The 144,179-nt window shown below is 40.4% G+C and overlaps 2 protein-coding genes across 2 annotated transcripts; one reads left to right on the top strand and one right to left on the bottom strand.

The window, feature by feature from the left end:
- Positions 1–24,650: 24,650 nt before the first annotated feature.
- On the bottom strand, positions 24,651–95,637 carry cdk19 (cyclin dependent kinase 19). The gene is made up of 13 exons (XM_028605315.1): positions 95,381–95,637; positions 89,879–89,954; positions 67,345–67,455; positions 64,945–65,085; positions 46,562–46,619; positions 41,577–41,708; positions 40,834–40,977; positions 39,167–39,236; positions 38,990–39,062; positions 35,937–36,034; positions 35,671–35,749; positions 29,618–29,863; positions 24,651–26,345 (listed from the first exon to the last, which is right to left on the bottom strand). The coding sequence occupies exons 1-13, from the start codon at positions 95,506–95,508 to the stop codon at positions 26,220–26,222; spliced, it is 1,482 nt and encodes a 493-aa protein (XP_028461116.1). The 5' UTR covers positions 95,509–95,637; the 3' UTR covers positions 24,651–26,219.
- A 1,205-nt stretch (positions 95,638–96,842) lies between these two features.
- Positions 96,843–110,170, top strand: amd1 (adenosylmethionine decarboxylase 1). Its single transcript, XM_028605234.1, has 9 exons — positions 96,843–97,139; positions 101,042–101,128; positions 102,898–103,024; positions 103,169–103,271; positions 103,970–104,012; positions 104,764–104,908; positions 106,515–106,607; positions 106,692–106,847; positions 107,348–110,170. The coding sequence occupies exons 1-9, from the start codon at positions 97,027–97,029 to the stop codon at positions 107,489–107,491; spliced, it is 1,011 nt and encodes a 336-aa protein (XP_028461035.1). The 5' UTR covers positions 96,843–97,026; the 3' UTR covers positions 107,492–110,170.
- The last annotated feature ends 34,009 nt before the right edge of the window (positions 110,171–144,179 follow it).

Genomic DNA, 144,179 nt, shown 5'->3' with positions numbered 1-144,179 from the left:
TACAGATTGTAGTGTAAAATAGATATTTGATTGGAATAAGATCCCTTAAAGGTCCCATGACGTGGTGCTCTTTGGATGCTTTGATATAGGCCTTAGTGGTCCCCTAATACTGTATCTGAAGTCTCTTTTATATAGGCCTTAGTGGTCCCCTAATACTGTATCTGAAGTCTCTTTTATATAGACCTTAGTGGTCCCCTAATACTGTATCTGAAGTCTCTTTCCCATAATTCAGCCTTGGTGCAGAACTACAGCCACTAGAGCCATTCCCACAATGAGCTTTCCTTAGGATGTACCATTTCTGTGTCTGTAGCTATTGAGGAGGAGAGTGGGAGGGGCAAGGTGGAGGGTGGGGGTGTGGCTTTGACCAGCTACCACTTTTCTCGTTTGAAAGCCATGATGTCTCTCTCTCATGGGTTGGCCAAATTCTCTGGGCGGGCAAAGCAGAGAAAGGGGAGATAACCTTGCTTGTTATGACCTCATAACAAGCAGATTCCAAAATGGCCCATCTGAGCTTTCATTTTCTCAAAGGCAGAGCAGGATACCCAGGGCTCGGTTTACACCTATCGCCATTTCTAGCCACTGGGGGACCATAGACAAGCTGGGAGAACTCATATTAATGTTAAAAAAACTCATAAAGTGAAATTTTCATGCCATGGGACCTTTAATTGAAGCGCCGTCATGATCATTTCGGTATAGGAAAAAAAGGAATATGTATTTGAAAAGCTAAACTGTTAAAAATTTAAAGTATATACAGTATATGGTTGAGGGATTTTGATGTGACATGACCAAAATGCAGCCTCAAAGGCTTTTTCTACATCAAGAAATCCTCATGTCCTCCAGGAAGAACCCTCCAGTTTCTTCTTGCAATGTTGCACCCGCTGTTTACAGTCAATTAGACTCTTTTATATTCTGCGTGGACATCATAAACAGGTGTCCCATTTAATTTTTCTTTTACGACATAATTGATGTGGACCACGTCGCCTGCTCACTGCTTCTAGCTGCATTAACGCACACATGGGGTGAGTGAGAAAACAGACTCTTGTGGGAACTCTCATGAAAAAGGACGGCGCATTTGTTCTTCACTGAACTGGGTGGAAACATATGGCGTCTAGTGTGTCGGCGCAATGCAGTGACTCACACACACAGTCACTCACACACACACACACACACACACAAATTGTGGCCCCTGCTATCTCGCACACCGTGACCCCTTGACTCTGGGTTTGAAGCCTGGGGAGCTGAAATCCCCTTCAGTGCGAGTAGCAGACTGACAGCACAGTGCAGCCTCTTATCCTCTCACAGAGTATTCATTACTTTACACAATGCCTTATACACTTTATGATGTGCTGGTTGTGTGTGTGTGTGTGTGTGTGTGTGTGTGTGTGTGTGTGTGCGTGTGTGCGTGCGTGCGTGCGTGTGCGTGCGTGTGTGCATGCGTGTGTGCGTGTGTGGCCAGTGAATCAGCAAAAACAAAAGCAGTGGAATCAAAATTCTTAAGAATTTCCAATGACTTAACCTCATAAATGTAGTTGCATTTTATTCCTTCTCCAGTTTTGGTCTCATTTCACAAGCTGCCTAACGAGTGGAAGTGGACTGTGTTTGCTTTGGAATTATAGCCGCTCTCCACAAGCCACCCCCACACCCCTAGCTCCATTTCCCTGCGTACATAGACACAGATTACAAGAATGACAGCACGGTCCGCAAAAGCAACATGTGCACGGTACAACAGCAGCATAAAAACCTGCTGTTGCACTCTGGTGCTGCGACTGGCCACACTCCTCAGATAGGCTTTTTGGAGCAACTAGGCCGGCCACCCACATTCTTGGCATGGAAAGAGGCCCGTTTCTCACGGTCTGAGGACAGCTTGTCATGGGTCAGCAGTTTAGATTTAGCTCTGCAGTGGGTCTCCAGTCATTATTCTCCTCTTAAGCAAACTGTGCTTGTTCACTGGCAATTTGGAGCAGGTTATGCAGCCGCTCCAACAAGCTCGACATACTTTTGTTAAGGACAGGAGCAACAGATAGCAGGAAGTTATTCTATTCTCAAACTTACAAAAGTGACATCTAATTACACTTTCATTATCAGGACCCAACTTTGTAACTGGGTAAAAGAGTTACGCCTGCACACTGACTCAAAATGATTTAAAAATGGTTCACCCACGTACTGTACTGTATATACCAATAGGCTGATAGGCTACATTGTGACCCGTGTGGTTAACCAGCCAACCCACCCAGTGCGATAAACATCCCAAAACAATTAATAATTAAATGAGCACACATTAAAACTGAATCAAAAGTACATCAATTCCAAAGAGTGGGAGCACACTGATGATAATGCATCAAATAGGCCAAGTATAATAAAAAAATATCTCAAAAATATCAAATTTTTATTTTGATTGATATTTGTAAATGTAGATAGATTAATGCTAGTTTTGAGGATATTAGATATGCAAGTGTATGTTAAAAGAAACATGAGTAGAGATTGGTGAAATTTTTACTGTTAGCCTTTTGCTAAACTGTTGCAATCAAAGGGGTTGTCTTATTACCCCTACCAAAAAGAGAATACATGCCTATATTATACCCAGTGGCAAGTAGTAACTTTGTTTACCATGTTCACCATGTTACTTTAACCTGTTAGCATGCTAACATCAGATAGTTATCAGTAAACAGGGAATGTATTTAGTTCATAAACAAAAGTGTTGGACACAGGGGCGTCGGATATATATATATATATTAGGGCTGTCAAAATTAACGCGTTAATTTTTGCGTTCATTTTTTAATATTTAACTTGTTAAAAACAATTAACGAAATTAACGCAGCTGTGTTTGTTTAATTCATGTGGCGGCTGAGAAACGTAATACGTCAACATAACAGCAGGCGGCGCTATTCTGTATTGTTGCCCAAGTAATGAAAACTGGCAGCTGATTGGACAAACGCGTCACATGGGTTTGTTTTCTCCGGAAATCCAAAGCCAGACTGTCATGGCGGCCGTTCAGAATACGATTTCATATTGTACTAAAATAGTTCACTGAAACATGTTTCTGAAAACATTTTAAGCGAGAAATAGGCCGTGCAGTTGCTGAATCTGTCTTCATTTCAGCTCAACAAAGGTCAGTTTAGAAGATTTTCGTCAGATTTTGAGAGACTAGTCACGTCACCTCACTCCGCTCGCCATTTCCGGGTGAGTCCCGACTGCCCTGCCGCCGACTGAACTCTCGGCTCGTTGGAGATGAACTGCTCCTCGCCTTTAAAGTAGACGAGAGCAGGCGACAGCAGCCGGGGACGGTGACAAAAATCTGCTCTCAAGTCAGACAGTTTCTAGTTGTTTCAGCAGCCTTCAGCAGGACTAAGCCAAATTGTTGCTGCTGTTGTTCTGAAAGATATGAAACATTCTGAACTTAGCAGAACCTTTCCTTGTTTGGTTTTTTCTTCATATTTGCAAAGTTAAGTGATTTAGCATTTAAATATCCATTATTATAAGCTTCAGTCTCAATTTAAAAAAGCGATTAATTGCGATTAATTACAGCAAATTGTGCAATTTAGTTAATTTTTTTTAATCGATTGACAGCCCTAATATATATATATATATATATATATATACATATATATACACACATACATACATATATACTGTATATACAGTGAGGAAAATAAGTATTTGAACACCCTGCTATTTTGCAAGTTCTCCCACTTAGAAATCATGGAGGGGTCTGAAATTGTCATCGTAGGTGCATGTCCACTGTGAGAGACATAATAAAAAAAAAAAAAAAATCTAGAAATCACAATATATGATTTTTTAACTATTTATTTGTATGATACAGCTGCAAATAAGTATTTGAACACCTGAGAAAATCAATGTTAATATTTGGTACAGAGGTCAAACGTTTCCTGTAGTTTTTCACCAGGTTTGCACACACTGCAGGAGGGATTTTGGCCCTCTCCTCCACACAGATCTTCTCTAGATCAGTCAGGTTTCTGGGCTGTCTCTGAGAAACACGGAGTTTGAGCTCCCTCCAAAGATTCTCTATTGGGTTTAGGTCTGGAGACTGGCTAGGCCACGCTCATTGTCATGTTGGAAGACCCAGCCTCGACCCATCTTCAATGCTCTAACTGAGGGAAGGAGGTTGTTCCCCAAAATCTCGCAAAACATGGCCCCGGTCATCCGCTCCTTAATACAGTGCAGTCGCCCTGTCCCATGTGCAGAAAAACACCCCTTAAGCATGATGCTACCACCCCCATGCTTCACAGTAGGGATGGTGTTCTTGGGATGGTACTCATCATTCTTCTTCCTCCAAACACGGTTAGGGGAATTATGACCAAAAAGTTCTATTTTGGTCTCATCTGACCACATGACTTTCTCCCATGACTCCTCTGGATCATCCAAATGGTCATTGGCTAACTTAAGACGGGCCTTGACATGTGCTGGTTTAAGAAGGGGAACCTGACTGGTTGGAGTGAGGAGTCCCCCACTGCATCTTTTTTAAATCATATCTTATAATTTCTCTTGCCTCAAATGAGCTAACCTTCTCCACAATGTTTTTTTGTACCGCGTGGTAACTGCAGAAGTACCCGATTAACTGACAAGAGATAAATGCGTGTGTAAGTTTGTCTGTAATCTGAGACAAGAAGCCTCTTACTGATATATTTTTACATGAATAAAAAGCAGCTTTTGTTTAGTTGGCAATGTGGCTTTGACCTGGGTGTACTTCAGGCAGTGAGAGAGGCTAAACCTTTGGTTTTGACATTGTTAAGCTGCAGGAAGTTGTATGGCATTCAGCTAGTCATTTAACAGGATAAGTATCATTCTATGGTAACATACGTTAAGTTCTCTGATTTTTTTTCTGCTCCCAAAAACATGTACAGGCTGAACAACAATGGACCAAGTATTGACCCCTGCGGGACTCCACATGTGATGTCAGTGTCCCTCAAGAACAAATATAATACAAAAAACTATTCTGTTAGTTTAGATGCAAACCAGGTAGAGAGAGCCACCAACTCCTCAAGCCTTTTGATGAGGATGTGTTCATCAATTGTATCACATGCTGCACTCAAATCTAATTGTACTAAAATTTAAAGAACATTATATGGATATAATAAAACCAATGTTTTAGAACTGTATGTTGGTCAAGGTAATCACAAGGCTGTTTTTCATAGATCCTGGAAATAAGACATTTTAGAAATCCAGTCTGATCTGACAGTCATAGTGAGTAAGTTACATCGAGGAGTGATGGTTTCACGTAAACTTAAAAGATAAAAAAGATCATATAATACAAAATATATTAAAATCGACTTTTCTGGTGGCATCTTTAAATAAAATAAGCTTATGTATATAAGAAAATCTGCAAAACTACTGTGGAACTGCAGTAATAAGTCCAGTGCAGTGCAATGGACTCATTAGGAGGTAACAGATAATGATATAAACACAGTCTGTTTCTCAGCAGAGTGGAGAGTTTATTAAGAGGCAATTGGAATGTCAAGGTCTGTGTAAACATCAAGTTGTATTTGGAGGCTGCTCTGAGAGCAGACTGGGAGTGAGTGGTGTGATGGCGGCGCTCCAGACACCGATCTCCTACCCTTAAGGTCAAACTGACACTCTGTGTGTGGATGGGCCCACCACTTTCCTACTAGAACTGCAGTGGATAGAAAGGACATGTCGGCATCTGTTGTTGCAAAGCAAAATAACATTAGCGTGTGGATCAGGCTTGAAAAAGTTTAATATGATGCTTTTCAGCATTCAATCAAAAGACTTGACCAGGGAAACATCTTCATCATCATTAGGAACTTTCTCAGCAGTATGTGGCTCAATGGATCAGTTGGTCCACCACTTTGGTCGAGACTATATATATATACTGTATATATATATATATATATATATATATATATATATATATATATATATATATATATATATATATATATGACGCCCCTGTTTCCAACACTTTTGTTTATGAACTAAATACATTCCCTGTTTACTGATAACTATCTGATGTTAGCTGTAACATGGTGAACATGGTAAACAAAGTTACTACTTGCCACTGGGTATAATATAGGAGATAATGTTTAGTGCAATTATTTAGATGTGAGAATCTTGAATTGATTTTGTAATTGGCTTGACATGTATTCTCTTTTTGGTAGGGGTAATAAGACAACCCCTTTGATTGCAACAGTTTAGCAAAAGGCTAACAGTAATCTCTGGTGATTCCCAACTTTTTAGGTGAATACGTCTTTAAAATTGCACCAGTCTACTCATTCAGATTCTTTAGTTTCACACAAACACTGTGTACCACACAACCGTGTCTGAGGAGGAGGAGGAGAGTCGGCCTAACATCCCACGCCAGGCAGCAAGCTGGTCAACAGGGAGAGAGTCAGCAGTGGTGACTGGTACTGTGTTACTGTGAGCATACAGTCTCTTCAAATGCATTAATCACTAGAGAGGTGTATATGTTTGAAGACCATTACATATTCATTAAATCCCACAAAAGAGGTTTATTCTAATATATGATAGAGGACATTATTCAGTTAAATTAATCACTATGTGAGATTCATCAGGAATATGTCACTTCTTTACTGTTAATATTGAATATGGGTGTCAGGGTTTTGAATGGTTCTAATCTGACTTTAGCATGAAAATAAACCATGCATCAATACAACTACCCATATTTATGTCCTACCACCATTGTGTATGATATGCAGGTGTCATGATCCTGAGTTTTGTTAAAGCTTTAGTGTGTAACTTTTTGATTTTAACGAACGTCCGTTACATTCAAGCCATTGCTAAATGAGTTGCTACAAAGCTAATTAAGACTATCAGCTCCACACAACTCTCTCTGGATTTCTCAGTATGACTATGTTCAGAAGATTGTGGATAATCACCTCTTCTGAAGAGTCCGTCATGTGTTTTTAATCCTCCGTGTCCTCCTTGGCTAATAGCATCTGGGTGGAGGGGGCGGAGGGGGCGGGGGGGACGTGTGCGCGATCATGGAAGGCTTGTATTATGTGGATGAGCCGACAGTGTTGTTGTCATTACTTAGAATTCCTCATGGGGGAGACAGAAACTACGCACTATAGCTTTGAGTCTGTTCCCTGTTTTATTTTGTAGGTTCATTCTTCATGTGTCATGTGTTGTTTTACTTCCTGCCTTGTGTGTTTTCCGGCCTTTGTAATTGCCTGCCCCGCCCTGATTTGTTCCACCTGGGTTTAATCACTCTTGTGTAGTTAGTCCACATGTTTCAAATTCAAGGCCCGGGGCCCAAATCTGGCCCATCGTAGATTTTGATCTGGCCCGCATATCAAGTTAAGTTCACAATACATTTTAGCCCACTTAGTTTTTGTTGCTTTTTCCGAAGTTTTTCGAGTTGATATTGTGATGACGATAAAAAAAAAGACACAAACACACACACACACGCACACACACGTTTCCTTTTTTTTGATTTTCCTGCACTGAGCTATTGCTGCCTTATCTATAAATGCTATGAAAAGACAATACATTTAGGCCATATTGTCATGACCTGGCTCAAAGGTATGACAAAAGGTGGAGAACACACATGTTTGCTCAATTAAATCCAATTTATTGAAATAAACAAAGATAAACGTGCAATCAGTTAATCAGTAATTTGTGTAATGTATGGATGTGTGTAGTGTATGGATGTGCATAGATGTATCAAGGCTAGAACGCAAAAATAACTAAACCCAAAATCCAAACAAACCAAGCAACCTTGAGGAGGGAAAGAGACCAGGCTCGTTCGAGATGAACTGCGCCTCGCCTGTAAAGTAGACGAGAGCAGGCGGCAGCAGCGGGGGCGGTGACAAAAGTCCGCTCTCAAGTCGGACAGTTTTCCAGCCATTTCCAGCAGCCTTCTGGCTGAACAGGAAGTGACACAAACACTGGTGGTCCGATTCCGATTTAATAAAATGTTATCAGACCCATAAATCAACTTACGTACACAGTCTCCAGTTGATTTTATTATGACAGATTAACTGTCAAGATTCTCTACATGTGATCTGTTGCTGATTTTAATTAGTACAACAGACTGTAGATGATCTGTAATCTGAACAGATTTAGTCTCTCTGACTTCTAAACATAACTATCAGCCACACAACATGTGTTCTGTACAGAATAAGCTTTTAAATCAGACAAATCGCAGTTAAAATCCCTCTGATTCAAAATCAATAAAAAGTTTATATAAAACGTCATGTTGAGTTGATTCTGAACCAATCAGCTGTTCAATCAGCTGAGAGGTCGGCGTTTCCCAGCATGCACTGGGTCCACCTGCGTCCGCCTGGCTCTTGCAGTTGGTGAAAAGCAACTGTGCTACCTGCGTCTCAGAACTGCGGCCGCCTTGGTCTCGTGAGATTATCGTTGCCCACGTGTGCATGACGTCAGAGCAAGTCGGGATCAAGTCGGACAAGAATCTAACCGGCATGCATTGGACGCTGATCGCCGGTGATCGATTCTGCGCAGATCTGGCTCATCTCGAATGAGCCTAATGACTGCCCAAGCACTCCTACTTATAGACATGTGAGCAATCAGTTAATCCAGGTGTCAATCATCAGTCCTCATTAACCAATCCCCAGATCCCAGCAACCAAAGGGACTTAATAGGCCTAAGAGCCGTCACACCCCCCTCCTCAAGAGCAAGGTCCCACCACGACCTTGAAAAAAACTGTTAGATACAATAAATCACATTTTATATCAAACATCCGACCATGTTAATATCATCTCTAATACCCATTCAGTACAGCGCATTATCTACAAAACCCAGTGGCCATAAATCCAAGGAAGCACTGGAATATTTCATGAAACATGAAAAGGATAGGCAGTCCTAACAAACGTTATGACAATGGCGCACGGGACAGGGCATCTGCCACCACATTGTCCTTGCCCTTAATATGGAGTATATCCAAATGATAAGGTTGTAAGAACAGGGCCCATCTCATTAACTTTTGATTTGTTTTGATTTGTACATTACCAATGAGGAACTTGCCCCAACATAAACATCAAAATGTTGAAGGGCCCAAACAAGAGCAAGAGCTTCTTTTTCTATGACCGAGTAATGTCTTTGATACACCTTGAACTTCTTAGAGAAGTAACACGTTGGTCTTTCAACTCCCTGTTCATCAGTCTGTAACAATACTGCACCAGCCCCAACATCCCTCGCATCGACTTGCAATTGGAAAGGTACAGTAGATCCATCCTGGGAGCTGCCAGTACAGGAGTCCTCGACAGCAGGGTTTTCACTTGATCAAAAACTTGCCGGCTGAACTTGACTTCAACAACTCAGTCAATGGGGTTACAACAGAAGCAAAATTAGCACAAAACCCACGGTAATAACCTGCCATTCCGAGAAAACGCAACAACTTCGGCTTTGTAGACGGAACAGGAAATTACCTTATTGCCAGAACTTTTGCATGAACGGGTCGAACCTCCCCCTGCCCCACTATCTTGCCCAAATAGGTTACCGTCGCCTTAGCAAACTCACATTTAGACAGGTTGACAGTCAAACACGCCCAAACCAACCTGTCAAATAGAGCTTGTACCCCATGAATGTGTTCTTCCCACGTGTTACTATAAATCACCACGTCATCCAAATACACTGCACAACCATCCAACCCACACACTACTTTAGTCATCAACCTCTGAAATGTTGCTGGGGCATTTCACAAGCCAAAGGGCATGACAGTGTAACAGTATAGTCCTGATGGTGTTACAAAAGCACAAATTTCTTTGGCCTTTTCCAAAAGAGGAACCTGGCAATACCCTTTCAGTAGAACAAACTTACTGACATATTTGGCCGCCCCCACCTGATCAACACAATCCTCCATTCTAGGGAGAGGAAAGGAATCAGGCTTTGTCAGTGCATTACCTTTCGGAAATCGAATCAGGTTTACTAACCAGCAGACAGGGAGAAGCCCAGCTAGATGAAGATGGTTCGGCAATACCATTTTCCAACATGAATGACACTTCAGAATCCAATATTTTCTTCTTTACTGGAGAAACCCAATAAAACCTCTGAGATATGGGCCCAGCATCCCCAATATCAACATCATGTATGATCAAAGTAGTGCCGTTAGGAATATCTGAGAACAGACAGGGGTAACTTTTAATAACCGTAATCAGCTGTTTACATTTATTGACATCCATATGTCCCAATGTTGAATCTAACTGTTCTAAGGCTTCAGAGTTTTTAAGTCGCAGTTGTAACACCTCTTCTGACATGTCATTGTCCCCCTCAGTTACTGCCACAGAACCACTCGCCATCAGAACCAGACAACATGGGGCAGCCTCACTTGAAGTAGACTGTGTCTGATTTTACCCGGCATCTCTATCAAGTAATTTTGTTCAGAAACTCGACAGATAACTGTACATGGACCAAAGAATTTTGCCTGAAAAGGGGATTCAACAAGTGGCAACAGAACCAAAACATGATCTCCTGCACTAAATTCCCTATGCTCCACTTTGCGGTCAAACTGTCTTTTCATTTTTTCCTGAGACAAATGCAATTTTTGTTTAGCCATTTTTCCAGCCTCATAAAGCCTTTGCCTGAAGCCATTTACATATGTAATCAAGTTCTGTGGAAGGTCAGTCGACATCAACTGATCACGCACGACCGCAAAAGGACCACGAATCGTGCGGGCAAAAACCAGCTCATTGGGACTAAACCCTGTACTTTCCTGAACAACTTCTCTAGCTGCTAACAAGAGCCACGGCAAACCCACTTCCCAATCTGCCTTCAACAACAGCAAGCAGCAACACCTTGGATACAAAGGAGCAGGTTTTAGGGTTTGATTGGGTTTGCTGGTAACCTGGCAAACATGACACGTTCTTATATATGCCGAAACATCACGTTTCAAATATGGCCAAAAGAAATGCTGGATTACACGATTATAGGTTTTACTTACACCCATATGTCCTGCAACATTATCATGAGCTACATGTATTACCGATGTCCTATATTTTGTAGGCATTACAACTTGCACAACTGGATCACCACTAAATCCCTCTCCGTGTGGACGCCACACTCTGAACAACAGGTCATCCCGTATAAAATACCCTGGTGTAACGTCTGCCTGAGGAAAGGGCAAAACCTGTTCGAAAATATCTTTCAAAGACTTTGTTCGTTCCCTAACTCTATCCGAGAAATAGAAAGATCAGTTGGCATTGGCAGTATAAACTTTTCCACATGAAAAGGTTTTTCTGGAACCTCCTCACTGTCAGCCAGAGCGGCCGTCATAGCACGAGTCCCAACACAGAGCGTAGAAACATTTCGCTCCGGATTAGTGGCCGCTTGCGTCTCTGAAGACGAGACTCTATTCACTGCCTCCTCTATTTCAGGGACCTCTGGAGTTTCTGAAACGTAAGCAGACATATTTATGTGTATTGGCCCCGGCCCCCTCTCTGACTGATTATCGGTCCCCCCTGTGCCACCCCACTCAAAACATCCTGGCATTGCTCCTGGCAATGGTCCTTTGAAAATATAAGATGACATTTTGAAAGTAGTTTTTAAGATTTTTTGGGGGCATTTTAGGCCTTTATTTTGATAGGACAGCTGAAGACATGAAAGGGGAGAGAGGGGGGAATGACATGCAGCAAAGGGCTGCAGGTCGGAGTCAAACCCACGGCCGCTGCGTCAAGGAATAAACCTCTACATATGGGCTCGCACTCTACCAGGTGAGCAACCCAGGCTCCCGAAAGTAGTTTTCTTAATCTGCCTTTTTAAGAGGACTGTGCTGTTGGACTCAGAGCTGAGTTGTTGGTGGAATGTAGCTAAGAACATTTACTTAAATACTGCACTTAAATAGCCTGGTTAACACCAGACCCTTCTCAGCTGAGCAAATCTCAAATTTGCCGGAAGTTCGTCAGGGTTTACCCAGGCTAGCACTTAAAGGGGCGCAATGCAGTTTTGGCAATTTCTTGGCTTTTTGCTCGCAGGTTTCTCTATAGAGCTCCCCCTCCAGCTTTGGAATAGATATTTGGCAACACTGTTATAAAAACTGGTTGGCGACTCTCCCCCCTCCCATCTTCTCCCTCTGGTCATGTGCATTTGTTTTCAAAGAAGCCGGGAGAACGCACGGAGCCACGTCCACTGAGGTAGACAGCTAGTAAGCTAGCTAGTAAGGCCGTAACAGACAGCGATCATAATAAAAACCTTTACAGACAATAGCAAACAGCCTGAGGTCACAATAACAAGAAATACAAAGATTAAAAAGAGTGTATCCCAAAGATACTTACAGAACGCCAGGTCAGCATCGGATTCGCAGGCTTCTGTCTCAGCTCTCGCCATTCTGAAAAGGCAGATCCGATGTTTACTCGTGTCGGACTCCTCTCTCGGTCAGTCTGCCGTTTCTTCTTCCTCTGTTCCTCCGACAAGCTTTCCGAGCTTTCTGCTTCTTTTTTGCCGGCTCAGCCATGACAATAGTGTGAAAAACTCCATCGTTACCTTGTTCTCATAGCTAGTCGGTTCCTGGATGTGTGAAGTACTGTGAAGCAATTTGTTACATGGCGAGACCCGATATCACGCCATACTTCCTGACGCTGACGGAAAAACCACCCTTGCAACTTTCGGCCGGCGAGCCGCCGAAAGTTGCAAGGGTGGTTTTTCCGTTCACAGGCGCTAGGGGGGAGCGAGACGACCACCATTCAACCCGAAAAAAAGTCATATAACCTTTCCAATGACTAAGGTAAGGTAAATTAAGCTAAAAGAAAACCTGCATAGTTCCCCTTTAAGTACACATTTTAGGTACTTGTATTTTAGTAAAGTATAGAGTATATAGTAGAGTATTTTCTTTTAATGCCACTTTCTTCATCTGAGGGACTTAGTTTGTTATTTATTTAAGGGGCCACCGGAGAAGTTTTGAGACCTTTAGTCAAAATAGACCTGACCCTCCCTTCATCAACAATACATTTTGGATGACCCTCCAACATGATCAGGACAAATAGGATGACTCTCCAACATGATTGGGAGAAAAAGGATGACCCTCCCCAACCACTTACTGTACTGATTTGCACTAGGCAAAACTGTACAGATTCTCATCAGTTTTTTATAGCCATGACATATGTGACTAAACCTCTGCATTCTCATCTGACGCATCACACTCCTCTGTTATGGTGTGGGGGCCATTTCAGTAGATTTACTCACTAACGTTGTAGAAACACAATAAGCATGGAAACTAAATGTAAAACACTTCCTGCATTACTTCATTACTTCAAATACTAAGTTAGTCCTCTAGTAAACTAGTATTCACATGAAATAAAACAATAAAACATTGAGACCATTCAGCAAAGCACACTGGGTAATTCAACACTGGTTGCTATGGACTCGTTACTAGGCTTCCTCAGTCATATTTTAGCATAGGTAAAGCTGCCGAAGCTGAACATTATCCAAAACTCCATTTCTCAGACAAGCTTCAGTTTGGGAGCTTGAATGCTACCACTCCTCGTTTGCACAATTTCACAAATAATCACCGGGACCGAAAGGATATACCTCCCGTCTCAGGCCTTCACGGTCTCTAAGCTACAGGTCTGGCTGACTAAACAGGGAGGGACCCATCTGCTAGCGATAGGGGCCGAGACTGAGAGAGCTACATGGAGCTACATGGATAAATATGCACCTAACAAGCCACTTTGAAATGTTGCTGTTCTCATGAATACAAAAGTTGGGAGACCCCCCCCCCCGTAGACTAAAAAAAATTGGATGACCCTCCCATCAACAAAGAATAAAAACACATGACCCTCCCCTATTTCCTGTGGTCCATTCCAAAAATACCGTAATAACGGTCCCTAATCCATTTTACAGGGAAACGTTTGACTTTTTACTTGACTCCAATAATCTGACAGCTTTAGTTACATGTGTATTTGAATAGGGACAGATGCTACGACACGGACATGTGTGCAACAAATCTCTAATGTACAGCGTCACAATATTTATAGCTATTGCTAATTTCCAATGCCCGTCTTACTTTACAAATTAAGAGTATCGCACACAAAACACATGCAGCGTATAACATATGATGCTTTGTTAAAAATGAAACTCCCAGAAAATCATCAGAAATACATCTGAAATGATTAGGCCATTAATCCCATAGCTGATTGACAGAACTGTTTTAATCGTTTCCAGTTTCCTAAATGAGATTTTTCTGCATTGAGTACTTTTACTTTTAGTTTATTAGTTAATAATGTTGTGGACAGTCAGAAGTGGCAGTTAGAATAGGTGAAGTCTGTCTACTGTTGGATATCCAGTATAACTGTCAGGTTAAGGTCTATATATATATATATATATACATATATATATGGGGGGTGCTTGTTCCTCAGCAGCTGACCCAAGCAGCAGCAGCACCTGGAGACAGAGGAGGAAATGGGATCATCTGCGTTAACACGTTCTGCTGAGCTCTCTCCAAGTCATAAATTTGCCTTCAAGTGGTAGCAGTAAGACTGCAGGCTGAAGTCGATCCGGGGCTTCTGCCAGAACTCACGGGGGTTATGCCAAGTCTCAGCTTGCCTGCGCTGGTTTCACTTGTCCAACCACCAGCCCATAAAGACGACCGAATGGAGCGCTTACCTGACGCAACTTGTGGAATGTCTTGATGGTGGATAGAAGGGCTCGAAGCATCCAAACACATTCACTCCGACGTAATGTGTGTGTGTGTGTGTGTGTGTGTGTGTGTCTGTGTGTGTGTGTGTGTGTGTGTGTGTGTGTGTAACCTTCAGTAGCAGGGACACGTCCACTTTATGCAACCCATGCAGCATGTAACCCTTGTGTTGTCCTCCTTCTGTTTGGTCTGTAAAGTATAAATGATCACCCCATTCTGTGTCACAACTTCTTAGCCAACTTCGTTCCAACCTATTACCACTAGTGGTACACTTATTTCTGGAATGCATGGTCAATAAACCTCAACAATTAAAATCAGAGGACGTGGAGACTGGTATACAGGCCAAAAGTTTGGACACACCTTCTCATTCAATGTGTTTCTTTATTTTCATGACTATTTACATTATAGATTCTCACTGAAGGTATCAAAACTATGAATGAACACATATGGAATTATGTACTTAACAAAAAAGTGTGAAATAACTGAAAACATGTCTTATATTTTAGATTCTTCAAAGTAGCCACCCTTTGCTTTTTTTGATAACTCTGCAAACCCTTGGTGTTCTCTCAATGAGCTTCATGAGGTAGTCACCTGAAATGGTTTTACCTTCACAGGTGTGCTTTGTCAGGGTTAATTAGTGGAATTATTTCCCTTATTAATAAAAAAGCAAAGGGTGGCTACTTTGAAGAATCTAAAATATAAGACATGTTTTCAGTTATTTCACACTTTTTTGTTAAGTACATAATTCCATATGTGTTCATTCATAGTTTTGATGCCTTCAGTGAGAATCTACAATGTAAATATTTATGAAAATAAAAAGGAAACGCATTGAATGAGAAGGTGTGTCCAAACTTTTGGCCTGTACTGTATATGTCAACGTTTAGTCAGGAAACGGTTTTGAAACCATTTCAGTTTCTTTTCAAATGAAGTTGAATTAAAACCCCCACAATTCAATGAGAGTAATGATCCGATCCTTCATTTTACTTCCAAAAAGCGTTGGAACCTGCCGTTTCAGTGCTACATGTTGTGTTTGTGACCCCCCCTCTTCTGTCTCTCTGTTGTGCATCTGAAGGAATATTTGGTTCTGAGCACTTTTTAGCACTTCAACCAGGAATCTCATATAATATAGTATCAATTATTGCTGACCTAGACAAAAATAACGACAACTCAAATGTTGGCTGTGATGGATTGCCTTCCTCTCGTCTGTGGAATTTGTATCTCCTGCCATGAATGAGACCAGTAGCAGTCAGGGAGGTACATTTCTCAGGAAAGCATTTCACATTTTATGTTAGAAAAGTTTAAAAAGAAATGACTGGGGTGTGTAGCCAAATAGATTGGGTTGGGTTTATTTTGCCCAGAGGAAGAGGAAGGTTCACTGAAAAGGTAAACACTGTTGTTTGGAAGGAAATAAAACAGGTAGAATACAAGAACAACTATTCAAAAATAAAGATTAAAAGAAAATAAATACAAAGGAAAGAATGTACAACTGTGTACACTGCCCTGCAAAGGCAAAAGACCCTGATGGCCCCGACACACCAACCTGATACCAATCTGATTGGTGGAGCGCTAACCCGGAAATGGCGAGCGGGATGAGCCTGACGAACGCCTCTCAAAATCTGACGAAAATCTTTTAAACTGACCTTTGTCGATCCGAAATGAAAATGACAGATTCAGCAACTGTACGGCCTATTTCTCGCTTAAAATGTTTTCAGAAACACGTTTCGGTGAACTATCTTCGTACAATACGAGATCATATTCCAAACATCATGCCATGCCATCATGCCCGGTTGTAAAATCCGGGAGCAGCCAGACCCACGTGACGCGTTCGTCCAATCAGCTGCCGGTTTTCATTTCTTTGGGCGACAATACAGATTAGCGCCGCCTGCTGTTACGGAGATGTATTACGTCAGAACGCTCAAGTCGGCGTTTCTTCGGTGTGTCCCGAGGCACTTTCTGGACCTCAGGGAGCCGACAGTCAGGGGCTTTAGGGTCACAAAACGGACGTGGGACATGCCAGTCCCCCGATCATACACAGAGGACGATGGCGAGTCACAAGCTATCTTTCCTGTAGGGCTGGGCAATATATTGATATTCTATTGATATCGTGATATGATTTTATCATAATTAGATTTTGGATATTGTAATATCGTAAATGGCTTTTAAGTGTTGTCTTTTTCTGGTTTTAAAGGCTGCATCACAATAAAGTGATGTACTTTTCGGTTACCTGACTGTTGTAGCTCTTCTATTATTTGTACCTTTACCCACTTAGTCATTATATCTACATTACTGAAGATTATTTATCTAACATCTCATTGTGAAGATATTTTGTTAAAGCACCAATTGTCAACCCTAGAATATCGACACAATATCGACATTGAGGTATTAGGACAAGAATATCGCGATATCTGATTTTCTCCCTATCACCCAGCCCTACTTTCCTGTCTCTTAATTCGCCGCTGGAGTGACTTCTAATAAAATGCAATGAGAAGAACGCCGAAGCGGAGATTCCTCTGATTCCAGCAATATCTAAACCTCATCGCTGAGCTGTGTTATTGCTGAAATATGAATACATTGTGTTGAAATGCTGAATGATTAGCCGATTAAACACTAAGCTGAAAGACAGAACTGTTTGGATCGTTTCCACTTTCTAAAATGTGAGGATTTCTTTGCATTGAGTACTTTTACTTACTTTTTAATACTTTTAGTACATTTTCAATGCACTTAACAGAGTATTTTTTTTACAGTGTGATCAGAACTCTTCTTCCACCACTGAATGGCGCTAGCCTGCTGAAGAGTCACCCTTGGGTGCCATCAAGTGGTGAACAGTCACAGCAACACGTCAGAGTGCTCCTGCAGATCAAACCGGCTGCAACAAGTGATTGAGACAAAAGAGGTTATATGTTTTATTATAATAGAGAATACAAAATAAATATACATGACTTTTTTTTTCTCAACAGTCATTTGTACAGTGAAGGTTTTGCTAAAAGCAGCTAAATAAATGTTTCTCTTTTTTTGATTTTCCTGCGCTGAGCTATTGCTGCCTTATCTGTAAATGCTATGAAAAGACAATACATTTAGGCCATATTTATATATTTCAAACCTGTGCACACGCACGTGCACACACACACACGCACACACACACACACACAATACAGGGCATATTTGTAGAAGAGTGGAGAGACGCGCCATACCTGCAAAGCATTCTGCCGATGCAGCTCACTGAGAGCTTCAGGGACTGTAGGGCTCACTGAGAGCTGACTCACTGAGAGCTTCAGGGACTGTAGGGCTCACTGAGAGCTGACTCACTGAGAGCTTCAGGGACTGTAGGACTCACTGAGAGCTTCAGGGACTGTAGGACTCACTGAGAGCTTCAGGGACTGTAGGGCTCACTGAGAGCTGACTCACTGAGAGCTTCAGGGACTGTAGGACTCACTGAGAGCTTCAGGGACTGTAGGGCTCACTGAGAGCTGACTCACTGAGAGCTTCAGGGACTGTAGGACTCACTGAGAGCTTCAGGGACTGTAGGGCTCACTGAGAGCTGACTCACTGAGAGCTTCAGGAACTGTAGGACTCACTGAGAGCTTCAGGGACTGTAGGACTCACTGAGAGCTTCAAGGACTGTAGGGCTCACTGAGAGCTTCAAGGACTGTAGGGCTCACTGAGAGCTTCAAGGACTGTAGGGCTCACTGAGAGCTTCAGGGACTGTAGGGCTCACTGAGAGCTGACTCACTGAGAGCTTCAGGGATTGTAGGACTCACTGAGAGCTTCAGGGACTGTAGGGCTCACTGAGAGCTTCAGGGACTGTAGGGCTCACTGAGAGCTGACTCACTGAGAGCTTCAGGGACTGTAGGACTCACTGAGAGCTTCAGGGACTGTAGGGCTCACTGAGAGCTTCAGGGACTGTAGGACTCACTGAGAGCTTCAGGGACTGTAGGGCTCACTGAGAGCTTCAGGGACTGTAGGGCATGTGGATCCGTTAAAAAAGGTTTTCCTGTCGGACCACAGCATCACATTAAGGAACCACTTATTTAAAGATGCTCGGCTGGGGTAGAGGATAACTGTGACCACATTTTGTGACACAAGCTCAACAAAGGCTTTTTACATGAATGGCTTGGCGGGCATTGAACGCATCGCAGAAACTCAGATTTGCAGATGGAGTGTCTGTCTGTCTGTCTGTCTGTCTGTCTGTACAAACTGTCGAGAGAGGGCGACAATAAGTGCTTACGTTCAGGCACATGCAATGCTATACGAGAGGAGGAAATGTGAGGAGAGGGCCTAGAGCTGCACTATATACTTCATATAGGCGTGTGTCTGTACATATTTACACACACACACACACACACACACACACACACACACACACACACACACACACACACACACACACACACACAACTTCCATAGCACTGCCAGAACTTTAGTGTCTAAAGCAAGACATTAAAAAACATGAAATACTTTTTTTTATTTTTTTTATTTACCACTAAATATTTGAGCAACAACAGTGCATTAAAAGACAATTATTGTATCAATATCTCAATGAGAAATTGTTAAAATGTGTGTGTTTTTTGTTGTATGTACAGCATTTCAAAACATACATGTAACTGCGTGAGGAGAAGAGACATCTGTGAGATAACGAGAGCTGATCCTGTCGGGATTGTTTGCGGTCTTCAGAGGTGGGACCCAACGCGGTGAAATGAAATAGTTAGCTGCTGTAGCTTCCACATCGTGTCAATAACAATATTCTATATAATAATGAGAAGAAGAAAAAAAAGAGGAAATCGACCCAAAGAGCGGACAGAGGAGGCGTAAAAATACAAACGACGCAAAATAAAAAAAAAGCATCCTGAACAAATTCCCGTGACATCTTTAGAAGATGGACTTAAAAGGCACCATCCACACAAATGAAAACGTGGATCATCATCGCTCCTGTAACAAAAGAGCGACACGTGGGCGCCACCTTCACTCTACGGCACGCTGAGGCGCCATTAACACGCTCAGCAACTAGACGTGATCTCACGATGAGCGTATAGAGACAAAAATAACCAGAAATATGGTCTGGTGATGCCCGCTTTGTCGGTCAGAGGTCCCTTTCTATCGCTAGTCGTCGTGGTTAAGGCAGAGGAAAGTTCTACACGTGTATTAGTCATAGATGTATGGAAATAATAAATATGATTGTATACTATCCATACATATGCATTTCTTTACAATAGTTCATTTAGAGCAGTACATTTTCAAATGCCGTGGGGAAAAAAAAAAGGACACAAGGAATGAAAACACAAAATATATATATATATATATATATATATATATATATATATATATATATATATATATATAAAACCTGTCAACTGCAAAACCTAAGCATCCGGAGTGAAAGCTTTAGTCGGTTTTTATTTTTTTTTTATTTTAATAATTTTTTCTTTTTGCATAGGAGCGGTTTGACAGTAATTTGTCTCCCACCGGAGCCTCGCGCTCAATAATACTTGTTACACCTCGCTTGTGTGCGGAGAGAAACGTCCAACAAAGTGTCTTTAATCGTCTCCTCGCGGCTACTTCACACTGAGGGGAGGAGAAAACCTTTGAATAGCTGCTGGTTTTTGACCCCCCCCCCCATCCTGCCACCAGAGTGGCCAAAATAAACTAAAGCAACTCGCTGCCGAGAGCTCGATGCCATTTTCATTACCTGAAGTTTGTCTTTAAAGCTGCACTTATCAATACTTTTTTTTTTCCTTTTCATTAACAATGGATCAAATGACTGGGTGTAATGTTAAACCAAGCGTGTTTACTTGAAACGCTAAAGGAGACTTTTGGCGTCAATAAGAACGAGAAAGGCTCCTGACCAAACGTCCTTATTTTAGGAGTTTGGTGTGAGAATCTGTTGAATATCCAGCCGCGGGAAGCTGTTTTTTTTAGTTCACCCTCTGAGGTCTAAGGGCATTATCTTGATTTTGTTTTTTTACATATCTTATTAAATTCACCTTTAAAGGCTATTTGCATATAAGCTGATACCCCGTGTGTTTCATATCAAAAATGTCCACAACAAACTCAGCTTTCTGTATAGCGAGGCCTGGATTTGTCCTAGAGCATTGTGTAAAAAGATCATTTGGCCCTAAAGCTTACAAAATAGAAGTTCACTTTTTGAAATTCTTGAAATCCTTCATGAAAACAAACCTACACTGGTGTGGATGAGGTTGTTTTGAAAGGGGGTTTACCAAAGCCTTGGGTTCACAAAATGGACGTGGGACCTGCCAGTCCCCCGATCAGACACAGAGTCCCAAAGCTAGCTTTCCTGTCTCCTAGTCTGCTGCTTGAGTGCCTTAAAATAAAATGCAATGAGAAGGACGCGGAAGCGCAGATTCCTCCGATATTCATTTTCAGATGTTAGATATTAATATTCAGGAGAGCAGAGCTAAAATGAGTGAATATAGGACTTGACTCCATGTCTACTAGTTCTTATTATTTGCTAATAAGCTTTATAGACAGCTGAAGTGAAAACAGAACTTCTGGGTTTTGTTCCATGAGTAAGAAAACGTCATTAAGAATCAGACGTATTTTTTGCAATAATGTAAATTAGTAGAAATCCAGCCTAGCAAACTAAATAATATGTGTCTGTTGTTTTCACTCTACACATCTGTTGCTGATTATAGAAATGAAGTTACATTTTCGTTACATTTTTTGTATGCTAAGAATATAATCTTTGTTTAAAGGTCCCATGGCATGACAATTTCACTTTATGAGGTTTTTTTAAACATTAATATGAGTTGCCTATGATCCCCCAGTAGCTAGAAATGGTGATAGGTGTAAACCGAGCCCTGGGTATCCTGCTCTGCCTTTGAGAAAATGAAAGCTCAGATGGGCCGATCTGGAATCTTCTCCTTATGAGGTCATAAGGGGAAAGGTTACCTCCCCTTTCTCTGCTTTGCCCGCCCAGAGAATTTGGCCCACCCATGAGAGAGAGACATCATGGCTTGAAAACGAGCAAAGTGGCAGTTGGTCAAGACCACACCCCCACCCTCCACCTTGCCCCCCCTCTCTCCTCCTCAATAGCTACAGACACAGAAATGGCACATCCTAAGGAAAGCTCATTGTGGGACTGGCTTTAGTGGCTGTAATTCTGCACCAAGACTTCGGATTTCGGGAAAGAGACTTCAGATACAGTATTAGGGGACCACTAAGAAAAAAAAAAGCAGCATGTCATGGGACCTTTAACTTTAATTTAACCTCCATTTAAACTTCTGTAGTGACGCTGATCTGTCCAACGAGCAGTTAACAGCACAAACACACATATGCTGAATAAGAGATTGCATTGAGTTACAGAAGGCCAGCCCAGTGACAATGGCGGCTCGGCTCTCTATAAGGTGATAACTCATAAAATAAAAAACCCTGCTCTGCTAAACCCCAAAAAATCAACTAATGCAGCTTTAAATATGTGTCAAATGTACAAGATCCAGTCTGTCAAAGTGAAATGATTCAAAAACAACTATCAATTATCTTTTTCAAAGTGCAATACATTTTTTTTTTCTTTTTTGTAAAGATGTGAATTTTTTTCCAAATGAAACTCCGGACAGAAGTGTGAGGTTTTGAAATGGATCCTACAAACTTCATCTGCACATCAAATCCTCCAGTTGCATTGTTTGTTTTTCGCTTTTTGCAGAAATGACACAATTTGGATGAAAGTGACCCCGAACCTGTACGATCCACTGTAACTGCTGCTGCAAAAAGAAACACAGCCAGCAGGGCACACTGGGAGGAGTCACTGAGGGGATGCAAGACCCAATCTGAGGCAAAAGACACATGAGAAGAATCCTAATAATAGAATCAGTTTATGCCTGCCATGTTCTGGTGGAAATGGCTTCTGCTCGGACAGAGTGTCCGTTCTCTTTTCAGCCACAAGGTGTCAATGCTTCCTCATCCCACTGCAGGCTGCAGGGCCACACATCTGCCCCCCACCCCCCAACCCCACGCCCTCCAACCCGCCACGCCCACCCACACACCCACAGTCCTGCTGTGTGCACGTCTGTATCGGAGCAGTTACAGTGGAGTCATTGGGTGCGTTCTTTAATACAACCTGCAGGATGGCTGGTCATGTGACCGAGCAGGGCCAATGAGGATGGAGCAAGTTGTAGGAAGAAAAAAAAAAAGAAAAAAAGGAGAAAGCAAGCCTCGCTGTGAGGTTTGCCCTTGAAGAGTGCCGTCTCTGTGTTATTTCCAGTATACACTATATAGTAGTATCCTTTACCGAAGTAGGAATACAAGAACACAAAAATACTCTTTACAAGCAAAAGACTTACATTAAATGCCAAATTTACTTGAAGTATTCAGAGTAAAAGTAACCACTTAATACACTGTCGGCAGCTTGATCATAAAAATACAATTCTGGCTTTAACTATCTCCTCAAACCAGGAGCGGCTAGGGCAGTGAGAGGATTTCAAATGGACCTGTCTAACAACTGACACTGACTGTATCTTGAAAGCAGAAAGTATAAGCAAGGGTGACTGCACTAGAAAATATGTCACTTCAAGCTTGATTTTAGAAAATACTTGAAAACAGGCTGGAATATTCTCAGGGCACTTAAATTAAACATAACTTGATAAGGGAAAACGCATCACAATCATCACACCCCTACCTCAGATTTGTACCGGCCAGCAGCCGGTTAGCTCGGCTTTGCGCAAATATCCTGGCTCCTTCTGTTTCCAATCTCTATGCTAAACTAAGCTAAGCTAAGCTAAGGTAACCAACCGTAGTTTCATATTGAGCGTACAGACATGTACTCTTGGCCAAAAAAAGAAAAAAAAGAGAGAATAAGCGTATTTCCTTTGAGTGCAGTACAGTCCAACCACCGATTCTCTTTAAAGGTTTTTTCGTAGATTGACTTAAAAAAAATAAAACACGCATACAGGGAGGTGATTATATACCAGTGGTGGAAGAAGTATTAGTAAAGGATCTTAAGATCTTAAGTACTTTAGTAAAAGTACTAATGCCACACTGTAAAAGTACGCTGTTACAAGTAAAAGTCCTGCAATGAAAATGTTACTTGAGTAAAAGTGTGAAAATATCAGAAAAATCCTCCCGTTTTAGAAACTGGAAACGATCCAAACAGTTCTGTCAATCAAATACTACGCGTTTAGTGCTCATCATTGCAGCTGTACTTACAGCCCGTTATATTGTTGGGTAGTATTTTATAAACTATAGTACATGTGATTTGTGTGCAGAAATCTAAATGTGTAAAGTAACTAGTAACTAAAGCTGTAACAGATGAATGTAGTGGAGTAAAACGTCCAATATTTCTCTCTGAAATGTAGCGGAGTAGAAGTAGAAAAGTGACATCTCAACATGTGGACTGAAGTACAGTACTGGAGTAGATGTCCTTAGTTACCTTCCACCACTGTTATATACTGCACACAAAAATAATAATGATAAAAAAGGATAAAAAAAAGGAACAGAATAGTTGTTTTCGGGCACTGAGGATTTACATTGATCCTTCATTACTGTTGCACCTGCCTCATCCTCTAGTATCCCAGAACGCACCTGATGTGCCCCAGATGTGTTCCCAGTCAGTGCAGTTCTAGTAAGTAAAAGGATAAACGCCATGCATAAAGACACACACACACACACACACACACACACGCCCGTCCAACTGGACGCACGCACACACGCACATACACATGCACACAATGATAACGTTAAAACCTTAAAAAACAACCTGACACACACACACACACACACACACACACACACCCAGGGCAACAATGATAATGTTAAAACCTTAAAAAAACAACCTGACACACACACACACACGCACACACACACACACACACACACACACACACACACACACACACACACACCCAGGGCAACAATGATAATGTTAAAACCTTAAAAAAACAACCTCACACACATGCACGCACGCACACACACACACACACACACACACACACACACACACACACACACACACACACACACACACACACACACAGGGCAACAATGATAACATTAAAACCTTAAAAAAGAAAAACCTGACATCAGGCAGTAACAGTCTCAAGAAGCATATAAAGGGGGGCACACTGTTAGCTGCCCAGTACGTTTATGCACACGTTTTGTGTTCAGAAACCTTAAAAGTCTTGAGGGTCCACGACCAGATGGGTGTCAGAGCAAAGTGGCCACAGGCAGCTCCGGAGGAACCGCTGGCCACATACGAGAGGCGCGTCCGACCTCCTAAAAAAGGCTGCCGTCGTCAGGGGAAACCAAGCTCGGCTGTCAAACGCTTCTCATCTAGGTAGTGGAGTGAATCAGACTGACAGAGAATTTAGAGCTGTAAAAAAAGACGACTACTTTTCTTACTTTCCAAATCCAAGTCTAGATAAAGAGCGGTCTAAATAACACAAACCCTATAATATCTAGATTGCGTTAAACCGCACATTTAATATTTCCCTGCCATTTCATCAGCTGTCGTGCTGATATTCTCCGTGTAGAAACGTGTGTGTGACAGGGTCAGCTGAAACGTTTCTTTTCATTATCCAAAGTCATATTACACTAGAGACGAAAGTAAAGAGCTTTCTCCTCCTGTGTTTCCTTTCATCCCCATCACTTCCATATGTAACAATATGTACAATGACATTAACTATCAAAGTAAACTTGAAAACTCTAGCAAATAAGTGAAAAAAAAAAAATCAAATAGAAAAAGGTGCTATATAATGTACATACATGTATATATAAACACAGCTGCAGTTGTTCCGGGTGAGAAACGTGCTTTAAGTGCCATAGGTTCCGACGCCTTCACATTTGTTAGTTTGATCATGTACGCACCATTCACCGAGGCCAATTCCTACACAAGTGGAACTCAGGGTGCGTCCGAAATGGCATACTCTGCACTACAGACTCGACATGCACACTATCGTTGTGTAAATAAAACAGAGTGTGCATCTTTTTCGGGAACAGTGAGCTGTAATTTTCAACGTCACTTCCTGAGAGCCTCCTTGCCGTTGAAGATACGTAACCACGGTAACCCCTGCCGACCTCCAATCCAATTGAATGACTGAAAGAGGTGAATGACTAGATCAACGGTTGTTTAAATCTGTAGAAATGTCAATTTCAGCGTTGCTGACGTTACAGAGCTCCGTGGTTTCTGTCCATTTGTCGGTCTTGAACGTTGTCGTTACTACCACATTGCATTGTGGGATACTTATGCCGGCGTACTGTCCAGTATTGCATACTGTAATGTTTTACCGGAAATAGTATGCAATTTGCGTACTATTGGTTTCACACTAAGGTTTCAGGCGTACAAAAAAAACCTCATATATTGTTTTAGCCTAGGAAATAGCATGTTAGTATGGAATTTCGGACGCAGCCTTATTGTGGCATTAAAAACATTTCTGATTCTGATTCTCTTTTACATTATGTTCACCAGCCCGAGAAGGCACAACCTCTTCTGGCGCTGTTTTGGTTCTGTTTGTTTGCCTTCATGTTACAGTGCCGCTAATGGCAGTCAGGAAAGAGGTCAAAGGTGAAGGGGGGGAGGAGTGGTGGTTGCGTTGGAATGACGTAATGCACGGAGAAAGGTCCAACCAGGATGTGGGAGCGATGCCATGGCACGCAGATCGGAGGAGGAGCCCACTCCTCTGCTGGTTCAGCCTCAGTAGCGGTGGGTCTGGTGGGAGTATTGGGAGCTCTGCTGGGATGACGACGAGTATCCCATGGTGCTCTGGGGCTGAGCGGAACCTTGGACGGTGCTTTGGTAACCAAGGCGGGAGCCGGAGTGCTGACGGAAAGTCATACGGAGGGGAAGAGGGGAGAGAAAAACACAGCAGTGAGCACCTGGATGCAACTAAAGTCTTTCTTCTTTTTTTTGTGAATTTTTCAACAAAATATACAACTCGCAATGTGAACACCCCCCCATGCCTCCCCCCCCTCCCTTCCTCATCAACACCCCCCCAGACAAAAATCAAGACAAGATGACACAGTACAATAAGCCATAAACCAAATAAACCTACTGTATGAATAATGTATAAATGACAACACCATAAGCCCTAGCTATCTCACAAGCCCACTCCTGGAGGGACTGCAACTGAGATCTTAACACTGAACATTCAGACTGACTGTGTGTGTGTGTGTGTGTGTGTGTGTGTGTGCGTGTAAAAGAAGAGCTGCGATCACTTATCGATGGATCTATTTATTTTTTATTCATGACCTCAATTACTAATCCATGATTAATGAACTTTTTAGTAGTTTCACTGGGGAGTTACGTACTGTAACTATTGTTTTGGTGGCGTTTTGTTTTGGTTTGGTTTCTCATGGCAACAGCAAGCCGCCGCGGGTCACCAGATCCAGTTAGAGCACAGAACATTTCTGTTGCTGTTGGATTAAACTGCTTCAGAAATGCTGTAAGGCTTACAGAGCCAGGCCGCTTCCAGTCTTGATGCTAAGCTACGTAGCTCCATGTTTGGTGGAAAGACGAATTTACAACTAATGGCAAGAAAGTAAATAAAACTACTTCTCAAAATGTCAAACTATTCCTTTAAAGGGGAGGGAGGATCTAATAAAAAGATTCCGGTTGTATCATGGCAAATGTAGGATCCAGTGTTTTTGGAGTGTGACATATTTAGGACTAAAGGTGGATTTTATTTATATGTTGGGGGGAGAGATTGTGTAACTACAGAGGTTAGGACGCTGCAGGTTATAAAGTCTCCTGTAACTGAACAGATACCACATGGGGACTACAAGAACTGTGATTAGTCAGCTTTGGCTGCTTATGTTGTATCCTACCGTTTCTCTTCCTATAACTAGGGTAATAATTGTTGATTGGTTTTAATAGTTAACTCATTTAACACCTAAACATCGTTTATGACAAGTTACTACTAAGTCTGTAAAAACCAACGAACAGAAGGATGGCTCTCAGAGAGAAGAGAGGAAGATCTTGATGTTTCCCTGCGGCACCGTGGCGCCGTCCGGCGCATAGCTCCGCCCAAGACGACTGTGATTGGTTTAAAGAAATGCCAATTACCCAGAGCACGTTTTTTTCTCAGACTACGCTGACAGTGACAGCACAGTCAGACAGCTAGCCCCCCTCCTGGTATGTCAGCCCACTCCACTGGTTTATTTATACATATGCTGAGGCCTGACAGCCACCAGCTGTCTCACATGCAGCCTCAGCCACTACTATATATATATATATATATATAGATATACTGTATATTATATATATGGATATATATATATATATATATATATATATATATATATATATGTATATATCTTATGTTCTTCTTTACAAAGTAAATAAATGTCAGACTGACTGACTGACATGTGATGTGCATTCTTCTTAGAAAACAAACTGGGTCAGTGGGTAGAGCAGGCGCACATATACTGAGAGGTTTATACCCTGATGCAGAGGTCCAGGGTTTGAGTCTGACCTGTGACAATTTCCTGCATGTCTTCCCCCTCTCTCTCCCTCCACTTTCTCTCCTAGCTGTCCTATCAAATAAAGATGGAAAAAGCCCAAAAAATAATCTTTAAAGAAAAGAAAATCATCAGTTTTTTTTTAGAAATGTCTCATGATATATTGTCTCTAAAAGTGTATTATTCAACTTTTGTTTTTTGTTAAAGAAGGAAAAGAAAAATCACAACACTCAATACTATCGAATCGCAATACTTCTAGAATCACAATAAATGAAAATCCAATCGGCTCCCATGTACCGTGAAAGAATCCAATCGGGACAAAAGCATATCCTCCCAGCCCTAATACATATATATATATATATATATATATATATATATATATATATATATATATATATAAACTGTATATATCTATATCTATCTGTGATTTATTTCTACTCACACAGAGAGGTCACCTCTATCATGCTGTTCTCTGCAGTACACTCATTGACACGTCGCTGCTCTTATTTCACCAGCCTCTCTCCATCACTCAGATACCTCCCTCTCTTTGGCCCCGTGATAAGAGCCCCTGATACAACGGGCGCCAGAGTGGGAAACAGAAACTAGCAGACACCGCAGTGATTCGCTATCAGCTCCGTCAGCAGGACAATGTGGAACGCACAGTCCTTATCTGTTAGCCGACAGGCTGTTGTTGTCTGCCGTGTGCGTGCATACGTCTTCCTCGGCGCTGCCAAACACTCATACTGTAGATTACACCGCTGACATTCAGTGCAAAGAAATGTTCACCATCTGTAGCGTTAGCAGGCTACAACACAGCCACAGGACAGTAAAGACAAAATGAATATCTATAACCTCACAAAGCTGCATGTAACAATTGTCATCATCAGTCAATTATTTTCTGAATTATCAAATATTCTTTAATATGTAATATTACCTAAAACAGATGGTCACTGTAGTGTTTATCAAACAAACAGGACAAAGTAGTGTATTTGTTCGGGACTATTTTTAGCGGCGGACTAATCTACATTTGGTACTCTAGTGAGTATTTTAACACTTGCCAAGCGCCAAATGCAGATACATTATCCGTGGGCGAGGGCTATCGTCGCATGTCGGGGAAATGCTTGTACCAAAATTGTGGGGGGCTGACACACGCACACATAAACATACACTGATGCAAACACACGCACACACACGGAAACGCCAGCCACCGCGATGGGATAAACCAGCAGAACTTGCAACCCCAACAAGAACATTTTGTGATGTAGGTTACAAAAAACCCCTGCAATTTAATAATGTGGTCGATAAAATATGCTTGGCCAGTGGATTGTTTTCATCTACAGGTCAACTTGGCCGGGGAGTCAAAAAGTTTATTTCGGACACTTTTTTTTAGCAGCAGGACGGTGTATGTGGGATTGAGTCTAAATAAACTAGTGTGTGTATTCATGATGATGATGTCAGCCAGTGCAACAGTGTGGCTTGCTAATGTGTTTTTATATCAGCCTGTGATACACACACAACACTTGTTACTGTACATTCACTGTTTGTTTGAGTCTTCTAATGGGAGTTGTTGCCAATAAGAAAAATTAAGAATATCAGCATCCGACTAACAACTTCCTTAGTATAAATCCCACTAACCTGGTACTCTGACTGTAGCAGACCAGTGCCTGAGGAGGCCCCAGAGGCCCCGATCCGAGGTTTCTTGTTGGGGGGCGCCTGGTCCTGGCCGTGTTGTAAACCCCCGCCGGCGGTGGCCCCCGTGGCTCCCGCAGTGCCGTTGGTTTGGGTCAAGTTCTGCTGGGACGGAGCCTGCTGGGCTGCAGTCTGCTGCTGGTTCTGGGCCTGAGTCTGACCTGTGGTCTGCTGGTGCTGCTGGGTCTGGTTCTGCACACGGACACACAGGGCAAAGGTGATTAAAGGCAACTATTATATAGCATTTTCAGGATAATACTAGTATACTTATACTAGTATTTTGTGTTTGTACAAGAACATGTTTACATGCTTTAATGTAAAAAATATATATATTTTTCTCATACTGCCCATGTCTGCTGAACCTGTATCCACACTCTGGATGAGACGCTCTGTAGGAGCGCCTGTCTCTTTAAGCCCCCCCCTCCCGAAAAAGTCTTCTCTGATTGGCCAGAGTGTTTTCTGGAATCTGCTTTCCACTGTTGTTTCATTAGTTGCAGCTGGAGCTACGGCAACAGAGTATATAACAGGACTTACCGTGAAAAAATCACCAATAAAGGCTTCTAAACCAAATACTACAAAACCAGACATGTCCCAGCAGTAAGGCCGGTTACACACTGCCTGCGTGGCGTGAGCGTGGCGTTTCTTTTGCGTGTCAGCTGCGTGGCGGCGGTGTGGATTTTTCTATGTCTTTACACACCAGAAACGTGTCTGACGTGGTACTGCTGCTGCTAGCCTTGTCTGGACACATGGATGTTTCCCATTGATAAAATGAAATACAATGTTAAAATATATACTGATTTGATTACAGCAAAGACAACGACGGCAGTATTGACTGTACAGGCTATAGAATATAAATGCTTCCAACACGCTTGCGTGTCGCGTGAAAAATAGGCGTCGGTTCTATTTCTAGCAGGCAGGTGTTTTCGGCGCGGCTCGAGCAGCGCCTGAGACGTGCGTGTCACGCAGGCAGTGTGTAAGCTCTAACCTGTTACCATGGGAGCTGAAATATAAACAGACACGCCATGCAGCTGACACGCTCACCCTGAAATTGGGGAGAAACCAGCATTGGCCGCCAAGATTACAGGTATCTTGCGTGAGGCACGCAGCTACTTAATATTACGTTAGATTGACGCAGACGAAGGCTTCTGAACCAAACACTACCCAATCGGACATGTTTCAGAAAAAATGCGACCCAAAATTGGGAAGAATTTAACAAATTGGCAGCCAAGATGACATCTTTGACTGCCGTTAGCATGTAGCTACTATAGTTAGCAGTGGACACTTTAGCAGCACTTTCTACAGTCAAAATCACAGATAAAGGCTTTTAAACCAAATACTACATAACCGGAAATGTTTCAGGGGTAATGTGAACTGGCATTGGGGAGAATTTAACAACACTGGCAGCCAAGATGACATATTTTACTGCCTTTAGCATGTAGCTACATGCGACAATGTTAACCACACTCCAGTCCTGCCTACCTGGAGCAGATGACCAATCAGAAAAGGCTGGAAAAGACCGGCTTAGAGTTGCGTAAGACTTAGCTGAGAGTAGAAAAAAACTGTTGAAAACGGAGCGTTCAGAAGAGTTGGAAATCTGTACGTTTTAGCTTTAACATTTTTAACGTTTTAACATGAAAATCCGACATTATAACATTGTAGATATGACAGAAATGTACGGAAAAGCATAATATGTCCACTTTAAGGGGAGAGGGAATCTGCACATGTGAAATCAGTTTGGTTACTTGCTTGTTAACAGTCTTGTTGTTCTACCTTGTGTTTATTCCAATTGTTTATTATATCTTTTTTGCTTTGACTGAAATGCATATACAGTATAGACAGTATTGATGGGTAACACTTTGTGTCTGTTAGGTGATATTCATATACCATCGATTACACTCTCTCCATCTGGCTACGACTCAATCTATAACAGGAAACCTTCTACTACCATGGTCTTTCTTGGCACAAACAGGTGCACTTACTGACAAAATGTCCAAAATAAGACAATGCATTTCTGATGACAATAAAAGAAGTTAAAAAGCACTGCTCTACTTCAAATATTCATCACTGCTGAGCTGCAATTTGCCCAGACTGTCCCAGAATATTCCACAATACAAGCACAAAGCCTGAAAAACAGAGATATTTATAGATATATTTTAAGTCATTTTTCATGTTTCTCCAGTCTGATCATTTGATGCTTTTCTCTATTTTATTTGTTTGCAAATCTCCAAATTGTGTGTGTCAATGTGTATCCCTCCCTTCCTGATGAGCAGGTGGCACCTTGCATTAAAGCTGTCACAATCCCAAATGTTGCTGTACAATTACTTGTCTCATAAATAATTGCGATTAACAATAGAATTGTCTCTTTAAGTCACATTTAAAAATATTTGTTGATGTATTACTTTTGAAACCAAATTAACGTTTTGAATAAATCACAGAATACATCTTTTTGTATAGATGTCATGTGACCCAGATAATAATTACATTAAAAAAAGGTAGCCTAATTAAACATGGCCTCTTTATGATCATAACATTTTTTTCTAACTCTACCGCCCCCCTGTCATTTTTGTTGCTATGAACATGTATATGAAGCATGTATAGGGTCAAGTGCCAACAATTAACAATTGAGATAATAATACAAATATACAGTCTGACCAATAATCACCTATATAATTACAATTTGGCATATCTAAACTAATCCACAATTACCAGTCATGCGCCTTAAGACCTTAGCTAATATCAGCAATTAATTGGAGTTTAACAAAGAAACCGGGATTATGTAGAAAAATGGACAATTATATAATAATTGTTACACGCCTACCACATGCCATCAGGGTATGAATGAATGGGTGAATGCTGGCTTGTGTTGTTAACCGCTTGACTAGAAAACTGGGTTACACTTTACTTGAAGGTATCTACATAAGAGTGACATGACACTGTCATGAACGTGTCATAAACATATAAACAAGTCATCAAAGTTTATGACAAGTTATGGTTAGGGTTAGAGTTAGGGTTAGGGTTCATGTGTCATGACTAGGGCTGGGTATCGTTCAAAATCTTTCAATCCGGTGCCAATTTCGATACCTCAGTTTCAATGCCGGTTCCAAATGATACTTTTTTTCGATACCATATGTTTTAAAATCCATTTCAACATCAACAAAAATACATTAAACACAAAGCTTTTATTTTCCACCTTAACTGTGAATCAAAACAATTATCAAAATTAAAAAATTCTGGTAAAACTGCTCACTCAGAGTAACATTATTAAAAGTGCCTTGCCTTGCAAGCTCAGCCTGTCAGTCAGTCATCATGGCAGAGAAACCACCGTTGTGGCTGCTTGTCTAAGAGGAAGTGTAACGTCAACAGCACCGTGACCGATTTCAGCTCGCCATTAATATCATATCGCAGCAAACGCTGTCTGCGTGAAGTTTTAAAAAACTGTAATTACACTTGAAACCAACCATGACTCTCTGTGACTTCAACAAAACTGTTTACTCCGTCCACACCTCTGTGTGTGTGTGTGTGTGTGTGTGTGTGTGTGTGTGTGTGTGTGTGTGTGTGTGTGTGTGTGTGTGTGTGTGTGTGTGTGTGTGTGTGTGTGTGTGTGTGTGCGTGTGTGTTGGTCGGAGCTCCGCTCTGTGTCAATATGCAGAGAGGACAGATAAGCTTGCGCTTATGCGCTCAGGCGCTTTTTGAATTTCTTTCGGTGCCATAAAAGTATCGACATTTGGTACCCAGCCCTAGTCATAAGTGTGTCATGTGTTCATGGCAATGTCATGTCACTCTTATGTAGATACCTTCAAGTAAAGTGTTACCAAAAAGTGCTATAAAAATGCAAACCACATACTTGTAAAGCTAAACAAACTGCTGTACTGGCCAGAATGTGGCGAACATTACAGCTAAACCCTGCAACCTTTACCTGGGTGTCTCGAGGCTTGAATCAGCTGCTCATGTTTGTCCAGCTGGTGTGTTTCTTCCTCTGGCATTAATCTCTCTGGACAGTAATACATCTCACTAGTTTCCACAGGCTTCCATTGAAGCACGTCATGTTCTTTTAATATGATGGAGGTTCCTACCTAGATCTAGATTGACATTGATATGTAGATCATTTATGCTGTGCAGGTATTTCGAAAATAACACCCAACACCGAGCTGTGCTATTTTCAACTTGTCAGAACTGTGTGGACGTCCAAAAATGATGCTCATCAGGGCCCGTTCACACCAAAACAAGAAATCCGGTGATCTTCCGCAGTGCTGTGCGACAGTGTGGGAGTGTCACCGAAACGGCCCGTTTGTGTGACGTCCTGTTGTGTTTCCTTTAACCCCCCCCAATGTAGCACAAGAAGGCTTTATATTTCACAGTTACTGTTTTCGGTCAGATCGTTTATAGAGCTCGACGTCACGGAAAAAGAGACATTGTGTTTGGTGTTTTAAAGCTTTCTTGTGGCAGCCATAGAGGCAGTTTCCCCGTTTACTGTACGGGACACTCACACTGCCTCAAAACTAACTGGGGTGGCATTTCTCCAAAAGTTGAGTCGGTCTCAATTTTTTGCCACAGGCCCCGCTGCGTTTTTTTGCCTGTTCCCTCTGTGGCAAACCCCGCCACAGCCTAAACGCACTACCCCCATTCAAAATGATGACCTGCTGACGCAGGCTGTGTGAATGTACACTCATCCCTATTATGAGAATAAGGGCGTTTTCACACCGACAGCCTTTAGTTCGGTTGAATCGAACTAGAGTTTGTTTGCCCCGCTGGTGCGCGTTTGGACAGGTGAGAACGCGGCAGTCGAACTCTTGTGCGCACCAAAAGCGGACCAAACTAGCGTACCGAGACCTGCATGATGAGGTGGTCTCGGTATGCTTTCAATCAGTTTGTAGTGAGAACGTGATCTGTACTCGAACCGCACCAACTATATGTACTCCTCCAGTCTGAGCTGATGTCTCCTGTAGTCAGGTGTGTTTAGCAATCTGCGATGCAGCAGAGCAGCAAACTGTAGCAGCTTGCAGTGTTTCTATCACAGAAACAGACTGCGGTCACGCTCGTATCGCTGTGGTCACACCAGCTGCCGGTCTGAAAAGCTATTTGAAGTGCTCATATTATGCTTTTTGGCTTTTTCCCTTTCCTTTATTGTGTTATATATCTTTTTTGTGCATGTTATAGGTTTAAAAAGTGAAAAAGCCCAAAGTCCCCCCCAAAGGGACTTACCATCTCCAACAGAAAACACTGTTCACCAACTGCTCCAAACAGCTCTATTATAGTCCAGCCTTTACTTCAGAGACAAACGTGGTCACTTTGGAACACACGTTATAATGCTCACCTAGCTGCTAGCATGGCACGCCCTCATACTCTGCTTCTGACTGGCTAGTAGTCCTAACCTAGGTACTGTCAGGGCACGCCCTCATACTCTGCTTCTGACTGGCTAGTAGTCCTTACCTAGGTACTGTCAGGGCACGCCCTCATACTCTGCTCCTGACTGGCTAGTAGTCCTTACCTAGGTACTGTCAGGGCACGCCCTCATACTCTGCTCCTGACTGGCTAGTAGTCCTTACCTAGGTACTGTCATGGCACGCCCTCATACTCTGTTTCTGACTGGCTAGTAGTCCTTACCTAAGTACTGTCAGGGCACGCCCTCATACTCTGCTTCTGACTGGCTAGTAGTCCTTACCTAGGTACTGTCTGGGCACGCCCTCATACTCTGCTCCTGACTGGCTAGTAGTCCTTACCTAGGTACTGCATACGTGCGACTCCCAACAAAGATGTAACAGAAGTGAGATGTCTCACTCTGTAGCTAAAACAGAGAGCTCAACACACAGGGTGAAAAGAGGAGCTGCAGCAATGTGCAGTACAACAAAAATATGGTGTTTTTGAAAAAAAAAACATGTAAAACTATTCTGGTACAACCTCTAAATACAATTATGAACCTCAAAATGAGCATAATATGAGCACTTTAAAGTCATGAAATGAAACTGGTGGAGTGGCCAGTTGACTTTTTTTTTTTTTACCTTTTCGGTTTTCTCCTCTGGCTCGTCTTCATTTAGAAACTCTCGTTTTGGGTAGGGGATCTGACACCCAGCAAACACACTAGAGGCAATCACAGAGAATCAGTGATGTAAATGTTTCTGCATGTTCTCCCTCTGATTCCACCATAACAACAAAATTACATGTGGGGGATGGGGGGGTGAACAGGAAGGTAGGTTAGAAGTTAAAGGGCATTTTCCTTAAAGAAGTAAATCAGTGTGGGCCTGAATCAAGACAAAGGAAAGCTCACTCGGTGGTTGGTAACGGCTCCTCCAGGAAGTAGGGGTCCTGCAGCGCCTGCTCTGATGTGATTCTTTTGGTGGGGTCCATGGTGAGGAGTTTCTGGAGCTGAAGACAGAGAAGAATCACAGTGTTGTTGTTATAGTCGTGTCTGCAGAACCCCTTAATATACAGTCACAAAGTACGAGGACATGTTTTTTATTTTTTTTTATTTATTTATTTATTCGGGACAGTGCACATTAATGAACAATCTAACATTTCTGTACAGACTGTAAATGAGCCAGGTTATAGCATAAATGCTAATTTTCACCTGTAGTCCTGTAGTTTAGTTTAACCCTTGTATTTTCTTTGTATGTTTCTTATATGCACCACTAATACCAACTTGTGTTGTTTTTTTAAGATTATTTGTTTGGGCTTTTCAGCCTTTAATTTGACAGGACAGCTAGGGAGAGAGAGAGAGAGAGAGAGAGAGAGAGAGAGAGAGAGAGAGAGAGGGGAAGACATGCAAGAAATCGTCACAGGTTGGATTGGAACCCTGGATCTCTGCGTCGAGGCCTAAACCTCTCAGTATATGTGCGCCTGCTCTACCCACTGAACCAACCCGACCACCAACTTGTGTTCTTTTAATAATAGGTTTTATACTTATTCTTGGATCATTGGTCAACAAACCTCATTTATGTGAAATTGGGCCTATTTGTTGTTGAAAAAAGCAGAAATTACGAATTATTTTGCCTCATAGGTCGGATCAGAGGATGTCGAGTGGATCACGAGAGCAACAAGTTAGCGGACTGCCGAGTCGCCCTCTCTGCTATCTGTCTGCTCAGCTGCTAGGTCCACTGTTGCTGCGAAGCGTCTCGCTTCAGCATTGTTGGCAACTTTTTACTTTATTGACAAATTGTCAAGTTTCCAATGGACCTTTTTCACAGCAGACATTTTTGACTTGTCATAGTAGGAAAAGCACAGCTGCAATTGATAACCTTAACGATGGCTCAATTCCAGCAAATGTCCCAGTAAGCTATTTCAGTGAACCAACATGTGCAATACCAGGACCTCTCCTAAGTGGAATGTAGCCATCATTAATGGTTTAATACCAGGACCTCTCCTAAGTGGAATGTAGCCATCATTAATGGTTTAATACCAGGACCTCTCCTAAGTGGAATGCAGCCATCATTAATGGTTTAATACCAGGGCCTCTCCTAAGTGAAATGCAGCCATCATTAATGGTTTAATACCAGGGTCTCTCCTAAGTGGAATGCAGCCATCAGTAATAGATTAATACCAGGGTCTCTCCTAAGTGGAATGCAGCCGTCAGTAACGGTTTAATACCAGGGTCTCTCCTAAGTGGAATGCAGCCGTCAGTAATGGTTTAATACCAGGGTCTCTCCTAAGTGGAATGCTGCCATCAGTAATGGTTTAATACCAGGATCTCTCCTAAGTGGAATGCAGCCATCATTAATGGTTTAATACCAGGACCTCTCCTAAGTGGAATGCAGCCATCATTAATGGTTTAATACCAGGACCTCTCCTAAGTGGAATGCAGCCATCATTAATGGTTTTGAATACACCTGTGCTTTTCCTACTATGACATGTCAACGTGTCTGCTGTAAAAAAGGTCTATTGACTGAAGATATAAGTTATTGTTACATTATGTTGTTAATAAATGTTTTAAATTTAACAATGTAGTGTGGTACATTGCAAATAAAGGTCAGATTTATATTGCATAAAAGTCTAGTCTAAAAATGGCAAAGCAACCCGTGCTTTAAAAAAAATTTATGTAAAAATCGAGAATCGAACCCTGACCTTTTAAAATAGAAAATGTAATCGAATCGAGGATTTGGAGAATCGTGACACCCCTACTTTATAATTAAATCCACCTGTGTGTGGAGTATTGGTTGTATAATTAAAGTTTATCGGTGTTTAAAGCCCCCAACGTCTCATGCACGCATCATTAGGCAATGGTTATGGTTAGGGTTCGGGTTAAGGTTAGGTGCCTTGAAGTCAACGGTCACAGCGCTGCCTGGAAGGAGACGTTGGGGGCTTAATAAACCCAGCTGTGTGTGGAGTATTGGTTGTAATTGCCTGTGCACACGCTGAGGAAGGGCGCTACCCAAAAATTTCGTTGTGTGGCAATAAACTATCAAACTGGGGTGCTGTCCTAGTAGCTTTATTTATGATTGTTCACTTTAAGAGCCAGCACCCAGCCTTCTAAGCTTTCTAAGTATCTACATGAGTTGAGCACGTCCAGTCCTATTTTTTTATAACCATCTTTATACTAATGAATGTGTGAATTGATTGAGGCTCCTGTTTCACTTGAGGAAAAATGTGTTGGACCAGTGACTCTAAATGACAGTGAGGAGTCACTATTAAAACAAGTATTTTTAGTAGCAAGAAATTGTGATGAAGTATGTTAAAGTCTGCTAAAGGTTAGCCTCGCTATGCCAGTCCATCCACACGCTGCAGAGCAGAGGAGGGTCTGGCTAGTCCACACAGCATTCTGGGACGGGAGAAAAACATGCTCTGGTTTATTGGCATTTCTTTAAACCAATCACAATCGTCACATGGAGCCGCTACAAAATAGTCATGCGAGAGAAAACAGACAGGACAGATAGTCTAGCTAGCTGTCTGGATTTACCCTGCAGAGATCTGATGAGCAGTTAATCATAGTCCTCACAAATCCACCGGAGGTTAGAACACCAACACAAAGAAAGAGGAAGGTGACAGATATCGGCGAAAATACATGCATCCGGCGGAATTTCCTGCGGCACTGGAGCAATCCCGGAAGCGGAACGTCGAGGATATAGACTAGCTAAAGGTTAACCAGTCCGTCATTTAGGCAACAAAGACCTGTTAACAGGGTTTCTACATGTTAACTCTGTGACACATCCCTCTCACACACCTCAGGGCTATTATTAGTCATAACTCAGTTCAACACGCAGTATGCAAAGTTCTAAAGGACCAAACAAGATTTTCTAAATGTTTTTCCCACAATAGCTCTTCTGCAAACCAAAAGAATCTGAGACATAAGATGTCTGCATATATGATGGTGTGTGTGTGTGTACCCACCAACAGAAACACTTTGCTGTCTGGTTTCACTTTATGCTTCTCCATGTATTTGATTAAGCTGCTGTTTGCATACCTGAGAAATGAGAAAACACAACAACACATCAACAACAACAAAAATCAGTGTGACTGTATTTCATATTTGGTTTATTGGTTTATAAGTTTCTGATCATCACTCACGTTGTCCTCCTGAAGTCTTTCTGCAGTGTTGGATACTCTGGCATCTTCCTAATGTCTTCCCAATCCTTATCTGTGGAATACAAAGAACATATTACAACCTTATATATATATATATATATATATATATATATATATATATATATATATATATATATATATATATATATATATATATATATATATATATATATATATATTGCTAGTGTTTTATGAGTCAGGCTGGGTTCACATAGCGGTCCTCAGGCGGTCCTTCAAAAACGCAGGTCTTTTGATTCGTTTTGAAGGGGGGTAGTGCGTTTAGGCTGCGGTGGTGGCGGCCACAGACAGGAGCTGAAAGAAAACTGCAGCACGGCGCCCGGATAGCTCAGTTGGTAGAGCAGGCGCCCATATATAGAGGTTTACTCCTTGACGCAGTGGGCCCGGGTTTGACTCCGACCTGCGGCCCTTTGCTGCATATTATTCCCGCCTCTCTCTCCTCTTTCATGTCTTCAGCTGTCCTATCAAAATAAAGGCCCGAAAATGCCCAAAAAATAATCTTAAAAAAAGAAAACCGCAGCAGAAAAGCTGATAAAGATTCAACTTTTGGAGAAACACAACTCGGTGTGGCCAATCATGTAACCAGCCATCAGACTTGTCAGTCCGTTTTGAGGCGGTGTGAGAGTCCCGTACAGGAATCAGTAAACTTCACTGTCTCTGTGACTGCCATAGGACAGTTTTAAAAACTATGAGGGTCAAAAAATGAACACACCAGCACTAAACTGTCCAGGAGTTTGTGTAACAGCTGTTTCCTCCAGCACAAAGCACAGTCCCTCATCTCTTTCTCTGTTTCTCCGTGAAATGAAGCTGCTTTCAATGCAGTCGGAAATGTCAAGATTATAAAAACAATCTGACGGAAAACAATGTGTGTGAAATAGAAAGTCTACCTGTGCTACATTGGGGGTGTTAAATAACAGGACGTCATACAAATGGGCCATTTAAAACATGCTCTGAGCGATGTTGGGTGACGTCACTTCTTGTTGACTTTCAAAGTATTGTCAAACAAAACGGAGGCTAGCTTGCCCCTCCCTCCTCCTCATCCCGTCCCCTCCCCCTCTCCCTCCCTTCCATGCTCTAACCCCGCAACCCCCAAATCCTTCTGGTGGGTTATTGGCTGGAACACCGTTTGTTATGTTTGGTGGTGCAGGTTGGCGCAGTTTGTTTGTGGAGCCTGGGCTGTCTACAGAGGTCACGTTTTTGTGTTCAGGGGCCAGGCAGCTAGTGGATAATGACATGTTTGCTGTATGTGACAACAATTTTTTACGTGTGACATCGCTTAGAGCACCAAGTGAAACTCTCACCGCGAGACCATGAACAGATTGTGCTGTTCCCACTACGACCCTGTGGCGAATCAATGGATCGCATGATGTTGTCTAAATAGCAAATGGAAGGACATGTACTCAACGTGTTTGTTAAAGCTCTAGGATACAGTATGTGCTAATGGGCACACACTGAATCGCCACAGGGCACCTTTAAGTAAACATTCAACAGAATAAGGGACGTAACGATACACTCAACTCACCGTCCCATACGGTTCACGGTTTTAAGTTCAGGTTTTTATTTTTTTTAAACATGATCATCATGCTTACGTATTCTGTGTGTATTTGTAGTTGTGTGTATTGTGTGCAGACCTGCGGGGAAACCCATGACACTGAATATCCTGTCCAGCTGGTCATGATGGAAAGGGTTACTGGTTTTGATGTCTTCCTGGCGACAGTGGAAGATCGGCTCGGACGTTAGTAGCTCCGCAAAGATGCAGCCAATTGCCCAGATATCTGGTACATTTAAACACACACACACACAGAGTTAGTTTTGTCTTTTTGAAGATGAACTTTACGTTTTACTAGTGGCATGCACAAGTGTTCGGAAAACACAGTTTTGACCCAAGTGTTTGATGATCTTATATGTAAATGAATTTTTCTACTACTTTACTGCAAAAAGTGAAATCTTATTTAGCTATTTCTGCAAAAGTTAAAGTGAGAAAGAATTTCTGAGAAACAATTAGTGCAGCTTTTATATCTGACCGTCTTTCTTTCATTCATTTAGAGGTTAATCACAAACACAGGGGAGGCCTGAGACTGACAGTGTTGTCTCATGTTCCACAACTGACATGTAGACACAGCTGCTTCATGATGAAGACCATAGATCACAGGGGACTCCTTTCCACAAAGGAATGCGTGTCCCTACACTGAGAGACCTTGGGGAAACACACTAAAAGACTGAAAGATTATTCTGCTACTTTGTTTCAGTGGAGCAAACAATCAGGGGTCAAAGTCCTGAGTTAGTGCAGAGAGGTGTGTGTTCACACACACACACACACACACACACACACACACACCAGGGTTTTCTTAGCACATGTGGCCCCGAGACTCACCGATAGCTTTGGTGTAGTGCCGGGCCCCCAGCAGCAGCTCAGGGGCCCTGTACCAGAACGTTACCACCACTGGGTCGAGGTCTGCCAGCGGCTTGAGGGGGGAGTTGAAGAGTCTGGCGAAACCCATGTCAGCTACAGGAGGTTTGAAAAGAAGACACAGGAAGTGAGCAAACATTCTCATAGAGCACCTCTGGCCCTCAAACCCACCCATGGCCCCAGGTCATAGATACATCAAGGTAGAGGTTTGGTCCCCTGCTCAAGAGCACCTTGGCAGTGCCCAGGAGGTGACCTGGCATCTCTCCAGCTATCAGTCTACACTCTGTACTTCAGTCCATACAGGGACCGGAACCAGCAACTCTCCAGTTTCCAACCCAACTCCCTACAGACTGAGCTACTGCCACCCCAAATTGCCAATTGCCTATGCAAGTGACTGCATTCACACTTGGTGGGTGTTTTGCAAAGGAAGTGCAGTGCTGAGTGCAAGCTCTTGAGATCTACAGGACATACAGTATGTTAGTAGTGTGCTATGTACACACTGTGTAGTGTATTGTACAGTACATTCATGAACAGATGAAGAAAGACAGACCAGAGATGCACTGTATTAAACTTAAACATTTCAAGCATCAGTAACTAATACCAGACATGTATTTATGATACAGGATCCTTGGTTAAATTAAAAATGAGGGTTTTCATACCAAAATACCTTATCTTATGTAGATAGTAACTGAACGCTGCTTTAAGCCTTTCAACCCCCGTACAGTTGTCATGAAGGGGGAAATTAGTTATAGAGACAAAGTTTGGATTTTTTAACATGGGGGTCTATGGGGAATGACTAGCCAGTCACTTAACTTTAGTTAGTTTAAAAGGATTAAGGTTACCTCCTGGGATACTGAATTCAACACATTCCTAAAGTAAAATATTGTAAGAAACCTTTTTCATCTGTGAAATGTTATTCCATGTTACTTAGTTTGGCATTTCTTTCACATGAACATCCAAAAGCAACACAAAAGTCGCACAAAAGTCTTTATGGTCAAGCGGGTCAGATGTCTGTCCCAAAACGGCGGCGCAGAGACGCATCTCAAAAGCCAAAGATTGTATCTATGTATTTATATCTATGGGATGCAACTATGTCATGACAGGTGTATATCTCAGGAGCCAAGGAAGCGCAGTGTAAAGTGTAAGGTTGTTTGGATGAGAGGTTCTCCAGAAAGCTACGAGCAGGCCAAGCAATCGGCCCGTTAACAACAGGCACGTTTTGAACGGGCACTGCACTAGTTGTAATAACTAGCTTTTATTTTTAAGTTTGTGGGATTTTTACTTTGATTTTTGACTTAAGTTCCAAATTTGTAGCAGTTTGATAAATACAGGCCTTATTTTTAGGAATGTGCACTTTCCGGTCCAGAAAGTAACAGCTCAAAACTCCAGCATACCATCTAAAACTGAAATCTGAACAGAAGTAAGAGTAGTCCAGAGATTTAAGACATATTAAAACTAATAAAGCCAGCATTCCAGTAATAACAATACAGATTAATAATTTCAACAGTTTTGTTGCTTTATTGAGTGCTGTTTAAGGAGCTAAATACGTTTTGTTGAAGCACTCCTGTTGTACACCTTTTTTAAAACTGTAGTGCTATTTTATTTATACTTTATTTATACTGTATATATATATATATATATATATATATATATATATATATACATATATACACTTGAGTATTGCAATATTTTATTTTGCAATACCGTTTCGATTTTCAAAAAGGCAATATTGATTGTTTTTTATAGAAATAAAATTCAACGTTCGTTTTTAAACGTTAAATATAAATAAAAAATATTCATGTAAGACAGTGGTTCATGTTTGTGGTTGTGTTTGAACCCCCTACCACTAGATGGCTATGCTGAGACACACCACTAGTGTTCTTGCCTAACAGTGCCTAGCAGTGCCTGACTTTTTGCTAGAAGCTAACAAAGTAGCTATGGCTGAACCTTGGCCTACTTTAGCATATAAACATTAGCTCACTAAAAACCTGGGAACCACAATCCCAAACAGGCAGTTTGATTTTCTGTGTTCTGAATTGTTTACCTAAAGTAAACTTCTTTGACTTTTATGAACATCATGTCTTTTTTTTTATATATTAGTTTTTCTAAAATTATACTTTAAAAAAATCCCAATATATCGCCTTACGCACAGTATCAAAATATATTGCAATATATTGTATTGTGACCCATGTATCGTGATACGTATTGTATTGCCAAATTCTTGCCAATACACAGCCCTAGTATATATTGAAAGTCTGTTACATCAAGCCATTGCCAAATGAGTTGCTACAAAGCTAATTAAGACTATCAGCTCCACAAAAGTCTCTCTGGATTTCTCAGTATGGCTGTGTTTAGAAAATTGTGTCATGTGGCGACATTCGCACGCAGCAGTAACTCTGCCTCCGGTCCATCTCCCAGTGTCGAATGCTACCTGAGTAGGGAGGGGCAGCTGCAGCATGCGCAGACCTAGGAATGTAACGATTACCGGTGTAACGGTAAACCATGGTAAAAATGTTGATGAAAACAATTACCGTTTTCATTTAAAATATCATTATTATCACGGTGGATTACCACAGTGTGGAAACCATGTGTTCCCAGCTTCATCCAAGTCTCCTGAAGTTGCAGCGCGGGCGCACTGCGAAGCCTACAGTGCGTTTCTTGAAGTTGGAATCATGGCAGAAGGAGGAGATGACAGCACTCAGGACATTTATCAGCCTTGTAAAAAAGGCCATACTTTACCTGATGAAGGTCTGAGACCGAAACTTTGTATTTTTCTTCTAAATAAATTATTGCTTGTGTAATGGTCAGTGTGCGGGATTTTCTCTAAAAAAGGCCATAGTAAAACTTGCTCTCTCTCCTGAGATGATTGAGTGACGAGAGTCATCGCTTTGATCTCCTGCCAATCACTCGTGCTCAGACAGGAGGAGGGGATAAAACAGCTTTTTTCTTTATCATTCCTTTCCCGTTTTCGGACTTGTTGAAGTGATGTGTGTAGCCCAGAACGTAAGTTAAAACTATTCTGTAGCTTGCTAAACTCTCAAGTGTTCTGCGATGTGGTTTAGCCCATGTTATGACGTGACATTTATTTGGGGAGAGAGAGAGATATATTATCGCCTTGATAATATTGCTGTTGCTGTGTTTGTTATTGCATAGCTGATAGATGTGCATATTGTTTAATATTACTTGTGCAGCCACGTGTTGATATTCAGGTTGTGTTAGGGCAGTTTGCTTGCAACGTGCAATCACCAGTAAACAGACTAATGCTGTGGAGCCATGTGCTTAGCTATTAAAGGTGTATTACACTCTTTGCTCCGTTATGGATATGTGTGCTGTAATAGATGTGGCTTATTCTCAGTTTGTGTTACTGAGCGATATGTTACATTTATGTTAATTATTACAGAGCAATGAATGTAATTCTTAGTACTGTTTCTTGTTATATGCTGGTGGCTATTGTTGTGGATGGCTGGAGAAAAATGCGGACCCAAAATGCAGAGGCGGAAAAACTGAGAATAGTTTTGATGTGAAGATTTATTTCCAACACAAAAATCCAGGGTACAAACCCAAAATAGCGAAAACGCAAGAAACAACACAAGGAGTAAAAACTGAGTTAGTCAAAATGCAAAAAAGGGAAACAGATCTGAATAACAAAATGAGAGCACAGAGATCGCAGGGAAGACTAAGACAAAACACGGACAGGAACAAACACAAAGGAATACAGACAGGAGACAAAACACACAATGATCTGACAAAGGACAAGGGGAAACACAAAGACTAAATACACAGGGTAACGAGGAAACACAAGACAGGTGACACAAGGCTGGGAAACAGGTGAAACACATTAGGGCTGGGCAGAACAATCAGAAAAGGAAACCAGACGTTTATATTTCAGAACCACATCCAACTTCACATGTAACGTTGAATACAACTTCATAGTTAACTTCATGTTGGAGTTGTAAATAAATCTTCCTGGATCTCAAAGTCAGACATCTCTGGTTCAAGTTCTTACCGGACCCCCTACAGCCAGCCAGTGTTTCAGTAGCCATAGTTTTTACAGGCCTATATTTTTGTAATACAATAAACACTGTTAAACTTTTTGAAACTATTTCAGCTTGTGTAGGCCTATCAGTGCTTTCTGAACATATTGAACACACTTTTAAAAATACCGCGAAAATACCGAAAACCGTGATCATTTTGGTCACTATAACCGTGAGGTTAAATTTTCATAACGTTACATCCCTACGCAGACCCTTAACCCGACCATACTCCGGCTAAGGTGTATAAATGCAGGAATACCCCGGTTACTGAAGGAGTTCTCTAGGACTGTTAACCGGGTTATGAGAACTCAACTTAACCGGGGTAAGGTGTTTACATGGCGTTTGAGAAATCAGGGTATTGCCCTAGCCCCGAATATAATCGTATTTTTAAACTGCATTGTGGAATATGTGTGGAAGTGGAACAAAATCTAACTAGAAAATTATAATATATATATCTACGGCGTGGGTACATACGTAGGTAAGTGGAGACACGGACCCTACACTGGACCATACGCCGGAACCCTGGACCTTTGCGTCAAGGCATAAACCTCTAATTATATGTGCGCCTGCTCTACCCACTGAGCCAACTCGGCCACCCCACGGTGTAGATTTAACATAGAAGCGTAAATCACGCTATAGCCTGGTAAGTTATAGCAGAAACAATAACTTAGTACCATTCCTGTGTGCACTGGGTTTATAAATAGACTCCAGCATTGCAGCAGTCCCCTGGCCAGCTGGCTTATGCAACAGCACTGATCTGAGCTCCCTGTCCACCTCTCAGCCAGAAGGTTAAACACTGCAGCTACAGGACACTCAAAGAAGTCAACAGCTTCATTGCTCATGATCCATTGTCATGATGATAGTGCTATTTACAAATCTCAATGAGTCAAAGCAGTTCACAGAAATATGTCTTACCGATTTTAACTCGTCCTCGTTCAGGACCTTCCCCCATCACCAGGATGTTGGCTGGTTTCTGCAGGAGACAGATATATATTAAAGTGACAATAATACAGATAATACAGTGCTCACTTTCATTAATAAGTGTTAAACCTCTTGTATAATAGCCACATGTGACAATACGATGTTGAGCATGTACGTGTTCAGTGGCCTGTATTGGTGCCCTGTTGGTTATTGAACCACACGACCGCATGAGTATGTCAGTCAGCCATTCTGTGAAAGTGCACTTCAAACTCTAATGGACTCATGTGACAGCACACACAGACCATAGACGGTAAAAATAATGGACGGAGCTTTCGGGTCTGAAAAGTGAAGCCAATGTGGAAGTGCCTCAATTATGCACAGGGGGCGACTCCACTGGTTGTAAAACGATGCTGGCTTGTATAGAAGTCTATGTGAAAATGAGCCTACTTCTCATTTGATTCATTACCTCAGTAAACATTTTGATGACTTTATGGCTTCAATCGCTAGTTTCAAGTCTTATTCAATACAGCATGATGTTCATTTAGTAAATGATGGTCCCATTTATTTTAAAATAGGCGATAAAGCAGGAAATGCTTTAGGGGCGTGGCTACACGCCGACCTGTCAATCATGACAGAGGCTTAGCAATGCTAACCGTGGCGCTGTGGACATTAAAATAGACGTGAACTTGATTTTGGGTGTTGATGGAAAGTTTGCAGATTTTCTGTTCTGCCGTACATGCTGATGAATGGTGCCAGTACCCGGAGGTCCACGTTTACATGCTGCTAATTCTCCACTGGACAAAAATCTTTCAAAAGGGTTGACAATCTGCAACTTTCCCTCTTTACTAGGGGTGGTACAGTTCATGAAAAAACATCCGAACCGCTTGGTCCGCTTGTTTCGGTTCGGAGCGTGTGTGTGCCGCACGGTTCGACGCATGCGCAATGTAGCCTCGTGCCCGTCAGGTGCCCATATGTGACCTCAGACAGCTGTGTTTCCCTTTCGCGCAAAAGAAGAGGTGCGGACAATATACCAACAAAATGTACAGCGAAAGACCGTGCAAAACATTTCAGGCCGTCCTGCCAACCTGTATACATTTTAACATCAATGTACTGTAACCTTTTTTCACTCGCTGAAGAACGAGCCGAACTGTGGGTTTTGTTAATCGTACCACCCCTACTCTTTAGCGTTTAGCTAACCGTAAACAATATTGGCTTGGCCGCGTCATCCTCCCCAGCTCCACTCTCGTCAATAATCGTCACGTCCAGTTAAAAAAAAAAAAAAAAGATTGCGATGGCCAAATTGCCAAAATCAAGGCTTCAAAACGTCAGTCCACAAACCAATGGGTGATGTCACTGCTGCTACGTCCATTATTTTGTATGGGTCAGGCACACCCAAGCACCTTGCCATGTGAATCTGGGTAAGGAATTTGTAACAAACTAAATGTGCTTGTGGGAGTAAAAGCTGAAACAGTAGTGTTTAATATGGGTCTAATTAAACTTTTCTCTTGACAGTGGAACAAGTTGCAAACACAATATTGACACCCGGTAAAGCTGACTGATGTAAGTCCAATATTCACTCCGGTTGGCTTTCCACCAACTCCTGAAGGAATTATAGGCTCTTTTATTGCTTAAATGCTTTGCTGTGTTCGATAGCTAGTCACAAACTTTAGGTGCTGAGTAGGAATCAGAACTGCTATCGAGACTAGTGGTTCATATAACGTTATGTCTAAAAATAGATACGTGCGCTATCCAGAAAAAATGATTTACGAGCACAGTTTAGCCTCCCCACCGCAAACCATTCAAAAAAGAGTCGGACTGGCTACTGAGAGCAGCACTCTGTGGGCCGCTTAATCAGCTCGTTACAACAAAAACAGTGACAGAAACAGAAGAAATCCAACAGTCACAGACTCACAGTTTTTGCAATGAAAGCAATAATGGTTATGTTAAGATTAAGAATTGGTCGTCTCTTCTTTCCATCAAATAATAGAAAAGTATCCATAATGGTATCGATGAAGACTCGGATCGTCACGCAGTCTGAAAAATGGTATCAATAACAATAAAAATGAACGATCCCCATGACATGAGTGTCAGTGCCTCTTCAAAATGTAAAAAGAGCATGCAACATAACATATGAGGAAAGAAGTTACTGTGAAACAACAGCTTAACATGGTGGGAAAAAAAAGTGACATTAAGCTGTTGTTATGGTGAAATACATTCAGAAAAAAATACAATCTTGGAAGATATAAACTCGTGCTATTGTCTTTCACAGTCCAAAATTGAGACTTCCTTTTGAATTCATCCAGTGAAATCAATCAGTTACAGTTGGTTAGTTTAAAAAATGGATCAGGAGCTGAGGGAAAATAAACAGCCTCCATCCCACTGAGGACTGGCAAACACAATCCTCAGGGACATGGCCCCCATTTTTTCAAAACCATCTAAATATTTGTCTCAGAAACTGGGCCAGTTCAGGAGCTAGAGGCGTCACTTATACAACAGTTTGGGCAAGTTGATATAAAACAGGCTGTCCTGTAACCAAAAGGTCACAGCCAACATTAACAACCACTAGTCCACTTCAAATGTCACAATCTAATGCCTGACTTTCTGAATCTCGTCAAAAAGATCACACTGACATGTAGTGTTGTGGCAAAGCATCTGCAATTCTTTTCTGAGTCACTGCTTTGTTCACATGGAACATGAACACGTAAAGACAGAACATGTTTAAACCCATTTCAAGGTACAGTTTATTATTCATTCAGCTGTGTTTTTCACCAACTGTTTGTCTCCGTTGGTTTAGTCGCGGTTGAACTACAGCCAGTTGTTACTGCTCTTTTTCTCCAGCTCTATTTTTAGTTTCCCTTGCTATGACTCCTTTTTTAATGCCCACACTTCATGCACATACAACAAATGGTTGCAGTAGTTTAAAAAAAGTTTAGGCAAGTATGGTTAGGTTCAAACTAAAGCCCCTTTCACATACTGCAACCCCTTACCTAGACATTACCCAGAGGAGCTGTACAGTATGTGAGAACGTAAATATCCAAATCAGTTGGACGGGACATTAAAAACTGTCTTTACCCTACCAGCTCCCCATTACAAAGTCTGTGAAATGTCTGATTGAGCCCATGTGTGAATAGAGCAGCTCATTGTCCGTAAAAGTCACAGCTAGAGTGGCCACGTTCATGACGTTTCTATTATGTGGCTGGGAAGAATATAGCATCCGAGTGTGACGAACAAGGATCTTACGAAGACGCCAACGAAAACGTCTGAACTGAAGAATCCACCAGATTCTGGAACTTCTGGCAGTAATGGCGGGGGCCAAAATAGTCATACAAATTAAAGGTACGGCAAGAGACTCTGTTGTTTATGACTAAATTACCAACCGGCCACGTGACCATAGTGTAATGTAGTTTCTCACAATAACAGCATCAGCTAAATATTCTTTATAAATTGAATTCAATCTGGCATTGCCAGACCCTCCTCCACAGCGCTGCGGAGGAGGGTCTGGCTAGTCCACAAAGCATTCCGGGATGGGAGACAAACGTGCTCTGGTCTATTATTATTATGTCTCTGCCATTAAAAGCCACATATCCCTGTTGAAAAATCGCAGTCACTATCGTCTTGGGCGTTGCTAAGCGTCGGACAGAGCCACGGTGCCTCTGCAAAATAGTCTCAGGAAGGAACTTGTTTTGGTGGAACACGTGTACGTTAAAAAGTAGTTTTAGTCGTGCAACAGAAAACTCCAATTGGACAGAGTCCAGCTAGCTGTCTGGATTTACCCTGCAGAGATCTGAGGAGCAGTTAACCATAGTCCTCACAAATCCACCGTTTTAGAACGCCAACACAAAGCGAGCCCAAGGCAACAGACATCTGACTGGAAAACATCCGGGGGAATTTCCAGTGGCACCGGAGCAATTCCGGAAGTGGAACGTCATGGTTATAGACTAATTGGTAGTAGACAAGTTATTCCTGTCCCAGGAAAAAACTGACATCAGGTGAAGGTTGATAGACATGATTAGGACTGCAACTGCAACGATTATTTTCATTGTTGATTCATCTGTCCATTATTTTCTGATTGTTAATCAATTAGTTGTTTGGTCTATAGAATGTCAGAAAATTGTTAAAAAATGTCAATCAGTGTTTCCTAAAGCTAAACTAATCGATTAATCACTGCAGCTCTAGACATGATTCTCATGGGATGATGTCATTGGCACGAAATTGTAATAAGAATAATAATGCAAGGACTAGAAAGAGTATAATACTCATTCTTTATTACTATATCATTTCATGGCTAAAGGTTGACATGTTTTAGAAACATTCTACATACATACAACCTCCTAAATGGACTGAAGCATCCTCAAACAGCAGAAAGGCTAACACAAGTAATCATTTAAAGTATCGCCATGAGTCCCTCCTGATAACAGCACCAGCAGCATCTGTCCTGTGTTACTGCAGTGTGTGAGCACTGGACATATACAGTCAAGTACACATAGGTTAGTCTGTATTTACTACAACAACTGATCACCTTCAGTAATGTCCCCCCTTGACAGAGATTATTGGTACAGTCCGCTGAGATGTTTTTTTTTGCTTTGTCCTGCAGAGCTGCTAAGTCAGCATCTTGAGTCAGCTAGTCCGCCATGCAGGGCGGTGGGCTTGGCACCAGCTAGAGGCTGTTACATAAGCCTTGCGGGGGCGTAGGGGTGGGGGAGGCACACCAAGCACCTCTGGTATGGGGGTGGGAACTGGTGGGTGGGACAGGGAGAAACGAGTGGAGGAGTGACAGGCGGTGGGGGATGGTAGCTCTGTGGTGGTGCAATGCAAAGCACATGCTTAATACCTGTGGTGCAGAGGCGCAGAGTATATGCTACACACCAGCACAACACACACAGTTATGTAAGAGCAGAAGTACTGGAGCCATGAAAGATGTGCTAGTAGGGGGCACCTTTCCCCACAGCTAAACAGAGAGCAGCAGATCACCAGACCTGAAGACTGGAAGAATGAAAAAGGTGATATGAAGACTAAAATACACATACAACGCCTTTTGGAGTGTTTTAAGATTTGAATACATTGAGAAAACATCATCTTGTTTTTGATGAGTAAGTTTTAATAACAAGACGATGAGCAAAATAAACTTAAAGTACTTATTATGCAGAATAATTTATATTATTGGATTATAATTATTAATGCATTACTGTGTTCATTGCTCTAATGTTGCAGATGGTAATATATATATATATATACACACACACACACACACACACACATATACACTACTGGTCAAAAGTTTTGGTGTCACTTAGAAATGTCCATTCCATTCCAGTATAGACAGAATACCAGCTGAGATCAGTTGCATTGGCAGCAGTTTTCAGATTACATTATGTGCTTACATAATTGCAAAAGGGTTCTCCAATGTTTTCTCAGTTAGCCTAGATAATAGGAAATGTAGATATTGCATTAAAGATCAGCCACACGACACGACAGTTGAGAACCTTTTTGCAATTACTGTATGTAAACACATAATGTAATCTGAAAACTGCTGTCCTGATTAAAAAAACTAAATGCAACTGAGCTCAGTTGGTATTCTGTCTGTAATGGAGTGGAATGGAAATGTCTACGTGACCCCAAACTTTTGACCAGTAGTGTATATATATATATATATATATATATATATATACATATTACTGCTGGGTAGCTTGTGAATTTCCTTGGAGACCAATAAAGCATTATTGATATAATATCACAATTTTTTTATTTACATTTTTGTATTGTTGATGGTGCAGTGAAAAGTAAAATATTTCCCTCTGAGATGTATTGTTAGTGTAAAGTAGCAGAAAATGGAAATACGTATAAGTACCTCAAATGCGTAGTTTCTGTCGCCCACATGAGGAATTATAATTTATGACAAAACTGTCGGCGCCTCCACATGATACAAGCCTTCTGTGATCGCGAGTTATTACTATCAGTATTATTATAAATGGCCATTGTCACAGAAAGCTACGGGTTTAAAGGTATGGATTACATATCTGTCTTGACGCTCGGCCTTTCACAAGTATTAACAACGTAACTCATGGCCAGACGTGTAGCTTTCATATGAACTATGAAAGCAATATGAGGCCTTGGCATTTTCCATGAAGCAGCAACATGCTTACTATGAACAGCATTTCTATTTCTATTCATCATTTAGACGCACAGACAGAACTGACAAAGAGCCAGGCATCTGCACAAAGATGATAATCTGACCAACAACAAGAACCAAACAGGGACCAGTTGTAGAAGAAAGAATTAAGGGAGCTCTTTGGCCACAATTGCAGGAAGTCCTGGCAATGAGACAGCAAAAAAAAAAAAAGAAAATAAATGCCACAAACTGCAATACATCAGTGCAGAGTCAGATTGAGTCTGACAATGGAGAATTCCGTCGAGATGCAATGAAAATAGTTATAAAGGGCCGGAAGAGTTGGTGCACAGATAAGAGTGGTGTGACCTTCTGGGAGCAAAACAAGCACACAGCTCCTGTGGGAGAGTTTCTGTTGTTGTGAAGGAGAGGAGGCTTCCCACTCTTAATTCTCAGTTACTTCTTCATCATTAAAGCAACAGTTAAGCACTTTTCCCGCTTCGGTCCCCCTACAGGTTGGAAGTGGAATTGTCCATTACCGCTGTCGTAATGTCTCATTATGTCTCATTCGAACTATAGATCCGCTACCCAATCTGGCAAACTTGCACCAAAATAATACCTTAATAGTACCTTAAAATAATGTTTCCAAAATTGTTTCCGTGGTTCTCCTGTCCCCTGTGTCTGCAGCTGTCCTCTTCTGGTTTCTTAACTCGCAAAATATCTCCACGTTTGGTTTGTTTTTCCTAACTTAACTTTCCTTTCAGCTCCTCTGGTTTGTTTTGCGCCATTCTGTTCGTCTTCTCTGTTTCAGCGTAGAATGTAATATACATACCACACGCTAGCTACGTAGCAGACGGTTGTACGACACGTTACAACATAGTGTTCATGGGAAATGTAGGATTAGTTAAATCTCTTGCCAGAAAACAGACCAATATGGCAACACTGACTTCTGGCATTGTTTCGGCAGCCGGCCGATTCAAACAGACGCAGAGTTATTTGCATTCATCACCGGCCAAACTGGCTTGTAACTTCACAATGTTACCTGCCAAAGTTAGCATTTAGTTGGCGGGTACTTAATATATCTAAATAAGCCACTGAGGGTGAACAGCTGAACCTGTTTTGAACAAGTTTTCTGGGCTAAAAATAAAAATGTCCAGTGCGCTGTATAACTTTGTGATCCATTTATTCACAGTTCTGTAAACACGTTTACTACCAAATATTGCATTCTTCTTCTTGTTCTTCGGAAGTAAGGTCAAAAGTGTAATGTGTGCTGCGTCAATTGGCCGAATACGATCACCTGTGTGTGCTTCATGTTTTTTTTGTCTAAACATAATCGGTTTGTTTTATGGTACACAGCAACTTTAATGGAGTAAAAAAAAAGCTCAGAGTTCACTGATTGATAAATTGAGTGTCAAAGAGACTTACTGCCTGCAGAGATGTCCCATAGGTCAGCAGAGAGAGACAAAAAGCACGCTTTCTGTTGCCTGCAGGTTTACGTAATGTCATGTCCAGCCACCACATGTCCATCCAGGATTGCCAGGGATTACATAAGAGTGGACGACATTATTCAAAGAAGATAGGGGAAGGGGGGCCTCCAAATTTTTGTTAATTTTCAAAAATTGAAAAATCTTAACATGAATCCAACATTTTATCAGCAAATATAAATCCCCACTGCTTACTGGCCTATAGGTAAGGTAGGCCACATATGCAGTTTCACAAATTCAGTGTGCCAAATGTAGGTTTAACGTTAAAACATGATTTATCAAATCATGCCAACAATTATTAGGCTATTTTTATAGCTTAGTATTCTATGCACTAAAAAGGTGTGTAAAGGCTTCAGGCTGCCCACATGTTATTGTAGGCCCAGTTTAATATGCAACTTCATTTTATACAATATATGTAGTAGGGGGTCCCTGATCCGTCTCTTTTGCTTAAAGTGCTCATATTATGCTTTTTGGCTTTTCCCCTTTCCTTTATTGTGTTATACACTCACCTAAAGGATTATTAGGAACACCATACTAATACCGTGTTTAACCCTATCCTATCAATATGGGCCAACATTTCTAAAGAATGCTTCCAGCACCGTTTGTTGAATCAATGACACAAAGAATTAAGGCAGATCTGAAGGCGAAAAGGATCCCCCACACCATTACACCCCCACCACCACCAGCCTGCCCAACAAGGCATGACGGATCCATGTTCGGTTTACACCAAATTCTGATTCTACCATCTGAATGTCTCAACAGAAATTGATACTCATCAGAACAGGCAACTTTTTTTCAGTCTTCAACTGTCCGATTTTGGTGAGCTCGTACAAATTGTAGCCTCATTTTCCTATTTTTAGCCCATCCGCCTCAAGGTTGTGCGTGTTGTGGCTTCACAAATTCTTTGCTGCATGCCGCGGTTGTAACGAGAGGTTATTTGAGTCAAAGTTGATCTTCTATCAGCTTGAATCAGACGGCCCATTCTCCTCTGACCTCTAGCATTAACAAGGCATTTTTGCCCCCCAGGACTGCAGCATACTGGATGTTTTTCCTTTTTCAGACCATTCTTTGTAATCTCTAGAAATGGTTGTGCGTGAACATCCCAGTAACTGAGCAGATTGTGAAATACTCAGACCAGCCCGTCTGGCACCAACAACATGCCACGCTCAAAGTTGCTTAGATCACCTTTCTTTCCCATTCTGACATTCAGTTTGGAGTTCAGGAGATTGTCTAGACCTGGACCACACCCCTAAATGCATTGAAGCAGCTGCCATGTGATTGGCTGATTAGATAATTGCATTAAAGAGAAATTTAACAGGTGTTCCTAATAATCCTTTAGGTGAGTGTATATCTTTTTTGTGCACATTATAGGTTTACAAAATGAAAAAGCCCAAAGTCCCCCCCAAAGGGACTTACCATCTCCAACAGAAAACACTGTTCACAAACTGCTCCAAACAGCTCTATTGTAGTCCAGCCTTTACTTCCGTGACGAAAGTGCGTCACTTTATAACACACAGTATAATGCTCGCCTAGCTGTTAGCGTGGCACAGACTCATACTCTCCAACTGACTAGCTTGTAGTGCTGATCTACATGTACGCATGTATGCATGTGCGACTCCCAACAAAGATGGTACAGAAGTGAGATGTCTCACTCTGTAGCTAAAACAGAGAGCTCAACACACAGGGTGAAAAGAGGAGTTGCAGCAATGTGCAGCACAACAAAAATATGGTGTTTTTAAAAAAAATTAAACCATGTAAACCTATTCTGGTACAACCTCTAAATACAATTATGAAGCTGAAAATGAGCATAATATGAGCACTTGAAGACCCCTGGTGTAGATGGACTGTGTGACTGCCGAACGTATCCACTTAGAGGTGTATTCAGACAAATCAAACAACATCTCATCTTCACTTCACAGTCAGAATGTATAATCTCAGTCTTCCATTCTTTCACGAGCATTATCCGGAAATAGCCTCGCTCCGGATCATCTGACATCAAAGCACTGACAGTGGTAATCAAATTACAGTTTTGCCACATAATCTGATGTGTTTGATTAATTATACTTTTTCCTCTACAAGCACAGACCCAAATGTTCCTCTCTAGGGAGTGACAGATGCAGGGAGAGATAAGAGCCACACATACAGACGGGCTGAGGGAGTTTACAGTCAGATATGAGAGAAAGAAATTGGTTCCAATTCTGTTTGTTTTTTGATCTCACATGAGACACATCCGACGTTTTCTAAGTATGGAATGCCGTATTATTCAATATTAAATAAATTCATAAATACATAAATACATGAATAAAAAAAAATATATGCCTTTGAAATACATCATGACATAAATAAATGAGGCAAGAAATACATAAATAAGTAAATAAATGTAAATATTCATACATAAATGAATCATTTGGTTAAATAATATATATTAAAATGTTTTATTTTTACTTATTTCATGGTACTTTTCCACATTTATTTATTTCCGTGGACTTTTATTTCCTAATGCCACATTTATTAATTTCCCTCTCTATTTATTTCCAGTTCTTATATGCAAATAAGGGGGCGTGGCTATCTCTCACATTCAGAACAGAGCCGTGGGGGAAAAAAAGGTTGGCGAAGTGAGAGTGCGGACATAATGGAAGACATCGGTGGGCTCCGAGATAGCATGCTATCATTAGCAGATCAAATTGATCAACATGGTTTATCAGCAGATACTATTTTGGCACATATTGAAGAATTTTTGGAAATACTAGGGCGGATAAGTGCTCTTCAAGAAATCTACATAGACGACAAAGTTTTAAATTGTTTAATACTGATTGAGCACCGTGTTCGTGTGGAAGATGTCCAAGTCCAAGAAGTCAACCTTACCGCTGGTTCTAGCTAGGGATGCACTGAATCCAGGATTCGGGTTCGGCCGAAGCTTAGAATTTTTTTCCACCGAACCGAACCCTACTCGGCTGCTGCTCGTTAGCGAACGTTAGCTTTCTAATTTCACCCACTCAACATGCCTTCTGTAGTGGAATGGCTTTGAATGACGACCAAAAACGCTTGTATTTAACTGTTCAATATGCTGCAGTTTTACACACAAGAAAATTAACAACTTAAACTTGATGGACATGTTTTGCATCTAGCGTCTCACGTTCATCTCAGTAAGCTAGCAAGAGTACACAACAGACAACTTCTGTGTAGGCTACTTCAAAATAAAAGCACTTCCTGGGACGATTCGCAGTAAAACTAAATTACTGCTAAACAAATAAGGTTGTGTACCTTTTCACATATCAGCTGTAAATCAAGTACTGTAAATAATGTAAATAGTGAGTTTTAATCACACAATAATTTACCATTTCCTTTAGACTGTTTTAAACTAAACAACATGAATTTCTTATTTAAGTGCTTTAAACAAACATTTCACAACACCTTCATCATACACTGGTTAGCGAAAATTTGCCAAACAAAATTGTCACTCATCTGGCGATGTGAAATTTCCTACGATGTGAAAAGAGCGTGTGAATTTAACATTAACTTGTTACATTTAACTATTTTAGAAGCTGTGGACATTGTTTACTTCATGAACGCGTTTACTCTGTTAATGGACTGATGATGGGAAGAGGATTCGGTATTCAGTTTCGGCAGAATCTTAACCAGTGGATTCGGTATTCGGCTGAACCCCAAAAATCTGGATTCGGTGCATCCCTAATACTAGCACAGGTGCTCCACGCCCGCCTCTGGATATTCCAGGCAACATTCTGGCTAACTTTGTGTTGTCCGGTCTCTCAACCCGAGAATTCACGGATCTGTTTGGTGTGTCATCCAGCACGATTCAGAGGAGATGGGCTGAAGAAGGCTTTAGGTGAGTTAACTTACTTATTGAGCTAAAGAGTAGGCTATGGTGGGCAAACCCCCCTTACCTGCTGTGGTAGTAGCCGTATGAGTCGGGCTGTTATGGGGTGCTGCCGTGCTATTGCTAGCTATAGGTGGACAAATTCATTAACTCAGCTGCTGTTTTAATCACTGTGGGTTGACACAACATTAGCTGAAGCGTTGTAGTGAGCTAGCGGGCAATCGACTGCTCTAATTTAGAGATGGCCCGATACCACTTTTTTGCTTCCCGATACCGATTCCGATACCTGAACTTGCGTATCGGCCGATACCGAGTACCGATCCGATACCAGTGTGTCATATATTTTATTATGTTTTAACAACTGTATACTACTATCCCTGTATGGATGTCATATAAATTCTATCTTTGTTGTCTGTCTGGCTCAGGTTAAACTCTTTGTGAAACATGAACAAACACAAACAATCAATGCCGTAGAACTTTCTTTTATTCTCCAGTTTGACAGTCAGTTATAACGGAAAAAGAACATAAATAAACTACTTTAATGTAGATTTTCTTAAAGGCTTTATTACGTGGTATCGGATCGGTGCATAAACTCCAGTACTTCCCGATACCGATACCAGCGTTTTAGGCAGTATCGGAGCCGATACCGATACTGGTATCGGTATCGGAACATCTCTACTCTAATTCACATTAAACTGAAAATTTCCCTTGATGGTGAAGTGAGACGAGGTGAATGGGACTTCTTTGGGACTATTTATGTGGACGTTTCTGTCCTCATTCATCTTGTTTCTTTCTTGCACAGCCGCTGCAGTTGACACACCATTAAACACGATGTTATATATAAAATTAACAATAAATTCACTCAACGTTTTGACCATTATGAGTGCAGCATCCAGGTACTTGTTGTGCACTGCATTTTGGTAACCTTCTCAGTGTGAATGCACTATGCACTCAATATAGCGTAAGTAGTGTAAGTACAGAAGTATGTAAATTGAGACACATCGACGTCTGATTAAAGCTATAGTACGTAGTTTCTGCCACCCCCATGAGGAATTCTAAGTAATGACAACAAAACTGTCGGCGGGCAATTTTTAGCTAAAGTTCCATATTCACTGTGTAACAGATGAAAGATGTCATGGGGCATTATAACAGGAGGCACCATCACAACTGCTCTATATTCTTATGCAAGGATGAGAACATAGATATGAATTGCCAGCAATAAGTGTTTTTCTTTTAATAAGCATGGAACGTTGAATCTGTGATATGTAACATTATTCCAGCATTTATTATGAAATATTATGAAAAGATTGAAAAAGATTAAAGTGCTCATATCATGCTTTTTGGCTTTTTTCCTTTCCTTTATTGTGTTTTTCCCTTTCCTTTATTGTGTTATATATCTTTTTTGATCATGGTATAGGCCCAAAGTCCCCCCCAAAGGGACTTACCATCTCCAACAGAAAACACTGTCCACAAACTGCTCCAAACAGCTCTATTGTAGTCCAGCCTTTACTTCAGAGACAAACGTGGTCACTTTGTAACACACGTTATAATGCTTGTCTAGGTGCTACTGTGGCACACCCTCATACTTTGCTTCTGACTGGCTAATAGTCCTTACCTAGGTACTGTCAGGGCACGCCCTCATACTCTGATTCTGACTGGCTAGTAGTCCTTACCTAGCTACTGTCAGGGCACGCCCTCATACTCTGCTTCTGACTGGCTAGTAGTCCTTACCTAGCTACTGTCAGGGCTAGGGCTGGGCGATATGGTTGAAAACTGTAACACGATATAAGTTTTTCATATCGGTCGATATCGATAATTATTGATATTTTTTATGACCTATTTAAAATAAGGACCAGGGACCAGGAGAAAAATATATTAAATTTAAACATTTTTATTTTAAACTTAACCCTGCTCTGATTATAATCCCCTCAGTTATAAAAGCAGAAATGTCAAGACAACCATGGAAAACACTCAAATAATTCAAATGTAAACAGGTCTAAAATCACAATGAACACTTAACAATTATCTCTTAACATTAAGGTGCAAAATTAAAGAATAAGTAAGAAGTGCTTAATAAAGTGTCATAAAATAGTGCAAAGTGTTAGCTAAATATAAGAAACCTGAGAAGGAACTATTTTCTGCAGGTTTAGTGCTAAGTTGGTAACCTGGCTTCTGGACAGTGCTCAGCACGTCTGCCTTCGTTATTTCTTTGTATCGTTTAGTAAGGCGCTGATGCAGAGTACCTCTCCATGGCGGTCTGCTGCTTGTGCCGTGTTGCAGCTGCAGATGTTGTTGGAGGTTGATGGCGAATACGGTGGTAAGCTCCAAAGTGTAAGCGTGGCTAAAGTGGTAAAACAAGTTTATGGTATTACCAGTGTTGGTGGGGACAACGGTCTGACGACATTGGTCTGACTACGGTCAGACTTATAAAATCCCCAAAACTGCGATACTGACTTTTCCTGTTTTATCAACGATTTACCTCGCTCGCTGCGGCACTCACTTTCCACTCCACGCCGGTTCTGTTATTGAAGAACACGAGACAGCGATGTGGCGCAACCAAACATGATACTGTTACATGATTGGCTGTTAGAGTGTCACTCCCCACGTTGCTAGGTTGCCAGAGAGTGAGGGCCTTTGTTCATGCAATCAAACTTGATTCACAACCTCTGGTTTCTTCTGATGAAGAAAAACAAGTTATCGAACGTTTTATCGACCGCATTTTCTATTGATATTGATTATGTGTCTATCGCGATACATATCGTTATCGTTTTATCGCCCAGCCCTAGTCAGGGCACGCCCTCATACTCTGCTTCTGACTGGCTAGTAGTCCTTACCTAGGTACTGCACAATAAGGCATGGATACCCAAACCAAGCCCGACAGGTCTTGACGGTACCAGGGCCGGGTTCGGACAGATATTTCAAAATTATGGTCGGGTGTGGGTCGGGCTCGGTCACATCAGCACGATAAGGCATTTATTGTAAAATGGTGTTGCGGCTCCTTTAAGAGAGCTCAGCGCGTGTGGAGGTTTGTGTGTAGAAAGTGGGCAGAAGAGAGATAGAGTTGGTGGAGTGGTGTGTGCGGTGTCCGAAATAAACCCCAGACTGAAAACTAAGTTCATTCATTGTCTCACCAGAAACAGGATTTTAACCCCAACGTTATTCATTTTATAACGTCGGCCCTGGAGGTAACGAGTCTCCCCTGGTTTTCTGACCACGGTCGGAAAAGAAGCGAGCAGGAAAGGTTAACACATTGAACATTTTAACAGCTTATAAATAGCTTGTTGCCCCGTGTGCGCTGATGCGCTCATCTGTTGACATTTTGAATGCCTTCCTACATTCCTTGCTTAATAAAAGCGGGCTTTCCACACAAAAACGTAGCCTATATGTGAAATTTTTTTATTTTAACTGTGTCGGGTTCAGGACACAAATTTCTTAATGCCTGTTGGGCTCGGGCCGGGTTCGGTCGAGGCTCTGTTGGACGCGGGCCGGGATCCGGACTCTACTGCACATGTGCGACTCCCAACAAAGATGGAACAGAAGTGAGATGTCTCACTCTGTAGCTAAAACAGAGAGTTCAACACACAGGGTGAAAAGAGGAGCTGCAGCAATGTGCAGTACGACAAAAATATAGTGTTTGAAAATTAAACCACATAAACCTATTCTGGTACAACCTCAAAATACAATTATGAACCTGAAAATGAGCATAATATGAGCACTTTAATAGTTCAGCCCTACTACATATGTAAAAGAAAAACACCTTTAGTGTCTCCAAAGGGAGCTGTGTGTCTGATAAATGTCCTCACTTGAGTCAGCGTTGGTTGAAGACTACAACAAATGAGATAAATCTGGAGGTGTTGAGTTAGAAAGAAGTGAGCTGACCAGAACATCCCTGCTGCAAGATAAAGGCTCAACATTAGTTGTTACTAACCGCAGAATCTCTGAACCGCACTGTCAGCCGCCAAAGTTGCATGTAAGAAGAATGTGTGGAATAAAAAAAAAAAAAAGACAATGTCTCTGGTTCTGCTGCATCGATTTTGATAATTTTTTTAAAAACTGTATTGTCATGGTCTGACATACTTTGGAGTGCAATGCTAAATCAGTGGATATCTCTTGTGAGGCTCTACCCTGCTGAGTCATTGTAATTGTACACTTAAATCCCAGTTTGTCTGCTGTAATGAAAACTAATCCAAAGATATATGAGATAAGATAAGATATACTTTATTGTCCCCGAAGGGAAATTTGTTTTGGACTATGCGTTCCGCAGCTTTACAAAGACAACACAAACTACAGGAAATAAGCATCTCTCAACACGTACTCTCATGCAACACAAAACATGTGACAGGTACCTATATAGTAAGCACATAAACTACTCCTTTCATTGGAATTTTTTATTGAACAACCCCTTCGGCTGCATTCTCCGCAATATGTGTAGCACAGCCAAAGCCAAAACCAGAAGCACTGGTTCAGGTGGCCTGAGGTATTTATTTACTTTATTTACATTATGACAGTATCACAGACATTTACAGAAAGTGTGACTCTGACAGTTGAACCTTGTCTATTTGATTTGTTCTTCCAAGCAGTAGGAAGTTATGTCGAGTTCTTCCACACAGTCTAAGGGTGTGTCACTGTCTAAAGCTGCCTTCGGCCAGTGTAACGCTACGAGAAGCGACGCCACTGGTTTAATTACATTACCTGGTAGCGTTCAGGAAGCAACGCATAGCTATTTTTGAAACAATGGGACATTTCTGGGAGCAAGCTATTATTCCACTAAGCGACCAAACGCTCCACCCCTCCATTTTGTTTTCTCTTTCTCTCTCTCTCTCTCTCTCTCTCTCTCTCTCTCTCTAGCTCTCTCTCATTTCCATAAAAGCAACAACTGTACATTAGCATTTTCAAAGGAAATGAAGAAACTGAATAACACAGAAAAACATGTTATTATTGATATTATTGACCGGATATTATTGACCGGAGAAGAGTTGATTGTTAGTAAGCTAACCCATGCTAACATTTCCACTAGCTTAGCCAAGACTAAGGCTGGTGATCAAAGTTAATGCCACACAATTTAGTAGCAAAATGGACGTAGTTTTCCTGTGAACCCGTTTGATTTCAGTCCTGCCAATCTGCCATCCCAACAGAGCTTTTAAGACACACAATGAGAAGCCCTGTTTCCTGACTCTCGGCTTCACCCAAAGCACTGTGGGAAAACCAAGGTGGAGAGGATCTCACAGGAATCAGCAGTGTGTTGCAGCCAGGTTAAAGGGGAGACAAGAGTCAGACAACATTCACAGTTCAGGACGTTCTGCTCTTCGGGCATTACAATCAAACCCATAACAATACGCCCCAGCCAGACATAACAGCACCTGCAGAGAAGCAACACAGCTCTGCTCTTTGGAGTGGTTCAGTGTGAGAGACAGAATAACTCTGCTTCAGATTACAGCAAGTGTTATAGTAAGAGATATCAACAGAATGAACTTGAGTACAGGGCTGCACGATATAAGGAAAATATCGTATTGAGAAAGTTTTGACTGATACTGCGATTGCGATTTGATTTACGATCAGGATGCGTGGGATTTCCCCCTTTCTGGTGTACATATCCCTGCCTCTGCTGAATAAAAAAATCAAAGGTGACCAATGCTACTTTACCAATAGACCATTATATAACTAAAACAGAAGTATTTTAAACTAAGTAAAGTGCTGTAACATGAAAACATGCAATAGAATGATAAAATCTGAGCAGTTGCTGGTTGTATTTAGCCCCCCCCCAGAGGTCCACCAGATGACGGTCCTTTCAGGGGCCGTGGTAGAGGAGTTGAGCCAGAAAAATGACTGTTAAGTTTAGGCACCAAAACGACTAGTTAAGTTTAGGAAAAAGACTGTGGTTTGGATTAAGACACTCCTGAGGAACGAGAAGCGGTTCCTGGGTGAAAGTATTTTGTTTTCGCCGCAAAGTGAACTCTCCTCTCCGGCTTGAAAGCGCTGTATTTTCCATTGAATATTGAAGTGCATATTTAAGTGTTTGGCATGCATGGCCAAGTGGCACTATATCAAAGAGGGATTTAATTCTTGCATGATTTGTTTTTTTTGTGGACGATCAAACAAATTTTTCACAAATCGCACCTTGGCGGAAGGAATGAAAAATAAAAAGCATATACCATTCTTAATCATTCTGAGTTTAGAATGTGGGCTAATTATATAGTTCTTTGGCCTACCATCACTTTTATTTTACTTTCAATTATGTAAGTATAAGGTCGTCATTGCAAATGAGAATAAATAAAAAAACTTCTTCCACCACTGAACATTAGCATAAGTAGCTCAGAGAAAACCTTATTGATGTTATCATAATGCGTTATTGAACAATTTAACTAAGCAAGGTAACCATGGCAGTACAAATCTTTGGAAGTACAAGAAGATAAACCTTCCAAAATCAAATAAAGGAAACAATACATGAACGTCTTTGCGCTAAATTAGCGTACTAGCTAACTTGTGAAACAGTGAAAGTGGATATTCGGACAATATGAGCAAAACCAGATCAATTTACCATTTATTAGTGATGGTTATTATAAAGTTTTAAAGACTTTCTAAAGGGAGCTTTCTGAATTGAGATGCAGGTCTTTGTTTTTTGCAGTTTTAATTTAAATTGACAGTAATCCAGAATTTTCAACCTTTAAAAACATTACAACACCACAGAATAGAATTACTTCCATTGTTTTTTTCAGGTATCCTTTATGTGGCCTGGTTGTTGTGTTTTTATTTATTTTCTTTCCCCTTTTGCCTGGACAAGTGTGATGAGGTCACACATGGCTGCTATAGGACAACCTGCGCCTCTCCTGGGTAGTAGTGTTTCTGTGAACGATGTCGCTTTTGGAAACGGCCGCGGGATTAAGTGTGTGTGTGTGTGTGTGTGTCTGTAAAGGCAAACTGGGGCAGTGAAGCTAATATAGCAGCTCACCAGATCCCTGTGGAGCACCCAGTTGGCATGGAGGTAATGGATCCCATCCAGAATCTGATACAGAAGAGACTTCACCATCCCTCGGGGCAACTGCATGGGCTTCTTGTTGGCCTTGGAGGCGCGGTGGAACTTGATGATGTGCTACGAAGCAGAGAAAGGTTTCACCTCAGCTGTGCTCAGCGTGTAGCTACAACAATCAGCAAGAAAACAGCTTCTCCACATCTTGGTGCGGCCTGGTAAATAGAGAGGCAAAGTTCCTCTCTTTCCAGTGGGCCTCATTCAATTAAATTCAATTCAATTCAAATCAAATGTATTTATGGTATCAAATTATAACAAGAGTTATCTCAAGACACTTTACAGATAGAGCAGGTCTAGACCACACTCTATAATTTACAAAGACCCAACAATTCCAGTAATTCCCCCATAAGAGCAAGCATTTAGTGCAACAGTGGTGAGGAAAAACTCCTACTCTTGGTAGGCGGTGTCTGGTTGGGAGTGTGATGAACAGGGGCAATTATAGTAACAATAATGATAATGGAACTATGACTAGAAATAGTAGTTGTAGTAGTTCATGGCGTAGCAGGGCACTGCATGGCATAGCAGGGTGTATCAGGGCACTGCAGGGCATAGCTCATAGGACATTTTTTTGGAAAAAGTATGAAAGGTAGTGAATGGGGAAAGACAAATTTTACATATTTTTTGATCTTGTATGAATTGAGCCATGGATTACACAAATGATGTTCGTCAATTTAAAAGATAATTTTACAACTGAAGAAAGTCTCAGTTTGTCGTAGGTTTATCATCGTACCACTTAGTTTTGTGTGAAACTGCTCAGTGGACTACATCTCTCGTCTCGCACGATATACTTCTCCAGCTTGCTGCTCGTCTTGCTCGATAGCTAGCTAGCTGAGCTCTGTTCCACTCCCGGGATTGTTCAGATACCGGATATCCCTCTTTTTTGTACAGGATGTCCCACAGCTTCCGCTTTCTTTGTGTTGTAATTATAACCTCCGGTGGATTTGTGAGGACTGTGGTTAACTGCTCCTCAGATCTCTGCAGGGTAAATCCAGACAGCTAGCTAGACTATCTGTCCAATCTGAGTTTTCTTTTGCACGACTAAAACTACTTTTGAACGTACACATGTTCCACCAAAACAAGTTCCTTCCCGAGACTATTTTGCAGAGGCACAGTGGCTCCGTCCGGAGCTTAGCGCCGCCCAAGATGATTGTGATTGGTTTAAAGAAATGCCAATAAACCAGAGCATGTTTTTTTTCCCATCCCAGAATGCAGTGTGGACTAGCCAGAGCCTCCTCTGCAGCGCTGTGGAGGAAGGCCTGGCAATGCAAGACTACAACACATGTAATGTTATCTTACCTGATGTGTACGAATCACACAGACACCGTGGCTTCAGAGAGACGTCACCCATGCGACTTTCAAGGTTGTAGTCTTTCTAATTCCGTATTTTCACAGTCTTATACTTCAACAGTTTTATGACAAACTGAGTCTTTCTTGCCTTACAGAATTATCTTTTAAACTGACTAACATCATATGTGTAATTCATGGCTCAATTCAAACGGGATCAAAAAAGAATTAGTCTCTCCCCATTCACTAAAGTACATCTTTTGTGAAGAGCCCATGGTCCACTGTAAAGGGAGGGACTTCACCTCTCTATTGGGCAAACTATAATGCTGTGAATTATGAATATTTTAGTTTTATTGTGTAACCTTATTGGCAACTGGCGGTACAGAAAAGGTTTCCTGAGTATACAGAAATCAACACCAGCAGGAGTTTACCAGACACTCTGGCAGGTGGCCATTTTTAAAAGAGAATAGCATTTATAAGTCCTGGCTGAAATGTCAGGTAAATTAGAAATGATTATTAGCTAAATAAATGGATCCAGGCTAGTGTTGTTTGTAAAGAAAATATTTAAAAAAGAAAAATAGGCAACACAATACATTTATTATCAAGGATATTCAGTAATATGGAAATATTGTTGGTTCTAATCTTGCTCACTGCTCAAACATTACTTCAAATATACAAATGTGTTTGAAGTGTCAACTGTTTCTCTGGTTGAGCCATTTAGGTGAATCATCTAAAGTTACAGCAGATACTGTGTTTGCTATCTAGGTAAATAAGCTGCACACAGCACAGAGAATACACATGTAAATAAAAGGTAAAGGTGTGTTCGAGAAGTGGAATTTCATTTCCACAATTAAACACACATCCTATACTGCCAAATAATTAATCTGAACATCAGAAAGTCTTTTCTGTGCAAGGGCCATTGCCCGTGCTGCCAGTTACAGTGACAGAGAAACATGTGACACAGTGAAGGAGTATTTTGGGATCATTAGAATACAACATGTACACACTGTGATGCTGTGATGGCACAGAGAAACTCACCCAAAGGTCATGTTCGGCATAGTCGAAAAGGAGCCACACCTTTCTGTCACTGTGGGACAGGAACACTTTCTGCAGGGCAATCACGTTCGGGTGTTTCAGTTCTCGTAGCAGCTGGAAGACATGGGAATCATTTCAAAACAAGATAAGATATGTGATAACATTTGAATTAAATGCCAGCTTTGTGTGTAAGCACACAGCAAACATGTTTTCTTGAAATTAGTCCTCATCTGATATTGATGTGACAACAACCCAGACTGGCAAGAGCACAAAGTGAACCGATAAGTGTTAACCGTTGGAAAATAGCAAGAGACCATTGGTAGAAGTAGGGCGAGGGGGAACGCCATGGAACGCTAGCCTGGAAATCCAGAATTCTCGCGAGAGCACAATTTGAATTTGCTCAGCGAGTCACTCTGGCAATGAGTAATGATGCTCATTAACTATGCCCTTGTAGCCAAGATGCACCAATCACATCGGTGTATCTGATATAGGCGGGCCAGAGGCGAGCTAAACTGATGACGACAGTTTAATCTACCAGTTAGCTCCGCTGGTAGCTAAGAGTTTAATCTACCAGTTAGCTCCGCTAGTAGCTAAGAGTTTAATCTACCAGTTAGCTATGCTGGTAGCTAAAAGTTTAATCTACCAGTTAGCTCCGCTGGTAGCTAAAAGTTTAATCTACCAGTTAGCTCCGCTGGTAGCTAAGAGTTTAATCTACCAGTTAACTGCGCTGGTAGCTAAGAGTTTAATCTACCAGTTAACTGCGCTGGTAGCTAAGAGTATGGGGCTCTGGATACGTCACCCTGTGTATTGTTGTGATTGGTCGTGGTATTATCCAATTGCGTGCAGTGAGATTTTCAAACGCAAGTTGGGCCATTTTCATTACTCAATGCCAGACCCTTAATCTTATGGATTTGGGTCTGGATTCCAGGCTAGCGGAACGCAGTTTCAGGAGTAAAAGTCGGGATGGAATGGGGTTCTCTTTCATTTTCAAAAATAGAGTCAATGTTTGTTTTTTTATTTGGGTAAATTGTGTATAGCCATTTTACCACAGATATCTATGTGGGTTTTTTCAGTGTTTTTGAATTAAATATTTTTCCCGAGCACACTTAAACGCAGCACAGAAGCTTGTCAGCGTTGCAGCTTGTTTTCAGACAGTTGCATCCGGCGACACAACAGACTTTCAAATTTCTTTACACTTCAGTGGTGTCTTTGACATTTTAAGTCTAGTTTGGAACATTAATTTTGATAACTTGGCTGCTCATGTGTTCATTGTTAAAATGAAAACACACAAAGTCTGATGTTCTTCTTTCACAAATTTGTGAATGATGGTCCAACATTTTGGTCAAATAATGTGAACGTACTTTTCCCGTGCAGGGTTCCACTAGTAAAATCTGAGTAACGAGACAAAGTGAAAATTCCTTTAGTGTGGTGGCTAGTAATATCATAAGTTATCGTTAATGTCAAATGTACAGATATATAAGGACAAACTTCACCCTGAGTCTTTTCAACACAAAAATATTTCTTTATGTGATGTGCAAATATGTAAGGAAAAATAAATTGTACACAAGCACAAGTCATTAATCACATACATTCGCTTGAAAATGATCCTGTGTTGCAGCCAAAAAGGACAAAGAATAATAAGATGGGTAATGGCATATATGCCAAAACCCCTCTGTATTGTGAATGATACATTCCATGCTTAATTTACAGCATGGATACATATTACACAAACAAGACAGTAATTACTGTCTAAAATGAGACATCAAACAACTGATAAATGTCTTGTTTAATATGCAACTATTGCTTATCTTAAGCATATATCAATGTAAACAATTCAAACATGTTTCTTAATACATGCTGAATGCATACATGAAACTGAAATAAGCATGGAGAATTTAATTTGAAAAGGAATAGAGATGTCATTTAGCAGGTATATCTCATATTTCTATGGGGTGGACATTTTGTAAACACATTCATTGTCCCTAGAAGATGAATAATAATACAGTGATCCCCTGATTTTTCATCTAGCCATGTTTAGGAGCTAGAGTTCCCATGATGCTTTGGGAATGTAAACAAGAAGTATAACGTTGCCATGGATTCAGTGTGGCCTACAACTTTTCTATGATTTCTTAACAGATTTCTAGACGTTTATTCACGACGGATCTGCAGATAGAAAGATCAGACAGGAGGTAAGTCATGCTGAATCTAAAATGATGTGCATCATGTCTGTGTGTTCAGATTGGACTGAGTCATGACTCAGAGAATGAGTGTGACGATCGGCGCTAAAGATTTTAATGTACCTTAATAGCCTCCACTGCTGTGTGTTGATAAGCTGGCTAAATCAGACTGTCAGACAATAACTAACTTCCCAGCATGCACCTTTATGTATGCTTCACCGCTTTCCTTGGGCACTCCCCAGTCAACTTTTTCACACTTCCCCAGAGGAACGCGCCACAAAGTTTCAAAACCCTGAACATCGCATACAGAATTTAGGAATTCACATTTTTCCAACAACACAGTATCTTAAAAACTAATGACAGAGTTCCTGTTGGCTATACTTAATGCGAACAAATCATGCTAATATGGTTTACTAACAAGCTATTCTATGAAATGCTATGCTAAGACATTAAGAAATTAGTCAGATTAAATTCAAGATGGCTTTAAATTTAACGCACACCCTCACTAACTTATAATGCAGAGCTTAAAGCTTGAATTGTTAAGTAGTATTATCATATTTATTGATCATTATCTTATGTCAATGAACACTATATTTAAGTGAAACATAATACAATGTGATTCCAATGGGAACAGCAAACCACCCCAGTCACAGAAATGCGGCAATTAGGTTTCCCAATTCCAAATAAGTTTAACCCTCGTTAACCCTTTTCTGAGTCAACATTTTAAATGAAAAACCTTTATCAACGTTTTGGTCATCTTTATAGACACTTTTGTTGACTTTTTCTGAGCCTTTAGAAGTTTGTAAAGCTTTTTGTTTTTTACATTTGTCACTTTTTTTCAACATTTGTCAGATTTTTGTCACATTTGTTTGAAAGAAACCCAAATGTTCTGATATACTGTAGAAACGTTTTGAAAATGGGTCAAATTAGACCCGAGGACAACAGAAGGGTTAATCCATAGTAGCGGTATGGAAACTTGTAATGTCTCATCAGTGAGTCCCTGGCTGTAACAACAGCTGATAATGGAAGTTAGCAGTGAGACAGCTGCATAATGGAGGACTTCCATCCTGGCTAATGCTGCACAGTGCAGCTGCATAATTCAAGCTGAACCTCTTTCTCTGTCTTTGTAACTGGTTCATCGGTTTCACCCCCTCCCATTCACACTGTGCCATTTGCCGACCCACCACAGACTATCCATAATCAATCATGCCCTATAGACAGGCCTCCATGTCTGCAGGGTGTTTCATTCGGGAAGGCAACAGAACCGAAACGCGGTGAATGCCACCCGTACTGTCATGACTCTTAAGGCCAATTTATGATTCTGCATGAAATCCACGCTGTAGGTACGTACGTAGGTACATGGAGATACAGACTCTACGCTGTAGCCTGACTTGCACCTCTCAAAACATTTTACTACACTTTGCAGCAACTGTCATTGGTCCGCTTGGCCATGGCTTGGTAGCGTCGCTTCTCCCCCTACTCATTTCATGGTTCTACTTCTGCGTAAACAACATGAAAACAAGGAGAGGGTTAACTTCTTCTGCTAAAGATTTCCGACCGTGGTCGGAAAGCACAGGGGACACTCTATGCCATCAGAGTCGGTACTCGCTCCGGAGATAATCGTCGTCACTCTCTCACTCACCCTACCACCCACTCCCCACGCAAACACACATGCAAGCCCTGTTATTCTCTTAAAGATATTGACGCAGACACCAAGGCACAAGTATAAACATCAGGCCACTTACGTAGGCTACGATGAAAGAAGCATAAATTAGCCATTACTGTATTTCACCTACAGTAAGATGCACCATCCGTTGTAACTCCCATGTGGTTGTTCTTCTGTATAAACTTTGCTTTTTGGCTCCACCTTTACATATCGTGCCCGACTCTAGTCCAACATCTTCATTTCTTAGTAATTAAGTAACACAGATGGAGAACTGAATGACAGACAAAAGTGTAGACAAAAGCAGTGAAAAACTCATTAGAACACAAGCCTGCTATAAACTGGAGTAGTCTGGATTAACGGAAGTACGTTAGCTAGCGCTATCTGATACTAGCGATTTCTAGTCGGCGACATATGTTGGGCTTCATTTAATAAACATAACCTGTATTAGTACACAATCGTATGTGTATTGTTTTGATTACAATGTGCGGAATTACTTTACGTTGCTTATTGTCAATTTATTTCTATGTCTCACCGTTAATCACCGGCGTCTGTATAGCAACAACAGCGGTTGCCATTGTTGTTTCTGTGTGTGTGACGACAAAAACTGTAACTGGGAGTACAACCATCTGGTACCAGTTCACAGGTAGTAAGTTACGGGTTTGACTGCCGTTCCAGGGCACTTTCATGGGGAGAAGGTTGTGAAAACACGGGTTACGGGTTGCCTGGAACGCAGCATTAGCGCTGTCGAAGACAAACAGGGCTGTACTGGTATTACTTAACTAATTCCTTATGTAAAGCATATTTTAGTGTCTAGAAAGATGCTCTATACACTTTTTTTGCTCCAATTTGCTGTCTGATTATAACTTAAACTCATCTGGATAAGGTAGCTTACTTGGACTTTACTAAGGGGAGCTCAAGAATAGTCCTGTCTGCACACAAACATATGGTACACACAGCCAGTCTATAGCAATGCTAGCAGCTCTGTAAGGAACATTGGTGCTTTGAGCTAAATGCTCAGATCAGCATGCTTAAATGCTCCCACAGACTCATTGATGTTAAACAGGTACAATGTTTACAGTGTTCACCATCTTAGTTTAGCATGTTAACGTTAGCTTATTACCAGTAAACACAAAGTAGCTACAGATGAGACGGATGAGATGTCATTTGACATTTGTTCTTTAACCAAAGTATTAGACAAATTGAAATTGTGACCTGATGACGTCGTTGGATCAGGTCAGTGGATCAAAATATCCTCTGAGGAACATGAAAGTCTATACTAAATTTCACAGCAATCCCTTTACTAGTTGTGAAGATATTTTAATAACAACCTTATGGTGGCACTAGATGCATTAGGATACGTCTTTACAACATTCCATGGAAATCTATCCAATTGTTGAATTATTTCATTCTGGTACAAAGTGATGGACTGACCGACATCATAATTTCTAGAGTTTGGGAAGATGCATGCAAGAAGAATTTCTGTAACTACATCTGAGCAGCAGTAGAGATTATCAAGCCCCTGAGTGCCAACTCAAACTGAGAGCAGAGCGTCACCTGTTCAATTTGAAGTGAAGGGTCTTTCTTCCTTCTACTTTCAAAATAAAAGCAAGGACAGTGGAGTTTTTGAGCCACCAGACGAAGACAAAGAGCAGCATTTGGTATCTGTAGCATCTTAACATTTTTAATTCATTGACACAAAATTACTAAAATGACATTAAAGTTGTCAATTTACTTTAAAAGTAGTTATAAGCTAATATATCCTTGTGTATTCTAGTCGTGTTATCTTTGTATTTGTTGTGTAATTTTCTGAAGCAGATGTAGAAAATGTTGATGTCGGAAGGCAGAGGGGGTCTCAGATGATGAGCCAAGAAGCACTTTGTCTCAAGCATACTTGTTACTAGAGTTGTCGCTGAAAGGCTTTTTGTGTCATGACACATTTGACATGAAAATCAAATGGTTGGGGAATCGTTCCTCAACAAAGGAAACACATCAGACTGGATCAAATACCCAAAGTTAACTTGTCACTTTGGCTAGTAACAGAGTTGGACTAAACAGTTTCAATGTATATCTGCTAAGGACCAGGATAGTGGCTGTGTCCTTTGCAAAGCCTGTAGGGTTGATTTTGTGTGAAGAATGACTATGATCTAAAATAGCAGAAGCATCAAAAGAAACCAAGCACTGGATCAATTGCGCAGCAAAAACACTATATTTCTATTTTTGTAATATTGTACCCACAAGCAGTTGAGGGCAGCAACAGAGGGAGGGACACACGGAGGGAAATAATGCAGGAATTGTATGCACGCTGTTTGATTTGGCCTCTGAATGGGGAAATGAGGGTTGTGTTTAATCACAACCTTAATCCGCAGGCTATAATGGGGCATTGTGGTAATGAGCCCTGGGCTTAGGGCTTGTACACCCCAGCTCTATGGCAGCACTTTCAACCCTGAGGGCCGTGCGCCGGACCAGACAGACCCACTGAGACCTCATATGATCACTGAATCAATGTGGCACTAATGCTACTTTCACACACAAACCCAGCGTTTGACACAGGATCATGAACATGTTTAACACATCTACTATTTACAAGTACTATAGTGCCCACACCCATGACCAAATCACCCCATGTTCCCCATTGCATCCAGTTGAAGATAGGGCTGTGCGATATGAGGAAAATATCTAATTGCAATTATTTTGACCGATATTGCGATTGAGATATGATTCACAATGTTGTAGGGAATGATCTTTTCTGTATCATGAGTCTCATTTTCATGAAAGACCACAATGCAGCACGATACTTTACAAAAATAAAACATTTCAAAATAAAACACCTAAGTTCATGGTGATTTTGGCTGTCTTGACTTCTCACAGCGAGACACGCGATTAGGCACACGGAGAGAGAGACCGACGGACAGACAGAGAGAGTGACACACACCTCCAGGATGCTGAAGCGGGCAGGAAAGATTGAAGCCGATCCCTCTCACCCCGTACACAAACAGTTTGAACCCCTCCCCTCTGGCAGGAGGCTGCGGTCCATCAGGACCAAAACCTCACACCATAAAAACTGTTTGGTAACACTTTACTTGAAGGTATCGATATAATCGTGACATGACACTGTCATAACTATGACACAACACTGTCATAAATGTGTCATAAACGTTATAAACAAGTCATAAACGTTTATGACTTCTGTCATTAAGTGTCATTCGGTTTTTGTCATGACAAGTTGACATTGTTTGGGTTGTCTTGATTATGACAACCTGACATTAATCAAAGTGACATTACCAGAAGTTGTCTTGGTCATGACAACTTGACATAAAATTTGTTTGGGATTTCTTTGTAATGACAACTTGACATTAACCAGGATGACATTACCAGAGGATGTCTTTGTCATGACAACTTGACATAATGTCATCTTGTTTAATGTCAAGTTGTCTTAATGAGGATACTCCAAAGAAATTTTATGTCAATACACTTGCACTAACCTTCATCCTGGACTTTACATCTGCCCATTGCATATACTTTATATTCTTTGCAATCTTGCACTCAACCCATCAGCCTTTTTTTCTTATGCAAAAGTAAACTGTATGTATAGATTTGTTTTTTTTCTGCATTTAAAGTTTATTTTATATTCATGTTTAATATGTTTGTTTATGTATGCACATTTCACGAAGGCAATTTCCACATAACTGTGTACTTATTGTGGCAATTAAACCTACTCTGATTCTGATTGTGACAAGAATGTCTCCCTATATTGATAATACTGACACACCACGTCGCTGCCTGCGGACACACAGTGGTCACCAAACAGCATGGAGCTGATGATTTTCTTAAGCCATCTGACGCGTTACTGTATGTAAAACATATACTTATCTTGGTTGTAAGTAAATACAGTACATTTTACAAGGACTTAACATTGTTAATTTTGAATGTTTGGTAGCTGCTGGTATAATAACATAAAACAATAAAACCAAGTCGTGGGAAAACGCCACTATGAGCCATAATGACACGTCTGTAATCCAGCTTTAGCCACAGAAACCCGGTGGGAAAATGTTCCATGTGCAGAATGTCTTGTGACTCACTCTGATGTGCTCTTAGGTATGGGTCATTTAGGCCATTCTCCAACATGAGCAGGGACTGAGGGCTGACTCGTGAATGTCCTCATCGTACTGAACTGTTGAAAAGATACTGATCATCAATGAGGTAAAAAAAACACTGACTGAAAAGGTCATGGACTAATCCAAAACTGTATGCAACTTATTATAAAAACACCATATGTAAAAATACATAATCAATATGTTTAAATTGGTGGTTAAATGAGCAAGAACATGGCAGGAACAAAAGAACAGGCAGTTTGTCCCACTCTCGCCAGGGCTGCCAGTCCATCTTTATAGAGGCTCCTCAAGCTACAAATGTGTTTCCAGGTCAGTGACCATCACATTGTAGGCAAATTCTGGAATTCAAAACTTGGCCTGCGCCTGGGATCGGAAAGAAGATGTCTAGCAAAGATAGTTTTCAGTCTCAGGTTGGAGTTAACTGAAACCATCTGAAACCAATGTCGCTGCTACTTCCTCCGTCTTTCTAGTATAATACCCAGAATGTTTTTGTCTCGTTTCTTTTCCCAGAACATAACTTTTACATGATTTGTAATGAAATGTTTAGATCTTGTATTCCTTTAATGAAATGTATTACAACTGTTACTACCGAATGAAAATCATACTGAATGTAAAAGATAAACGTATACAATTCATTTCTTAAAGCTGATTTAGCTGCTTGACCTGTTGCACTAATAAGCCACATCTAGTGTTTCATGTCTCTCCCATAACATTATCTCATGTTAGTAAGATGTATGGACTTAATGCAATCACAATCCACAGAAGTGTGAAGGTATAGCGAGCGAGAGAGTGACGGCGATTAGCTTCGAAGCGAGTAGCGACTCTATAGTTATAGTGAGAGAAACAAAGTGTCTCCCCTGTGTTTTCGGACCACTGTGGGAAAACTGGAACAGGAAAAGTTAACCCTCTCCTTGATTTCATGTTGTTTATGGAGAAGGAGAACCAGGAAAAGAGCCGGGGGGGAAATGCAACGCTACCAAGCCACGGCCGTGCAACACGCTAGCCGCAACCAAGGGGGTAAGCCTCTCTCCACAACGCGTATCTCTTATGGCGCCATTTTGATGCTAACAAGCACTCACCAGCCGGTAGCATCCCATTGACTGCCATTCATTTTGACGTCACTTTGACAGTGAATAACTTTACATCTGAAGCGTTTAAAGACTCTATTTGTCCATTGTTTATTTCTAAAGAAACACAACAATGTATAAAAGGCTCCATTACCTTGTACCTCACGTTATGGCTCCGTAGCAGACGCTTTTATAAAAATAGGCTAACGATTGTATCATAACCACACGACTTACTGTCACACAGTAGAGGAATTACCGTTTAGTACAGGAGAAGCTCGCAGGCAGTTTCGACTTACATTAGCTGTTTAAGTTGAATTACTAATGTTAACTAGCATTTTAGTTAGCAATAATTAGCCTGTGCCCATGTTATCTACTCTCTACTCTAATCTCAGTGGCGTCATATAACCTTTCACCCTCCAGTTACTCTAACTTTCGTCAGAACCCTTTTATACTGTCTATGGTCAGAACACTGGCACCAAGATGATACGTTCAGGAGTAATTGTAAATCATACAATGTCACAGAAATAAAATACTTGTAACCGTAATACTGCTTTTTTTTGCCATACAGCATCATTTTGTGATTAATTATATCCCACTTTTTAGCACAGTAATACAACAGAGACCTTATCTATTTTGTAAGTTCAATATCGATACCAGCTTAAGGTTACTACAATGTGCTAACGTTGATGCTAAAGCTTTGTGGGTAACTATTAGAAATTCTTTGGTAACATTATGAGGTTACAACATCGTTCAACACGCTAATAGTTATTTTTAGTATGACTGTTTCGACCACAGCTAACAGGACTGAGCTAACCCACGAATAACTTCACTAGTAACGTTAACGTTAGCTGTATAGATAGACGATTAATCTAATGCTAATTTAGCCAGCTAGCACACCCCGGTCTGTCTGCCTCACTCCCCCGGCGCAGAGAGACTCAGTCGGGATGACAGCTGACAACAGCCCCGGGACATATAGCTAGCTAGTTACTGTTAGACCCCAGTCAGCTATCAGCCAGCTACTTTCATTACAGCAACCCCCACCGGCCAGAACTTATCTCCAGTGCCTGGTGCTTACGACGCTAACGGCAGTTTAGTTAAACGTCGGGAAACAGACCATATCAGACCCAGCACCGAGTCACAACAGCGGCCATCCATAGCGGTAGCTACATGTCCGTAGCGCTACCGGTGTATGTGCCGAAAATCTCCTCCCTGCCAAATTTCTCCCCCCTTCGCGTTTAGCTGTCTTTACGCCGTTAGCTAAATTAACCCGACAAAAGGTGGGTTAAGCACCAAAACGAAAAGTTAAGATTACTGAAAAGTGAAGGGGAGATCATTCCGGGCAACTGGGAGATGTTCTGCTGCTGCACAACAGGCATCGACCGTCCTGGCTCGCTATCGCGGAGATTTCCCCGAGAATCCCCACCCACACCCGTCTCTCAGCCTCGTTTAGTAGCTTGCTAGCGTTACAACAAACCCCGTCCGCCCCGGTGTTGAAACCATCCAAAAGGTGACATTGATATGTGAAATATTTTGTGTTTTAGCTGCTGGCTACTGTTAGCTTGCTGGCTCACTAGCTAAATCGTCAGCTACAAATAAAAATCTAATCAAGAAAAATGTAATTATGTTTGGGAAACTGCAGCTATTGTATTACAATAACATGAATAAACGTTACTAAACGTAACGTGAATAAACTTGAATGGGTAAACTCGTCCGTGAACTGATGCATTCTAACCGGCAGCGAAGGTGCTTAACACTAAAAACTCCCATAATTCCACGCAACTTCCCAACGTCATCAAAAGTCCAGTTTATCATCAATAAACACTAGTGACCCAGTGCCACTGGAAGCCGTGCATGCCCATGCCATTACACTGCCTCCATCACGTTTTATAGATGATGTGGTGTGCTTCAAATCAAGAGTTGTCCCAAGCCTTCTCCATACTTTTCTCTTCCCATCATTCTGGTACAGGTTGATCTTAGTTTCATCAGTCCAAAGAATGCTGTTCCAGAACTGGGCTGGCTTTTTTAGATGTCTTCTGGCAAACTCTAATCTGGCTTTTCTATTCTTGAGGCTTATGAATGGTTTGCACCTTGTGGTGAACCCTCTGTATTTGCTCTTGTGAAGTCTTCTCTTTATGGCAGACTTGGATAATTATACGCCTACTTCCTGGAGAGTCTTCTTCACTTCACCAGATGTTGTGAAGGGGTTCTTCTTTCCATGGAAAGGATCCTGTGATCATCAACCACTGTTGTGTTCCGTGGACGTCCGGGCCTTTTGGTATTGCTGAGCTCAGCGGTGCGTTCCTTTTTTCTCAGAATGTACCAAACTGTTGATTTGGCCACTCCTAATGTTTTCTGCTATCTCTCTGATGGATTTTTTATTTTTCCGCAGTCTAAGGATGGCCTACTTACTTGCATTGAGAGCTCCTTTGATCGCATGTTGTGGATTCGCAGAAACAGCTTCCAAATGAAAATGCCACACCTGAAATCAACTCCAGACCTTTAATCTGCCTAATTGATGTTGAAATAATGAGGGAATAGCCCACACATGCTCATGAAACAGCTTTTTACTCAATTGTCCAATTACTTTAGGTCCCTTGAAATAAGGGGACCAATTTTGATGTAAATACCCTCAAATTAAACCTGAAAGTGTGCTCTACAATTTCATCTCAATGATTTAATTTCAAATTAATTGTGTTAGCACACAGGGCCAAAATTATGAAAATTGTATCACTGTCCAAATATTTTTGAACCTAACTGTAACTGCTCTAGCTTTTCCAACGTTTTAGACACAGATATGGTAATCATAATGGCCCACAAACCTAGGGAAAACACTGAACATCAGAAGGAAGGATGAGGTTTCCACGGGAAAGAAAAGCCAGGATCGCCCTGCTCCTGAGGACTGATTGATAGCGGCTCTCATGTGGCTGGAGAGCAGCAGGTCGATAAAGCCACTGCAGGCTGCTCTGTGCAGGGCTCTGCCTGCCACTGTAGTCACTTAGTGTTATTTACAGACATATTCTGCTGACCAGGTTGACTTTGATGGACAGCAAGCTGCAGATTTACGGACGACGAGGTGTAGTGCATTAGATTAGAAGTGCACTGTCTGTAGTTACATTTATTTAACTGCAACAACAGCTGAAGCAGATTTACTAGTATTATACTGTATATGATTTACCTGATTTTTTTTTTTGTTCCTTTGAGTCTCGATCAAACAATGAAAAAAAAAAAAAATTAAATTCCATTTAATTGACAGCAAGACATCAGGCGGCGCACATTTGATACCTAGAAACCAAGTGTGTGAGCTTTTCCAGCTCCACCCTCTACAAATACAACTAAAATATGTTGCTGTTTGCACAGTTATCAGCATGGTGGGGAAGAAAGGCTGATGCAGGCCAGGAAACACAGGCTGCCTAATGGAGACGGAGGCAGAAAAGATGAAGTCATTTTATGTCTCTAGCTTTGAGGGTAAAGGACCGTTCAGCTCATTTACCACTGTGACATTTTCTTGCAGCAGATCCTTATTACTGAGGGAGTGATTGCACTCACATGAAAAAAGGCTATCATAAAGAAAATAATGATTGGTACTGTTATCTTCCCACATGTGCTGCTATGGCAGAGGGGAACAAAGGGAATATTTATGAGGTCAGGACATTTAGCTAAACAAAAGCCATTGTGACCGACAGGGAAAACAAGACTTGTTTCATGGGAATAGTTAAATCTATGAACAATGTTTCAATTCAGGAAGGTCAAACATAATGGAGTGAACAGATGTGAAACAGGAGCAGGTGGGTGAATGGACTTCTACAATAATAATCAAATCACTGGGGAATTTCTGGGCCCCTCGATGAAAAGTGGAGAAATGAAGACACACAAATATGAACAATTTCATATTCATGTATTTGAAAATAATCATACTGTGGAGAAACAATGCTATCCAGTAATTCATTCCAGATTCCAGTTTCAAATTGAGTTTAAATTTCATATTTTTGTCGACGATATAGACTATTCTCACACTAACGCGTCTGAAAACGCATATTCCAGACCATTTACGAACACTAGCAATGCAGGTACAGGTAAGGCTGATAACGCCGATGGACATGGGAACTGTTGCAAATTGATCCAATAACATCTTGCCTCCTGCGCATGTAGGCAAGTAGTAGCATTATTTAATGCTGAATTTAATTGCCCAACAGCTGCTAGCATCGACTACAAGGTCAGAAAAGGCAGTAAGTGTTTATCCATGTTGAATTAACTAGGGCTGCTCCCTCTTAGTCGATTAGTCGACTAATAGGTCGTTTTGGTCTTAGTCAACTTAGATTTCTTTAGTCGATTAGTCATGTTTGATGCTTTTTTCATGCTGAATGACTTATTTCCAAGAACCGTACGAGCACATCTCTGGTAAACAGAAGAATTAAAATGGTGCTTTGCATGACTCTTTGCGGAGAAACTCAGATTTACATATCTGTCGATTAAATCAACTAATCGATTAGTCGATACAATTGAATGAGTGTTAGTCGACTAAGAATTTCTTTAATCGAGCACAGCCCTAGAATTAACCACCGGTAGTCAGGGCCCGTGTCGTTTGTTTTCTTTCGGAAAAAGGGTCAGGTGACGAATCAGGGAAGAACATGTCGGGACTGATAAGAGCCAATCAAGTAACGAACGTGGATCGTTTCCAATGGTCTCCGTTTCTGCCCGTCCAGACCACAACACAACCTCAGCATTTTCAAATGTCTCCATTTTAGGGGCTTTAAACCCAGAGTAGTGTGGACGTGAAGCGTAAACAAAGTAAAAGATATGTATTTTAAAATGTAAAATGTATTAATGTAAATGTAGCCTGAGTGGAGTCAATAATTATTAGGGTTTCTTTGCTCTGACTGTGCCGTGTTTGCCAAATGAAATGTCAGAAAAACTGAAACCACCAATTTGATCATGTAAAGTTATTACATTATTGTTTCCATAATTATTAGTATATGCTTCCTTATTACTGTTTCATAAGAAAATGCTGGCGATATAATTATTTGACATATTGTCTCTCTATGTGACTAAAACACTAACTACACACTACAGCCAACAACCTGTAGCTCATTTTCCAATCCAAAAACAAACAGGTTCCTGTTTCCCACCCTACCTGGACTCCCTCCATCTATAAGCCCCACCTTGATGAACTCAACCCACATAGGCCAGCTCAACTCCTACAGCCGGCTAGCAGAGGATTAACCGAGGTTGCCCAAGCATTATCTTAACACAGGAAGTTTCTGTCGCAGGGGTTTAAAGGCTGTGAAACCTCAGTAGGCCGTGTTATGCAACCTGCTGCCCATTTTGAGCTGACTGAGAGAATGCAGCGAGGCTGCGAATGCCTGGATGGTCCAGGAGAAAAAAAATCAGGGTGGTGTGATAAGATAGGAAAAAAGAAATAATTTAAGGCCCTGACATCCTGATGAGGTGCCCTTGTGAAGCTGACTGCTGACCTCCATGTGAAGGAGGATGAGCATAAAAATTAAATATCATCAGCTGGAAGAGACAAAGTGGTTGTTGAGAGGCAGTCAGGTTATCCAAAGCTGACAACAACAGGCTCTAAAATAATAAGTAAATAAATAAATACAATGTCATTTTGCACTAGAATTAGAGCTGGTTTTGCACTAGAATAAATGTAATTACTGCACAAGATCCAGTAGGTTTGCCCTTGCATATTGCACGTGAGGGGCCATTCACCGCTTAACCAGGTAACTAAGAATAAGAATTTTGAGAGATTAATACTATCAGTTAAACGGTTAATAACAATATTTAAAATAAAAATAAAAAGGTTAATTAAAAAATGGTAAAAGAAAGATAGGCTAATACATCTATTTCTTAACTGCTAGGCAGCGATCGCACAAGCGTTTCCAGGAAAGTGGCTGCACGTGTCCACGACAATCACGCAACAGCTTGGCTGCGCAACGGGTACAAGTCCGCAGCTGTCCGCTGACATGGCAGATGGAAAGCTGAGACTCCTGGACGGGTTACCTGGGACTCAGTTGCCAGCTTGTCGGTTAACGGTTAACGATCGGTTAACGAGGGTTGGCCGATAAAAGGTCAGATAAAAAGAAATCAAAATTAGCATCCCTAGAGTTGAGTGTGCGTATGGCCCAGGGACAGAAACTGTTCTTAAGTCTTGTGGTCCGTGCTTTGAGGGACCTGTAGCGCCTGCCAGAGGGCAAACAATCAAACAGGTGGCATTCAGAAGGCTCCTTCAGAATGTCGTTGGCTCTGCTGAGGCAGCGAGAGCTGGAGATGTCTACCAGGGAGAGAATCCAATCATTTTCTGTGCGGTGTTGATGACACCCTGAGAAGCTCTGCTGTTTGATTCTGAGCAGCCACTGTACCACACTGAGATGCAGTACGCCAGTACACTCTCAATGGGGGAGCGGTAGAAGGCCACCCGCAGCTTTTCTCACAGCCTATACTCTCAGAAAGTGTAGTTTGCTGCTGTGCCTTCTTAAAGGTCCCATGATATGGTGCTCTTTGGATGCTTTTATATAGTATCTGTGTATGTATCTGAAGTCTCTTTTATATAGACCTTAGTGGTCCACTAATACTGTATCTGAAGTCTCTTTATATAGACCTTAGTGGTCCACTAATACTGTATCTGAAGTCTATTTTATATAGGCCTTAGTGGTCCCCTAATACTGTATCTGAAGTCTCTTTTATATAGACCTTAGTGGTCCCCTAATACTGTATTTGAAGTCTATTTTATATAGGCCTTAGTGGTCCCCTAATCATGTATCTGAAGTCTCTTTTATATAGGCCTTAGTGGTCCACTAATACTGTATCTGAAGTCTCTTTTATATAGACCTTAGTGGTCCCCTAATACTGTATCTGAAGTCTCTTTTATATAGACCTTAGTGGTCCCCTAATACTGTATCTGAAGTCTCTTTTATATAGACCTTAGTGGTCCCCTAATACTGTATCTGAAGTCTCTTTCCCGAAATTCAGCCTTGGCAGAATTACAGCCACTAGAGCCAGTCCCACAATGAGCTTTTCTTAGTATGTGCCATTTCTGTGTCTGTAGCTATTGAGGAGGGGGGGGGGGCAAGGTGGAGGGTGGGGGTGTGGCCTTGACCAACTGCCACTTTTCTTGTTTGAAAAACATGATGTCTCTCTCTCATGGGTAGGCCAAATTCTCGTCATTTGATATGCTACTTCAGTACACAACAAATAAATATTACTGGGACCACTACATATGAATATTTAATATCTATGTTTACATTATAGACAGTCACCACCGCAGGGGCAGGTTACACATCATATTCAGTGAACAGCTAACGTCACATACTCCAGTCGAGCTGTACACCACCAGAAGAACTAGTGTTTTGTAGGACCTACTTGAATTCCAATTACTTTACTAGTTTTACTTTTGCCTGTTTGACCTGTTTTTATTGTCTTGTGAAGCACTTTGTAACATCTGTTTTGAAAAGTAAAGTGAGAGAGAGAGAGAGCACAACGAGCTGTGAATGATAGAAATAACACTTATTTTATGATTGTTTCACAGTGATTATATCATAAGCACAAATAACCATCAAACACTAAATCGATGATTTTGTAGAGACAAACACTCCTTTAGTTTCATTCTCCTTCTCTGCATTTCATTCATACCTGTGCACCAGTAAACAAGGGAGTAGGCCACTCTAGTATTGACTTATGACTATTTTAGGACGAAGGGAGTACATTTATCTTTATTAGATAACATCAAAAGCAAAGACAGGCTTCACTACTTTTCACCTGAGTTCTGTGCATACCTTTTAGCCCGTGCACTGCAAATTGTGTATTGTTTACTGCAGATCATTTCCAAGACATAGCCTATCATAGTGTTTTGGGGTAATTCTGAAACTAGTTTAATCCTTTACGCTATTTCCCCAACACCCACCACATCCACACACACTTATCCCGACCTTACAACAAATGACTTTTCAAGCGATTCCACTGTCGCAGACTAATTTCCAATATTAGAATGTATTCATGAGAGTCTTGCTAGAGTTGGGGCGCTCCTGTCGTCTCAATTGTTTGGTGTAAGGTGGTCATAAAACTCCAGAAAAAAAAAAGCCAGAGTCAGTCTTTTTCCCATCTTGACGTTACAACAAAATCAAACGTGTTTGATATTATCCTAAGTTTTAAGTCTTGGTAGTGAAAATCATGTGAACATAGTCAACAACCAATGGGTGCGCTCCCTCTAGCACCAAACAGGAAGCACTAAACATGGACCTCCGGGTAACGGAGACATTCATCTGCATGTATGTCGGAACAGAACATCTGCAAACTTTCCCTTAAGTTAACAACTAATGCTAGCTGTAGCTAGCTAGCTTGGTTAAATCTTTCAAAACAAATCTAGTTGTAGTATTGCAATGTATGACCCTGCAAGATCGCCAGTCTTTACATATTATGGCAGTCTTTAACGTAAGATGTGAGATGATTGTCTATGGATGTGAGATGGTGTCAGACTTTAGTCTTTTCAAAATCTGTTCAAAGTCTTCTAGTGTACGGTAGGCATAAAGTTAAAGGATGTCTTGAGTTAAACTGTGTCGTATGGAGGCCCGGATCTAGGTAGAGGCATTCTAGGCATGTGCCTAGGGCCCATTTGCCTCTAGGGACCCCAGTAAGAAGGGGGACAGTCAAAATATATTTTTTTAAAGTTTAAAAAAAAATGTTTTAATGTAAATTTCCAATCTAACACTTCCTCTAAGCTTGTTTATTTTTAAGTGTATATATATTATTATATTGTTTTAATAAAAAAGTACAATAAAGTAAAAAAAAAATCTGTTTCTTGTTCCGTATGTTAGCTAGTACTAGTAAGTAGTAGTAGTAGTTAGTATGTTAGCGTATGTTAGCCAGAACAGTTACACTACCACTTTTCTGGGATGCTTTTGGGTGCAGCAAAGTGGGGGAGAAAAAAGAATAATGAAAAACAAGAAAACAAGAAAACGACAAAGAGGGGCTTCACACAAGTTTCTATCAGGCATTTCAAATGAGCCTAAATTAGATGCATTAAAATACCTAAATAAATAAATTAGCATAATAATCATGTGGCAGATAAAAGTAATCTTGTTTAATCACCAAATAACAAAGTATCCATTTGGAAGGGGGCCTGTTAAATGCAGTATGCCTAGTGTAATCTTTCCATTTAATTCGGCTCTGGACGTGTTGCCGGCAAAAAAGGGGAACTGTCAATATGTAACATATGCTAATGTGAAGCTCGAGGTCATGAAAACCCTGCTACAAGTTAGACTACAGCAAGTTTGCTCAGTACTACTGGGAGTGTTTGATCAGTGGCACTGATAGTGCTTGCACCATATGGCCCATAGCCTGCCTCCAGGTGAACATGGTATACTGGAAACCAGAGTACATTATATAACAGCTTTAAAGGGCCACATTCTTTCTCTAGCTGCAGTTTCTGAGAGGATCCCCCACCACAACCCTACCTACAACAAATACTATATACTCAAAGTGCTAGCTGGAAACCGAGTCTTATACATGGTTCATAGCAAAAAAGTTGACCGTTGAATTATTCTGTTAACTTTGTTTTATTCTTAATTATTCTGCAACAACAACCATACAGAGGCAAATCAAATGCATGAAGCCCCTTTCATACATGGAATATAATATAACATTAAATAACATTGTCTTTAACTATCACGACAAAGGCGTATCTAACGTAAATGTTTGTTATGGCTTTTTTCAGACAGGATAGAGCTGACAAGACAATAAGAACCGTAATGCTCACGCAATATTTGATTAATTGAGACACGGTGAAGTGATCCTGACTGGTCCTGGCTAACGCCGCCATGCTAACCCTGCTAACGTGACCGGAGGACCAGGCAAGCAGGCCACTGCTGTTTATAACGTGTAGCCTGTTCAGCGGCCGTAGCCGACAAACGGTGACTAATTTTAAACCAAGAAAGGGTGGCTGTAAATCGGGCAGAGAGGACCGTGAGTTTGCACAGTTCTTTTAACAATTGTTGCTGTAATTTTAAGCCGAGAAAGTGTGTGTGTCACTCTGGTAGAGAGGACGGCGAGGTTGTGGTGTTTTTGGCGGCTGTTGCCGTAATTTTAAGCAGAGATAGGGTAGTTGTCAGTCGGGCAGAGCTCTGCATGAGCACGGGCTTTTACGACTGTCAACATAGCCAGCATCTAACGTTAGCTACTCCGCTGTGCTGTGAAGTAATGTCTGGCTATGTGAGACAAGTGTCTACATACATAGTGCAACAAAGCACTATATCTTTTGCCTCTCTTCTGGCCCCGGCGAGGAATTCTGCTAAACTGGAATGAACCTGCCTCACCCACTTATACACAATGGCTGACAGATATTATGTCCTGCCTAAAGCTCGAAAAAAAATCAAGTTCTCGCTTCAACCATCAAATGCATGGTTTCGGAAAGCATGGAGACCTTTAAACTCATTTCAGGCTTTATAAATGCTTGTTAATCAAGCACAGATTAATGGAATTACAGTCTACCCATTCGCTTATCAGGGATTATTATTGGGACAGGCTGATACTGACGTGCTAGCTGGCAGTGATTTAGGAGGGATTATTTTTTTCTTTTATTATTGTTGTTTTGATATATGTAACATGAGTTGTTTTTATTTATTCCTTTCATATAACCTGTCTATAACAAATGAACAACTTTGCACTTTGTTATACTGAAAACTAAATAAAAAGGATTTTAATTAAAAAAAAAGAAATGCCAGATGCAGTATTCCCATGAAAAGATAATAGTGCCACACAAGTGAGAGTGACATTCTCTCTAAATGTAATGCTCTCCTGATAGTCAGTTTACAAATCAAACTAGCAAGTGTTATCTTCAGTGGAAAGAATAGTAATTGTGTGAATTATCAGCAGATATCTTGTGTGGTAGTCACAGTACAAACCGTACATTGAGCCGTAAAGGAACAGTTCACACATTCTGTGGTTTTGCAAATAAATACACATACTGAGATGAGAAGATTGATAACACTCTTGTGTCTGTATGCTGAGTATGGAGCTTGCATCAGGGCGCTGTTAGCCTAGCTTAGCATAAAGACCGGACGCATTGGGAAACAGCTAGCCTGGCTTTGTCCAAAGTTGTAAAAATACACCTACAAACAACTGTAAAATGGTCTTATCTTAAATATTCCAACCTGTGCACAAACAAAAAAATTATGTGCTGGAAATTGACTGACAACAACAACAACAAAACCAAAAATTGTTCTTTTTTACATGTCTGCCTGTGTATTAATTAGTATAGATTAAACACATGAGACACAATGTGTTGATTAGTGAGCTTCAGGCACATTTATTCACATGGGACAGGACCGGGACAGCTGTTTCCAGTCTTTAAGCTAGGCTACGCTAACCACTATTTGACTCGAGCTCTGGACTCAATGCACAAATATATATATATACTGTATATTAGGGGTGCAAGAAAAAAATCGATACACTTGAGTATCGCAATATTTTATTTAGCAATAGTGTATCGATTTTCAAAAACGAAATATCTATTTTTTAAATTTTTTTATTTATTTTATTTTTTTAAGTTTACGTGCAAAAATATTCATGTAAGACAGTGGTTCACGTTCTATGCTAAAACACACAACTAGTGTCCTCGCCTAACAGTGCCTAGCAGTGCCTGACTTTTTGCTAGAAGCTAACAGCTATGGTTGAACCTTGGCCTACTTTAGCATATAAACATTAGCTCACTAAGAACCTGGGGACCACAATCCCAAACTGGCAGTCTGACTTTCTGTGTACTGAATTGTTTACCTACAATAAACTTCTTTGACTTTCATGAACATCATGTCTTTTTTTAAATATTAGTTTTTCTAAAATTATACTTTAAAAAAATCCAAATATATCGCCTTACGCACAGTATCGTAATATATTGCAATATATTGAATCGTGATCTATGTATCTTGATACGTATCGTATCGCCAGATTCTTGATAATACATATATATATATATATATATATATATATATATATATATATATATATATATATATATGTGTGTGTGTGTATATATATATCGTTATTATTATTATATTATCGCCATCACACCCCAAACCGGCCCCGTTAGACACCGCCTATCAAGAGTCTGGGTCTGCCGAGGTTTCTTCCTAAAAGGGTTTTTCCTTGCCACTGTCGCAATAGCCACTGCTAATGCTTGCTCTTGAGGGAATTACTGTAATTGTTGGGGCTTTGTAAATTATAGAGTGTGGTCTAGACCTACTCTATCTGTAAAGTGTCTCGAGATAACTCTGTTATGATTTGATACTATAAATAAAATTGAATTGAAAAAATTGAATTGAATATATATATATATATATATATATATAATTCAATTTTTTCAATTCAATTTTTCAAATATATATATATATATACACACATATCAAGCTGTCATACTTCCTCCTAACACATCCTACTGCTGCAGGCTCCAGGCATTATGGAGAAATGCAGCAGCAACACAATTCTGAACGGCGCTTTTTATTTTCCAAAACTCCCGGACGGCTCGTAGACAAGTCGAAAGCCATAGGCACATTGTGAAAAGCTGAATTAAAATATCACCGAAGCACGTCAAGCCTGAGCTACCCCCTACGAGCTAAGCATAGTACAGTTAACGTGACTCAGGTTATAATAAGAACGAAAATTTCGGTGCCTCATTTCAGTGCCTGACTTTACACCACACCTGACAGCATGTAACGTTAGCTTACCTTTAGCTAGCAGCTGGATTAAACGGGGTTAAAATGCTGACAGCTAACGTTAAACAGTGTAAAGTGTGACTGGATTTCCCTGTAGAGGATTCCAACAGAGGGACCTAACAGTCTGCTCTGCAGCGCAGCAGCTGCCGTTGTCGGAATTAAACAACACAGACGGTGCGTTCACTTAAAACAGGTAGCCTCGTGGTGCAGTCACAGTAATTGTAAAATCCCCTTTTCCCATCTGGTGGTTGTTTTTGTCGTTCAACAGCAATTTACTGGTGAAATAAGTTATTGTTATAGTTATTACATTATTATTAAATCTTTAATTTTGACCATGGCCTTAACAATAAACAAGTTGCTAACTGTTGTTTAGTACCCTTCTTTTTTCTTCTTCTTTTGTTTACAGTAAATAAATAATAAACTAATACAAATCTTAAAGTCAAGTTCATAAAGTAACTTTCTTTGCATTCATTTGATTCCCAATCAAGATACACTGGTAAGAATTGCTTTCCATTGTTAATATGTACTTAAAAACAGTTCTGAAATGCAAAATAATAGAATTTTAATCATGTGATAAAACATGCGATTAATCACAATTAACTATAGAAATTCAGCGATTAATTGCAATTAAAAAAATTAATCGTTTGACAGCCCTAATATATATATATATATATATATATATATATATATATATATATATATATATATATATATATATATATAGCTGCTCATCTCCATCTCTGTTGAACTTTTCCTTTCAAATTAAACCTCAGAACCAAACACACTAATAACAAAAGTTGCAACTTACAGCGATTTCCCTACAGGCAGACATCGATATTCCAGTGCCTTCTATTTGTTTCAGTGCATACTCCTTCTCATCTTTCCTGTTGAGATGAAGAGAGAAAATGGGAGCAACATTACTAGAAGGAACAGATTTTCTTTTCAACATCAATCTCGAGTGCTCTGGTGTTGCCCGGATCACTGCTGTGCATGAATTTAACCATTGATGCACAGAGCGATGCTCAGGATTCAAACTACACCGCGGCCTCGCCTCAGCTTTTTGGCTACGTCTTTGTTTTTGCATTCTGCCATTTGCAGATTAGTCATTTGCCCTTGTGCATGAACACCAGTGTATGAGTGGAATGTGAGACGGCAGGGTGGGGCACATTCAGCAGACAAATATTGATTATTTGACATTAGCAGTGTTTCCAACGTATGAAATACAACCTGAGCACAGAGCAGTGGAGAAACGAGGGCTGAAAGGGAAACTATTTCTTTTTAAAACAGTGCAAAGAGGCATGATTAAAATGTTAACACAATCTGTGGACGGCAACCAGTAACAAGTTCATTCAGTGAGTGAGCAGGCCGCACGGGTCAAACAGGTCCTGTGGTGCTAATCTAACTCACTTCAGCCTAATTTGCACTGGAGATGGTCGTGAAATAACCGGCGCTCTCAGGCACACGTCTCTCATACTAATTGAGTTGAACAGATGCTCAAAAGAGCTCATAACATTTCATATTAGGGCTGTAAAATTGTCAGCAAATTGACATTATAAAAGGTTACTCCGCTATGCAAGAGCCGAGGAAAACCAGCTCCTCCACATAATCCTCCAGGTATTTCAACTGGCATTTCATTTAAGACTCCAACAGGTCTGAGCCTGCATGCTCTCTTCAACTATCAAAAAAATACCCATAATAATTTCCTAAAGCCCAAGGGGACATGTTGAGATTGCTTTTTTTGTTGTTGGTCTAAATCCAAAAGATGTTTTGTTTTATATAATATAAAACAAAGAGTTGAAAGATTGCTGAAACAGTTCATTTTTTGTCCATCAACTAGCCTACTCAAATGATCAACTAATTGTTCCAGCTCTTGAAGACATCTCAAAGACATCCAAGCAGTCGTGTATAAAAGGACTTGAAAGCAATACTGGAAAAAAGTACAAGTATCTTAGCAGAAAATGACTTTGGTAGAAGTTAAAGTCACCTTTTAGAAGCATAATATTCAGGGTTTCCTCACCTTCTTAAACATCAAATTCAAATTCTGACATCAACAAAGAGAAACACAGTACGAAAACATTTCTTGCAAGTATCGAGTATCGAAGACGCTGAGGTGAAATGTAGTCTAGAGTAAAAGTGTAGATTTTATTTAGGATATGTAGTGGATTAAAAGTAAAAGTTGCCAGAAATGTAAATAACAAAGTAAAGTACAGATACGTGAAAATTCTACTTAAGTACAGTAATGAATTATTTGTACTTTGTTACATTACAACACTGGGTCCAAGGGACAGGAGATGACTACTCACTCGTCTTTTACTCAAAGGAACATGACAAAGGGGGTTCCGTTTTCATGTCACACAGGCCACACGCAGCCAAACAACACCCGACCCGGGTAACTGTCCTTCAGGCCCGCTGCGTACCTCGTTGGCTGATTACTGTGCCAGCAATGCCTCTGAAATGACATCACTGCAGTTTGTGCTCAGTCACATCATGTCTCTCTCAAAATTTGGAACACTGTGGTCTGTGGATGCACTGGTGACTGGCTCTTCTTGGTGTGTGTACTATGCAATGCCAGCACCATAACCCTATGCTTAACAAACCAGCAGCACTACAAATGTCTGAACAAAGTTTACTCTGGACCTAGTCTCGCTTTGCCAGACCTTCCTCCACAGCGCTGCGGAGGAGGGTCTGGCTGGTCCACATCACATTCCGGGATGGGAGAGAAACGTGTTCTGGTTTATTGGCATTTCTTTGAACCAATCACAATTGTCATCATACGGAGCCACGGTGCCTCTGCAAAATAGTCTCGGGAAGGAACTCGTTTTGGTGGAACATGTACGTTCAAAAGTAGTTTTAGTCGTGCAACAGAAAACTCAGATTGGACAGATAGTCTAGCTAGCTGTCTGGATTTACCCTGCAGAGATCTGAGGAGCAGTTAACCATAGTCCTCACAAATCCACCGGAGTTTAGAACGACAACACAAAGAAAGAGGAAGGTGACGGACATCCAGTCGACATAGGCACAATTCCAGATTGTATGCATCTACTTCTTAAAACACTGACAATACATATTGTCGAGGGCATACTTCTCCTTGCCCTGCCAGTTGGGACAAACTGACTACAGTTGCATATCCCTTAAGCCTTAGGTGTGAAGCCAGCAAACATAAAAAAACATCCAGGTGTGATAATTCATTTTAGCTTTATGCACTGGGGACAGAAAGAGATTTGCTGCCTTTCAATTTTCACTCAAATAAACCCTACAGGTTAAGTTCAGTAGGAATATGTGACGCCCTACATCCCCAGAGCCTCGCCACCAGCCTCTAAGAATACAATCCAGGCTCAACGAAAAGTGAGTGAAGTCGTCACAACATTAAGTCCGACTCAGTGGAGAGTGAAACCGAAGCAGAGGGACAGACAGAGCTGAATTGCAAAAACACTAATTTATGCCTGTACAATCCCACTTTTACAAGTACAGATTTTTTTTTTCTTTTTCTTATTACCTTTAATCTTACACAATACTTCATGTTAAAGCAGGATTTATGCTCTTGCGTTAAATCCACGGCGCCTGACGTGCTTAGAAATTTCCATTCCACTCCATTCCAGACACAATACCTGCTGAGATCAGTGGCATTGTTTTTTTAATCAGAACAGCAATTTTCAGATTACATTATGTGCTTACATAATTGCTAAAGGGTTCTCAACTGTTGTAGAAAGAAGTGGCTGAAGAAATGCTTGAAATCCATGTTTTTTGGTCTAAACGTCATACTCAAATTAAAAGTAGTACAGCTCCCATATACTTTGACACTCAGGGGTATGCCTGATATCATTGGAAAGGAAACATTCTCAAGTTTTTGTTACAAGTGTCAGGGTGATTCTAGGCCTTACTGACACAGAGTTACAGAGGCTAGAATGGAGGTGTTTTATTTCCGTCCAAGTCATACATCTGTAAAGTGATTAGAATACACTGCTGTAAACACATTTGACAGGTGACAGACGCCACAGGGCATTAGCCACATGTCTCAGCTTACTACAGAAACAATCCAGACACCAAAAGACTCAAAAAATGGATTTTATATGATTTCTTTCTACAAATATGTCTGTGCGTTTTTTTATTTCCATTTGAAAAGTGCAAAGAAAAAAGCCCAAAAACTACAAAATACAACAATTCTCAAATACACAAACACACCCACATCAATCACCTTTCCAATGATATCAGGCACACCCCTGAGTGTCAAAGTATATGGGAGCTGTACCACTTTTAATTTGGGTATGACGTTTAGACCAAAAAACATGGATTTCAAGCATTTCTTCAGCCACTTCTTTCTACAACAGTTGAGAAGCCTTTAGCAATTATGTAAGCACATAATGTAATCTGAAAACTGCTGTTCTGATTAAAAAAACAATGCAACTGATCTCAGCTGGTATTGTGTCTGGAATGGAGTGGAATGGAAATTTCTAAGTGACCCCAAACTTTTGACCGGTAGTGTATGCTAGAGCCATAAAGACACCATCGCACAAGTATTAACCTCAGGCCACTTACGTATAGGCTACGGCGGAGTGTGTGGTAGAGCGAGTGAGAGAGCGATGTAGATTAGCTTCGGACTGAGTAGTGACTCTAGAGTCATAGTGAGAGAAACAAAGCATCTCCCCTGTTCTTTCTGACCACGGTGGGAAATCTGGAGCAGGAAAAGTTATCCCTCTCCTTGATTTCACGTTGTTCATGGAGAAGGAGAACCAGGAAATGACTCGGGGGAACTGCAACGCTACCAAGACACGGCTGAGCGGACCAATCACAGTTGTTGAGGTCTGCGTCGCCGCAATGTGTAGACGTAATTTTTTGAGAGACGCACTTCAGGCTACGCCGTATGGTCCGCATCTACACGTACCTACGTACGTACACGCAGCGTGGATTTAACGCAGAAGCATAAATCCTGCTTAAGGTAGCATGAGGCTGTAACCAGGCCCGCTTCTACAAGGGTGCAAAAGCATGCATTGCCCCCTTAGTTCAATGTTTTGCACCCTCAGTTGAATGTGTAGTGTAATAAATAACAAATGATAATAATGTATTTAAACCAATTATAGTGAAACTTACTTAAAAAATTGCATTTTATAACAACAGTGACAAAGATTGGATGTGGATTGGTCACATCTGGCCAACAGTCTGTCATTACAGACACCAAAAAACAATTTAGAATGTTTGACCATGCAGCAGCAAAACAACTAAATATATATGTTTTAAAGTATAAAAGGAAGAAAATAAAGCAACTCCTCTATCCCCCTGTAAGGGCACTGCTTGCATTCCATTTGCTCTTCCAATCTGTCAGGTCAGAGTGATTAACCTAGGTCTGGGCGATATGGTGTAAATCAAATATCACGATATTTTCGACCAAATACCTCGATATCGATACCGCAACGATAGCGTAGTGTTGACTATTGGTGCTTTCACAAAATATTTAAATAATGAGATTTTTGATAATCATCAGTAATATGGATATAATGACTAAGTGGTTATAGGCAAATAATAGAAATGTTACAACAGTCTGGTAAGTTCAGAAAAGGACATCACTTTACTTTAATGCAGCCTTTAAAACCAAGAAAGGACAACACTTATATCATATTACGATATCCAAAATCCAAGACGATATCTAGTCTCATATCAATATCGCTATATTGCCCAGCTCTAGATTAACCTAACTTTTATTAGGCTATTGTCAACTGAAAATTTGCAAAATGCGCTGTAGCAATAGTGACACTGTTGGCAAGGAACACAAATGTTTAAGCATATTTGTCCATCCTCTGTTGCTGGTATGTATTTACATGCTTGCGGTAACAGTGTACAGACGTCAAATAATGAACAGACTACATTTAACTGCGAGTGTTCACAAAGTTTGGCGGCGTAGTGTTAAAATGACCGGGTAGCTTGGCCACAAAAAGACGCTGAAATGTCCCTATCGCGTTGGATAACCATACCGGTACGTTTAAACACATTATCAGGACAAGCTGGCTTCGTTGGCGCCGTAAAAGACGACACTTGTCAAACAAGTATAGCACCTCCGCTTACTGTGTTGTTGTGTTGTTTTGAGGGGGGTGGGGAAGGGGAGGAGGGGGAGGAGGAAAGGGAAGGGGGGGGTGACCGTTGGTGAGTGAGTGAGTGAGTGCGTTACATGAAAACAAAAACACAGAGACACGGGTTATCGTTTCGGGGAGGTTCAAATCTAACGCCCCGGTTAACACACAACCAAGGTGTCAATAGAAAATGCACCGTGCAGTCAGCTCCATGTCAGTACAAACAATAACGTTCACGGTTATCTTACCCGTCTTTGCGTTTAGCTTTATAAACGTGCCCGTAGGTGCCTCGACCCACTTTGCAACCTTCATATTCGAACAGATCTTCTACTCTCTCTCTCTCGGCCGCCAGCTTTGTTTTGAAGTCGTAATCCATTTCAACCCATAAATACGTCTTAATTTACAATAAAATAAAAATTTAATTATTACATGCATTAATTAAATATTCTGGTCGTTTTATTCCCCCACCATTTCCTTGTTTGGGATTTTGGTCTGCTCCGCTTAATGTTCACTGGCTCGTTGACGTTTCTAATTGGCGCGCAGGGCTCGCTGGGAATAGTAGTTCTTTTGAGCAGGCGCCGCGGCTCGCCGCCTTGAAAGCTGAGAAGTAGGAAACTACAACCCGCGTTTATCGCTGTGGTTTGTTGCTCTTTGCGTACTCATGAACGCTGGTTTGGATTTCATGGTGTACAAACAGTGCTGTTGTTCCTTCAAAGTATATAGGCTACTTTATAGTCTTTAGATATATATTAAGAAATATTTGTATAATTCCTGAACTGTTAATGGCGTTAATTTCATAACATATTTACCAATTATTATCAAGGTAATACAACAAATACATTACATCTTTACAGAAAATAAATTATTCCTCTGAAAATACTGTTGTGTTTTATTATCAGAAAAGGTGTATGCTAAATTGACAGCTAACGCCCTATTGGCTCCTTCATTTTTTTTTTAAATCAAGAATGGCAATTTCCAAAGCAGGATCTAACACATATGGGTTTTTATTTGGTTGCTAAATGGAGTTACTTATATAAACGTGTGTATTTGCAATGATAATGTTGATAAAAAGCAAATGATCGTTATATGTTTTCTTCAACTGCAATGGGCCTAACATGCTCATTTTATAACAGATATTTCTATTCTATATAGGCTAATATTTTTTTCACATACAATTCGAAGTGAAAATTGTGTTTTTGTTAATGTCAACATGGAGTACAAACAATAAATTTATACATTATTAATACATACATTACGACCGTACAATGGTACGTTTCAGGAATAAAATATGAAAATGTAATTCATATGTACACAACCAAAACGTAGAAGTATTTGTTTACATAGAAATTTACCTAAGCATATTGGAGCTCTAAAAATATAGTTTTTATGCGATACATAGGTAAAATACTCCCACGTTTTTAAATAGTGACTTACATGAACATCACTTACTGGTTTATAATCATAATATCCTTCTAAAATGTATTGTAGTCTGTACTGTAATCTAATGTGTTTGTTTGTACAGAGTATGGCTCCGGACGTCACTGGAGAAAACCTCTGTTTTTTCAATGAGTGATCGGGCCCTGAACCAATCACATATCACAAGCCAGAGCCCTGCGACCTGATTGGCTTATAGTAAGACTGACGTAAGTATGGCTCGCACATAAATTCACTGCGCCGTCTCCATTCAGTGCTCTGCACAGTATGGCCGGCGATATTAGCTAGCAGTCGCTAACGGTATTCTCTGCAAAAGGGAAGACGGTAATTCAAGAAAATCACCACCTGGATTGCTTAAAGGACTGTACCTCAATAAATTATAACCGATCTAAGAAGGATTAATCAAGTTGTAAACATTACAACCGAAGTTTAATATTTGTTGCTGGGTGTCTGTTGTCTCATGATGGAAGATAACGGTGCACATTTCTTCGAGGGGACCGAGAAGCTGTTGGAGGTGTGGTTCTCTCGACAGGATGAAACCAAAGGAACCGGGGACCTCCGTACCATCCCGAGGTTTGTGTCTTTTAACGTCTCCGGTGTCAGCCCCTTAGCAGCAAAAGGAAACGTGGACTAAAACGCAGGGCACATGCTTGGCGTTATTCCCGCAGTTCGTTTGTGACATGTAACCAATTTAACGGGATGCAAATGTGTGTGAATGGAATTTGTTTTCCAGAGGTACTCTCTTCTCTGTATTCATTAGTTCAGCCTCAGTTTGCTAGCTAGGGAAGGGAGCTAAAAGTCTGACAACAGAGCTCACTACCATGGACTAGCTAACTAACACCGTCACTCGAAAATGGCCACCTCCCCCTTTTAATAGTGGTACTTCCAAGCTGAGTCATTCATTCTTTACCGAGCAAATAACGTTATATTATAAATGCAATATTGGCATGATCCCTCATCTGTTATGGAGAGCGATATATCAATGATACGACGTGAATGTTCAAACCTATAACTTTCTCTGTATCTTAAAAAGCATGTTGGCAACCCGTTTATAGCTAACTGTTAGCTGACTCTAGCTAGTTCCTCGGAGAAAATATGACGTTATTCAGCAGTCTTCTACTGTTTTTCTTATTCGTAACACGGTAGCGTTTGAATTTGAAGGCTTTACTTTAATTAGTGTTATGTGTTAGCTTGCTTTGGTGCCAACATTAGGCGGTCTGGATCATTTTTATCCCTATATCGGTGCACACGCGTTTTATTGCCCCCGCATTGGTGTTGGGACGTCGTTGATTAAATCACATCCCAGTGCTAGCTAAACCAAGCTACCGTGTTACGAAGCCCACCGGTTATTGATTAAATTGCGTTGTGTGTTTGTTGTGCTGTAAATAGGGAGGTTATTTTTTTTTTCTGCGTCATTCAACAACGAGGGGGGGGGTGGTCCCTGAAGATGTCAAGCATGTGGCCCGTCGTCACCGCGTGTTGCCTCGGTTGCAGCTCGGCTGCCGACACGGACACGTTTAGATTCTCGTCAACCAGATAGTATATGTATTATAAAGAGACGAGTGGTTGCTCGACATTTTACAACACTATAATTAGAGAGACACTAAGTCGCCAGTGGGTGTTGTGGGTTGAGACCCCTTGACTGAAGGTGGAAGGTGATGCTTTTCGGTTAAGGGTTCTCTCCGCACACGGTTACCCACTGCACGGCAGCCCCGAGACCACGCTCGGCGGAAATGGCATGTAGTCCATGTTCTGGTCACGTTCCCAGCCATGTAGTCCTCCTCCTCCCTTCCCTCTGATTGGTTAGAGGGTCTCCCCTACAGTGATTTGCTTAGAGGCACTTGGCTGCATTCAAAGAATAGGCTATGTCTGGGTTGGTAGGACATTCAGAGAAATGAAGGTGAATGGCGAAACGGGCTGTTCTTTTATTCAGCTCAACCCAATCAATTTGTTACTGTGCCTCAAACAATGAGGTGCTTGTGCTAAGTAGAACAAAGTCTACAACAACAAAGTGGGCAGCCCACTGTCGTCGTCGTCCCCCCCGCTCTGGGGTCTGCCTGGCTGAATTCAAGTTGCTACAGCACTAACTGGAGGTCTGGCTCTTTGGAGCTGCCATTTGCTTTCCTCCCAGCACAATCCCCCCCCAGCGTTGGAGTGAGACACAAGGATGATAGGGTGTGCTAGCTCACTGCTTCCCAACCTTTTTTGGTCTGACGTACCCCCACAGCCTTGTCTAAAGAACTCTCATACCCCATTATTGATTCCAAATGTATGACACTATTCATTACAGAAAAGTGGATATTGTTGATTCTTTCGTTTAGTCAAACTGTCAATATTAAGCTTGGTTTGTTCTGCAGTCGTACTACTACCTGGGGTGAAGCGGAATGTTTCAACAGTGTCCATTGACATTACAGCACTTTTTAGCTAACTATTTAACGGTTTCTCCATTACTTTTAGCTAATCATTTGAACTGTTAAGTGTGTGTGTCTGTGTGTGGTTGAGCTACTCTCTCCAGTCTTTCCACGTACCCCCTGGCAACTGCAGAAGAACCCCCTGGGGGTGCACGTAACCCTTGAGAATCAATGCACTAGCTATCTAATTTTTGTCTCCATTTGTGGACTGATAAACAGTAAATTTATTGAATATACTACTCCATATCGGTTTCTTTTTTTGTTTGTTTGTTTTCTCTACGGAAGGGCATCCCTGTAACCCACGAGCCAATCCTAACAGTGGGTGTTCATGTGCTTAAGGCTACTGTGTTGAGTACAACACCTAGTAGTAAAATTCAGTATACCGGTCCAGTGGTTGGCTTAATGTCAAACCTGTGGCAAGGTTCAAGGCTAAATCTGCTTGCGCTGTTTGTGGCTGGGAAAAAAAGAGGACTGGCATTAATTTACAGCCAGAGGGCAGATTAAAAGCTCGGAGGGACACGGTCAGTGGATCAGGCTCGCTGGATGTCAGCCAATGTCCAAATAAGTCCACAAGGGTTATCTGATTCAAAAAATGTGCAGCTCGCTTACGTTACCTCTGCTGTCCTTCGTCAGGGCTCTGCAGCAGATTAGTCTGCTTCTAGTGATTGTCAAGAAACTACTCCGGAAGGCCCGGTAATGATCTCCCATTACACGCTTCAAAATGTGTTCCCGTCACTGTCCCCATGGCTCTGCAGCTAAATGTTAGTCATGACATCTTCAAATGGAAAACATCAACAAAAGTAGCCAAACTTCCATAAATGTCATGTTGGTAAGCCACAGATCCCTGTCTTTTGGGTATGGATGAAAGCTTTTTATTTTTATTTTTATTTTTTTTTAAATGGTCCTTTCCTAGAGACCGCTCTTCCTCCTTTGAGGAAAATCTGATCCTGCTGAGCGACCAGAAATAGCCTGGTGTACATTTCACACTGAAACGGGAGCTGACCCTGGTCTCCAGTAACATCCTTCTGGTATGAAGCCGGGCGTCCAGCATGTTGAAACGGCTTTCTAATCAAGGAGGGGGGGGAAATGATTCCTAACATTCTGGATAAGTCATACCTGAGCTCCCCGCGTCCTACCCGGAAAGCCACGCCGTCTGGGGGGAAAACCACTCTCCGCTCTCCGTTGACTTGAATTGCATAAGATGCCTCATTGTCAATTCCATCTGCTAGCAAACAAAAATATGCATAAAAGCTGCTGTGGTGGGATGCACTACCAACAATGGAAATAACCCGTAACTTAAGTTGTTATAAGCTGCTGACCCGAAAAGCTTAGCTCTTAAGACAAGTGGATACAGATGTGAGGAATCAGCAGGAAGAAAGGGTAGATGGTGTGATCTGGACACTAACCCACCGACATGCCAAACACTAGGTTTGCACCAAGCGTTTTGTTGCCAAGTCAAATATCCAAATGTCAGTTTAAAGCTTAACTATATTTCTATAAATTTAAAGGTGCTCTAAGCAATGTCTTTTTTTTTTTTTTTTTTTTTTTTAGGCTACAACTTTTTTTTTTATCACATACAGCAAACCTCTCCTCACTATCCGCTAGCTGCCTGTCCACTGAACACACTGTAGACAACCAGGCAACGAAAACAAACCGCGCAAACCTGCACCACCAAACATAAGTGTTCCAGCCAATAACTGACAAGAAGGATTTGGGGGTGGGTGTTAGTGCACGGAAGGGAGGTGGGGAGGGGCGAGCTAGCCTCCGTTTTGTTTGATAATACTTTGAACATCAAGAAGTGACATCACCCAAACATCACTTAGAGCAGTTCCCAGAGTCTCCCCAGGCTGTGCTTCCTACTGGACATGCAAGTGAAATATGTTCAAATGAGAAGTATCTAGGGAAATTTCAGTTCAAGGTGTTTAACTTTTTCACCCAGTAATTGTGTTTAAATAATCGGGATATTGGCCAAATGAATCGTGACTCATTTTTTTTTCACCCATAATCGAGCAGCCCTAAACGAATGTCAAAGGGCTAATTGTTGCTTTTCATTTCTCATTTTAGGTTTGAGTGGGACAAACTTCTGGAGAATGTGCATTGTTTGATCATAAGTGTGACAAAGTCTGACAAGCAGGAAGCTTATATACTCAGGTGAGTGTCTTTACTTGCAGTCTCTCTCCCCGGTTTTCCTACTGATTTTAGATGGCAGACAGGATTAGACAGCGGTCACCTGTAAGCTGCTTGCCACGGAGAGCACAGGCTCCTTCTGGACACACGTAACATGCTGCATAGCTTTGATTGGATGAATTCTATCCAAGAGGGATGTAATGAGGAAACCCTGCCTCAACACTATCTGAAAGGTTCACAGGCTCAGTCTGTGGCCACCATTACCAGACAGGAAAAAAGATGCCTTCTGCTGTACTAATGTAAAAGAATCGACTGTGCCATCTCTGGCAGATGGCAGATGAAACAAGTTGTCATGGCAACCTGGAAGTGATTTCACTCTTTCACAGTCCAAACAACTGCAGCTGCATGTCGAGTCTAATACGGACTGCAAGCCGTATGCTCCGAATGACCCAGAACCATGGTGACATGGTGTCAACAAAGGTTTTAGCTTTGCGTTTGCAATCATGTATGCAATAAACATGCATGATATAATGTATGTTCCCACTAATATTTTGACAGATGTTGTACGACACATTCCTGATGCGCTCTGGGTATTTAAGATGGCGACTCTGTCTTATTGGAGGTCTGAGAAAGATCATTAAAATCCTTTTAGCTGGTGCTTTCTGGTATGCACATCTACTTGTTCTTTCTATGACATTGCTTTGATCCAGCAGCAGCCATCCCATTGGGCACACTTTTTCTTTTTTTTTATTCTTTTATTAGCTCCTCCTGCTGACATAAAGTGATATGTCCATTCCCTGTTAATATGTGGAATTCAGGCATTCCACAAGTACATACATGTTTAATGTGTGCTGTAAGTGGGGATTTAACTTCTAATCTTGGAAATGTTGGCACCATGCTTGACAAATGTAGCTGCGCAGGAAGAGGGGGAAAAAAAGGTCAAACCCCATGGCAAATGTCCCCCTCTTTCTCCCCTTTCGTATCTCAGCTTCCCTGCCCCAAAAAAAAGGATCAAACAAAAGTAAATTTGAAGGTTTGGTAAACCTCTACTAGCCTGTAAATCCAGACCCAAATCCGAAAGATTAAGGGTCTGGCATTGAGTAATGAAAATGGCCCAACTTGAGTGGCAGAACCAAACATGCATTTGAAAATCTCACTGCACACAATTGGATAACCCTACAACCATATCCAGAGCCCTGTACGCTTAACTACCAGCGGAGCTAACTGGTAGAACTGTCGTCATTACTCCATTCCAGTGAGTCGCTGAGCAAATTTCAAATTGTGCTCTCGGGGGGCCGCTGGATTTCCAGGGTAACCCTCTACAGCGTTTCCCTGAGATTGGCTGTCGGGATTTATTATTCCTGCAACTCAAATTGAAAGAATAAAGTAAATTCCGACTTTAGCTGCAGCTGGTTCAACCACGGAGATGCGAGACAGGCTGGTAAATTTCAAGTTTTCTATTTCTTAATAGCTATATATTTTGCGTGCGTTTGTGTCAAACTCTACAGCAGAGGATGGTCATAGAGAGACTTTATTTATTTTTTTTGGTACAAACATTCAGCTGCCAGTGTGACTGATAGCCTTCCGAGATCTACTCTCCAAACGGGACACGTGCATTTGGCGCTTGGCAGGTGCTATTTCGCACCCCGGCTCCAAATATATTTGTGCCCCTCTGAGATTAGACCGATTATGTAAGCTCAGTGGACCCACAGGGACTAAAGCAGTGCATGAGTGGAAGGAGTACACTGTGTGAGCGGTGTGAGCACTCACTTGTACTTCTTTGCTTTCCGCAGTGAGAGTAGCATGTTTGTCTCCAAGAGACGTTTCATTTTGAAGACATGCGGAACCACCCTCTTACTGCAAGCACTGGTGCCTCTGCTGGAACTCGCCAGGGAGTACTGCGGCTTCGATGCCATCGAGGTAGGACGCATGCAGCATTTGAATATATGGAAAAACCTCATCAGGGACTGAAATAAATTTTAAACAAAGAAATGTCTGTAGCTATTACCAGATGTCCATGGCTGTTCCTCTCTCACATTTTTCTGTGGGTTCTTTTTTTTGCAGAATTTCTTCTACTCCCGCAAGAACTTTATGAAGCCAACCCATCAAGAGTTCCCTCATCGAAACTTCCAGGAGGAAGTGGACTTCCTCAGCCAGATTTTCCCAAGTGCGTAACTTTACAGAAGCTTCGCACTGTCCTCCTTTTTTACAAAATGCTCTGAAAAAGCATTTTTTTTCCAGAATGTCTGTCTGCTGTGTGACTAGGAAGGCTGGCAACGTTAACTTGTGTTCTACAAATCCAATAGACGATGCATGCAATTCCATATTTGAGATTCTGTCAGGTGAATGGTAGTCTATAGCCACGACTTTCCCCGTCTAGGATTACTCCGGATATTCCGCCGGATGTCCCTCTTTTCGGCCAGATGTCCGTCCACTTCCTCTTCTTTTTGTGTTGGCGTTCTAACCTCCGGTGGATTTGTGAGGACTATGGTTAACTGCTCCTCAGATCTCTGCAGGGTAAATCCAGACATCCAGCTAGACTATCTGTCCAATCTGAGTTTTCTGTTGCACAACTAAAACTACTTTTGAACGTACACATGTTCCACCAAAACAAGTTCCTTCCTGAGACTATTTAGCAGAGGCACAGTGGCTCCGTCCGGCGTTTAGCGCCGCCCCAAGACGATTGTGATTGGTTTAAAGAAATGGCAATAAACCAGAGCATGTTTTTCTCCCATCCTGAAATGCTGTGTGGACTAGCCAGACCTTCCTCTGCAGCGCTGTGGAGGAAGGTATGGCAATGCCAGACAAGGTGAACAGTAACTATAAAACTAAACCTTCAACTAACCTTCTTTTTGCATCTTCCAGATGGTGCAGCCTACTGTATGGGACGTTTGAACTCTGACTGCTGGTAAGTGTGTGTCTCTGTGTGTGTCTGTCTATCTCTAACCACAACCGTCCCCTTGTCATGGCCGGTGTGTGGCGTATCATTTCCCCATTGTTGCGTCCCCCAGAGCAGCCCAGTGTCATGGCAGTTCGTGAAGCGTTCACGTCCAAAAATCGTGACCTGTACCCGTAATAAACAAGACAATCGTGACCTGTACACAACTCAATGAATTAAAATAATGTGACCATTTCACGAACTGCATGAGACCAGGTTGCAACTACACACCAGTAACGTTTCTGACTGCCTCCTGCACGGTTGTTGCGGTGACACCCACTCACAGACTCGCAAGGTAAACAATCGCGGCAATGCTGTCACGCCTTGTCTCTTGTGTGGCAGTATTTCAGCCACAGCATGATATTGTTGCATGACTTCTTTTTTTTCAGTTCCGTGTGGCGCTGACTCGCGCAGATCCTTTTATTATTTTTTTTTTTAATGAGTCAGAAGCTGAAATCACAACCTAACTTTACTTTTAATATTAAACAAAGCGAAATGTTCTCCCCTTGTCCTAAAATTGCTTACTGCTGCAATGCAACACTTAGTGACATTATAACCACGGTTCTCTGAGGAAAGACTATTTTTCCAGTCATATTTCTTAAATGAAATTTTCTTTTAAAATAGTGTTCTTATTGTGAACCCAACCTAGTGTCTCGTCACACCCCTACTCTCATGTCCTAGTTCTTTCTACTCAGTTATTTTAATCAATGACCTCCGACAGGTACCTGTTTACCCTGGACTTACCAGAGTACTGGCAGAACAAGCATGCGGATCAGACGCTGGAAGTTCTGATGAGTGACCTCGATCCAGCCATTATGGACCAGTTCTATATGAAAGATGGTGTTTCTGCAAGTGATGTCACTCGTGTAAGTAGACTCTTACCATTTTGTATGTGTTTTGTTTCAACAGGCATCGGCACACACAGCTCTCCATTGTGATGGGATTAAGTTGGTTAGGCTAGTGGTTAGACATGAGAGTTGGATCGATTTCCAGTTTCGGTTTAGTGTGAGAGGCTAAACCAGTTTGCTTGTATGTAAATTGAGGACACCTTCTGACGAGATGTTGTATGGCAGTTAGAGCTGGCAGGCAATGTGAGACTATCTCCATGGTGCTTTAAAGGTCCCGTGTGTAACATGTTTAGTTGTTCATTTAGCGTAATGTGTTTAGTTGTTCGTTTAGTTGTGTTGCGTTCACAAACGTGTCCTTTTTCATCAATATTTACCACCACCATCAATTCCAAGTATTCCTTTTGGCTTGAAATTTTACATTTGCATTCACATGGACTGGGCTAGACTCTCCATATTCATGCTCCATCTTGAAATCCATTAGCCGGTAAGGGATATACAGGACATACTGCTCTGCCTTTCGCGTTTTCTCTGTCACATGATACATTCTCAGGTGATGCTAATGGGTATCGTAGCTTCACGGCCCCGGCAAGTTTGAAGAAGGAAACATGGAAGACCACACGTATTCAAAATCCAAATTTCAGGAACAGGAGTCTTCTCCTTCGCCAAGAAAATGGAGATTGAAAAGATCAAGAGACCGGCGTCATCCAAATAATACCTTGGACTGCGTGGCGTTGATTGCGATATATAATCTCAGCGCTAGATGGGAGACCTTCCCACACATTGGACCTTTTTTTAAGAACTGCAACACACAGAGAGCCAAAGTGAATGTGCAAACCTGATATTCGGCATCATCCTGGACATTTCCTTCGGTTGATTAGGGGTGGGAATCGATTTGTACCTCACGATTAGATTCAGAGGCCAATGATTTAATTCTAAACAGATTCCCGATGGAACTATTTTTTTTTTTTTTTTTTTTTTTTTTTTTAACATTCCAATGCGTGATTTACAAAAAATATGTATGTATACATGCAATACATTGTTTTTTATTTATTTTTTTTGCATTCTTGCCTAGTCTCGAAGTTGTTGTCCATTATCCCATCCTCTTTCAGTCACTCTGTTTTCTGATTTGTACTTGTCTATAGCTGTCATGTAAAAGCCCAAACAATATAACAAGACTGCAAGGCCAATATAGCAACATTTGGGATTTGAATCTGATAAAAGAGGTGAGCTGAGAGAGCCGAGACAAAGTGTAAACACTGCATTACTGGCACCACTGCACTCCCATTATACTTCCTCTCCATTATGGACCAAACCGGTTTCAACGTGCTTACACAGGCCCAAGCCTTTGACATGAGCACACGTGGAAGCTTTAAAGAATTTGGATTGATGGCTAGTTAATTCAATTTTATTTATAGTATCAAATCATAACTGTTATCTCGAGACACTTTACAGATGGAGTAGGTCTAGACCACACTCTATAATTTACAAAGCCCCAACAATTACAGTAATTCCCTCAAGAGCAAGCATTAGCAGTGGCTATTGCGACAGTGGCGAGGAAAAACTCCCTTTTAGGAAGAAACCTCGTAATGATTACATGTTGACAATTTCCTGTCTCTTGTTGCAGATGAGTGGAATTCGTGACCTGATACCAGGTTCTGTGATCGACGCCACAATGTTCAACCCTTGTGGATACTCAATGAATGGAATGAAGACTGACGTGAGTGGCTCTCTTTTCTCTTATCGGTCTCGTCTGCCACTTGAAACATTTCTGGAATGTTGCTCTGCTTGTTGTCTTCTCCAGGGAACGTACTGGACCATCCACATCACCCCGGAGCCCGAGTTCTCCTACGTCAGCTTCGAAACCAACCTCTCCGAGACCTCGTACGATGATCTGGTCAGTAAGGTGGTGGACGTGTTCAAGCCAGGGAAATTTGTGACTACGCTTTTTGTCAACCAGGTATGGTTTTTATTAATATAAGCTAGCTTTCATTCAGAGGGATTTTAAAGTATTTATTTATTTTGTATTTATAAGGATCCCCATTAGCTGACACCTAGACGACCAGCTAGTCTTCCTGGGGTCCAAAACAACATTAAATCGGACCATATTAAAACATTTCATGACACCTACAGAAAAGAAAATAAATCCAACTATCTGCTTACAGAACTAAATAACAAAAGATTAAAATTAAATAAAACCAATAACAAACCAAGCAAATGGAGAAATAGCTTGAAAACAATGTTGTATATGACATGGCTGGTATTAAGGTAGCTCACATAGACAAAGCAGAAAATCAAATATTTTTAACCACAACCTAAGAAACCTCATAAGTTAAGTGAAGGTATGATTTGACTTTTCTTTTTAAAATGTACCTTTCCTGTGATAAAACAAATAAATGGAAGTTGTCACTGAGTAAGTTCTCTTTTTGTCCTTGCCTTTGCCCCACCCCCCACCCGTAGAAGTCTAAATGTCGCAGTGTCTTTACTCCTGCCCAGTCGATGGAGGGCTACAAGCGCCTCGACCGCCAGTTGGCTCAATTCAACGATTACAATTTCGTCTTCACTAGCTACGCCAAGAGCCGCCAGCAGAACCAGCAGAGCTGAGGGTTGAGGATGAAGAAGAGGCGTAAAAAGAGAGGCGGCCGCCCAGGGCTCCCCCCCGGTGGCCGGCTTCACCCCCCCGTAGAGAGCTTGTCCTCTTCCTCCCCCCTCCTCTTCCCCTCCTCCCCCGCCGCCGCCTGCTGCTGTTGCTGTCGCCGTTCAGAATCCCCCGGTGCTGGCGTGGTGGCGAGCCCTAGCTTATCCTCCAGTTTGAGTTGTTCGCATTGTTGTACCCGTGACTTAGATCTCTTGCATGGAAGCTCTTTTCTCCGTTTCGATATCCTAGCTCACTCTTGCTGTGATCTTGAAGTGCATGTAGAGGAATTAGACTCGCTCGGTTTGAGGCTGTCCACCTGTGCCCAGTACAACGTTCCCTTCCTGCAGGTCTCCCCCCTCATCCCCCACAGACAAGGCTTCCGCCCGCACTAGGCCGGGGCCCTGACATGCTCAGACCAGTCTGCCTCTTAACCATCCCAACTCCGCCATTTCAAATTTGACCGGACCCCGCTCTGCCTAATCTACTGTCAAATTCCAACATTTGGTATTTATGAATTGCTACCAATTTTTGAGTGCACTTTCGAAAATAAAAATTGGTTACTCATGGTACGAAACGAAGGTCAACCTTTTCGTCTAAAGTCTGATTGAATGTACAAGTCCCTTAACGCTTTTTCGGCCATTCTAATCGTTGTCGCATTGTCCTGTTTGAGTTCCTTATACTTAATACTTGATGCTATTTAACGTTGCACTATTGGATAAAGGTTTGCAGCTTATTGGTCAACATAAAGCGCTCTAAAACGGAAAAAGTTTGACTTTGCTGGGCTCCAAAGCTCGCTCCCATCAGCATTCATTTGTGCTCCTCCACCTCGACAATTGGGTAGTCCGTGTGTTTTCCCCAAAATAGACAGCCTTTTTAAAGTTGGGTCTGGAAAATGTATGTCTATGAATCATTTAAGACATTGAACATGTGCACTTTGTTTCACCCTGGCTTTTTATTTTATTTTTTATATATACAGCATGCTGTATCTATAGGAAGCTTCTGGGTCTTAAACCCATGCCCCCTCCCCCCAAGTCATTTAGCACTCTAGTTTCCATATTTGCATGAAGTGGTTAAAATGATCAAACTGAATGTAGCTCCGGCTGTGTAAAGCAGCTGTCTGTTCCCTGTCTTTTCGAATGTACACGTCTCTAGAGAAAAGCCTGGACCAGGTTTGAGCTGAATGTACCACTCCAGTAGATAGAGCAACCCCCCCCCCACCGTCCTCTATATATACACACTCACGTCCAGCTCACAATGCCCTCTGCCGACCGGCCATTGTCCGGCCCTTAGCAGGTCTCCCCCTGCCAGAGTCAGACTGTCCACTGGCCCCAGAAACCGTGACATGGCGAAAGCCGGCCCTCCTGGCCGCGCCCGCTCTGAATGGGAAATAATGAATCGGACACTTTTTGCTTAGTTGCCCAGCAAAGCGTTTTTCTTTTTCCCACATAATATCCATCCTCCCTCTGTCTCTTTCCGCCCCATACAGAAATCTGTAAGTGCACAATAGAGGCCCACCAGTCTGAGCATGCCAGGGTGATCCCGGATCATTCCACATGTAACCGCTGCATAAACTGCCGTTTTATTAAATTTATTGTGCCCAGACGGTTTTTTGCAGTGAATCGGTCGAAAATGTGACTCCCCTAGCAGTTTTTTTTTTTTTTTTTTTTTTTTTTTCTTTTTGTTTGGATCAATGCCCTTTTGTTCATTGTGGGGTAGGGGGGGTGGATCCTGTGACACTGGTGCATGTGACTACTAGTGCCGTGTTGCTTGACAGTGTAGTGTAGGGCTGTCTCTTCCTTTTTTTTTTTTTTTTTTTCTTCCTCTTAGGGGTCGGGTTAACTTGTGTTGATCTTATATTTCAAGTTGTGGACAAGTGCTGAAAGCAGGTTGGGCATCTGTAACTTATTACTACTTTTAACCTTGTCGGCCTGCCGTGGCGTTTCCGTGGTGTTCATGGTGCTTCTCCTGCCAGAGAACGCAGTTTGAATTTAGAAGCGGAGAAGACGCGGCGGGAGGCGTAGCCTGCTTTCAGCCCCGTGTTGCAGTACTTCTTTTGAAATGTGTGCAATCTGCACCTATAGCAGTGCATACGTCACTTCAAGCTTCTTCTTTTTTTTTTTTTTTTTTTTCTTCTTCAGCCAGTTGGACCAGTAGATTAAGTTGGGATTAGTCGATGTAAGAACTAGCAGTGACGTTTACTCGCCTAGCTTTGTCTATCACAGCTTTTTGGAGTGGTTTCATTCTTTCCCTGAGGACCAATCTCTGCTTTTACATGAGCTATTCTCAACTTGCAGTCAAAAGAAATGAAGTGATCTGCAATGCTTGCTATAGGTGGCTATAGATTTTTTTTTTTTTTTTTTTTTTTTTTTTTTTTCCTTTAAATTAATTTTTTATATGAACTCACACATTTAAAGTGTTCAGAAATACTGAAGAAGTTTTAACACAAACTGTTCTTAGATTAAGTACATTTTAACCTTGTTGGTGTGAATCATTGCTTTTTTTTTTTTTTTTTTTTTTTTTTTTTTTTATACACAGTGAACTCACAATGCATTTTGCAGTTGAATGGTAATAGAATTTTATACAAAAATATTTTGTATTTTTGCTGCGGACCAATCTTTATTTTTTTCTTTCCCCCCCTTTTTTTTTTTTTTTTTTTTTTTTTTAATTTGTCCAAATATTTATTTTGTTGTGAAACCAGTTTGTTCTGACGTTTTATGGGATGACCTTTTTCAGAGCTGACTAAATCATGTATTTTTATTTTTTTGTTTAAGTTTTTACTGTCCCTTCCTCTGAATCTTCTCTCCAGAGGAAGAGAAAGTGAAAGCTTCCCCCAGGGTCAGAGAGGGTGCAGTTGCAGGATGTACTGAAGGAGAAACTTTGCTGTTCTAGTTCTTTCTTTTGCTGTTCTTTGGATGGTCAAGATGTGCTAAATATATCTGTGCTACGAGCTTGATGCTTCAATAAAAGATACTTATCTGTGCGACTGTTGTGTTTATTTGAAGGCTTTTAGGCCAGAGCATTCAGGAACAAAGCTTGTCATTTAAGAGGATCCTCAACGCATAAAACATACAAACAGTACAGTCCAGGGGTGTCACTCATTTTCACTGAGGGCCACACTGGGAAATGAGAATCCCCATCACAGGGCCAGACGTAAAGTTTAGTGACATGCTTTATTTTATCCGGAGACGGTCAAATTTCTTTGACCGTATTATTCAACCCAGTCTCACAGCAGTTTGTGAAATGGTCACGTAATGTTAATTATTGATTAGTGTACACAAACATGTTTTTTTATTTTTTTTTTTTTTTTTTATTTGTGATGGTCAGCATGTTTTTTTTTTTTTTTTTTTTTATTTTTTTTTTTTTTAAACAATTTATTTCAATGGGAAGCATCTTTCATGATCACAGCACTTTTCTCAATGGAAAAGATGACGTAGTAGTAGATGTAGATAACTTTATTGTCCCCGTGGGGCAGTTGGGTTTGCGGCACAATCGCAAGACACTTTATGACAGGACCTCAGACATATGATACAAACAAATAGTTCTTACATCACACACTACAATACACTATACACCCTTGGGTATGGTCAGACCAGCTGCACGACTAGCTTATTCTGATTGATTTATGGCTTGTGGTACAAAAAGAAAATTTAGATCTGTTCTTGGTCAACAAATAGTATGGAAAAGTATGAAAGCCCAAAAAGCAGCGTAAGGAGGTTGGTTGGGGGGATGGATGGGTCAAACAACACAGGACTTTCACCCAGGAGACCGGGGATCGTTTCCTAAACCCAACCTGTCCCGCTGTATACAGCTATGCAGCTGTGCAGAGGTTTATTCCTCAACGCAGAAGGTCCAGGGTTCGAGGCCGACCTGTGGTAAATGTGTTTGGGGGAAGATGCCAAACAAAATGCACCTGGCGACAGGGTTCTCCAGGATACACATGGAAAAGAAAGCTAACCGCTGAGAACTCTGGAGGTTGCTTGGCGACAGCCTTCAGGAGGGGTGTGTCAGGCATAAGATCCTCCACAGTGCTGCAAAGGAGGGTCTGGCTAGTCCACACAGCATTCCGGGGTGGGAGACAAACGTGCTCTGGTTTGTTGGTATTTCTTTAAACCAATCCCAATCATCTTGGGCTGGGCTAATCAAAGAGACTGGGTGCAGTGTCTTCAGCTATACACCCTCTCCTGTTGGTCTAGGCTAACGCTGCAACTCCTCACTGGCTCCAATTCTACTTTTAGAGACTAGGAACCACGAGTAACTCTTCATTCTGGGAGGGCAGTGCTCTAGTGCAGTGTTTCTCAAATGGGGGTATGTGTCCCCCTAGGGGTACTTTGGAGGACTGCAGGGGGTACAAGAGATATATTTAACAAAATGTTTAATAGTTACAAGGCTGTTGTCCAAAATATTGTTCCTCTTTATGTTGAATTTTTTTTTTCCTACCAAAAATGTGACATTTGTGTCGCCTTCTTTGGAATTAATCTTGCCTTTCTTCCTATACTGTCCTACTTTTTACAAGTTTCTCGCTTTTTTCTTCTTATGTCACTGTTTTTGAACTCTTTGATACTATTTTGACCTATTTTTGTCTTACTTCCTTCTTTCTACCATCTTTTTCCAAGTTTTTGTCTTTTTTACAGTTTTTGTCTCTTTTTCTCATTAGCATTTAAATGTTTTTTTCAGTTACAAGACTGTTGTTTAGTAAATCTATCGCTGACAGCGCTGTACTGTTCCTCTTTATATACACTTTTTTTCTATCGAAAATGATTAGCGCTGGTCAGGGGGTATTTGGCTTAAAGAAGCAATTCAAAAGTGGTACATTATTGAAAAAAGTTTGAGAACCACTTCTCTAGTGTGACAATAAGGTACTATGAGCTCTTTAAGATATGATGGTGCCTACAACACAAAGAAAGCAGAAGGTAACGGACATCGGTAAAGTTAAAAGGGTTCCACTCACATAACTTGGTTATTAGAGCTAAACATTTGACACTGAAGTGCAGTGGTCATTCTATTTGGTCAATTGGGAATACAGGTTAAACAGTAAAAGAACAATTTTCTGTTATATCATATCATATACATTGGAAACTTTTTTTTGGTGTCTGATTTATGTCCACTTATTTTGCTCAGGTAGTGATTTAATGTGCACTTTTAACATTGGCTTAACCTCAACACCTGATGGATTGAGAATTTCTCGTAATGATGCATCTAACAAAACCACATTTGTTAATCACAGTGTGGCTAAAATGAGCTCACTGAGGCGGCGTCTGTAATCAGCCCTGCCTCTGACTGCATGAAACCTGACAACCTGCATTACACAGCTCATGTTACTACAGGGCCTGATGAAGAAATGCTCAAAATGGTTCTTTAGAGACATAATGACAGTTTGACAACCTCACATCTGATTTGGACTGATACTGACTGGGTTGTAGCTTGACTGACAACCAATATAGTTTTTAAAGAGCCCAGCTTGTGTTTTTTCTACATCTCTCAAGGCTGCATCTGCTTTTTCCTTCCTCGAGAGAGTTTTTTGGTACAGTGCTGTTTTCATGTAAAATGAACAGAATAGCAGCTTTTTCACTTTAGTGTTAATTGATTAGGATTTTTTTTACTTGAGCCTGTCACGTAAAAATGTCTGTACACGTTCCTGAGGTCACTGTAAGACTTTTTGCTGCCGAAGCTAATGAAGCGTTTGTGAATATGAAACTGGCTTCCCTGACGCTGGGACTGCCAGATCCCTAAAAACAGTTTATGCAGACCGTTGATAAGAGCTGCGTGGCTCTGTGTTGCTGCAACACCACGGAGACAAAACTCCGTCCGGTTGCAAATTTCTCTGCTAAACTTGATTCTGCCACTCAAAGTATTAAATACGCCCTGTTCCACATTCTGTATCACACATTTTGTGGGAACAGAATAAAACTCTCTGTGGCCAGGTACCTTAGATATTACTACTCTGTTAAATTGCAAAATGTCACTCTAACAGATGCACTGTTCTTAACCCTGATTTTTTTCTCGAAACACCAGCTGACCGTGAGAAACAATGGTGCTGCAGAGCTACAGGTGGTACCATGACTGGACCTCTCTGACACACCTCTCACTAACCCCGATTTCATTTTTTTAGGTTAACAGTTCTTCTTCCAGAGACTCTAGCAGTGTGGGCTTCTCTGTTGTATCTGATTTGGACCTCTGCCATCTCATCTCTCAGTACAAGCAGTAGAGCTCATTCTTCCTAACAGAAAGCTATCCAGCTTTTTCTTTCTTAAATTTTGCAAAGTTGACACATGGGTTAAAACCAGGTGTAAAAAGTATGATTAGGATGATGGAAATACAATTGAGGGAAAAACAGTTGTTTCACAATGGTGAAGCAACATTGGTTCACAAATGATTTCTTTTTGGATCAAGACTACTGTCAGCTAGTGTAGGAGCCAAAGCCCTACTTACTGAAATAATTCCAAAATGGTGAATTCCTACCAAAATCTCAAGTATAGTGGTTTGCATTCAAAATGCAACATGCCTACATTTGACAAAAGCTCTGCTTATTGTACTGAGGTATAGAATGTGCACGCGCAAGCGACTTAACCTGTCACCCTTTTTGAGATTTTGTTAACAGCACCTCCACACATTGGACTTGGGTAAAGAGGACACCCACCAGACACACCACTGTGTGAGGACCAACTGGTAACGGATTATGTCTCAGTGCAAAAGGCACAAATTCCTGATGACATGCTAACAACCACAATGAGAGCAGCAGAGCCACTCCCATTTCCCATATCAAGTAACAAATTGGATAAATAGAGGTCAATCGGAAGTACTTAGGTTTGTTCTATAGGCCTAAAAACTTTAATTCATAATGATTTTTAGAACTACCAGACAATGGTTAGTATAACTTTGGGTTGCAAACTAAAGATAAAAAGAAAACAAACAACATATTTTTGTTTAATTCGTCTTAGTTTATTGGTTATATTGAAACCAATACAGGTTGATATGAGATTTCCGCCTAAAAACAGTTAATTTAATATTGTACTCTAGTGAGTTTTTTTTTTTCTTTCAGTAAAACTGCACTAAAGACTTTGTTTGTATTTTGATTTGCTATATCACAAATAGGTTAAAACTAAATTAATTGATGTTGACGTTGAAAACACTTTGGTGAATGGTTTTCTTTTAAAAGAAATGATTTATTGAATTTTGTGTTGCTTTTATTCAGGTTTTGCTGTGTAACACAGGACAGTGTTAATGGCTAAACCACTGAACAGATTTATATGTGCTGCGTTTCTTGAGTCATGAGCTTGTCATGCCTCAAATAGAAGGGATATAGTAGCAATAATAAATTGGGTGTTTAATGAATGGGGTGTTCACATAATTTTTTAAATTTAAAAACTATTCTAAAGAAAATTTAGTTTTGTTTTGATTGACTTTCACTATTTACTGAAACACGACCCTTAAAGTAATCTAAAAGAGAACAATTACAAAAGCAGCGTTTCCTTTTTAGCACAATTTGTATGGATTTTATAGAGTTAAACCAGCATGAGGGAAAGAAATGCGGTTTTATAATTATTGATATTGATTAAAATAAGTAGACACTTTTCCAAGTGATAATATTGATAAAAGAACAAATAATGCTTTTTGGAGTTCTGTTTTGTGCCACACGGCGCCTCATTTGTGTCAGTCGGGTCCATCTCGCTCCCCCTCCAGCTGCAGGACCAGTAAAAACTGTCTGGAGTTACACACACTATTAGGAGAAGATAATTAGAAGTACATATTTTTACTTCTAAGATAAGTATTCAGTTGATGTGTCAGGAAATGTTTAAAGTACGTTTCATTGTTCGAATCTGAAGTGTATTGATGAAAAGTTGATAGAAATAACTTTGGCTTTAGGTAAAGTCTGACATAAAACATCTGTAAACTATTTTTGTGTGAGTGCTGAGATGGGGTTTGAAACCATGATGATTAAATGTATCAACAACTTGGAGATATGATTAAGACTAAATATCTAAATGAAAATGTTTAATGTTGATGTGACTGCTTAATGATGTACATTATGAGTAATGTACTGAGACAATGGTATACACATATTCATTTAATATTTACTCTCATATTTACATGTTTACACAAAAAGTAAAATATAATATAAGTTAAAGATAACTCTTATAAACAGTAAAAGATAATACTTTTATACCATAAAGATAATAATATATAATATACTAGTATACTTTATAAATAGAAGGGATAACAATTCAGTCAGGAAAAGCTTAGAGGAAACAAGAGCTTTAGAGAGAAGTGCACTGGATGACTGGCTCAGGTTACAGCAGGCGTGTCCAGCGAGGACGAGTCTGACACAAGGCCTTGTGTCTCGGAGCTTTCAGCACACCAACATAAAAACTGGAATTGACTCAAATGCCTAAAAGTTTAGAAAAAACAAGAAGTTGCCTTTCAGGCCAGTTCCTGCTGGTACCAGAGAGCTAAAAGTACTTTGAATTAGGATAATAGGTTTCCTATTGATGGATTGTATAGGAATTAAATTTAACTTTTTACTTTCAATCAAAGTCAATTATATTTGACCTACTTCTTGCTTTTATCTGAGGGAATTTCCCCACTGGGGGCTAAATAAAATCTTTCTTATGTCATATAGGTGATAAACAAACAGAAATTATGTCAATTTTAGGAATAACTAATTTGGATTTCAAAGAAAAAAAAGTTAGTATTAGAATTTTGTCAAATGCTTACAGATGCTATTTGTAATCTGACATATTTGGGTTAAAAAGAATTAGGATTTTTGTACACAAAACATATGTTTATGAAATATAATGTTTTATTGTCATCAAACTGCCCGACCAATATATAGGCCTAAAAGTCCAACTGAAATGATTAGTTGCTAAATCAATTAATTGATTGACAGAAAAACTGCTTTGATCTTTTCCAGTTTCAAAAAATGTGAGGACTTTTTGATATTGTTGGTTTTTTTGTACTTTAAGTACATATTTTTAATGGAATATTGGTGGTAACAGAAAATGTTTACTATAACTATCTGTATGAACCTTGTTTAATTGACTAACCCCAATGTAACAATATTTTTGAATCAATGATGACATAGATCAAACTTTGAAAAGCAGTGTGTTTAAATGCTCCTTCTTACAGAGGCTCAAAACAGCCAAGAAGGGGACTACACACACACACACACACACACACTGACACACACACATACACACACACCCAAAACAATGGTAAAGATTGTTTCCAACGATTTGTCAAGTGTTAGCAACCTCTGACAATAGAAGACATGGACATGGAAGACGCTATTGGCAAAAATAGATATAATCATTAAAGTAATTTGTGTATTGTGATTAGGTTGTAATCAAAAGGGTGGAATGTAATGGAAAAAATTACATTTAAGCATAATGCCTTATATTTTTATGTTTTATTTCTACTTTAATTCTCTCACATTATTGAAAGACAGTTTATCTCAGTTTCTGCTTAAACTGCTGAGGTGTCCAGTCTGGAACATTATGTGAGCTGTTTGTCTGTACGGATAAAGGGACAAGGTCACCCTAAAACTATCTCATGTTTTCCCATGCCAGTTAAGATGTAACTGGGGGGTGAAAGTCGTACAGGGAGGAGGAGGTGAAATGGCTCCAAGATGTCTCTTGCATTTCTCTGATTGTCTTCATGTGTATCAGATGCCTGTCAAAATTGTAGCGTCATAATAATCCAAGTGCGTGTGTGCTGTCACTCTGAAGATGCATATAAGCCTGGTGTTCTTGTTCACTCATTTGAGAAACTGACTCCACACTGGGCTGCGGCCTTTTGTGAAATCATGTTGCTCCTATTTGCAAATATATATATATATATGTTTTTAATAAAATACAAAAACCCAACTTGGTTCTAGTCTCAGACTGTCTTATTTGTTTCAATTTACTAAACTCTGAAAACTCTTCCCCCTGCTGCAAAGGAAACTTCTACTACAGTGGACACGGGCAATGTTTTTGAGGTGAAAGAAGGCAGTTCTGGTTATTTGGTTGATGTGGTTTTTTAAAAGTGAGGTTGCTGTAGAAGATGACTCCCAGGTTACGGATGTGTGGGGATGGAGACAGGGTGGAGTTGTTGACAGGGAGACCAAAGTTATGGGTGTTCTTTGTGAGGGATTTTTCATTGTAGTTGAGTTGGAGGAAATTGGTTTGCATCCAGGTTTGAATATCAGTGAGGCAGTTGGTCAGGGTGGAGGATGTATCTGTGGTGATGGATTTGGTAGAAATGTAGATCTGGACATCAGTGCAGTGGAAGTGAAGACCATGTTATATATGTTCCGTATGATATTTCTGAGTGGCAGGATGTAAAGGATGAAAAGGAGAGGACCAAGCACTGAACCTTGGGGGACGCCTTGTGACAGAGGAGCACCGGAGGAGGTGCAGTTGTTGATGTGTATGAACTGTTGTCTGTTGGTGAGATAGGAACGGAGCCAGGAGAGTGCGGTGCCAGTGATGTTGCAGTAGGTTTCCAGTCGGGACAGGAGAAAGGAGGGGTTGATGGTGTCGAAGGCTGCAATGAGGTCGAGAATGATAAGAACGGTGAGGTGGCCAGAGTAAGAGGAGAGGAGAAGGTCATTGGTGACTTTGAGGAGGGCTGTTTCAGTGCTGTGTTGTGAGTGGAATCCAGATTGAAATGGAGATTAAAAAAATATATAATGTTTTATTATAAATGAAACTAGCCAACAATATAACTGCCTACAAGTCCAGCTTAAATGATTAGACCATTAAACACACAACTGTTTGGATCGTTTCCCAGTTTCTTAAATGGGAGGATTTTTCTGCATTGAGTACTTTTCCTTTTAATACTTTAAGTATTAAAGTATTGTGTTGTCTTTTGAGTTGAGTATTTTTACAGTGTGGTATTAGTACTTTTTCTTAATTAAAGGATCTGAATACTTCTTCCACCACTGCCATACACTGTCCCCAAGTTTTCTCCACAGAGTGAATCCTAACATTACTGTGACATTACCCTTCCATGTGGTAGGAGAGTCTTCCACCTGGTGGACAGTGAGGGAACTGATCTGCTTTGAATGAAATGTACAGTACATGTAGTGTCAGACGCTCATTACAAAACATGTGGCTGTCAGTCCAAAATCATGACTTTCTCAGTTTTCCTCAGACACACAGGGACAAGATGGGGTCCACCAAAAGAAAGAAAAGAAAAAACAATACAATCTGAGAGAAAGTACAAAGATATAAATCCCATGTGGGAATAAATGTCATCAATGTAACAAGGTTTACACACCACAAGGAGCTTTTTGGAGCTCATTACACATGATTCTGACATCTTCAGCATCTTCAAAGAGCTTTTGGTGAGAAATGTCGTTGTGGAAGAAGTATTCAGATTCATTACTTAAGTAAAGGTACTAATACCACACTGTAAAAAATATTCTGTTACATGTAAAAGTCATGCAATGAAAATGTTACTTCACTAAAAGTATGTACGTATCATCAGGAAAATGTACTTAAAGTATTAAAAGTCAAGTACTCAATGCAGAAAAATGCTCACATAGTAGAAACTGGAAACGATCAAAACAGTTAATCAACTAAGTGGGTAGAATAGAGCCATACTACAGTGGCCCACTTTCATGGCATGGACTCAACCATTCTCACCTGACTTCATTCATACCCAATCATGGTCCAAACTCACCTGACTTCACTCACTCCTAATCATGGCCTAGTCCACAAGTTCCACCCATTTCTTTTGTTGTGGCTGGCAGCAACATGAAGCAGCATGTGAGGGCCCTCTGTCCCAACGATTCAGAGACAGAAACCTATGGTTGTGTGTGAAAAAGTGAGTTTAATAGTGATGGCGAACTGAAGCTTTCTGAACCAGTGAAGCTGTCAATCCAGTTGTATCGAAAAAAGGTTCAGTACTCAAAGCTTCAGAACTCTATGAGGACATCTGGTGGTGGAAGTTAAGGATAGCATTGCGTCACAAACTGTTTCACAGATATTAGCCATGAATGTCTTTGAGTCGAATATGAATACATTTTGAGTATGAATTCATGGATAAATAAATAATGACATAACTAACTAAGCCTATTTGGGACCTTGCATGAATAAAAATGTAATTGCCTTCTCCACAAAAAAAATACAATAAAGATTTTGGTTGTGTAAACAAATACATCCATTTGGGAGAGAAATGAATGAAGAACACATTGCACACACATTTCTGTGATTATATTGAGTACGTAGCCTAGAGCAACATTGTGTCCTCAGCCAAATAGGTGAGATAGGCAGCGCAGAAGGCGTACGCTATATGAGCAATCTAACAGTCTGACATGTAGACTACTGCCAGTGTGGTGTTTATAGAAATTGTTTGAGGCAATGAATTGGGGGCAGTGCTTTGACAGTGGCAAGGACATACTTTGGGACAGTGATGGTGCTTATGGACAATAACCATGCTCGTGGACAGGTCAGGGGGATATTATTGTGCTTGGTAACCTATGTGGTAACACTTTATTTAGATAGTCAATCTGTAGATGCTCTACAAACTATCAACAGATTATTAGTACATTTCTCAACTGAATGTCTGCAGACTTTCAACAATTAATCTGTAGATGATCTACAAACTATCAACAAACTATTGTACTTCCATAACTGAATGACTGTAGACATTCTCAACTGAATGTCTGCAAACTTTCAACAATTAATCTGTAGATGATCTACAAACTATCAACAAAATATCTTACTTCCATAACCGAATGTCTATAGATATTCTCAACTGAATGTCTGTAGACATTCCACAATTAATCTGTAGATGATCTACAAACTACTTTAATAACTGAATGTCTGTAGACATTCAACATTTAATCTGTAGATGATCTACAAACTTTCAACACTTTTTATTGTGGTAATCTATATATCTTCAGATGTAAAAAATGCTTGAAAAAGCACATTTGTAGTGTATCAGTAACACACATATATATATACGTGTATATATATATAGAAACTCAACAACTTTGCTACAATTTATTTGTAGCTTGTCAATAGCGTCTCTAAAATATTCTTAACCATTTACATCTACCGCAAATCTCTAAGTCTATTAACAGCATAACTAAGGCATCTGTAACACTTTTACAACACATGTGATGTCATCAAGTAACTATCTGTAGGTATGCTTTTTGACTATCCAAATAAAGTGAAACACAAGTGAAACTTAGTCGACTGTTTATGGCTTATTGATCAACATGTTCAGTGCGTTCACAAACTTTAGAAATAATCCATAGATGTGCCTTATGTCTATACAAATAAATTGAAATGTAGTTGACTTGTTATTGCTTATCTACATCACATTAACAAAATGTCTACTTATCAAAAAGTTCAGTGCATTCACAACCTAGTAATAATCTATATGCTTATGACTATCAAAATCAAAATAAAACACAAGGGAAACTTTGTGGACTGTTTATGGCTTACTTCACATTTACATAATATCTGTTGATCAACATGTTCAGTACATTCACAAAGAACAAAAAATCACAGCATTGTATTGCCTGGTCTACCAAAATGTGCACATCTTATACAAAAACAGAGCCTCTAATACAAACAACGCACCGAAATCTGCTGCAACATTGCTGAACATAATTTATGAAATTACAGAGCCTAATGCTGATCATTATCTTGAATGGTGGTTTCTGAAATTCCAGTATACTATGCAACACAAGTGTATATGTGTTCACCTCTACAAGTCACATTGGGAGGTTAGAAGAGGTTAGTAAAAGAGGAGGAGAGTATATCTACAATTTGTCTCCATTCATGAATATCTTATGTCCTTAAAAAGTCTACCAAGGATTCCATGTTTATGTCCCTTTTCAGAGACTTTTCTGTTCGGTTTCCACGCAACCGCCATACTTCCTTCTTGTAGGTCTGCCATGCCCTCTCAATGTTCTGTGTGTGTAGACCTGTAGCTGGGTCAACGTCATTTTGACTGTGGTTGACCTTCACATGTCTGTAGCCTTCCTGTGAAAGACTTGAATAATCTCTCCACTCATCACTTACTACCGTACTCTGAGGTTTTTTTATGTGCTTCTTGACAATAGGAACCAAGGAAGCCTTGTTCCTCCTCTTCACTAGACGAAGGACGGGTCGTCTGGAGTTGCCCCGTATCTCCAACATCCCAAATACCCACGTATTTATCCTCCATGTGTTACCAAAGCATCCTCTGGCATACTGAAATAAATTAATGTTTAAATATAATGAGTGGACAAGGAATCTCCCAACACTTTGAAGAGACTTGTCAGTTAAAACAATAAAAATAATTTTGTAGTATAAGATATTGAGCTGGTTTGCAAGATCAATTTGAATAGAATTGAATGAACCATGTTGTTCGTACAGATTTGTAGATAATGTCGTCTTTTTTTCTGCGTGCAAATTTAGTGTTGATATTGCATATTTTGACTTGAAAGCTATAGAATAACTTAGCAACAGAATACATACTTTTCTTTTATGACAGAATTTGCTTTCATCAATGTGGATAAGGATATCAACTCCATCTATTTTCTGCCCTTTTTGCTTCCGATGCTTTCTCATGCTTTTAAGACAGATGTGCCAAAGTTTCTTTGCCATCCTTGAGAGTGTGGCACTACTCTTAGAAATCCCATCTTACAACATGTCCACTTGCCTTCACTTGTTTGTGAATGCACTGAACATGTTGATCAATAAGCCATAAACAGTCGACTAAGTTTCACTTGTGTTTCACTTTATTTGGATAGTCACAAAGCATACCTACAGATAGTTACTTGATAACATCACATGTGTTGTAAAAGTGTTACAGATGCCTTAGTAATGCTGTTAATAGACTTAGAGATTTGCGGTAGATGTAAATGGTTAAGAATATTTTAGAGACGCTATTGACAAGCTACAAATAAGTTGTAGCAAAGTTGTTGAGTATCTCTCTCTATATATATATATATATATATATATATATATATATATATATATACAGTGGGGGAAATAAGTATTTGACCCCTTGCTGATTTTGCAGGTTTGCCCACTTAGAATGCAAAAATCTACAATTTTAATCATATGTACATTCTAACAGTGAAAGACAGAATCCCAAAGAAAATTCCAGAAAATCACATCATATGAATTTATTGAGAATCGGAAGGCACTTGGAGAGAAAAGATCAACTGTCGGTGCAGTTATCAGGAAATGGAAGAAGCACCACACCACCGCCAACCTCCCTCGGTCTGGGCCTCCACACAAGATCTTGCCTCGTGGGGTGTCCCTGATCATGCGAACGGTGAGGAATCATCCCAAAACCACAAGGGGGGAACTGATGAATCAACTGAAGGCAGCTGGGACCACAGTTACAAAAGAAACGGTTGGTAACACACTACGCCGTCATGGATTGAAATCCTGCAGCGCACGCAAGGTCCCCCTGCTCAAGAAGAAACATGTACAGGCCCGCATGAAGTTCGCCATTCACCACCTGGACGACTCAGAAGAGGCCTGGAAGAAGGTGATGTGGTCCGATGAGACCAAAATAGTTGGAGGGCAAAGAACACCGAGTACAACCCAAAGAACACCATCCCCACTGTCAAGCATGGTGGTGGCAACATCATGCTTTGGGGGTGCTTTTCAGCCAAGGGGACGGGACAACTCCATCGTATTGAGGGGAGGATGGACGGGGCCATGTATCGTGGAATTCTGGACCGACATCTCCTTCCCTCAGTGAGAGAGCTGAAGATGGGTCGAGGATGGGTGTTTCAGCACGACAACGACCCTAAGCACACCGCCAAAGCAACAAAAGAGTGGCTGAAGAAGAAGCACATCAAGGTTCTGGAGTGGTCTAGCCAGTCTCCAGACCTGAATCCGATTGAAAATCTTTGGAGGGAGCTTAAAATTCGAGTTGCCAGGCGACAACCTCGGAACCTGAATGATTTGGAGGCTGTCTGCAGGGAGGGTGGGCCAACATCCCTGCCGAAATGTGCACAAACCTTGTCACCAACTATAAAAACAGTTTGACATCTGTGCTGGCCAATAATGGCTTTTCTACAAAATATTAACATGCTGTTTGTCCAGGGGGTCAAATACTTGTTTTTCCTCATCAGATGGTTATCAATTTTAATAAATTCATATGATGTGATTTTCTGGAATTTTCTTTGGGATTCTGTCTTTCACTGTTAGAATGTACATATGATTAAAATTGTAGATTTTTGCATTCTTTGTAAGTGGGCAAACCTGCAAAATCAGCAAGGGGTCAAATACTTATTTCCCCACTGTATATATATATATATATATATATATATATAATAACACACATATATATATATATATATATATATATATATATATATATATATATATATATATATATATATATATATATATATATATATATATGTGTGTGTGTTACTGATACACTACATTTGTGCTTTTTCAAGCATTTTTTATCTGTAGATATACAGATTATCACAATAAAAAGTGTTGAAAGTTTGTAGATTATCTACAGATTAATTGTTGAATGTCTACAGACATTCAGTTGAGAATATCTATAGACATTCGGTTATGGAAGTAAGATATTTTGTTGATAGTTTGTAGATCATCTACAGATAAATTGTTGAAAGTTTGCAGACATTCAGTTGAGAATGTCTACAGTCATTCAGTTATGGAAGTACAATAGTTTGTTGATAGTTTGTAGATCATCTACAGATTAATTGTTGAAGATCTGCAGACATTCATTTGAGAAATGTACTGATAATCTGTTAATAGTTTGTAGAGCATCTACAGATTGACTTTCTAAATAAAGTGTTACCACAGAATTTTTTCCACTGTTCCAGGGCTGAGCCTATTTTTTTTCTTACCTGCAATAAACTGTCTACTCGCTATAAATTTACCTGCAATAAACTTTCTATGAACTCTCTACTCGCTATAATAATTGCTATAATAATCTCTCTATATTCACTAACTCTCCTGACTCTCCTACTGCAACAACCCACAAATACGCACCCTGTATATAGTATATAGTATATATATTGGTAAATGCTGAATTGTTGTCTTGCCTGTTTGCCTTAAGACTACAGGACTGATATTGTGTAAGTGCACATGATTTAATTGTAGCCATTAGGAAATACCAGTATCCTTATATATCCTGATTAGTTCAATTTCGTATGTAATTGTCAAATTAATGTTTCTGTTATATAGTACTCACAGTGGTAGGCCTACCCCTCACCCCCTTGGGTAAGAGTACTTATATGTATTGTTTGTTTAGGTATCTAATCGTTGAGTTTGTTGATGTATGTTGACGTATGTTGATTAACTGTATTGTAATTTGTGTTTTCTGTTTATCATTTATTGAAAAAAACACATAACCATCAAGCCTCATCTGCTTTCGCCCTGAATGTGTGCAGAGTAAATAAATGGCTTGAACGGAAACACCTGTTGTCCTTCGTACATTCTTGCCGATGTACCATGGCGATGCTCAACCCCTAAAACCCAATCCAAAGAGACTCTACAAAGCGATTAATGGTCTAATCATTTCAGCTGGACTTGTAGGCTGTTATATTGTTGGGTACTTTCATTCATAATAAAACATTGTACTTTATAAACTACATGTGGTTTGTGTGCAAAAATCTTAATTTGTAAGGTAACTAAAAGCTGTCAGATGAATGTAGTGGAGTAAAAAGTACAATATATCCCTGGAGTAGAAGTAGAAAGAAGCTTAAACAAAAGACTGAAGTAAAGTACATCAAATTTATACTTAAGTATAGTACTTGAGTAAATGTATTTAGTAACATTCCACCACTGATCATGAGGTACAGCAAGCAGACCATCCAAAGAGAAAGAAACAGATGTAAGTCATGAAGATCAGGTCCAAGAGAAGGCTGAGCCACGAGGAAGGGGATAGGGAAGGAAAGATTCAGGAAGTAAGGGAGAACTAATCAGGTAGCATGATGAATATTATTTTGTATAGGGACATGGGTTAGGTTCTTGGCATTTCTGGCCATGGTGATGTAACTGTGCTGCAGAGGCATAAAGGAAATCTGAGAGTATATTATATAAAAAGTTGTTGATGCTGCAAGAAAGTTTTTGGGATATTCAATTTTATATATAGGATCAAATCATACCAAGAGTTATCTCAAGACACTTTACAGAGAGTAGATCTAGACCTCACTCTATAATTTACAAAGACTCCACGACTATTTTAGGATGCACTCGCATGTTCGCCTTATGCTTGCAGTAACATGAGAACAACATGCAACGCGCCTGCTAACAACAAATCTGCTAAGCAGCTAATCTGTTCCACACTGTAGTCGCCCCAGAGAGCACAGGACAGAGAAAAAAACAATACAGTGAGTTCCGTTTTAGCCATAGCTACCTTTATCATGAAGAGTCATCCTGATGGTTCCTTCGGTGTTGATAACCAGGACTCGCGCCTCGGTACATGAAGTCACCGGCTCAATGCACTCAATCGAGGTGCAGCTCAATAACATTCTCCTTCGGCATGGATGCAGCGGAATCATTGCGGGACTGACATCGCTCAATTCTGTCAAATCGAGTGTAGGCTGTGATAAAGCCGGGGAAAGGCATGTCATGTTGTTGTTGGAATCCGCCATGATGACTTAAAAGTGAGCTAGCCGAAATGAGGTGGCTAACCGTAGCATGCTAGCGGTAGCATGCTAGCGGTAGCATGCTAGCTCTTTCTTAATGGCAAAACACTGCTACAACACACACTAGTTCACCATAATCTACAAAAGAACTACTTCCATGTCCCTGTTCTGCAGGTATTCCACGTAAAGTTGGAAGTGCGCCCTCTTTTAGAAGAAGTCTCCCGACTTATCCTGCCTTGTACTGACCGAAGTTAGAGAAACAGCTCGCTATCTGATGTGATCTTTACCTAGCTACTGAGCATTGTGACTGCCAACAAAGATGGTAAAGAAGTGCGATGCCTCACTCTGTAGCTAAAACAGAGAGCTCAACACAGGGTGAAAAGAGGAGCTGCAGCAATGTGCAGTACAACAAAAATATGGTGTTTTTTGAAAATTAAACCATGTAAATCTATTCTGGTACAACCTCAAAATACAATTATTAACCTGAAAATAAGCCTAATATGGCCACTTTAAAAGCGCTTGTTGCTAGTGTTAAAAAAAACAGTGGTCTTCAAGTGCTGCAACGTTGAAAGAAGGTACCGTTTCTTCGGGATTTTATGCAGAACTGCAGCTTCCATCGTTATTATGTGATGGTATTAAACAGAGGGCGGTACCATCGTTGTGATTATACACTTGTAGCCTACAGAACTTGAGTCTGCCTTATCTAGGACCCCTCCTATCTATTATTTTGCATTTTTTATTTTGGACGTCAGTGATTTGGGGGTGGTTTCAAAGGCAACAAACTTGATGGACGGGACGGTGTCAATGGTGTCAACTCCTCTGCACTACTGTATGTGGTTACAATAAAACTGCAGAATATGGTTTTAAGAATTTGTTTGTTATAATTTATCTGAATAATATTTACTGCATAAGAATATATATAAAACAGCTAAAAGCCTTGAATAAAGTAGTGTAACCTCACCGTGCCCATTATATCTTGCTTGCTTTACATTTATTACGTACTTAACAGTGGTTAAAAGTAACTAAGTAACGATACTGTACTTGTACTTGACCTGAGTATTTCTATTTTATGCAACTTTTTGACCTCAGTACATTTCAGAGGAAAATATTGTACGTGTTTGCATGTGTGTAGGCCTACGTTAAAATTATGTACACATTAATGCTTCCATTAATTATAATCCAATAATATAAATAGACATTGTTCTAAAATGGGACATTCTGCATGAGTACTTTTACTTTTTGTACTTTAAGTATATTGTATTGCTAATGCTTTTGTATTTTATCTTGAGTAATATTTTGAATGCATGACTTTTACTTGTAACAGAGTATTTTTACACTGTGGTACTGCTACATTTACTTCAGTGAAATATTTCAGTAGTACTTCTTCCACCACTGCTTACGTTTATCTTACACATTTATGTTGTGTATTTAAGCTGTACCATACACTATGATATACATTATTTCTTTTGTATTTGTTTTTCATGAGTAAATCCACAGTGTAATGTTGGGCTGTTGCTGATTTATGTTTTATCGTTATTATCACTAATTTCATTTCATTGAGAGAATTAAGTTCGACAATTATTCCAAAAGTGGAGACCAAAACACATAAATAATCCCAGGCTACAGCAATACAAATACTCATATTTCTACATTAAAAATGAACTCAATTGGGGGGGTCAGCTAGCCCATGGAGTAGACGTGCTTTCAGGGGCTCCTCCTTGCCAATCTTTAAAATTGTTACTGTCTCGTACTTAATTTTATCAGCCTCCGGAATAACTTTACACACGACGGGCTTAACCAGTTAAGTGTATGCAACGATATGCCGAAGAAGCTGTTCAAAAACGTTGAGTCGTTTCAACCATCCTCAGCTTCTGCTAACGCTAATGCTAACAGTGCTAGCGGTAGCCCGCCAGGTCATGACAACAGCGACACAGAGCATCTGCCGTTAATCTGGGAGAAAGTTTCCGACAAGATCCTTGACCACATCAACAGCAGGTTTGATAAACTGGAGCAGACACTTCAGGAGGTGCAAAGCTCTCAAAAGAAGCTATTGGAGAAGGTAGAGTCAGTGGAAGAGCTAGTGCTGGTGTTCTGACGATCTATGCTGCCTTGTCGAAAAATGCTACCGTAGCATAAATCGATAGTAGAGTCTATCGAGTCGCGCTGCCCTATCAAAATGTGCTTCCTTATGTGATATATTTGCCTGCATATTTCCAAATGTGCAGGCAGGCTGAATCCCATAGAGGTATAACTCTAACAGTATTGACATCTTATGTTTATTTGAGAATATTTTGATACTCCATTATATCTTTATTGAATATTTCAGTGGTAGCATATTCTGATAGACAAATATACCCTATCAAATAATGCTCCCCCAACAGAATCATTATATATTGCACCACTACTCACTCCATGTGCACTGTCAGGAGATAAGGAGCATATTTTGATATTCTATTAAATTATATTTATTGAATATTTCAGTGGTAGCGTATTCTGATAGACAAATATACCCTATCAAAAGGTACAATGAATAAATTATTTATTAGATATTACTCTATTAACCACAGTATCGGCCGTATGTCCGACCGCAAGGTTGCATAGATTTATGGGCGGGGAATCAGACCACGCTTGTGGGTCGTGCGCATGCGCAGAACCACTAAGTAGCACATCTCGATAGGTAGCATAAATCGACAGAACACCGGACCATGAGAAGACGGTCGCTAGCCTGAAAGACGAGAACGCAATAATATTAAGATTATCGGCATACCTGAGCGGGAAGAAGGGGGCAAACCAACAGAATTCGTCGAGGCATTGATTCCGAAGCTTTTCGGCGACGACGGGTTTCAGTCACCGGTGGTTATCGACCGGGCACACCGGACTCTGCGGCTGCCGCCCACAGTCGGAACTAAGCCTCGCGCCATCATCGCCCGAGTCCACTTTTATCGGGGGGAGCTCATACTTCGCCTCCAGAGGGAACGACAGCTGGAGTAAAAAGGCAACAAGGTGCTTATTTTACCGAACTACACGCCAGAGGTGATGCGGTAGCGGCGTGAATACACCGAGGTCCTTAGGATGCTGCGGGAGCTGAGGGTGGAGCACAGCCTACTCTTCCCTGCAAGGCTCCGGATAAAACACAAGGATCGGTTTAAGTTTTTCAGTACACCGAGTGAGGCAATGACTTTCATGAACTCTGACTTAAAGAACTGATCCTAAGGCTGTTTTGGTCCCTTAGTGTATACGTACACAGAGGGCTAATAGCACTATTTTGATGCTGCTTTTCTCATTTAGATAACTGTGTTCAACATTTTGAGAGACTGTCAATTTGATTTCTCTGACTTCGGTCAGGTATGCTAGGCAAACGAGCCGGGCTAAGTTAGCTATCACAGCTTTAATAGCGAGTTACAGGTTTGAAAGCGGGTTTCAGCCGTGCGTGTAGCGGTCCCGGGCACAAAGGGATGTCTGTGCTTCGTTTGGGGAAGTGCTTGTGGGCGGGTAGGGGACATGTTCAGGTTCATGGGTTTGTTTGAGTGTGTCAGCTCAGGTTACAAGGTAGGTTCTTTATGTGTCTTGTTTTATTTTGTTTTGTGCACTTTTGAGAGGATACCAGATTGCTTTTATTCCAGAGATGATGTCAGTATCCGATAGTATAACCCATAGCAGTATAAATGATAAGTTTACACTGGTCTCATGGAATGTAAAGGGGTTGAGTCTTCTTGCATCTCAAGTCATTAAAGCCAGACGTAATTTTTCTTCAGGAAACGCACATTAGTGTAAATGAGCAGCGCAGGTTGAGAGCGAATTGGATCTCCTAAGTCTATCAAGCACCTTTTACCCGCAAGTCTAGGGGGGGGTTGTTATTCTTTTCCGAAACAAATATACCATTTCACCTTGATTGTATGACAGCAGACCCATATGGCAGGTATTTGATGATATCTGGGCATATAAACTCCCTTCTGAAAACACTGCTTAACATCTGCCAAATATTGACAATACTGACTTCTTCCGTAAAGCATTTGATTTGATACCGGCTTCTGCCTCTACTGTTATTATTGGAGGCATCTTCAGTTGTTATCTTGACCCGGTCCTAGATAGACTTTCTACAAAACCGCCTCCTGCAATAACCTCGGTGGGAATTCTGAATGATTTAATTAAGACAAGTAATATGGTTGAAATATGGCGACTGCAGCATCCTACAGATAAGGAATTTTATTTTTATTCTCATGTCCACAAGTCTTACACTAGGATTGATTACTTTCTGATAGCTTCTGAATTATTGCCTATGTTACTAATTCTACTTATCATAATATTTTAATATCTGATCACAGTCCAGTTTCTCTTAATTTCCATAATATCCTGACTAGTCCAAAATATAGCTGGCGCCTCAACCCTCTTCTTCTTGAAGACCAGTCTTTTATTGAGCACATGAATGCACTTATAGACAAATTTCTTGTTACAAATGATAACGGAGAGGTCTCTGATTCTATTTTGTGGGATACCTTCAAAGTAGTTATGAGGGGCCACATTATTTCATTTGAATCAGCCGAGAAAAGAGAACTTAACAGCCGCCTCAAGGACATTGAAAAAATGCTTCCAGTACTGGAAGAGGCCTTTAGATCTTCCCTCTCAACCACTGATTACAATAAGATCTTAAAATTAAAATATGAGTACAATACCATTCTTAATAAGCGTGTTGATAATCTTCTATTGAAAATTAAACAGAAATATTTTGAACTTGGAGATAAACCGGAGAAACTGTTACTTAGAGGCAAAAGGGCAAAACAGGCCATTCACAGGATAAAGTCCAAATCAGGCAGACTCCCAACCAATCTGAGAGAGATAAACGTTTGCTTCAGGGACTTCTATAAGGAACTGTATTCTAGTCAAGTAAAGTCCACTGAAGCAGATTTCTGTAACTTTTTTGCCAATTTAAATGTTCCCCAATTAGATAGTGCAGCAGGAGATGACATGGAGGACCCAATTTCTAAAAATGACCTTTTGAATGCTATTCAAGCCTTCCCCTCTGGAAAAACATGTGATCAAGATGGCTTTGGCTGTGAATTTTATAAATCATTTCATGACAAAATAGTTCTGCTCATGCTGAGAATGGTGAACAATTCTATGAGAAATAAGATGCTTCCCAGTTGATTATATGAAGCAAATATCTGCTTGCTTTTGAAAGGGGGAAGGGAAGAGGTTGACCCGGCAAGTTACAGACCTGTTGCTCTCTTAAACTGTGACTTAAAAATACTAACTACGGTCTTGGCGACAAAATTAGGTAGGCACATTTCCACAATTGTACACCCTAATCAGACTGGATTTATCCCGGGTCGGTTTTCTTTTAGTAATGTTCGTTTGCTTTTAAATACAATATATTCAGTGCATGGGAAGAATACACAGGCTGCTGTTTTATCCCTTGAAGCCCAGAAGGCATTCGATCAGATTGAATGGCCTTACATGTGACAGTAAAACAATTTGGATTCGGGGAAAATGTCATTGAATCTTAGAGTTCATGCCATTGACAAACATGTGTCCTATTTTCTTGAAATCTTTGCCATTTAAATTAGTTACTACCCACATTATGTATCTTGGCCTCAAGATCTCCAGAAACCACAAACTTTTACTGAAATTGAATTTTTGGGATATGATGGATGAACTAAAAGCTAATATTAGGATCTGGAAGTTGCTCCCTCTGTCAATGATCGGCCGCATCAATGCTGTTAAAATGGTTGCACTTCCAAAATTCCTGTATCTTTTTCAAAACCTCCCTATTTATTTGCCATTATCTTTTTTTAAACAACTGGATTTAGGCGTCCTGTCATTTATCTGGCCAGATAAACCCCCTCGTATTTCTAAAGCCCATCTGCAGAAGGATTTAAAAAGTGGGGGTCTCGGCCTCCCTGTTTTTTATGGAGTTATATTAGTATCTTTATTCAAGAGCGCATTCTTTCAATTTGAGAGCATTTTTCACTGATATTACGTTCAGATTTTGTAATAATTTCCCTCAAAACCTTGCTCTCACACTCAAATGGTCATGCTCGTGCTTGGATTTGCTCTGCTTGTGCTCAAACTTTGTATTCAGACTCAGATATGTTGTTCTGTGGACAGATTTCCTGCTCTCAGCTTTGAACCTTCTCCTCGCACTCAGCCTGATTCTGCGTGCTTGCAAATCTGCTGCTCTCGGATCTCTCCTGCGCGCTTGGATTCTGCTGTGTTACAACACTATCAAAATTCCACAACCAATAGAATGCCAGGTGTAGTGTTGACCAATGAAATGATCCCTGCCCCGTTGAGGGTGCGTTCGTTTTATGTGAGAACATCCGTTGCGGCCCGGCTCCTCTGTAACCATGGGTCAGTAACCCAAGTTTATCTAACCCCGCCGTCCATCGCTTTATTATTAGTATATGTCAATAATGTGCACAGAATGGTCGACGGTCTTTCACCTGCACCCATCAGGAAACGGGAGAAAGCTTTGAAGTGGGACATATCAAGTTACGTAGCTACACAACAATGAGGGTGAGTAACATAAATTAAGCACATAGCATATGGCGCTAGCCTAGCTTGATGTCTGTAAACAAATAGCTTTTCTTTAAATCAGTAGTTTAGCTAGCTAGATTGAACGACATATGACGGACAGTATGTGTGTATTTACAACTGGTATTTAATGACCCCACTTTGTAATTTGTCCTCGTTTGGTTAACCATGTTCCTGGAGATTTGGCTAATTTCAGACATGCTAACATACAGCCTAGCTTGATGTCCGTAAACAAATAGATTTTCTTCATAGTTTAGCTAGATTGAACAACATATGACCGACAGTATGTGTATTTTTCCTCGTTTGGTTAACCTCTCCTTCCTGGAGATTTTGCTAATTTAATGTTAGAGCCAATAGTAAAACCTAAACTGTAATTTAACTGAAAGAACACCAGAAACTGGATTGTTTGTGTTCGTTTTTGCATCACTGCTGTGTGTTGTTCATCAGAATTTAGTCTTCATTTCTTCATATAACATTAGTTTGAAAATGATGGATTCATATCAGTCTGTATAAAACGTTGTAATGTTAAGTACAATGTTATCACTATAATAAAAACAGATCTAGAATAATTTGCTCCTTAAATAGCAGTTTTCTTTAATGAATACAAAGCAAACTGAACAGAAAAAACAAGCATTTTCTTTTCTTTTCTTCCAGTTGAGAATGAAGGGCTCGACCAATGCTGCATCATAGCAGCAGAGTCTTATCACCAGCCCATGAAAGCTAGAAGTCACCCTGCTGCTCCAGATCTACCTACTGTATGACTGGCTACAGACTACAACCATCTGCAACATCATCAACCGCTGCAATTAAAGTCTCTTGGGGTCATATGGGACTCGGTTGTTCTCCATACTGCATCTTACACTATATTATTTTTCGGTTTTGTTATATTAGTAGTCTACAGACAACACTAAGTATCATTACTTAATCACAGTATATATTATTCTGGTGTACACTGTTGATGTGACTCACTGCTATTGATTATACGTCACTTTAGCTTGCTACTACCTCATAACTTTGCCTTAATTGCTCTTGTTTAGTTAATTTATTTTCTACTAGTTATATATACACCTCCTATTTAATTCAATTATTCTATAACTTGTGTTGCAATACCTGAATTATCCCTCTTGTGAACATTAGACTTATCTTTATTTTAGTTCATATCATAACCCTGCTCACAAACTCACCTGTACCTGGGTCATCAGTTTGCCAATATCAATGTTCCTGCTACAGTAAATCCTACAGGCAAAGTGTACTGCTTCACAGGAGTATGAACCATACGCTTTTTAGGTTTTGTGTCAAATATTGTGCAGTTGGTTATGAATTACTTATTGTTTTGACAAGGTAAATTAAAGCTGTTCAACAACCTGCAAGTGTCCACTCTGGTAAATTTAATTATACTGTTTTTAGATTTAGATTACAGAAAATGAAAAACCTATTTGCCTTGATAAGGGTTTTAATTTGTTGCAAGTATGAACATGGCTTTAATAATTGGCTTTAATGCGATTCTCTGGGTCTGCCGAGGTTTCTTCCTAAAAGGGAGTTTTTTCTTGCCACTGTCGCAATAGCCACTGCTAATGCTTGCTCTTGAGGGAATTACTGTAATTGTTGGGGTTTTGGAATTTATAGTGTGGTCTAGACCTACTCTATCTGTAAAGTGTCTCAAGATAACTTTTGTTATGAATTGATACTATAAATAAAATTGAATTGAATTGAATAATCTTATTGCTCTGAAAAACCACAATGATTTAAGAGATATCAGTGATACTTAACATTTATTAATTGATTGTTTATGTGTGCAGACATTACAGGCACCTATTCATGTAAGCAGAGAACAAAATAGTTTGGATTATGCAGGTGATGGTGCAGAAACGGGTGAAGTCCTTGTAGATCTCTGGCACTTTGAGGACAGACCGATCCAGCAACTCTCCACTGTTGTCTTTGTATAGTGTGCTCCTATTTAAAACAAATTCATAGACATCAACACATAAGGTATTAGGTGTACATAGCTTTCTTTAACATCATTACTATCTTACCTTCTCTGCTTTGGATTTGTGGACATCACAGTAACTGTCTCTCCTGGGCCTTGTTCTGCACCCTGTGAATTTAAGCAAGAAAGAAATGATAAGTGTATGTAACAGATTTTACAATTAAATTATTATCAGACTTGCCAACGTACTTGGTTTGTGCCACTAATGCCTGCCCTCTGCACACAGGTGAGTACAGGGAGAACCAATGGGATTTTGCGTTTGGAGTAATGTACTGACTGGAACAACACAGTAGTGTGGTTGTACAACACTGGTCCATGCACACGGTGCAGCTCAACAGGGGTACTTCAGCCCCACCTGGAAGAAGGGAAACAAAATACTTGTTTTTTTTCTGTTCAATTTGCTTTGTATTGATTTCATAAGGGTAAAAATAAATAACTGCTATTTTAAATAGTGTTTTATTATAGGAGTGGAATTGTACTTACAACTTTCTATACAGATATATATATAATGTTATAAGAATTTAGAACATCTGAAAAACATGCAACAGTGATGTAAAAACTGATACAAACAATCCATTTTCTTTTGTTTTTCAGTTATATTACAGTTTAGGTTTTACAATTGCCTCTAACATGTCTGAAATTAGCCAAATCCCCAGGAACATGGTTAACCAAACGAGGACAAATTACAAAGTGGGGTCATTAAATACCAGTTGTAAACACACACATACTGTCCGTCATATGTCGTTCAATCTAGCTAGCTAAACTACTGATTTAAAGAAAAGCTATTTGTTTACAGACATCAAGCTAGGCTAGCGCCATATGCTATGTGCTTAATTTATGTTACTCACCCTCATAGTTGTGTAGCTACGTAACTTGATATGTCCCACTTCAAAGCTTTCTCCCGTTTCCTGATGGGTGCAGGTGAAAGACCGTCGACCATTCTGTGCACATTATTGACATATACTAATAATAAAGCGATGGACGGCGGGGTTAAATAAACTTGGGTTACTGACCCATGGTTACATAGGAGCCGGGCCGCAACGGATGTTCTCACATAAAACGAACGCACCCTCAACGGGGCAGGGATCATTTCATTGGTCAACACTACACCTGGCATTCTATTGGTTGTGGAATTTTGATAGTGTTGTAACACAGCAGAATCCAAGCGCGCAGGAGAGATCCGAGAGCAGCAGATTTGCAAGCGCGCAGAATCAGGCTGAGTGCGAGGAGAAGATTCAAAGCTGAGAGCAGGAAATCTGTCCACAGAACAACATATCTGAGTCCGAGCACAAAGTTTGAGCACAAGCAGAGCAAATCCAAGCACGAGCATGACCATTTGAGTGTGAGAGCAAGGTTTTGAGGGAAATTATTACAAAATCTGAACGTAATATCAGTGAAAAATGCTCTCAAATTGAAAGAATGCGCTCTTGAATAAAGATACTAATATAACTCCATAGTTTTTAGGCATTATTACTGGGCTGCAAATGCAAGGGCTCTCCTTTTCTGGCAGTGGCGTTCTCCTTACGATGACTGTTCCTCTCCGCTCTGGCTAAAGATTGAATCCATGTCTGTGTCACAGACCTCACTCCCAGCGTTGTTCTTTTCAAAGGCACAACCGTCTCACAAGTTATAGTAATTAGTAATTCTTTGAAGATATTGAATCAAATAAGAAAATTCCTTGGATTAACAGGCAATCACTTGTTCAAATCAGGATTGATGGATGGGGTTTTTTTTGGACTGGAGGGAGAGGGGCCTACGTTGCATTTCATAGATAACAATTTGGCTTCTTTCCCTATGCTCCAGGCTAGCTATCACCTCATCACATTTTTATCGATATTTACAGGTGAGACATTTTGTAAGGGAACACGTTTCTAATTTCCCAAATAGACCACACAATTATAATTTTTATGATACACTTCTCTTACAACCAAACTCCAAACACTTGATTTCCCACTTTATCACTGCCTTTGAGACACCAGCGGGTACCAGTCATCTCAGGGAGGTATGGGCAAAAGAACTGGGAGTTCCACTGTCAGAGGAATTATGGAAGGAGGGCCTGTCCGGTATACAGAAGTGTTCTATAAACTCTAGATATTGGTTAATTCAATTTAAAGTCATACATAGACTGCATTATTCCAAAACTACACTTAATAGAATATTTGAATCAGTGTCTCTCATGTGTGATAGATGTGGCGCAGCCAAAGGTTCACTTTCACATTTATTCCGGTACTGCCCAGTACTGGACAACTTTTGGAGTGACATATTTAATTGGTTCTCTAAGCAATATAAAATAAACATTCAACCAGACAGTAACCTGGCAATCTTTGGCTCCGCTGAAAGGACATCGACCCTCCTCCCTTCCCACTGTAAGCAGGCTCTCAAAACAGGCATGGTAGCGGCCAAGAAATAGATTTTACTCTACTGGAAGTCTCCATCATCTCCTTGCTTTAAGAGGTGGCTCAACAAAATGGTTTGTGTTTCTAGGATGGAACAGATTCGCCTTAGCAGAAGGGATGCACCAAACTATTATGAGAAATGGTGGAAACCATTTTTGGCTTTACTTGATGAGACCTAAATGACCAACATATAAAACAGGCTTTTATATATTTTTTTCAATTCTCTTTTATTTTTTCGGCACTGACTAAGGGTTTGATTCTCCTCTCTGGGCCTTTTTTTTGTGAATGTGTGTGTGTGTGTGTGTGTGTGTGTGTGTGTATTTGTTCTTTTAGTTTTGTTTTCTATTTATACTCCTGACGGTATCATGAGACAGGAAGCACTGGACTACTTTGGTTATTGTATATATTCTCATATAGCCTCTGTCTTCCTTTTATTATTTCATTTACTTCATGTAACAATGTCAGATGCTGTATACCCATCTTGTATGTAGGTTTTTCTATTTTTTTTGTAAAACTTTAAAAAGTTAAAATATATATATATATATATATATATATATATATATATATATATATATATATATATATATATATAAAGAAAATTAACTCAATTAAAAATACAAAACTTTTATCAGCAAAATGTACTTTTCAAAAGTACTAATTATGAAGAAGGGCCATTTTCAGTAGTGTTATATCATTATATTTAACTGATGCAATAACATTTAAGCAATATTTCAGTGCCATGTCTGGCCAAGGTTGATCTATTTATAAACTTTTTAAAACATTTCATTGACTTTGTGGTAGAACTGTATGACAGTGTATCATATTTCATAATCTAAAGATATATATTTTTTATGTAAAGCAATCTGTAGTAGTAATGATCAAATATATGGCTGTAGAGAATAAAGTTTATTTCATCCTCTGATGTGGAGTGGAAGTATTAACGGTGCTGTAGGTAGGACTGTGAAGATCCAGGACTTAGCCAAAGAAATTTGAACATCAACAACTTCTCAGTCCCTCCCCCCTTTCTGCTAAAGCCCAAAACGGTCTCCTAAGCCCCTCCTCCCACAAGGGAGAATGAATGCGTGTGCATGAGCAGTGATTGACACACAGTTAGACACGCCCCCCTGGCACTGATTGGTGCATCTGAACAGGGAGGGTTGGATTTTTGCAAATCTCACTACAGGCTGTAGGTGGAGCCAGAGGAGCGGATTTTTTTTTTAAATGACCTGCTTCATGTAGTTCTACTGGAACATAGGGTCAGTTTCAGCTAATATGACAGAAAGATAGTTTTATAAGGTTTACCTACTGCATCTTTAAGTTGCATGAAATGGTACAAGTAGCCTATCCCTCAAAATTGTACTTAAGTATATAATACAATACTTAAGTAAATGTACTTAGCTACTTTTCATCAATAGAAATCAATATTAGATCTTACTATTTTTTATAGGCTATTAATACCATATGGCTAATGTATGCACAATCACAAGTCACAAATCATGCATGAGTCAAACACAAAAATAAGGTCAAATATGGCAGATTGCTAAATATACGTTCTACAAGTTCCATTGAAATTTGTATTTGTATTTCACTTACTGTAATAACTAGTTGAGTCAGAAGTATGACTTATTATGATGATTAGTGCAGGGGAACAGTACCAAGTAACCAAGGAACCAAGTATCTTGGGAATTACTGGAAAGGGAGTGCAAGGGCTGTTACTTAGCTACTTTTCATCAATAAAAATCAATATTAGATTCTACTATTTTTTATAGGCTATTAATTATTACTTAATTAATACTTAATTATTTTGACTATTAATACCATACGGCTAATGTATGCACAATCACAAGTCACAATTTTAAACAGAAATTCATCTAATCAAACTCCATGTAAAATAAGTGCTAATTATTAAATTGCTGCATTATTATAATATGGATAACATGACATGTGGAAGGTAATAGTAATTACTGCTGTATGTCTGTTCATCTCTTACCTCCTACACTTTTACTTGCATTTAAATAAATAAAAAGCTGTGGTACACAAAAATAAGGTTAAATGTGGCAGATTGCGAAATACAAGTTGGGTAAGTTCCATTGAAATGTATTTCACTTACTGTAATAACTAGTTGAGTCAGAAGTATGACTTATTATGATGATTAGTGCAGGGGAACAGAGTCATGCAGTTTAAAAACTCCCAGTCACATAGTTTCAAGATGATCTTGAACATAACTGGATCTTGTTTTTGTAACTGCACAAACAACTTCTAGTCCGTCTAAGCAGCTGTTTGGAGGGAGTTCACATGAAGCTCCAATGTATGTATTTTATTACAGATATCTTGACCACACTTGGTTTTTTTTTTTTGACCGACAGATACAGATATAGAGAATTATGATTCATAATAATTGTAGCAGTTGGTATAATGAACGGTGGCAATTATAGTAACAACAAAGATAATGGAACTATGACTAGAAATAATAGTTAATAATAATAATAGTAGTTGACCATGGCGGCAGCTGCAACCATGATTTAGGTGCCACCCTAATCCAAGGAAAACTGAGAGGCAAGAAGACATGAGGACTCTGAGGGATAAGCTCCCCGAAGCTAAGTATCTTGGGAATTACTGGAAAAGGAGTGCAAGGGCTGTTCAGAGAGGCTTTCAGGCCCTCTCAGAGCCCAGATTGATAAGATTAGTTTATTAGAGATACGATTAGTTTATTAGAGATACAATTAGTTTATTAGAGACATGATTAGTTCATTAGAGAATAGGCAGAGGGGTGGGCAATAAGTTCATGGCGGCCAACCTTCAATAACCACAGAAGAAGAAGAAACCTCTCTCTTTTCTTCGTCTGTGCTGTGGGATATAACTATGTTTTTCTGCAAATCCATCCATCCATCCATCTTCGTCCGCTTATCCGGTGTCGGGTCGCGGGGGGAGCAGCTCCAGCAGGGAACCCCAAACTTCCCTTTCCCGAGCAACATTAACCAGCTCCGACTGGGGATCCCGAGGCGTTCCCAGGCCAGGTTGGAGATATAATCCCTCCACCTAGTCCTGGGTCAGACAGTAACCTGGCAATCTTTGGCTCCGCTGAAAGGACATCGACCCTCCTCCCTTCCCACTGTAAGCAGGCTCTCAAAACAGGCATGGTAGCGGCCAAGAAATAGATTTTACTCTACTGGAAGTCTCCATCATCTCCTTGCTTTAAGAGGTGGCTCAACAAAATGGTTTGTGTTTCTAGGATGGAACAGATTCGCCTTAGCAGAAGGGATGCACCAAACTATTATGAGAAATGGTGGAAACCATTTTTGGCTTTACTTGATGAGACCTAAATGACCAACATATAAAACAGGCTTTTTATATATTTTTTTCAATTCTCTTTTGTATTTTTTCGGCACTGACTAAGGGTTTGATTCTCCTCTCTGGGCTTTTTTTTTTTTGTGAATGTGTGTGTGTGTGTGTGTGTGTGTGTGTGTGTATTTGTTCTTTTAGTTTTGTTTTCTATTTATACTCCTGACGGTATCATGAGACAGGAAGCACTGGACTACTTTGGTTATTGTATATATTCTCATATAGCCTCTGTCTTCCTTTTATTATTTCATTTACTTCATGTAACAATGTCAGATGCTGTATACCCATCTTGTATGTAGTTTTTTTTCTATTTTTTTTGTAAAACTTTAAAAAGTTAAAATATATATATATATATATATATATATATATATATATATATATACTGTATATATATATATATATATATATATAAAGAAAATTAACTCAATTAAAAATACAAAACTTTTATCAGCAAAATGTACTTTTCAAAAGTACTAATTATGAAGAAGGGCCATTTTCAGTAGTGTTATATCATTATATTTAACTGATGCAATAACATTTAAGCAATATTTCAGTGCCATGTCTGGCCAAGGTTGATCTATTTATAAACTTTTTAAAACATTTCATTGACTTTGTGGTAGAACTGTATGACAGTGTATCATATTTCATAATCTAAAGATATATATTTTTTTTTATGTAAAGCAATCTGTAGTAGTAATGATCAAATATATGGCTGTAGAGAATAAAGTTTATTTCATCCTCTGATGTGGAGTGGAAGTATTAACGGTGCTGTAGGTAGGACTGTGAAGATCCAGGACTTAGCCAAAGAAATTTGAACATCAACAACTTCTCAGTCCCTCCCCCCTTTCTGCTAAAGCCCAAAACGGTCTCCTAAGCCCCTCCTCCCACAAGGGAGAATGAATGCGTGTGCATGAGCAGTGATTGACACACAGTTAGACACGCCCCCCTGGCCCTGATTGGTGCATCTGAACAGGGAGGGTTGGATTTTTGCAAATCTCACTACAGGCTGTAGGTGGAGCCAGAGGGCGGATTTTTTTTTTTTAAATGACCTGCTTCATGTAGTTCTACTGGAACATAGGGTCAGTTTCAGCTAATATGACAGAAAGATAGTTTTATAAGGTTTACCTACTGCATCTTTAAGTTGCATGAAATGGTACAAGTAGCCTATCCCTCAAAATTGTACTTAAGTATATAATACAATACTTAAGTAAATGTACTTAGCTACTTTTCATCAATAGAAATCAATATTAGATCTTACTCTTTTTTATAGGCTATTAATACCATATGGCTAATGTATGCACAATCACAAGTCACAAATCATGCATGAGTCAAACACAAAAATAAGGTCAAATATGGCAGATTGCTAAATATACGTTGTACAAGTTCCATTGAAATTTGTATTTGTATTTCACTTACTGTAATAACTAGTTGAGTCAGAAGTATGACTTATTATGATGATTAGTGCAGGGGAACAGTACCAAGTAACCAAGGAACCAAGTATCTTGGGAATTACTGGAAAGGGAGTGCAAGGGCTGTTACTTAGCTACTTTTCATCAATAAAAATCAATATTAGATTCTACTATTTTTATAGGCTATTAATTATTACTTAATTAATACTTAATTATTTTGACTATTAATACCATACGGCTAATGTATGCACAATCACAAGTCACAATTTTAAACAGAAATTCATCTAATCAAACTCCATGTAAAATAAGTGCTAATTATTAAATTGCTGCATTATTATAATATGGATAACATGACATGTGGAAGGTAATAGTAATTACTGCTGTATGTCTGTTCATCTCTTACCTCCTACACTTTTACTTGCATTTAAATAAATAAAAAGCTGTGGTACACAAAAATAAGGTTAAATGTGGCAGATTGCGAAATACAAGTTGGGTAAGTTCCATTGAAATGTATTTCACTTACTGTAATAACTAGTTGAGTCAGAAGTATGACTTATTATGATGATTAGTGCAGGGGAACAGAGTCATGCAGTTTAAAAACTCCCAGTCACATAGTTTCAAGATGATCTTGAACATAACTGGATCTTGTTTTTGTAACTGCACAAACAACTTCTAGTCCGTCTAAGCAGCTGTTTGGAGGGAGTTCACATGAAGCTCCAATGTATGTATTTTATTACAGATATCTTGACCACACTTGGTTCTTTTTTTGACCGACAGATACAGATATAGAGAATTATGATTCATAATAATTGTAGCAGTTGGTATAATGAACGGTGGCAATTATAGTAACAACAAAGATAATGGAACTATGACTAGAAATAATAGTTAATAATAATAATAGTAGTTGACCATGGCGGCAGCTGCAACCATGATTTAGGTGCCACCCTAATCCAAGGAAAACTGAGAGGCAAGAAGACATGAGGACTCTGAGGAATAAGCTCCCCGAAGCTAAGTATCTTGGGAATTACTGGAAAAGGAGTGCAAGGGCTGTTCAGAGAGGCTTTCAGGCCCTCTCAGAGCCCAGATTGATAAGATTAGTTTATTAGAGATACGATTAGTTTATTAGAGATACAATTAGTTTATTAGAGACATGATTAGTTCATTAGAGAATAGGCAGAGGGTGGGCAATAAGTTCATGGCGGCCAACCTTCAATAACCACAGAAGAAGAAGAAACCTCTCTCTTTTCTTCGTCTGTGCTGTGGGATATAACTATGTTTTTCTGCAAATCCATCCATCCATCCATCTTCGTCCGCTTATCCGTGTCGGGTCGGGCGGGGGAGCAGCTCAACAGGGAACCCCAAACTTCCCTTTCCCGAGCAACATTAACCAGCTCCGACTGGGGGATCCCGAGGCGTTCCCAGGCCAGGTTGGAGATATAATCCCTCCACCTAGTCCTGGGTCAGACAGTAACCTGGCAATCTTTGGCTCCGCTGAAAGGACATCGACCCTCCTCCCTTCCCACTGTAAGCAGGCTCTCAAAACAGGCATGGTAGCGGCCAAGAAATAGATTTTACTCTACTGGAAGTCTCCATCATCTCCTTGCTTTAAGAGGTGGCTCAACAAAATGGTTTGTGTTTCTAGGATGGAACAGATTCGCCTTAGCAGAAGGGATGCACCAAACTATTATGAGAAATGGTGGAAACCATTTTTGGCTTTACTTGATGAGACCTAAATGACCAACATATAAAACAGGCTTTTATATATTTTTTTCAATTCTCTTTTGTATTTTTTCGGCACTGACTAAGGGTTTGATTCTCCTCTCTGGGCCTTTTTTTTTGTGAATGTGTGTGTGTGTGTGTGTGTGTGTGTGTATTTGTTCTTTTAGTTTTGTTTTCTATTTATACTCCTGACGGTATCATGAGACAGGAAGCACTGGACTACTTTGGTTATTGTATATATTCTCATATAGCCTCTGTCTTCCTTTTATTATTTCATTTACTTCATGTAACAATGTCAGATGCTGTATACCCATCTTGTATGTAGGTTTTTTCTATTTTTTTTGTAAAACTTTAAAAAGTTAAAAATATATATATATATATATATATATATATATATATATATATATATATATATATATATATATATATATATATATAAAGAAAATTAACTCAATTAAAAATACAAAACTTTTATCAGCAAAATGTACTTTTCAAAAGTACTAATTATGAAGAAGGGCCATTTTCAGTAGTGTTATATCATTATATTTAACTGATGCAATAACATTTAAGCAATATTTCAGTGCCATGTCTGGCCAAGGTTGATCTATTTATAAACTTTTTAAAACATTTCATTGACTTTGTGGTAGAACTGTATGACAGTGTATCATATTTCATAATCTAAAATATATATTTTTTATGTAA

This window comes from Perca flavescens, chromosome 18, assembly GCF_004354835.1.
Source record: "Perca flavescens isolate YP-PL-M2 chromosome 18, PFLA_1.0, whole genome shotgun sequence".
Classification (NCBI taxonomy): Eukaryota; Metazoa; Chordata; class Actinopteri; order Perciformes; family Percidae; genus Perca; species Perca flavescens.
This window is presented reverse-complemented; position numbering and strand designations above follow the sequence as displayed.

Bases quoted from the DNA above. Each gene is read 5' to 3' on its own strand.
- cdk19 (XM_028605315.1), bottom strand. From the start codon at position 95,508: ATGGATTACGACTTCAAAACAAAGCTGGCGGCCGAGAGAGAGAGAGTA. The intron at 67,456-89,878 runs GTAAGTTGCAAC...CATGTCTTCCAG, and splicing joins CTGCCTGTAGGGAAATCGCT to CTGCTACGAGAACTGAAACA. The intron at 39,063-39,166 runs GTGAGTGATGAT...CTCATTTCTCAG, and splicing joins AAAGACTTCAGGAGGACAAC to GTATGCAAACAGCAGCTTAA.
- amd1 (XM_028605234.1), top strand. From the start codon at position 97,027: ATGATGGAAGATAACGGTGCACATTTCTTCGAGGGGACCGAGAAGCTG. The intron at 103,272-103,969 runs GTGCGTAACTTT...TGCATCTTCCAG, and splicing joins CCTCAGCCAGATTTTCCCAA to ATGGTGCAGCCTACTGTATG. The intron at 106,848-107,347 runs GTATGGTTTTTA...CCCCACCCGTAG, and splicing joins CTACGCTTTTTGTCAACCAG to AAGTCTAAATGTCGCAGTGT.